General features: G+C 45.1%; 1 protein-coding gene and 1 pseudogene across 1 annotated transcript; one reads left to right on the top strand and one right to left on the bottom strand.

Annotated features, from left to right (window-relative positions):
- The first annotated feature begins 12,596 nt into the window (after window positions 1-12,596).
- Window positions 12,597-14,173, top strand: LOC121546442 (annotated as a pseudogene).
- A 4,257-nt stretch (window positions 14,174-18,430) lies between these two features.
- On the bottom strand, window positions 18,431-78,231 carry LOC121546441 (TLD domain-containing protein 2-like). The gene is made up of 5 exons (XM_045212409.1): window positions 78,082-78,231; window positions 21,674-21,832; window positions 21,467-21,562; window positions 21,243-21,316; window positions 18,431-19,019 (listed from the first exon to the last, which is right to left on the bottom strand). Exons 1-5 carry the CDS (start codon window positions 78,229-78,231, stop codon window positions 18,884-18,886), a joined length of 615 nt encoding a protein of 204 aa, XP_045068344.1. The 3' UTR covers window positions 18,431-18,883.
- Between the last annotated feature and the right edge of the window lie 61,526 nt (window positions 78,232-139,757).

The raw sequence follows: 139,757 nt of genomic DNA, 5'->3' as shown, positions 1-139,757 counted from the left end.
TGAGCCGGATGTCGTGAAGCCGGCCCAACGCATCAGGCCACCAGTGCGTCTCCTCGGGCCGGCTTACATGGCACCAGCCTTACGCATGGTGTCCCCGGTTCGCCTACATAGCCCGGTGCGGGTTATTCCTCCTTCCCGTACTGGTCGGGCGACGGGGAGTATACAACCAGGTAAGGTTGGGCAGGCTCAGTGCTCAAGGGAGCCAGTACGCCTGCACGGTCCGGTATTTCCGGCGCCACCTCCCCGCTCCAGTCCAGTACCACCAGTGCCTACACCACGCACCAAGCCTCCTGTGTGTCCCCAGAGTCCTGTGCGTCCTGTTGCTGCTCCCCGCACTAGCCCTGAGATGCGTGTCCTCAGCCCGGGACCACCAGTTCCGGCACCACGCACTAGGCCTTATGTGCGTTCCCAGGGTCCAGCATGCCCTGTTGCTTCTCCCCGCACTAGCCCTGAGATGCGTGTCCTCAGCCCGGTACCTCCAGTTCCGGCACCACGCACCAGGCCTACGGTGCGCCTCCGACGGCCAGAGTCTGCCGTCTGCCCAACGGGGCCTGAACTGCCCGTCTGCCCAACGGCGCCTGAACTGCCTGTCTGCCCAACGCCGTCTGAACTGTCCGTCTGCCAAGCGCTGCATAAGCCGCCCGTCTGCCATGAGCCTTCAGAGCCGTCCGCCAGACCGGAGCCGCTAGAGCCTTCTGCCAGACAGGATCAGCCAGAGCCTTCCGCCAGACAGGATCAGCCAGAGCCTTCCGCCAGACAGGAGCCGCTAGAGCCTTCCGCCAGACAGGATCAGCCAGAGCCTTCCGCCAGACAGGATCAGCCAGAGCCTTCCGCCAGACAGGATCAGCCAGAGCCTTTCGCCAGACAGGATCAGCCAGAGCCTTCCGCCAGACAGGATCAGCCAGAGCCTTCTGCCAGACAGGATCAGCCAGAGCCTTCTGCCAGACAGGATCAGCCAGATCCTTCAGCCAGCCATGAGCAGCCAGATCCGTCGGCCAGCCATGAGCAGCCAGATCCGTCGGCCAGCCATGAGCAGCCAGATCCGTCGGCCAGCCATGAGCAGCCAGATCCGTCAGCCAGGCGTGAGCAGCCAGATCCGTCGGCCAGCCATGAGCAGCCAGATCCGTCGGCCAGCCGCGAGCAGCCAGATCCGTCGGCCAGCCACGAGCAGCCAGATCCGTCGGCCAGCCATGAGCAGCCAGATCCGTCAGCCAGCCGCGAGCAGCCAGATCCGTCAGCCAGCCATGAGCAGCCAGATCCTTCAGCCTGCCATGAGCCGTCCAGCCAGGATCCGCCAGAGCCGTCCAGCCAGGATCCGCCAGAGCCAGCCAGCCAGGATCCGCCATTGAGTCCGGTGCTGTCCCTTAGCCCGGTGCTGCCCCCTTATCCTGGTGCTGCCCCTTAGTCCGGTACTGCCCCTTAGTCCGGTGCTGCCCCCTTAGTCCGGTGCTGCCCGTTAATCCGGTGCCGCCCCTTAATCCAGTGGGGTTTAGTTGGGGGTGGTCATATGGAGGAGGCTACGGAAGCGGATAGTGACTAAGGTGGGGTGGGGACCACGACCAGGGCCAGAGCCGCCACCGTGGACAGACGCCCACCCAGACCCTCCCATAGAGTGTATGCTGGTGCGCCCGGAGTTCGCACCTTTAGGGGGGGGTACTGTGACACTCTGGCTCCGGGACTTTTATATTTGAGCCAGGGTGTATTTGTTTTGTTGGGGTTTGGTTTGGTTATGTTGGGTTTTGGGTGTATTTCTTGTTTGCAGTTCTGTGGGGTTCTTTTCTAGGTTTGGTCAATGACTCCCAATCGGAGGTAACGAGTGTCAGCTGTCGGCTCGTTATCTCTGATTGGGAGCCATATTTATTCTGATTGTTTTCCTGTGGGAATTGTGGGTTTTTGTTCCTTTTGGTCAGTGTACCGTAGGACTTCACATTCGTCATTTGTTTGTTGTTTTCGTGGTTGCTTTTATTTAAATAAAGTCATCATGTTCACTCCACGCGCTGCGTATTGGTCCGTTTCCTCAGACGATCGTGACAAAAAGTATGGACACACCTACTCATTCAAGGGTTTTTCTTTATTTGTACTATTTTCTACATTGTAGAATAATAGTGAAGACATCAAAACTATGAAATAACACATATGGAATCATGTAGTTACCAAAAAAGTGTTAAACAAATCAAAATATATTTTATATTTGAGATTCTTCAAATAGCCACCCTTTGCCTTGATGACAGCATTGCACACTCTTGGCATTTTTTCAACCAGCTTCACCTGGAATGCTTTTCCAACAGTCTTGAAGGAGTTCCCACATATGCTGAGCACTTGTTGGCTGCTTTTCCTTCACTCTGTCGTCCGACTCATCCAAAACCATCTCAATTGGGTTGAGGTCGGGGGATAGTGGAGGCCAGGTCATCTGATGCAGCACTCCATCACTCCCCTTCTTGTTGAAATAGCCCTTACACAGCCTGGAGGTGTGTTGGGTCATTGTCCTGTTGAAAAACAAATGATAGTCCCACTAAGCCCAAACCAGATGGGATGGCGCATCGCTGCAGAATGCTGTGGTAGCCATGCTGGTTAAGTGTGCCTTGAATTCTAAATAAATCACAGACAGTGTCACCAGCAAAGCACCCCCACACCATAACATCTCCTCCTCCATGCTTTACGGTGGGAACTACACATGCTGAGATCATCCGTTCACCCATATCGTCTCACAAAGACACGGCGGTTGGAACCAAGAATCTCCAATTTGGACTCCAGACCAAAGGACACATTTCCACCAGTCTAATGTCCATTGCTCATGTTTCTTGGCCCAAGCAAGTCTCTTCTTCTCATTGGTGTCCTTTAGTAGTGGTTTCTTTGCAGCAATTCGACCATGAAGGCCTGATTCACACAGTCCCCTCTGAACAGTTGATATTGAGATGTGTCTGTTACTTGAACTCTGTGAAGCATTTATTTGGGCTGCAATTTCTGAGGCTGGTAACTCTAATGAACTTATCCTCTGCAGCAGAGGTAACTCTGGGTCTTCCATTTCTGTGGCGGTCCTCATGAGAGCCAGTTTCATCATAGCAGTTGATGGTTTTTGTGACTGCACTTGAAGAAACTTTCAAAGTTCTTGAAATGTTCCGTATTGACTGACCTTCATGTCTTACAGTAATGATGGACTGTCATTTCTCTTTGCTTATTTGAGCTGTTCTTGCCATAATATGGACTTGGTCTTTTACCAAATAGGGCTGTCTTCTGTATACCCCCCCCTGTCATAACACAACTGATTTTATTATTGGCTGAAACGCACTAAGAAGGAAAGAAATTCCACAAATGACCTTTTAAGAAGGCACACCTGTTAATTGAAATGCATTCCAGGTGACTACCTCATAAAGCTGGTTCAGAGAATGCCAAGAGTGTGCAAAGCTGTCATCAAGGCAATAGGGTGGCAATTTGAAGAATCTAAAATCTAAAATATATTTGGATTTGTTTAACACTTTTTTGGTTACTACATGATTCCATATGTGTTATTTCATAGTTTTGATGTCTTCACTATTATTCCACAATAAAAAAAATTAAAAATAAAGAAAAACCCTTGAATGAGTAGGTGTGTCTAAACTTTTGACTGGTAGTGTATATTTTTTATACATACAGGGTTTGTAAAATTCCAATCAAATCGCTAAATGATCATTGGTATGACCTTCTTAAAACAATTCCATATGTTAGCTTAGTAGAAACCCTGGTCCTTAAGCCAGTTTGAAGTGACTCAAATAAAAAAGAATTGCATATCCGATTCAAATCTGTTCTTTTTCCTGAAGTCTGAACAGCCAAAAAGCACATGAAGCAGATATTTCAAGCCACATTTCAGATACAAATCTGATTCCTGCCAATACGACTTGTCTGAATGGTCAAATCTGATTGATTTGTCCTCAAGTGGTTTTCAGACTGTTATTTGGAATATCTTCTATAGTTTTGCTGCAATCTGTTGACAGTTTGACAAGAACATCTCATAGCTAACTAGCTTGTTAATTATTTACAAACAAATTAGTGAATGTGCTAGAAAGCTAAACAGCTACCTAGCTAGCTAGTTGACTGCTGTGGCTATTATCTTATCATTTGAGGCTTTAAAAGTGTTCTTACTCAATGATTTTTAACATTCAAAGCAATTGGGAAACGTACATGGCAGGCATTTAGCTTCCTACGTCCTTCTGAGTGATAGGAAGCAAGAGCACCACCACCAATCACCCTACACCACTGTGCACACACCCGTCATTATTATGATAACTAGCGTAGCCATGTCAGCAAATGACTTTTGTCTGAACACACACAAATCCGATTTGGTCACTTGTAACTTGCTGTAACTTGGACAGTCAGTATCCCAAACAGATTTGAAAAACAAAACAGATTTGAGCATTAAGGCCTGCAGTGTGAACAAGGCTTTAGACTCCAGGGGGATCAAACTGGCCTCTGTTTGGGGCCTCCAAATTACAAAGTCCCAAATCACTAAGTTTAGCACTAATGTACCTGTCAGAACTGATGTGCCAATGTCTCGCCGCAATCTGTAGCGTCAAATCATGAGACCATAATGTTTCACTCGCTCTTATCACATTTGTACAGTAGCGCACGTACACACACGTGCACCTACACATCCGCGCACACGCATGCACAACAAGCTCTCACAGTCTCACTTCAGAATTAGACGTTCATCCATGTTTCTCAAACGTCAAATTTCGAAGTTGTTCTAATTGTCAAAGTGTGTAAGGTTACGTTTAGGCATTAACTCCGAATTTTTAAGGTTAGGGTTCAGATTAGGCATTAACTCCGAATGGTTAAGGTAAGGGTTATGGTTTGGGATAGACTACATTTTTTTCTCAAAAACAACTTTCTATCACTGTAATTGAACATGCAACTAGGGTTAGGGTTGCACTAGAGGCAGATGCCCTAGCAAAACCGAAAACGAGCTACTTACAAGACCTGTTGAGTGAAAATTGGACCACACACCTCAGGCTGTAACTCTCTTAGAAACATACATGTACTTATGTGTTTTAGCTGCTGTGTAGCAATGGCATGATGATCGAATGCGGAGAAGGGAGAAGGGTTTGGCTTTCTAAGAAAAACTCCTTTACCAAAAATACCAGTCACCAGATCAATTCCGAAGTCATTGCGAGTGTTAGAATGAGGCAGGTGAGTCACTATCATCTACCCACCAGTTTTTGCACTGCTTGGATAGTATTTACATGAGGTGTGTTTAAGTCTTTAAATCTCCTAGTCTCCAAGGCAACCAGCGCATATTGATTGGGGTAAAGCAGAGGTACAGTATACTGTATCTCTTAAAAGCAAACCGTCAAAGAACAGTCAAAATAAGACTTTCAGTACTGTATGAAAAGTCCCTACATATGAATACTTGCTCTGCATTCACACTGTTCCTAAACACATCTTAGAGTAGGGCAGATCTTATCCCTTCTACTTTAGTTACACATACAGTGGGGAGAACAAGTATTTGATACACTGCCGATTTTGCAGGTTTTCCTACTTACAAAGCATGTAGAGGTCTGTAATTTTTATCATAGGTACACTTCAACTGTGAGAGACGGAATCTAAAACAAAAATCCAGAAAATCACATTGTATGATTTTTAAGTAATTCATTTGCATTTTATTGCATGACATAAGTATTTGATCACCTACCAACCAGTAACAATTCCGGCTCTCACAGACCTGTTAGTTTTTCTTTAAGAAGCCCTCCTGTTCTCCACTCAATACCTGTATTAACTGCACCTGTTTGAACTCGTTACCTGTATAAAAGACACCTGTCCACACACTCAATCAAACAGACTCCAACCTCTCCACAATGGCCAAGACCAGAGAGCTGTGTAAGGACATCAGGGATAAAATTGTAGACCTGCACAAGGCTGGGATGGGCTACAGGACAATAGGCAAGCAGCTTGGTGAGAAGGCAACAACTGTTGGCGCAATTATTAGAAAATGGAAGAAGTTCAAGATGACGGTCAATCACCCTCGGTCTGGGGCTCCATGCAAGATCTCACCTCGTGGGGCATCAATGATCATGAGGAAGGTGAGGGATCAGCCCAGAACTACACGGCAGGACCTGGTCAATGACCTGAAGAGAGCTGGGACCACAGTCTCAAAGAAAACCATTAGTAACACACTACACCGTCATGGATTAAAATCCTGCAGCGCACGCAAGGTCCCCCTGCTCAAACCAGCGCATGTCCAGGCCTGTCGGAAGTTTGCCAATGACCATCTGGATGATCCAGAGGAGGAATGGGAGAAGGTCATGTGGTCTGATGAGACAAAAATAGAGCTTTTTGGTCTAAACTCCACTCGCCGTGTTTGGAGGAAGAAGAAGGATGAGTACAACCCCAAGAACACCATCCCAACCGTGAAGCATGGAGGTGGAAACATCATTCTTTGGGGATGCTTTTCTGCAAAGGGGACAGGACGACTGCACCGTATTGAGGGGAGGATGGATGGGGCCATGTATCGCGAGATCTTGGCCAACAACCTCCTTCCCTCAGTAAGAGCATTGAAGATGGGTCGTGGCTGGGTCTTCCAGCATGACAACGACCCGAAACACACAGCCAGGGCAACTAAGGAGTGGCTCCGTAAGAAGCATCTCAAGGTCCTGGAGTGGCCTAGCCAGTCTCCAGACCTGAACCCTATAGAAAATCTTTGGAGAGAGCTGAAAGTCCGTATTGCCCAGCGACAGCCCCGAAACCTGAAGGATCTGGAGAAGGTCTGTATGGAGGAGTGGGCCAAAATCCCTGCTGCAGTGTGTGCAAACCTGGTCAAGACCTACAGGAAACGTATGATCTCTGTAATTGCAAACAAAGGTTTCTGTACCAAATATTAAGTTCTGCTTTTCTGATGTATCAAATACTTATGTCATGCAATAAAATGCAAATGAATTACTTAAAAATCATACAATGTGATTTTCTGGATCTTTGTTTTAGATTCCATCTCTCACAGTTGAAGTGTACCTGTGATAAAAATTACAGACCTCTACATGCTTTGTAAGTAGGAAAACCTGCAAAATCGGCAGTGTATCAAATACTTGTTCTTCCCACTGTATGCACGGAACGCATGCAAGCACGTATGCACACACACAGTGTATTTTTATAAAAATGACTCCATTATGAGAAGCTGACAGTAAAATAAAGCATTATCCTCAGTCTACCTTCTGTTAGATGGCACCAGATATGTTTGTGTGGCTTAGCTTTGTTCAAATGCTCAGTGTCCCTTTTAGGGGCCTGTCCATGGTACAATGTGTACGTGTGTCAAATCAAAAAGACTGTGGAAAAGGTGCCTCACTTCTGTGTGTGTGTGTGTGTGTGTGTGTGTGTAGTCTGGTATGGTGACAATGTAGATATCTTTGTGTAATACACTAAGAAGTAAAGTCACACAACAGCAAAGATCTAGTTATGTCTTGCTTATATTAGCCAGTGAAACCTAACTAATGTACTGCAGTGGGCTAAATCAGGGTCACACAGAATGTTTCTTGGTAGTCAAATCTACTATGAAACAAAAGTATACACCTCACACACATGGTTATGGGCTTAAAAAAAAGAAAACACCTGTACTGTGTCAGATATCGAGTTTAAATGAATTCAATTTTGACTTTGCATCCCAATATTACACTTTATATACATCACAGAAGACTGAAATATAACACAACCGTTTGACATAGAAACACCGGATTTAAGCTGTAAAAAATAATTTTTTTATTAATTATGAAATATATTAATAACATTCCACCCATGAGGCCACTAGAGGGTGATTTGGTCATTAGACTGCAGGAAAGGGCTGACATCACTGAGAAACGTCAGGTTTAAAAATATGGTCATTATGGAGATGTTTGATGAAAGGAGAAGACAATCCAAGTCACCCTGACTCAGGCCAGGCCTTGGTCTGGGGTTCTGGGAACCTGGGACACCTGTGATCGCCTCATAGATGACAGAAAACACACTCTCCCTCTCTTTCTCTCATACACAGAGACATAGAGTGCATTCGGAAAGTATTCAGACCCCTTGACCTTTTCCACATTTTGTTACGCTACAGCCTTATTCTAAAATGGATTAAATAAAACATTTTCCTCATCAATTTACACACAATACCCCATAATGACAAAGCGAAAACAGAATTTTGAAAAAAATTGCACATTTATTACAAATAAAAAACAATTTCTGCAGCATTGAAGGTCCCCAAGGACACAGTGGCCTCCATCATTATTAAATGGAAGAAGTTTGGAACCACCAAGACTCTTCCTAGAGATGGCCGCCCAGCCAAACTGAGCAATCGGGGGAGAAGGGCCTTGGTCACCTCCCTGACCAAGAACCCGATGGTCACTCTGACAGAACTAAAGAGTTCCTCTGTGGAGATGGAAAACCTTTCAGAAGGATAACCATCTCTGCAGCAATCCACCAATTAGGCCTTTATGGCAGAGTGGCCAGACGGAAGCCATTGACAGCCCGCTTGGAGTTTGCCAAAAGGCACCTAAAGACTCTCAGACCATGAGAAACAAGATTCTCCGGTCTGATGAAACCAAGATTGAACTCTTTGGCCTGAATGCCAAGCGTCACATCTGGAGGAAACCTGGCACCACCCCTACGGTGAAGCATGGTGGTGGCAGCATCATGCTGTGGGGATGTTTTTCAGCAGCAGGGACTGGGAGACTAGTCAGGATTGAGGGAAAGATGAACGGAGCAAAGTACAGAGAGCTCCTTAATGAAAACATGCTCCAGAGAGCTCAGGACCTAAGACTGGGGCGAAGGTTCACCTTCCAACAGGACAACGACCCTAAGCACACAGCCAAGACAACACAGGAGTGGCTTCGGGACAAGTCTCTGAATGTCCTTGAGTGGCCCAGCCAGAGCCCGGACTTGAACCCGATCGAACTCCCCATCCAACCTGACAGAGCTTGAGAGGATCTGCAGAGAAGAATGGGAGAAACTCCCCATTTACAGGTGTGCCAAGATTGTAGCGTCATACCCAAGAAGACTCAAGGCTGTAATCGCTGCCAAAGGTGCTTCAACAAAGTACTGAGTAAAGGGTCTGAATACTTATGTAAATGTATATTTTCAGTTTTTTTTATTTTTATAAATTAGCAAAAATGTCTAAAAAAAAACAGTTTTTGCTTTGTCATTATGGAGTATTGTGTCTTGATTGATGAGGGGAAAAAATAATGTAATTCATTTTAGAATAAGGCTGTAACCTAACAAAATGTGGAAAAAGGGGTCTGAATACTTTCCGAAGGCACTGTATACATGCACACACACACACACTTACTCTTATTGAAATGATCTCAGTACAATAATCTCTGGATCATTTCTAAGAGGCTTTGCCTGAGTTCCATAAGAGAATAGTTAACATGGGGACATGGAGAGTATTTAAGGTTAGTATTCCTACATTCTTTCAAAGAGTTTTATCTAAACTTTGACAGACATAGCCAAGCCAGGCTGTGCAGTGTGCCTGAATGAAGTGCACCTCCACATGAAGCCTCTGTCACCCGTTTATGTCACACTCTTCATTATTTTCCATTTCTTTCAAGATCTTAGTGCAAGCGTTTCAGGACTCAGGAGAAGTGTCCAACTTTCCCATAAAAGCGCACTCTGCTGAAAGGGAAACTCAACTCTCAGTGCTTTTTACTCTGCTCTTCCAAAGAATAAATCCCAGCTTTGAAAAATGATAATGAGCAAAGACCATTTTTCAGTCTTTGGACTAAGCCAGGGATTGAACTCCCAACCTTCCAATTTCAAGGCAGACACTCTTACCACAAGGCCACTGAGTTTGCTAGCTAAAGGAAGAAGCAAGCAAGTAACAAAATCTTTACTTTTAAATTTAGCCACCTTATTGTGAATAGAGAACAGTGGGGATTAAGTTTGAGATTGAAGCAGACCATATTAACAGGGTATCAATCTCCGTTCTAACGCTGTCCTCACCTCATCTTTCACATACACTGACTTGTTTTGACTTCTACCATTCTGTCATGCTCTCTCTCATGATGAGGGAAGTTATCTTTATAGGCAAAGTACCCTGGTGACAGTTGGTTTATGCCTCTAGAGGGCGGCCTTGTCACAGTGACCCTCTCTCAGTGTATCTCTCCCTTTATCATCAGTGCCAGGGAGACACTTGAGGGCCCCACTACCTCTCCAGTCCTCCTCATCGTCTCCTGTAGCGACAGGGCCTCTCTGTGTCAACCAGAAGGATCCTAGTGCATGGAGCTTTATGGCAGCACGTTCTGACTCACTGCTTAGTACTCGCCTCTCAAGACAGTCGAAGGGGGACACTTGTCCCCTGCCCCACCCCCTCTCCAACAACACCCCATCTGCTTAGGTGATATGTGTGCGCAAGCCACACGGAATGCCCCTCGCTCTCTCCATCATCACGATGTAGCATTTATGAGTCATGAGTCAAGGGAGACATCTGCTAAAGGAACTTGGTGTACAAGCTCTCACAGTCTCCCTCTTGACATTTTCATCTGTCTGGACATCGGTAGATAAATCCTCTTGTCTGATCCCTCTCGCTCTCCTTTGGTCTTGTCTCCTTACATTGTTACTTTTATTCAAACACCTCTCTTACTCCTGTGGTGCCCCCTGTCGCTCATCTCCCTACATGGCACCTCTCTCTACCCCTCTCTCCCTCACCTTAGACCTATATTTATTTCCTAATGTTTTACTTATTCTAAGGTGCTTAATCCCATCAGCAAATAACTCCCATACACCACAGCCAATGGGCTATGCGTAAGAATGTTTACCAAATTCACTGTCACAAAGGAGAGGAGAGGAGTAACTGAGGCAGTTTGATACTGGGGATGATTGTGTGGCTTTGGTAGGGATTTCAGGGGTGATGGTGTAGAGTGGAAATAGGGTTGACAGAGCTCTTTGTCTCTAAACTGTCATTTATTATGAGCTCTAGCCAAACAAGTCCTTTATCCAACTGAAAACACAAAGTCAAACCTGTTTATCTCGAGGCTAAATAACATGTGTGCCCACTTAATGTAATAGGCCTATCATATATTCAGCTCATGAAATTAAACCTATTGGCACATAAACGCTGCAAGTTCTGGAATGACTGCACTAAAATACCCATGCCTGTAACGAAATGATAGACCATCTGCCTTCTTGAACATTTTCTCTGGGAACAAACACAGTGTGTTTTAATTTGTCTCTGCTTGAGCTGGGCGCGTGGGAGGGAAGGGATCGCATGGCTATAAAATATATCAAAATGGCACAGTGATATTCATTCTGTTGCCCTGGTGACTGCTGACTGAACTGAATAGTAAATATAAACCTATTGGGTTACTACTACACTATATAGCAAAGCTATAGAAAGCAAGGAGAAAAGTAACACGCGATGTTGCTAATAAACCTTAAGCTGGTTCGCCTACTTCAATAGCCAATGCACTGTTTTTTACCCTGATCACAGCTGACCCATAGCCTATAGACGCGGGCGTCATATCGATTCACCTGGTAGGCCACTAAGTGCGCCTCAAAGAGTTATCTGTGCCAGCGCCGCCACTCATCACTTGGAATAATAGGCCTACATTATCCGAGTGTCCCGTAAATATCTCCGCGCACACGCTTCACAAAGCAAGGCATATTCTCCGTGTAGTCACGTGGGTCGCGCATCAGCCAGGCTAGGGTATAGGCGTTACAAATGAAAAAATGGGGTTATGAAATGTGTTATTTTAGGAGTTTATCAACACTGAATTTGGTTTAGACTAGGCTCAAGAAAGGAGTTCCAATGCGCAGCCACGACCAGGTCGCCAATGCTCGCCTCCGCTAGTCGCTATCCATGGTGCTGAATGTTTTCATGCGGAGTCAGCACTCTGTCAATATCGAGTTAAAGAGAGAGAGAGCGGTCATGTGGTCGCGCATTAACTTCGCTTATTTGCTTTCCGTGGGAGCTCGGGGATTTATGTAATGTCTTATTCTGTGTGTTTATAGGGTTGTATTGGGACACTTCTTAAATTTGAGTAGGTTTGGACACTCCAATAGAAAAACAGGCGGCATAACCTATATATTTTTCAGTCGGTATTTTGTTTTGTAAATATATAAGCCTATGTCAACTGATGAGACGCAACAGTAGCCTATACATTTTGTATAAGAATAACGTCAAACATTTTCTAATCTAGCCTATAGGCTCGCCATATCACGCATGCACAAACGAGATGCAAACGCTGGAGGAACTTATATTTTGGACAGAATGCGTTGGATCTCAAACATCTCGCAGACAATGATTCTCTCTCAACATTCTAGAATATACATGGGAAGAAAAATGGTGATTGAAAATTGTAGAAACTCTACAGACTCAGTGCTGGAAAATGTAATTGTGGGATTAATCGAAATGTAATTGACGGCAATGATTATCCACATTGAACCCAAGTAGCCGAAGGAGCGCACGTTTTTTGGAAGGGGAAAAGAACACGTTGCCTACATATGAAACCTTCCATACACTGCCTCTTTTATCTGTGTGCGCTTCCTCCACACGCCACACCTGCCTTTGGATTGATTATACGCCACAGCAAGAGAGGCGGGAGCTAAACCACAGTGAGCACCACCCCCACCTGTAAGAGTTTCTCCGCCCCGAGGGCTTGAAGATGAAGAAGCAGAATGTGCGGACCCTGTCTCTTATCCTCTGCATGTTCTCCTACCTGCTGCTGGAATCCGAGACGGAGAGGTCCCGCCGACGCATCCTTGAGCTGGAGCGCACTGAGATGAAGTACCGCTTCTTCGAGGACGACTACCGGGAGATCGAGCGGGTGGTGCTGCAAGCGGAGCCCCACCGCGCCGGGAGACAGTGGAAATTCGCCGGGTCTTTTTACTTTGCCATCACGGTCATCACCACCATTGGCAAGTTTTGCTCGCTTCCCTTAGGCTACTTTTGTCATGGCAGAGTCAAAGTGTTACAGGTGTCAGGAAATTGTTTTATAATACAGTGTCTCTGCAGTGTTCTGCATCGGTAAATAGGCTACTGTACAGAAGAGTCAGCCATTTGCCTATTTTAAAGTCTAATTTAATATATAGCACATCTATACAGAATATTGTAGCATGCTATTCCTTATTCTCGGCATCCCTTAACCATTGGCTTCAACAGCATCATTATTAGTCTACAATAACACGCAGTAAAGAGTAACTGAGTGTTCCTCTGGGTGGCCATCTATCTCCACAGGCTATGGCCATGCAGCTCCAGGCACAAATTCAGGGAAAGGCTTTTGCATGTTCTATGCCGTGCTGGGCATCCCTCTCACCCCGGTCATGTTCCAGAGCCTGGGCGAGAGGATGAACACGTTTGTCCGCTACCTCCTGTGCAGTGCCTAGGGTTACGGAGGACTGAGGTGTCCATGGAGAACATGGTCTTGGTGGGCTTCCTGTCCTGCATCGGCACCCTGTGTGTTGGGGCAGCAGCCTTCTCCCACTACGAGGCCGGGATCTTCTTCCATGCCTACTACATCTGCTTTATCACACTCACCACCATTGGGTATGGGGACTTTGTGGCCCTGCAGAAGAAGGAGGACCTCCAGCAGAAGACGCCCTATGTGGCCTTCAGCTTCATGTACATCCTGGTGGGGCTGACAGTGATAGGAGCCTTCCTCAACCTGGTAGTGCTGCGCTTCCTCACCATGAACACAGAGGACGAGAGGAGGGACACCCAGGAGAGGGCCTCCATCAAGAGGGAGAGGGGCCTTCTGACCATGGGGCTCCATGGAGGAGGAGGACCTGGGCAGGGCAGAGGAGGGCTTGGGGGCAGGGACAGGGGGAGAGGGAGGGACAGGATGGGGCAGAGCCGCAGTCACATCAACCTTTTCCTGCCCAAGGAGGAGGGCACCAGCCGCACCAACCTCATCTCCTCCCCAGCGGAGGAGCAGGAGGATAGGGACAGGGCCAGGGGTGCCCCCTGCAGGCAGAGGCTGCACTTACAGCTTCATGGCACTGGCAGTCTCCCCTGGGCTCCCTGTGCTCCTGTATGTGCTACCGTCTGGGGATGTGTGAGAGCCCCCTGCCTTCTCGCAGGGAGCACCCTGGGAGCAACATTAACTCTGTCTACTGCAACATCTCTTACAGGACCCAGAGCTGGAGCCCCAGGGACAACACAGGACTATCGTCCCCAGGGAGCACACTCTCGCCTGGGCACAACTTCAGGGAGTACCCCCGCTCCCGGAGGAAGTCAGTGTAGCGCCATGTGGGACAGAATCTTTGCTTGTACAGGTTGGATTAATAAAGTATTTCATACATATATTTCTAATACACTAGAGAGGCAAGGTGTTGTAGTACACTGTAGATGCACACACTCGATTAGACGATAAATTGGTGTAAAGTATTGGCAGAGGCAAGAGAATCTGTTTTATCACAGGAATTTTAGAACATATTTTCCCTAATCAAATGATTACAATGCTGTATTTATTCTAAGGATGAATTTAAGTTGTTTTTGCATTATAGCCGCTGGAGATGTATCTTGTGAATCAATTCACTTACTATTGCAATACTCTGTGAGCGTTTGTTTTTTACCCAATATTTCTTTCTCCTGAATAGTTTGAGTATTATCTGCATGACTGATTTTTTTTTTGCATGCAAAAAAGAGTGGAGATGCATGATTAAGATGATACACATGGCATGATAATTATATTAAGAAAAATACAATGATGCAAATGACTATCACTAAGGATATTTGGGTATTATGATTGTTTTTTAAGTACACACACACACACACAAATAATGAGTAAAGCAGGTCCTCAGCATGATGGTTGCTGCTGATTCTGAGGAAAGTACTTAAAATTGCATGCCTTTAATGGAATTATGTTTAATGAGAAGGACATTAATAGATAGGAACACGAATATGGCAGCGATGGCCTTTAATTAACCAATCAATTACATATATAAGTCATCATACTACTTGTTCTTACAGCAGGTTAAAAACAACCCTGCATACATTTCCCTGTACTAATGCACAGTACATATACAGAGACAGTTTGCCTTTTATGTGTTGATTTACATTTTATGGATGTAGCACATGCCTGATATGTAGCAAGACCTTTCAGAAATATGTAAGCCTATTTATTTCCATGACCATGGGCCTTTAAACCGTATTATATTTTCAGGTGAGACAAATCTTGTTTTTCTTGCAACTGTTATTGAAATCTATATTAGGTTTGGTTTTTAATCTCACAAAGCCCTGTCTTGATGTTGACAAAATATTGAAAGAAGAGAAGGAATCATAAACAAAATGAAAATAATGCTTATTTTAGATGTTTTCCCCCCCAATCCCTTAACATTGCTGTATAATAAACTCTATAACTAGCTGTCTATCATCTCTAATAGAGATAACATGCTCCCAGAACCAACACTGAGACCATTTGACTGCTTGATGGTCATACGTAGTTTCACTCGCCACACGTACGTATAAAAAAAATGGTAGAACAGTTTATTATGGCACAAAAAACATTTCAATGTGACTAACAAGGGAACTGATTCTCCATGGACTTCCCATTTGTGCTGAATAAGACACTGTGCATGAAGTCAATTACCAGATGCTATTGATTCTCTCACTTCACAGAGAAAATGAGGATAAAAGAGTCAGAGAGATAATCACAATTAGATATTTTAGAAAGATACTGTATTAATGGCCTTGATGATTTACTGGCTTGAGGGCCCTGTATATCCAGTGCATTCGGAAAGTATTCAGACCCCTTGACTTTTTCCACATTTTGTTACCTTACAGCCTTACTCTAAAATATGAAAACATATTTTTTGAAATCTTTGCAAATGTATAAAAAATAAAATACCTTATTTATATAAGTATTCAGATCCTTTGCTATGAGACTCGAAATTTAGCTCAGGTGCATCCTGTTTCCATTGATCATCCTTGAGGTGTTTCTACAACTTGATTGATTGGACATGATTTGGAAAGGCACACACCTGTCAGAGCAAAAACCAAGCCATGAGGTCAAAAGGAATTGTCCGTAGAGATCCGAGACAGGATTGTGTAGAGGCACAGATCTGGGGAAGGGTACCAAAACATTTCTGCAGCATTGAAGGTCCCCAAGAACACAGTGGCCTTCATCATTCTTAAATGAAAGAAGTTTGGAACCACCAACTCTTCCTAGAGCTGGCCGCCCGGCCAAACTGAGCAATTGGGGGATAAGGGCCTTGGTCAGGGAGGTGACCAAGAACCCGATGGTCACTCTGAAAGAGCTCCAGAGTTCCTATGTGGAGATGGGAGAACCTTCCAGAAGGACACCATCTCTGCAGCACTCCACCAATCAGGCGGATAGAAGCCACTCCTCAGTAAAAGGCACATGACAGCCCGCTTGGAGTTTGCCAAAAGGCACCTAAAGGACTCTCAGACCATGAGAAACAAGATTTTCTGGTCTGATGAAACCAAGATTGAACTCTTTGGCCTGAATGCCAAGCGTCACATCTGGAGGAAACTTGGCACCATCCCTACAGTGAAGCATGGTGGTGGCAGCATCAGTTCTGAGTAAAGGGTCTGAATACTTATGTAAATGTGATATTTCAGTTTTATTTTATAAACGTGCAAAAATTTATATAAACCTGTTTTTGCTTTGTCATTATGGGGTATTGTGTGTAGATTGATGAGGCACAAAAACTATTTAATCCATTTGAAAATAAGGCTGTAACATAACAAAATGTGGAAAAAGTCAAGGGGCCTTCAGAAAGTATTCACACTCCTAGACTTTTTCCACATTTTGTTGTGTTAAAAAGTGGGATTTAAATGGATTTAATTGTAATTTTAACATTTATGTAAAAATAAAAATTACAGAAAAATATCTTGATTACATAAGTATTCAAGCCCCTGAGTCAATACATGTTAGAATCACCTTTGGCAGCGATTACAGCTGCGAGTCTCTATGAGATTTCCACACCTGGATTGTGCAACATTTGCCCATTATTCTTTTCAAAATTCTTCAAGCTCTGTCAAGTTGGTTGTTGAGCATTGCTAGACATCCATTTTCAGGTCTTGCCGTAGATTTTCAAGCAGATTTAAGTCAAAACTTTAACTCGACCACAGTCCTTAACGATTACAATCATACCCATAACATGATGCAGCCACCACTATGCTTGAAAATATGAAGAGTGGTACTCAGTAATGTGTTGTATTGGATTTGCCCCAAACATAACACTTTGTATTCAGGGAAGAAAGTTAATTGCTTTGCCACATTTTTCGTAGTATTACTTTAGTGCCTTGTAGCAAACAGCATGCATGTTTTTGAATATTTGTATTCTGTACAGGCTTCCTTCTTTTCACTCTGTCAACTAGGTTAGTATTGTGGAGTAACTACAATGTTGAACCATCCTCAGTTTTCTCCTATCACAGACATTAACCTCTGTAACTGTTTTAAAGTCACCATTGGACTCATGGTGAAATCCCTGACCGGTTTCCTTCCTCTCCGGCATCTGAGTTAGGAAGGACTCCTGTATCTTTGTAGTGACTGGGTGTATTGATACACCATTCCAAATATAATTAATAACTTCACCATGCTCAAAGGTAGGGGTGTCAAACTCATTCCATGGAGGGCCTAGTGTCTGCTGGTTTTTGGTTTTTCCTTTAAATTAAAACCTAGACAACCAGGTGAGGGGAGTTCCTTACTAATTGGTGACCTTAATTCATCAATCAAGTACAAAAGAGGAGCGAAAACCCGCAGACACTCAATTCTCTGTGGAACGAGTTTGACACGTGCTCAAACGGATATTCAATGTCTGCTTTTTTACCCATCTACCAATAGGTGCCCTTCTTTGTGAGGCATCGGAAAACCTCCCTGATCTTTGTGGTTGAATCTGTGTTTGAAATTCACTGCTCGATTGAGGGACCTTACAGATAATTGTATGGGTGGGGTACAGAGACGATGTAGTCATTTAAAAAAAAGATGTTAAACACACATTATTGCACACAGAGAGAGTCCATGCAACTTATTATGTGACATGTTAAGCACATTTTTACTCAAACTTGCCATAACAAAAGAGTTGAATACTTATTGACTCAAGACATGTTAGCCTTTAATTTAAGTAATTTGTTAAAAAAAAAAAAAAAAAACTCATTCCACTTTGACATTATGGGGTATTGTGTGTAGGCCAGTGACAAAAAATCTAAATGTAATACATTTTAAATTCAGGCTGTAACACAACAAAATGTGGAAAAAGTCAAAGGGTGAAAATACTTTCAGAAGGTTATCTATAGAAAGAGAGAGAGAGAGAGCAAGAGAGAAAGGAGCTGTGACAAGGGCGCCCTCTAGAGTTGTAAACCAACAGTCACCGGGCACTTTGCCTCATTTAAAAATTAAAACATTTACCTTTATTTAACTAGGCAAGCCAGTTAAGAACACCGGCGAAACCCGGACGATGCTGTGCGCCACCCTATGGGACTCCCAATCACGGCCGGTTGTGATACAGCCTGGAATCGAACCAGGGGGTCTGTAGTGACGCCTCAAGCACTGAGATGCAGTGCCTTAGACCGCTGCGCCACTTGGGAGCCCATCATGTGTTATTGATTGAGATTGACCAGTCAACTGTGCTAATCTGACTGTCCTTTCATTGTTTAACTCTCAGCAGAACGTTTCTGAACTAATTAAAATCTCCACAGACTGATACAGACATACCAAGCAGAAAATAAGGCCAACAGAGAGAGGAGTGATTATTACACACTGTCTAAATAATTGAACACCAGAGGCCAGTAGTACTCTATTTCTGTTTTCCCAATGCTTCTGAAGATGGTGAGTTAGGGGCCTTATCTGTTTGTAATGGAAAATAATGAGGTGATGGAGTTGAATCACCTTGCACAGGGAGCCACGCTTTGGGATCCTCAGATGAGATCAACTGTCACAATGGTTGTATAATGTTTATGTAAGCAGTACCATGCAGTCCCTTGTCTTCAGGAGATGGCCCAAACCTCCAGGTCGTTGATGAGGAAGTCATCAGAGGAGGACAACACGTCATTGTCAAATGTGTCACACCTCTGGCTCCGCCCATGGATCAGGCCATCGTCTAACCACAGGCCAAAGAGACCCCTGAGAGCATAGCAGGAGAAGGGGGAGGAGAGTGAGCATAATTCCTCAACTTTCAAGCACTCCTTTAGACCACTAGTTACTTCCCTATTCGGTTGAGTTATAGTTAGGGCCCTGTGCTTTGGTTAATTATGTCACATGATTTAAAACTTTATTTTACTCCTATTCCAGAAATGAGAATTAGACCTACAGTTGAAGTCGGAAGTTTACATACACTTAGGTTGGAGTCATTAAAACTCGTTTTTCAACCACTCCACAAATTTCTTGTTAACAAACTACAGTTTTGGCAAGTCGGTTAGGACATCTACTTTGTGCATGACACAAGTAATTTTTCCAATTGGTGGTGTACCTATAATAATAATAATAATAATAATAATATGCCGTTTAGCAGACACTTTTATCCAAAGCGACTTACAGTCATGTGTGCATACATTTTTACGTATGGGTGGTCCCGGGGATCGAACCCACTACCCTGCCGTTACAAGCGCCATGCTCTACCAATTGAGCAATAGAGGACCTGTGGATGTATTTCAAGGCCTACCTTCAAACGCAGTGCCTCTTTGCTTGACATCATGGGAAAATCAAAAGAAATCAGCCAAGACCTCCACGAGTCTGGTTCATCCTTAGGAGCAATTTCCAAACGCCTGAAGGTACCCCGTTCATCTGTACAAACAATAGTACGCAAGTATAAACACCACGGGACCACGCAGCCGTCATACCGCTCAGGAAGGAAACGCGTTCCGTCTCCTAGAGATTAACGTACTTTGGTGGGAAAAGTGCAAATCAATCCCAGAACAACAGCAAAGGACCTTGTGAAGATGCTGTAGGAAACAGGTACAACATTATCTATATCCACAGTAAAATGAGTCCTATATCGACATAACCTGAAAGGCCGCTCAGCAAGGAAGAAGCCACTGCTCCAAAACCGCCATAAAAAAGCCAGACTACGGTTTGCAACTGCACATGGGGACAAAGATCGTACTTTTTGGAGAAATGTCCTCTGGTCTGATGAAACATAATGACCATCGTTATGTTTGGAGGAAAAAGGGGGTAGCTTGCAAGCCGAAGAACACCATCCCAACCGTCAAGCACGGGGGTGGCAGCATCATGCTGTGGGGGTGCTTTGCTGCAGGAGGAACTGGTGCACATCACAAAATAGATGGCATCATGAGGAAGGAAAATTATGTGGATATATTGAAGCAATATCTCAAGACATCAGTCAGGAAGTTTAAGCTTGTTCGCAAATGGGTCTTCCAAATGGACAATGACCCCAAGCATACTTCCAAAGTTGTGGCAAAATGGCTTAAGGACAACAAAGTCAAGGTATTGGAGTGGCCATCACAAAGCCCTGACCTCAATCCTATAGAAAATGTGTGGGCAGAACTGAAAAAGCATGTGCGAGCAATGAGGCCTACCAACCTGACTCAGTTACACCAGCTCTGTCAGGAGGAATGGGCCAAAATTCACCCAACTTATTGTGGGAAGCTTGTGGAAGGCTACCCGAAACGTTTGACCCAAGTTAAACAATTTAAAGGCAATGTTACCAAATACTAATTGAGTGTATGTAAACTTCTGACCCACTGGGAATGTGATGAAAGAAATAAAAGCTGAAATAAATCACTCTCTACTATTATTCTGACATTTCACATTCTTAAAATAAAGTGGTGATCCTAACTGACCTAAGACATGGACTTTTTACTAGGATTAAATGTCAGGAATTGTGAAAAACTGAGTTTAAATGTATTTGGCTAAGGTGTATGTAAACTTCCGACTTCAACTGTAAAATGAAAGCAATTGTCTGAGGATGGTGCTGGGCCATCTGACATGAAAAGAGGACAGTTTTATTTAAAGCTTTTTCATAAAGGTTAAAATCCAGGTCATGTGACATGATTAACCAAAACACAGGGTCCTACCCACTGGCACAGACCTCATTTCAAAGTCTAGTTTTGATTTACATGAGTTGTCAACTAATGTGAATTCAAAGTGAAATCAGCAAAACAATTAACCATGTCATTGGATTTATGTTTAAAGTTGGGTGAAAAAAATAATGAAATGTCCTTTAGTCCATTTGTTTTTCTCCAAATCCAATTGGTTTTCCACGTTGATTCAAGGTAATCACATTGATTTTTTGTTGTTGAAATTACGTGGAAACAATGTTGATTCAACCAGTTTTTGCCCAGTCAGTAGTTATAGTTTATTGATCATAGTGGACTGATTTTCACTTACCCTCCTCCACCAAATGCCAGGTAGTCTGGACTTCCCTTCACAAAGAAGGAGTTACTAAACTTCCATTCATAAACCTGGAAAATAAACAATGATCATAGCTTGGCATCGGTTGTTGTTTGGAAACAGAAACACTCATTGTGCAGTAATACAGTATAAGTAATTTAGGTTAGATTGAATCCAGCCCTGAGCCAGTGATACTGAGACTCGACATGGGGATCTCTCACCTGGAGTTGTGGAGAGAAGGAGAAGAGGAATGTGTGTCCTGTTCCATAGTATGACAGACTGATTCGAAGAGTAGTGGGACAAAATGCACCAAACACCTAGGACAAAGAGGCAGAGTTACAGAGCAAGGGATAAAAATCCCAGACAGACTTATGGCATAGGTGGGAAAACTTGGTTTAGGCCAGTAAAAGGCCTCAGCTACTCCTCACCTGTCCATAGTTGTCTCTGATGACAGTGAGGGTACTGGTGCTACAGTCCATGCCCCCCATGCTCTTGTACAGAGTGCCCAGGCTGGTGCCGTGTCTCTGGGTGCTGTATACCAGAGACCAGGGGCACTGCTCTAGCCGGGCAGGAAGATGCTCATATAGCTGAAAACCACAGGGAATTACACTGTGACATTAATATTTGTATCATTGATATTCATGTGCCAATTTATCATGACTTGTATAGGGAGCATATTTAGCACGGCAATAATTTACCACTATAAAAGTGATGCATTGATTTAATGGAGAATGGTGCAATTGCGGCCCGCAATTCGGGACGTTCCTGCGGTTTCAATATGGTTTGTTTTGTAGTCATGACAAAGATATATACATTGAACAAAAATATAAAACGCAACATGTAAAAATAGACACATTTATCAACATAGATGTCTCCCTCTGATCATTACTCTGAACTGACCAAAGGGGACCAGAACATCTCATTTCAGAGAGCGCTGTAAGTTGTTCCACATAAATGGCGCAAAAAAACTAAAAATCAGCTTTACCCAACTCTGTGGAGACCGATGTGGCCTCCAGTCTTATCCACGTTTGAGACCAGGTTTGGTAATTTGTAAGTCTAAATTGAATTAATGATGACAAATACAAAGGCAGTTTCTGCATGAGTGCTTTGTAGATAAATAAAAGAAATGCTGCCATCTCCTTACATACAAAGAGGGCCAACCCACTTTTTTAATACGACACTGTATATTCTGCATACAAATGTATATTACCGTTCAAAAGTTTGTGGTCACTTAGAAATGTCCTTGTTTTCCATGAAAACATACATTAAATTAGTTTGAATAGGAAATATAGCAAAATGAATAGGAAATGTAGTCATTGAGAAGGTTAGAAATAATGATTTTTAATTTAAATAATAGTGTCCTTCAAACTTTGCTTTCGTCAAAGAATCCTCCATTTGCAGCAATTACAGCCTTGCAGACCTTTGGCATTCTAGTTGTCAATTTGTTGAGGTAATCTGAAGAGATTTCACCCAATGCTTCCTGAAGCCCCTCCCACAAGTTGGATTGGCTTGATGGGCACTTCTTACGTACCATACGGTCAAGCTGCTCCCACAACAGCTCAATAGTAATAATAATCAAAAGTTGTGATCTGGTGACTGTGCTGGCCACTCCATTATAGACAGAATACCAGCTGACTACTTCTTCCCTAAATAGTTATTGCATAGTTTGGAGCTGTGCTTTGGGTCATTGTCCTGTTGTAGGAGGAAATTGGCTCCAATCAAGCGCTGCCCACAGGGTATGGCATGGTGTTGCAAAATGGAGTGATAGCCTTCCTTCTTCAAGATCCCTTTTACCCTGTACAAATCTCCCACTTTACCACCACCAAAGCACCCCCAGACCATCACATTGCCTCCACCATGCTTGACAGATGGCATCAAGCACTCCTCCAGCATCTTTTCATTTGGTCTGCGTCTCACAAATGTTCTTCTTTGTGATCCGAACACCTCAAACTTCGATTCGTCTGTCCATAAAACTTTTTTTCCAATATTCCTCTGTCCAGTGTCTGTGTTCTTTTGCCCATCTTAATATTTTATTTTTATTGGCCAGTTTGAGATATGGCTTTTTCTTTGCAACTCTGCCTAGAAGGTCAGCATCCCAGAGTCGCCTCTTCACTGTTGACGTTGAGACTGGTGTTTTGCAGGTACTATTTAATGAAGCTGCCAGTTGAGGACCTGTGAGGCGTCTGTTTCTCAAACTAGAGACACTAATGTTTTTGTCCTCTTGCTCAGTTGTGCACCGGGGCCTCCCATTTCTCTTTCTATTCTGGTTAGAGCCAGTTTGCGCTGTTCTGTGAAGGGAGTCGTACACAGCGTTGTACGAGATCTTCAGTTTCTTGGCAATTTCTTGCCTTCATTTCTCAGAACAAGAATAGACTCATGAGTTTCAGAAGAAAGTTATTTGATTCTGGCCATTTTGAGCCTGTAATCGAACCCACAATTGCTGATGCTCCAGATACTCAACTAGTCTCAAGAAGGCCAGTTTTATTGCTTCTTTAATCAGCACAACAGTTTTCAGCTGTGCTAACGTAATTGCAAAAGGGTTTTCTAATGATCAATTAGCCTTTTAAAATGATAAACTTGGATTAGCAAACACAACGTGCCATTGGAACACAGGACTGATGGTTGCTGATAATGGGCCTCTGTACGCCTATATAGACATTCCATTTTTTTTAAAATCAGCCGTTTCCAGCTACAATAGCCATTTACAACATTAACAATGTCCACACTGTATTTCTGATCAATTTGATGTTCTTTTAAATGGACAAAAAATGGCTTTTCTTTCGAAAACAAGGACATTTCTAAGTGACCCCAAACTTTTGAATGGTAGGGTATATATACACATTACCAGTCAAAAGTTGGACACACCTACTCATTCCAGGGTTTTTCTTTATTTAAAAAAACTATTTTCTACATTGTAGAGTAATAGTGAAGACATCAAAACTATGAAATAACACATATGGAATCATGTAGTTACCAAAAAAGTTTTAAACAAATTCTTCAAAGTAGCTACCCTTTGCCTTGATGACAACTTTCCACACTCTTGGCATTCTCTCAACCAGCTTCACCTGGAATGCTTTCCCAACAGTCTTAAAGGAGTTCCCACATATGCTGAGCACCTGTTGGCTGCTTTTCCTTCACTCTGTGGTCTGACTCATCCAAAACCATCTCAATTGGGTTGAGGTCGGGGGATTGTGGAGGCCAGGTCATCTGATGCAGCACTCCATCACTCTCCTTCTTGGTAAAATAGCCCTTACACAGCCTGGAGGTGTGTTGGGTCATTGTCCTGTTGAAAAACAAATGATAGTCCCACTAAGCCCAAACCAGATGGGATGGCGTATCACTGCAGAATGCTGTAGTAGCCATGCTGGTTAAATGTGCCTTGAATTCTAAATAAAATCAGACAGTGTCACCAGCAAAGCACACCCACACCCTAACACCTCCTCCTCCATGCTTTACGGTGGGAACTACACGAGGAGATCATACGTTCACCCACACACGTTTCACAAAGCCACGGCGGTTGGAACCAAACATCTCCAATTTGGAGTCCAGACCAAAGGACACATTTCCACCGGTCTAATGTCCATTGCTCGTGTTTCTTGGCCCAAGCAAGCCTCTTCTTCTTATTGGTGTCCTTTAGTAGTGGTTTCTTTGCAGCAATTCGGCCATGAAGGCCTGATTCACACAGTCCCCTCTGAACAGTTGATGTTGAGATGTGTCTGTTACTTGAACTCTCTGAAGCATTTATTTGGGCTGCAATTTCTGAGGCTGGTAACTCTAATGAACTTATCCTCTGCAACAGAGGTAACTCTGGGTCTTCTATCCCTGTGGCGGTCCTCATGAGAGCCAGTTTCATCATAGTGCTTGATGGTTTTTGTGACTGCACTTGAAGAAACTTTAAAAGTTCTTGACATTTTCCATATTGACTGACCTTCATGTCTTAAAGTAATGATGGACTGTCGTTTCTCTTTTGACTGGTAGTGTATATAAACTCAGCAAAAAAAGAAACGTCCCTTTTTCAGGACCCTGTCTTTCAGTCAATTCGTTAAATTCCAAATAACTTCACAGATCTTCATTGTAAAGGGTTTAAACACTGTTTCCCATGCTTGTTCAATGAACCATAAACAATTAATGAACATGCACCTGTGGAACGGTCGTTAAAACACTAACAGCTTACAGACGGTAGGCAATTAAGGTCACAGTTATGAAAACTTAGGACACTAAAGAGGCCTTTCTACTGACTCTGAAACACACCAAAAGAAATATGCCCAGGGTCCCTGCTCATCTGCGTGAAAGTGCCTTAGGCATGCTGCAAGGAGGCATGAGGACTGCAGATGTGGCCAGGGCAATAAATTGCAATGTCCGTACTGTGAGACGCCTAAGACAGCGCTACAGGGAGACAGGACGGACAGCTGATCGTCCTCGCAGTGGCAGACCATGTGTAACAACACCTGCACAGGATCGGTACATCCGTACATCACACCTGTGGGACAGGTACAGGTTGGCAACAACAACTGCCGGAGTTACACCAGGAACGCACAATCTCTCCATCAATGCTCAGACTGTCCGCAATAGGCTGAGCGAGGCTGGACTGAGGGCTTGTAGGCCTGTTGTAAGGCAGGTCCTCACCAGACATCACCGGCAATAATGTCACCTATGGGGAGCAACCCACCGTCACAGACAGGACTGGCAAAAAGTGCTCTTCACTGACGATTCGCAGTTTTGTCTCACCAGGGGTGATGGTCGTATTCACGTTTAACGTTGAAGGAATGAGAGTTACACCGAGGCATGTACTCTGGTGCAGGATCGATTTGGAGGTGGAGGGTCCGTCATGGTCTGGGGCGGTGTGTCACAACATCATCTGACTGAGCTTGTTGGCATTGCAGGCAATCTCAACGCTGTGCATTACAGGGAAGACATCCTCCTCCCTCATGTGGTACCCTTCCTGCAGGCTCATCCTGACATGACCCTCCAGCATGACAATGCCACCAGCCATACTGCTCGTTCTGTGCGTGATTTCCTGCAAGACAGGAATGTCAGTGTTCTGCCATGGCCAGCGAAGAGCCCGGATCTCAATCCCATTAAGCACGTCTGGGACCTGTTGGATCGGAGGGTGAGGGCTAGGGCCATTCTCCCCAGAAATGTCTGGGAACTTGCAGGTGCCTTGGTGGAAGAGTGGGGTACCATCTCACAGCAAGAACTGGCAAATCTGGTGCACTCCATGAGGAGGAGATGCACTGCTTAATGGCCACACCAGATACTGACTTACTTTTGACCCCCCCTTTGTTCAGGGACACATTATTCAATTTCTGTTAGTCACATGTCTGTGGAACTTGTTCAGTTTGTCTCTCAGTTGTTGAATCTTGTTATGTTCATACAAATATTTACACATGTTAAGTTTGCTGAAGATAAACGCAGTTGACAGTGAGAGGACGTTTCTTTTTTTGCTGAGTATATACAGTGAGGGAAAAAAGTTTTTGATCCCCTGCTGATTTTGTACGTTTGCCCACTGACAAAGACATGATCAGTCTATAATTTTAATGGTAGGTTTATTTGAGCAGTGAGAGACCGAACAACAACAACAAAAAATCCAGAAAAAATGCATGTAAAAAATGTTTAAAATTGATTTGCATTTTAATGAGGGAAATAAGTATTTGACCCCTCTGCAAAACATGAATTAGTACTTGGTGGCAAAACCCTTGTTGGCAATCACAGAGGTCAGACGTTTCTTGTAGTTGGCCACCAGGTTTGCACACATCTCAGGAGGGATTTTGTCCCACTCCTCTTTGCAGATCTTCTCCAAGTCATTAAGGTTTCGAGGCTGACGTTTGGCAACTCGAACCTTCAGCTCCCTCCACATATTTTCTATGGGATTAAGGTCTGAAGACTGGCTATGCCACTCCAGGACCTTAATGTGCTTCTTCTTGAGGCACTCTTTTGTTGCCTTGGTCGTGTGTTTTGGGTCATTGTCATGCTGGAATACCCATCCACGACCTATTTTCAATGCCCTGGCTGAGGGAAGGAGGTTCTCACCCAAGATTTGACGGTACATGGCCCCGTCCATCGTCCCTTTGATGCGGTGAAGTTGTCCTGTCCCCTTAGCAGAAAAACACCCCCAAAGCATAATGTTTCCACCTCCATGTTTGACGGTGGGGATGGTGTTCTTGGGGTCATAGGCAGCATTCCTCCTCCAAACACGGCGAGTTGAGTTGATGCCAAAGAGCTCGATTTTGGTCTCATCTGACCACAACACTTTCACCCAGTTCTCCTCTGAATCATTCAGATGTTCATTGGCAAACTTCAGACGGGCCTGTATATGTGCTTTCTTGAGCAGGGGGACCTTGCGGGTGCTGCAGGATTTCAGTCCTTCACGGAGTAGTGTGTTACCAATTGTTTACTTGGTGACTATGGTCCCAGCTGCCTTGAGATCATTGACAAGATCCTCCCGTGTAGTTCTGGGCTGATTCCTCACCGTTCTCATGATCATTGCAACTCCACGAGGTGAGATCTTGCATGGAGCCCCAGGCCGAGGGAGATTGACAGTTCTTTTGTGTTTCTTCCATTTGCAAATAATCGCACCAACTGTTGTCACCTTCTCACCAAGCTGCTTGGCGATGGTCTTGTAGCCCATTCCAGCCTTGTGTAGGTCTACAATCTTGTCCCTGACATCCTTGGAGAGCTCTTTGGTCTTGGCCATGGTGGAGAGTTTGGAATCTGATTGATTGCTTCTGTGGACAGGTGTCTTTTATACAGGTAACAAGCTGAGATTAGGCGCACTCCCTTTAAGAGTGTGCTCTAATCTCAGCTTGTTACCTGTATAAAAGACACCTGGGAGCCAGAAATCTATCTGATTGAGAGGGGATCAAATACTTATTTCCCTAATTAAAATACAAATGAATTTATAACATTTTTGACATGCGTTTTTCTGGATTTTTTTGTTGTTATTCTGTCTCTCACTGTTCAAATAAACCTACCATTAAAATTATAGACTGATCATTTCTTTGTCAGTGGGCAAACGTACAAAATCAGCAGGGGATCAAATACTTTTTTCCCTTACTGTATATATATATATATTTTTTTTACAGCATTACCAATGTTATTTATATAGACAGTAGTGGGCCGAGTATCGAACCTTGGGGCACTCCTTTATGTAACTCAAATTTGACCCCATCTACCTTGAAGGCCTGAGTTCTGTCATTGAGATAATTATGAAACCATCGGCAAGCATCAATACCCAACCCTATCGAGGACAGCTTATTCAACAGAATAACATGGTCTACAGTATCAAAAGTGTTTGGTGTCAATAGCTAATAAGGCGGCAAGAACCTCTGTTTCTGTGAGTTGCCAAAAAGAAAAGGGGGGGAAGTAGAGGAATTTCCCCGCTTCAGAGTCTGCAATACCGCTAAGGAAGTAGTTTGATTTGGCCTGTTTAACTGAGGCAGTGCACCTATTTCTCAATTGCCTAAACAGCTGACAATCAGCTAACGAGTCAGTTTGTCTAACCTTGGCCCAGGCTTGATTTCTTATTAAGAGGAGGTCTAAAGCCTTGTTCACATTGGCAGTCAGAACAGCCAAAAAGCACATAGAATCAGATATGTCAAGCCACATTTCAAACCACCTTTGGTTTGAAGTCAGATACAAATCGTATTACTGGCCATGTTCAAATCTGATTTATTTGCCAACATAGTTGACTGCCTTGGCTAGCCAAAAAGGACTCGTTTTGAAAGTTGGATCATCTTATCCTTTGAGGCTTTAAAAGTGTTACACTATGATTCACAAAAATTCAAAGCAACTGTGAATGGCAGGCATTGTTGTCACCTTTCATGCTACCCGGACCGGGCGCGTGCGACCACGTGCGCAAGTTGATTTTGCCCCCCCCCACACACCAGACGCGATCAGGGCAAGCAGGTTGAAATATCAAAACAAACTCTGAACCAATTATATTAATTTCGGTACAGGTCGAAAAGCATTAAACATGTATGGCAATTTAGCTAGCTAGCTTGCTGTTGCTAGCTAATTTGTCCTGGGATATAAACATTGGGTTGTTATTTTACCTGAAATGCACAAGGTCCTCTACTCCAACAATTAATCCACAGATAAAACGGTAAAGGTTTTTTCTAGTAATCTTTCCTCCTTCAGGCTTCTTCTTCTTCTTTTTTGGACTTTATATGGCGGTTGGCAACCAACTTTATGGTGCATTACCACAACCAACTAGACTGGAGCATAGACCTCAGTTCATCTTTCAATCATCCACTTGGGTAGATGCTCCTAAAAACCAATGAGGAGATGGGCGAGGCAGGACTTGCAGCTGGTTGAGCCTCACAAATAGAACCGAGTTCTATTTTAGGGCCTGGCCACGCAGACGCTCATTGACGCGCGCGAGCAGTGTGGGTGCAATCTTCTTCTTCTTCAGTGGGTTTTATCGGCGGTTGGCATCCAACGTTATGGTGCATTACCGCCACCTACCGTACTGGAGTGTGGGCCAGAGACAGGGATAAACTAAATCCTACCTGCCAACCCAGTTTCTCTTAAAAAAGACAACAAAATATGTGATACTATATCTAATGACGTTCTACTCAATATACTCTTTAAACTAATTTCCTGTACACCCTTCTCCCTCATACTTAATTTCATCCTCTCTCTTTCCCTCTGATACTGCCCACACTGTAGCAATACATGCTCCACAGTCTCTATTTCCTGACAATAATACATTTTCCTGATGGATGCTTTCCTATCACGCTTAGTGTCTTATTCAACTGGCTGTGTCCCACCCTTAATCTTGTAAATATAGCCTCCTCTCTTCTGTCCCTTCCTGCCGTCCTCCCCGACTTTCCTCTGTACTTGAAATAAATGCCTCCCCTTAATATTTATATTCCACTGCTCCTGCCATCTCTGCACCATCACTGTATATATCAGTATTTTTGCCTCTGCCTTGCTCATTGACACTTCAACATCAACATCCCCACAAGGCCAACAGTATGGTCATCAGCTCCGCCGTATATACAGCCAGATGATCTGTAATGCGTTTCCTGACTTCCACCCCTCATTCCTGCACTACAAATGCTGACCCAGTACGTCCTGTCCTTGGATCTTTTGAACCATCTGTGTAAATGGCCACAAAATCCTGATACACAGTTTCCAGATGTCTCTTAAAGAAATCAGCTGGATCAACACCCTCCCTATCTTTCTGTAGTCTCTCCAACACTTCTAGATCAACTACTGGAGGCGGGAGTAGCCATGGTGGATTTACAGGAATAACTACCGTTGGACTAAACTCCCTTCGATACAGCTCCATCTCCTTCGCCTGGGTATTACCCACCTACCCAAAGCTCGTGTTCTGTCTTCGCTCATGTTCCCAGCATGCCTGTAAAAACCCTTTCACAGGATGAGACACCCCATGTCCCTGTAGGTTGACCCAATAATTCATTGCCAGCTGCTGTCTCCTAATCTGCAATGGCATATCCCCCATCTCCACCTGTAGTGCAGCCACTGGGGACGTTCGAAACGCCCCACGACATATTCTGAGTCCTTGCCCCTGTATGACATCTAGCCTTTCCAGTGAGGTCCGGGCTGCCGAACCATATGCTATACTTCCATAATCTATTACAGATCGGATCAATGCAATATACATGATCTTCAATGAGGAACGCCCAGCTCTCCACTCCTTCCCCGTCAGACAGCGCATCACATTTAGCACCTTCTTACACTTTCCCACCACTCTCTCAATGTGTTCTGCCCAGGTCAGTCTAGTATCAAAGTATACCCCAAGGAACCTGAAGGCCCCCACCCTCTCCAGGTTTCTCCCATATAACCTCAAGCATACCTCATCTCCCACCTTCCTCCTGGTAAAGAACACAGTTGGAGTTTTCTCTACAGAGAACCTGAATCCCCACATTAATGCCCACCGCTCTACCTCATCAATTGCTTCCTGCACCTTCCTGACTATGTATGGCACATTTATTCCCCTCTTCCATAAGGCACCATCATCTGCAAATAACGACCTCCCTATATCCGGCTGTACCTGAGAGTAAACATAATTGATCATGATTGAGAACAACAGAGGACTAATCACGCTCCCCTGCGGCGTATCATTATCCACCAAGTAGCTGCCTGATAAAGACATCCCCACCCTCACCTGGATAGACCTTCCAAACAGGAAATCCTTTATCCAGTTGTACATTCTTCCTCCTACCCCCATAATATCTAGCTTGATTAACAACCCCTCCTTCCACATCATATCATACGCCTTCTCCACATCAAAAAAGACAGCTACAACAGTCTCCTTGTTCACCTGAGCCTTCCTAACCTCTGCTTCTAAGCAGAGCACTGAATCCATAGTTCCCCTACCCTTCCTGAACCCACTCTGATGTGGCGTTACTAGCCCACTGCTCTCCAGGAGGTAAGTTAGCCTCTCCATAATCATACGTTCCATAATCTTACATACATGTGATGTTAAAGCTATTGGCCGATAGCTTGTTGGCTTCGTTGGATCCTTATCGGGCTTCTGGATTGGTACCACTACTGCCTCCTTCCAACTGCCTGGTAGTTTCCCCTCCTCCCACACTCTGTTGTACAACACCAATACCTTATCCAGTGCCTCATCACTAAGATGGGCCAACATAACATAGCACACCTCATCTTTCCCAGGTGAAGTTAACCCTCCCTTACCTATTGCTCTTTTCACCTCTGCCCTGGTAAATGGTGCACTCAACGCATCATTTACATCCTCCCTCCTTTCCAGCACTCCAGGATGCTCCTCTCTCGTGTTCTCTCTCCCCCTCTGCCCCTCCTCTGACAGATTTGCGGAGCTATGCACTTGAACAAATGCTTTGGCCATCATCTCTGCTTTCACCTCATCTGTTACTGCCACATCCTCCCCACTCGTCAACACTGGATAATTATGCATTTTTTTCATGACTCTAAATGCCCTGTTCCTAATCCTCACCATTGCCCCACCCTCCTCCGTCCACCATGGAACTGCTTTCCTCCTCCTCCTCCCTGAACTCTTAGGTATAGCCTCAGTAGCTGCCCCCACTAACGCTGTTCTCACCCAGTTATTCATACTATCTACATCCCCTCTCATACCCACCCGAGCCATCACCTGCTCACTCAGCTCCTGAAACTGATCCCACTTTGCCCTTCCAAACACCCACCTGCCTACTCCCTCCACTAACACCTCCTCCTCCCTTCGGCCTACTGTGCATAGAATGGGGTAATGATCACTCCCTACTGTCGACTCCTTCCATACCTCCCACTCACATATTCCTGCCATCGCACTAGATACCAGAGTGAGGTCCAAGGCAGACTCTTTCCCTGTGGCTACATCAATCCTGGTCCCTCGGCCATCATTCAGGCACATCAGATCTTTCTTTTCTATCAAATTTTCCATCACTTGTCCATTTCCATCCATCCGTCCCCCCAAAGAGGGTGGAGGGCCAGGAAAGAAGTAAGGTAATGTGGTGTGGGGATTTCAACGCCCACAACATGCTTTGGGGGGACGGATGGATGGAAATGGACAAGTGATGGAAAATTTGATAGAAAAGAAAGATCTGATGTGCCTGAATGATGGCCGAAGGACCAGGACTGATGTAGCCACAGGGAAAGAGTCTGCCTTGGACCTCACTCTGGTATCTAGTGATCAGATCTTTCTTTTCTATCAAATTTTCCATCACTTGGCCATTTCCATCCATCCGTTTTCCCCCCCAAAGCGTTTTGTGGGCGTTAAAATCCCCACACCACATTACCTTACTTCTTTCCTGGCCCTCCACCCTCTCCAGCACTTCCATGTCCAATATCTGACACGGATTATAGTAATTCACTACCACTAGCACCCCTCCTCTCAGCCACACCTCCACCACCACATACTCCTGTTCAATTCCTTTGCCTCTACTTTAGCAGTGCTATTGATAGCTCCTGCTATGAACGTCACCAGCTTTCTATTTTCTATGTATACCATATCGCTGCTCACCTGCCCCGTAATCCCTGGTCCAGATGCTCCTACCCATCTGTCCCTTGAACCTGTTTCTCCCTGGACCACCCTCACTGCCTCAGCATATGATACCCTTCTCTCCACTCTCACTTGTTGCACCTCCACTGCCTTCTTCATAGCCTCACACCCACTATATGCCACACTATGAGCACCCCCACAGTTGCAGAACTTTGGTTGTACACCATCTCCACACTTCCCATACTCATGCTCCCCTCCACACCTGGCACACCTCTTTTTCTCTTTACAGACTGTTGCCACATGCCCAAACCTCTGGCATTTATAACATCTTAAAGGTTTCGGTACATAAGCCCTCACATAGTAACTCATATATCCTATTGTTACCTTATTTGGCAGTACCCGCTCCTTAAAATTTAACAGAATAGACGTGCTATCTACCCTATCTCCACCCCTTGTTGCTTGCAATCTTTGTGCATTCACTAGAACGCCTCCTCTCAAATTTTCCCTTCTCTTTAGTGCTAACACTCACATGCACTTTACTCCACTGCTTCCCTGCTTGGTCAGACCAGCTGCTCGACACCACCTTACACTTCCCTATTTGCTTCACTCGATAACTTTTTCCCCCTGCGCCATGTCCTTACAGAACACCAACAAGTTCCCATCTCTTAACACTTTAGCATTAACAACTTCCCCAATCAACTCTTTTATCACAGCCGTCAACCTTATCGGACTCATCGCCCCAACTCCCCCTTCCTCCCTAAACTTCATAATGACTTTATGCTTCTCCTCACCTCCATGTTCCTCTCGTGTCTTATCTTGCCCTTCCTCTGCACTTTCTGCCTCCGAACTTCCACTATCGTTGGAATCTAGGTTGCTCTCCTCAAACTTCCTTTTCTGCCTCCTCTCTACCTCCATAGAACTCTCGCTCCCCTTCAACCCCTACTCCCTTTCTCTCCCGCTTTCTTTTTCCTCTTTCTTACTCCCTCCTTTATTTGTACCACTATGTTCCATACTTGCTTCCCTTTCCTCTCCATCACTATCTCCTACCATCTCTGAACCATTCACAGCACGGCCGTGCCGAACCTCCGCCACACCGAGTATAGTTTGTTTGTCGATTTAAAAAAAAACTCTCCTCAACGAAGTTCCCGCGGAAAGTCTTCTTCCTCCTCCAAAATCGTCGGTGTGGGTGCAATGATTGAATAACATGTATGTGTACATTTATTTTGCAACGCTCGCGCACCCGACGCGTGCGGTGTGGTCAGCATGCTACATAACTTCTGAGTGATAGGAAGCCTGAGCACGAGCACCACCACCACCAATCAGCCAACACCATCAGGGTCATGTTTATCAGCCAGAGAGGTAAAAATGGATGAGAAAAATTCAAGTACCAAAACAGGGTCTGGTATGCAGTTAGTAAAAAAAAAAGCTCTGAATAATATAGATCATGAAGGAACGCCTGGGGCGAGAAAAAATGCATCTTCAGATTTATACAAGGGTCAGAGTTTTTCAATTTGGTATCTCAAATGCAGCAATAAGGCAGTGGTCGCGGATATCATTTGCAAAAACACCACTAGCTAAATACTTATGAGGACGGTTAGACAGGATAAGGTCAATCAATGAGAAGTTTGCTAGGTTTTTTACATGAATCCGAGTGGGTTTCATTATCAACTGAGTCAAATTGAAATCAAGACAGTTAATCTTAAACTGATCTGAGGCATTTGTAAACCAATCAAGATGTTGATCTCCTGACACAACCAGTTCAGATACCAGAAAGGATTTTAAATAATCAGCAATAATACCAACAGCCTCCGACAAAACGGCTGGGGGGCGGTAGACCGCAGCAATAAATATGCATATTTTGGTTTATGGTAACTTTTATAACTAACAGCTCACATATTTTGGGGTCAGAAATGATAAGAGAGCATGATGCCATAAAGCCCACAGAAGAGTTCGCTTAGTGGAGTAGAGATCGCTTAGTCAAGATTAATGTGTGTTATTATTGCGCATGCCTTTTACCTTTGATGTACGGATTATTATGTCACTCCTGGTAGTCTCACGCACAATAATAATGACCTTGAAGCACATCCTCAGTGATTTGGGTTTTATGCCACGTTCACGACGACTGGGAACTTGGAACTCGAAATCTCTGTCAACTAAATTCAGTGCGTTCAAGACAACTACCCACTGGTCACAGACGCATGGCCGGAGGAAGATGTTTATGGGTGGGTGTACTGTTTGTTGACTCTTTTTCTCCTCATACAGGAGTAATAAAGGGCCAGGCACTATTTCTTTTTACAATTCTGATTTATTAGGGGGTGCTGCAGCACCATTAGCACCCCTGCTTCTCGTGGCTATGAACAGACGTCAGTTCAACCTCTAGTTTTGATTTCCATTTGGTTGTAAATCAATTTACCTGAATTCAACGTGAAAGCAACAAAAAAATGCACCATGTCATTGGATTTAGGTTAACGGGTGAAGAAAATACTAAATTCCCTTATGTTGATGACTTTTTTCAAATCCAATCAGTTTTCCAGTCATCACATTACATGTTTTGGTTGAAATGACTTGGGAATGTTGATTCAACCAGTTTTTGCCCAGTGTGTGGAAACTCGATAAAAACGAGCTCCGACTGGGAAAAAATAGTTTTGAATGGTCATCTAACTCGTAATTCCAAGTCGGAAACTCGGGCAACCTATTTGTAGAGCTCTGAATTTCCAACCTACAGATCACTGACATCACGATTTGACCTTGTTTTTTCAGTTCCCAGTTGTCTTGAGCACACCATTAGTAGATTGTTTGTAGTGCTAATATGCTGACATGTAGTTGCTCAGTTGACCAAACCAATGTTGTAGCCATATTTATGTCAAGCTAAGTACTCAAGTCAAGCCTTACAGTTATACTCACCAAGCATATTATATTATGTGTCACTTGCATTTGGTTAACTTCTGAATTTGGTCCATGCATTAATTAGTAGGTTTGGCCACTAGGAGGCAGGCAAACATAACTGTCTCTGAGAACTGGTAGTCATACCTGACATAGCTGACCAATGTGAAGGAGGCTGCTTTGGTCTGTGAGCTCAGGTTTCGTTGGGTCCTCCGAGCTGAGGTCGTCTAAATCCTGCCTGTCTGAAAGTTCCCAAGAGCGGGCACTGCCCCGTCTTTGTGTATGAAGACTGTCCACTTCGACGATCTTAAAATCTTCTTCCTGCTCCTCTTCCTCCCTACTATTGATCCTGTGGAATGAGGATGAGGCCCGTCTGACACGGTTGACCTGTGTGACACACACACACACACACACACACACACACACACACACACACACACACACACACACACACACACACACACACACACACACACACACACACACACATACATACACAAATACTCACATACACACAAACACACAAACACACACACCTGGTGAGAGGAGTAGGAAGACAGCGCAGAGTTCCATCAGACATTACCCAAAGTTCCAACAATCGATTTTGCGTTGCTGTCTCTCTCTTCTCCTCCATCGCTGCTCCTCACTTTGGTCTCCAAGCAATTATCCTGCTAGCATTCCACTGAGTGCACAGCGCTACATGGCTCCCTCCTCTCTCTCCCTCTTTTCTTGATCAATTCCTTTATCCCTCTCTGGAAAGTGCTTGGTGGCTTTGACTGTCCGACACCCATAACCGAAGGTGTGACAGGTTTTAAAACCAAACACTAATACCCTTTATTATTCTGTGAAGGGCTGTTGTAGGGAGACAGTAATGGATTCGTGTCTGTGTGTGTGTACGTCTGTGTGTATATGTGAGTGGGGATGTGTGTGTGTCCACTGTGTGTGTGTGCATGCATGCATGTGTGTGTGTGTGAGAGAGAAGAGAGTGTCTACTGTTTGTGTGTGTGTGTGTGCACGCTGTGTATGTGTCTGTGGGAATGTGTGTGTTCACTGTATTTGTGTGCATGCATGTGTGTGTGAGAGAGAGAAAGGGAGTGTTTACTGTGCATGCACGCAAGCACTCTGTATGTGTCTGTGGGGATGTGTGTGTGTTTGTGTGCTTCTTTACAGCACAATCATAAAGAACATTAATCAACACTGAGGGTAGCCTTCTCTGTTCCCACGGTGAGAGGCTTTTTGCATCCTTCTGTTGATCTGACAGGCTGCAGTACGCAATCACAGCTTTAGAGTGCTAAGCTTTTGTGTGTGTGTTTGTGACTGTGTGTACTTTCGCAGTCTATATCCATCAGGACCTCAGGGTTTCCCTATGGATCTATAGCCAACACAAAGCCTTACAGTCAGTTAACTGGCTTATGATTGTCCATTCTTTCCTCAACAGCTTGCTCCATGAGTAATGGTCTTCTTCAGTTCTAGTGGACAAATGCTATGCTCTGATGTTTGAAAATGTACCATAAGCACAGGGCCAGACTTATGCATTTGGGGTCCCGGGGCACCTACCTCCAGGGGTAGATTTTGCAATTTTAAAGCTAATTTCCTGCTATTCTACACATTTTGCCTTGAGGCTGAGAGAAGCTTTTGCCATTTTAACGCTAATCTCCTGCAATTCTACACATTAATTTTGCCATTGCTTATGACGTGTTCATATGCTATCTGGGGGGCCCCCGACCTCCAGGCCCTGACCTCCAAACATCCAGTTACCCTGCCCTGCGTGCCCATTCGGTAATTAGGCCCTGCATAAGCAAGCCTGGTATTGTTCCAAATACCGGAAAAAATTATTCAGTTAGTGTGCAAGCTATAATCCATAATCACTATACAGTATCAAGTGTTTATGTGCACTGAACTCTTCTCCAACTATTCCTTTGCCTCCCAGTCCCAGCCAAAAAGACTAAATCAATGAAATGGTTGCCACACGACTATACTGTAAACAGCTCCCTGTTGTCTTTCTGCATGCGGTGACCTGCGAATAGGGGAGCACAGACATGCTGCCTATGTGGCACTAAGCCACGCAGAGACTCGCTCGTCACAGTGCCAGCGACTGTGCTTGTTTAGAAACACAATATGGCCATCTTGGCTGGGTGCTCAGATAGACGGAGGGGGGAAATGAACGCTTGCCAGCTAAGTTGTGTCATTCTTTTTTTATTTTATGTATTTCTCTCTCTTTCTCTACTCTCAGGCCATTCTCTTTCTCTCTCTCTTTCTCTACTCTCAGGCCATTCTCTTTCTCTCTCTCTTTCTCTACTCTCAGGCCATTCTCTCTCTCTTTCTCTACTCTCAGGCCATTCTCTTTCTCTCTCTTTCTCTACTCTCAGGCCATTCTCTGCAGGGAGCTGTGTGAGGAAGGAAACAGTCTTTCTGGACTGATAGTAAGGAGTGATCAAATGCACAGTGTTCTCAGAAACAATCCAACATTGTGACATTATTGTGTTGTTAGATTTTTCAAGCTTTCAGGTTGATAATGTATTTATTTCATTTCCCTTTTATATCCTACAAAGATTAGACTGTTTTATAAAGGAAACTTCTGAGAAAGCTGAATCCATTAAGTAATGGTTGCATAATATATATTTTTCCCAGCAGTGTGGTATTCAAGCTGTGTCTTGTAGAACAAATTAACGCCATTATCACTTTTACATAATAGCGACATTAATAGAACTGATAACAGCTTTATCATCAGCTTGATCTGTCACCCCTCTCTTCACTGGAATAGTGGCAGCTAATAGCATCTCTTTCCACAGAAAATGTATTAGTATAGAACTGACATATCTGCCAGCCCTCCATAATGAATTGACATCATTAACTATACTGGACAGTGAGTAACTAGAGACAAACCATTCAGAACACACTATTATGTTCCCACAATATGTTCCCATCAACACTGCTCTTTTATTCTGATAATGATACACAGCGCTATTGGCATATATTATCATACCTCATTGGAATATATTTCTACACACTAGCACTGACCCTATATTGCCTACAATGTCAAAGGACATCTTTAAAAAATAAATAAACACCAATCACTGTGTAGGCTAACTGCAGTGTTTATATGTACACAGCAATGGCTCTAGGCAGGAACACTCACAACCACCTCTATTTCCATTTTTCTCACTGAACACTGAACACACCATGGAGGCCCTTTGTTCTTACATGAACAGTAGTGTATTTTCATGTGTTACATTATCATCGACTACTGCATTTCACTGCAAAACTTTGGTTTAAGGTCTAATGCTTATGAAGTACACTTTACTTTAAGCCTGAGTGACACATAATTTAATTGGTCTTGTAGATTATCCATCTAACTAATAAGCAATTGGTAACTGATTATTCCAACCCTACACATACACACTGTACTCACCAAGAGGTTATAACGCAAGGCTTTGAGTATATCCATATTCTTCAGTGATTCTCAGATGAAAATGTCTCCCTGTATGCAAGTTTATTCACTTCTCAGTTAATCAGGTAGGTAGCCTAGCCTAGTGTTTAAGAGCATTGGGCCAGTAACTGAAAGGTCGCTGGTTCGAATCCCTGAGCCAAATAGGTCAATGTGCCCTTGCTCCTCCTGTAAGTCGCTCTGGATAAGAGTGTCTGCTAAATGTATAAGATGTGATTACTCCTTCACCTGGACATACCTTCTTCTCTCTTGCACCCTCCCCCTCTGTCTCTCTGATGAGGGTGGTTAGAAGGTGTGGAATATTCCACTGTGATTGCTAAGTGACATCTCACTCCTGTCATTCCTCAAAGTACTCAATAGGGGAATAGCAGTTTTGAATGATGGTTTGAGCACAGTTGATAGGTTTCTGTATGTCATTGATATGTTTGATTGCAAGTATATGTGGGTGCGCACATGTGAGTGTCTAGGCCTACTACAGTTCATGCATGTTAGAAGGAAGGAATTAATCGAATATGATCATCAGGAGCTGCTGAACTTCACTTTTACTTCAGGGCGTTTTTATTGATCTGACTGATTTATAGTATCTTATGCCACAGAGACACACGGCTGTGGATTGTACATTTGGGAAAGTTAATGGTTAATGTCAGAGGGTTGTGGGTTCAAAACACTGGCTGTTGAGACTGCAGTTGAAGGGTTATTTCGTGTTATGGAAATGTTCGTCAGGGTAACAGGATAATGCCCCCCCCCTCTCTAATTGACTACTGTTCTCAGCAGTGTGTGCGTGCGCGAGTGTGTGTGCACGCGTGTGTGTGTGATGGAGGTGTGGTGAGATTGGTTGGTAAAGTATGCTCCATAATACAATGAAAGACAGAGACCCTGTTGGTATTATACAGTGATGTTTTCCTTCTAGAAGAAATGCTCTTAAAGGGCAACTGAACGCAAAAACCAACTTCTCTGGTTGAAAACGGCCTTTGTGGCATCGATATTAGTCCGAAACATTTATTCCAGTGCCAAAATTGAATAAAATGTTTAAGTAGGATAATTCTGGTCATAAAGCCAGTATATTCTAAAACTGAGTTTTGTAAGATTTGTGTAACTGAGGTCGGCACGATTTACATGAGGGTTGGATTTGGATTACAATCATGCCCACTTGCCCACTAACACAGGATTGTAACAACTAGGGAGAATTTTCATGTACTGAGAAACTTGCGCTCTATCCAATCATAGCAGCGAACCACTAGACGGTCAAGACAGACCTGCCCATTACACAAACCCACTGTGTACACACTGGTTGAATCAACATTGTTTCCACATAATTTCAATGAAATTACGTTGCACCAACGTGGAATAGACGTTGAATTGACGTCTGTGCCAAATGGGGAACCTCGGACTCTGACTTGATTACGTAAGACAACACGAAATGAGTACTGAAAAGATGTGCCCTTGCATCCCAACTGCCACTTGTCAATACCCTGTTTACACTGCTTTGAATTTATTTCAATGGCAGGAAAATCCCTGGCTTCATTGACAAACACAGAGATGGAACTTAGCTAGCTAGTGACTTTGGGCACTGATAAACAGTGTGTAGCAGCTTGTGCTTTATTTATGATAGTTTGACAGCTTGCTGATGATGAAGTTGTAGACATGTTCTCAGAAACCAGTTCTGCTCGCAGCCAGCAGTAGCTGACTCGATACTGTCTGCAGTGCAATTTTCTTTATTTACATTTTAGTCATTTAGCAGACGCTCTTATCCAGAGCGACTTACAGTTATTCATTTTTTTTATATATATATACAGTGGGGAGAACAAGTATTTGATACACTGCCGGTTTTGCAGGTTTTCCTACTTACAAAGCATGTAGAGGTGTCAAGGGGTGCTGAAGGTGGGTGTGGTGCATGAATCAAGCGCAGGACGCAGAAGCTCAGTCCAAAATACTTTAGTGCAATATTCACGTAGAAAATAAGCACAATAAGCCCGAAGGCGAAATCACGGCGCACACAGGCGTGAAACAAACGGCGCACTAACATGTGCAAAAAACCTCTCCAAAACACTGGAGGGAAGTACGTAGCTCCAACACGAAAACAGAAGAGCAATCACACACAAAGACAAACACAACCAACGAGAACTAAATAGGACACTAACGAGGACTAACAAGACACAGGTGTACAACATAAAGACAAAACCAAACGAACATGAAACATAGATCGGTGGCAGCTAGTACTCCGGGGACGACGACCGCCGAAGCCTGCCCGAACCAGGAGGAAGAGCAGCCTCGGCCGAAACCGTGACAGTACCCCCCCCTTGACGCGCGGCCCCAGCCGTGCGCCGACCCCGGCCTCGGGGACGACCAGGAGGACGCGGAGCAGGGCGCGCGGGATGGTCCCGGTGGAACTCCGACAGGAGAGATGGGTCTAGGATGTCCCTCCGCGGCACCCAGCACCGCTCCTCCGGGCCGTACCCCTCCCACTCCACGAGATACTGGAGACCCCCAATCCGGCGTCTGGAGTCCAAGATGGACCGAACGGTGTACGCCGGAGCCCCTCGATGTCCAGTGGGGGCGGAGGAGTCTCTCCTATCTCATTGTCCTGGAGTGGACCAGCTACCACCGGCCTGAGAAGAGACACATGGAACGAGGGGTTAATATTCTTATACTCAACAGGTAGATGTAACCTATAACACACCTCGTTCAATCTTCTCAGGACTTTAAAGGGCCCCACAAACCGCCGACCCAGCTTCCCGGCAGGGCAGGCGGAGGGGTAGGTTTCTGGTAGAGAGCCAGACTCGATCTCCGGGTGCGTACACCGGCCCCTCACTGCGGTGGAGATCGGCGCTCGCCTTGTGACGAAGGACGGCCCGCTGCAGGTGGACGTGGGCAGCGTTCCACGTCTCTTCCGAGCGCCTTATCCAATCATCCACCGCAGGGGCCTCTATCTGGCTCTGCTGCCACGGTGCCAGAACCGGCTGGTAACCTAACACACATTGGAAGGGGGTTAGGTTGGTAGAGGAGTGGCGGAGAGAGTTCTGGGCCATCTCGGCCCAGGGAATGTACGGTGCCCACTCCTCAGGCCGGTCCTGGCAATACGACCTCAGAAAGCTACCCACATCCTGGTTGACACGTTCTACCTGCCCGTTACTCTCCGGGTGGTACCCTGAGGTAAGGCTAACCGAGACCCCCAAACGCTCCATGAACGCTCTCCAAACACGGGAGGTAAACTGGGGACCTCGATCAGACACTATATCCTCGGGTACCCCGTAATGCCGGAAGACGTGGGTAAATAGGGCCTCAGCGGTCTGTAGGGCAGTAGGAAGACCCGACATAGGGAGAAGACGACAGGCCTTAGAGAACCGGTCCACAACGACCAGGATGGTGGTATTCCCCTGAGAGAGGGGAAGGTCTGTCACAAAATCCACCGAGAGGTGGGACCATGGTCGTTGTGGAACGGGCAGGGGTTGTAACTTACCCCTGGGCAGATGTCGGGGCGCCTTACACTGGGCGCACACCGAGCAGGAGGAGACATAAACCCTCACATCCCTAGCCAAAGTAGGCCACCAGTATTTAGTGCTAAGGCAATGCACTGTCCGGCCAATACCCGGATGTCCAGAGGAGGGTGACGTGTGAGCCCAGTAAATGAGTCGATCCCGAATCTCGAGCGGAACGTACTTCCGACCCTCAGGACACTGTGGAGGGCTGGGGTCGTGCACGCACCGCTCGCTCGATTTCGGCATCGACCTCCCACACCACCGGTGCCACAAGGCAAGACTCCGGTAGTATGGGAGTGGGCTCAACGGACCTCTCCTCCGTGTCATTCCGCCGGGACAGTGCATCTGCCTTACCATTCTGGGACCCAGGGATGTACGTGATTTTAAATACGAACCTGGTGAGAAACATACTCCATCGAGCCTGGCGAGGGTTCAGTCTCCTCGCTGCCCAGATGTACTCCAGGTTCCGATGGTCAGTCAAAATGAGGAAAGGGTGTTGAGCCCCCTCAAGCCAATGCCTCCACACCTTAAGGGCTTGAACTACAGCTAACAGCTCCCTGTCCCCAACGTCATAGTTACGCTCCGCCGGGCTGAGCTTTTTTGAGTAAAAAGCACAGGGGCGGAGTTTAGGTGGCGAGCCGGACCGTTGAGAGAGAACGGCCCCTATACCTGCCTCAGATGCGTCCACCTCAACCTGAAAGGGTAATGTGGGATCCGGATGCGCCAGCACCGGAGCCGACGTAAACAGGTCCTTCAGTCTCCCAAAGGCCCTGTCCGCATCAGCTGACCACTGCAGGCGCACCGGACCCCCTTTCAGAAGAGACGTGATGGGAGCTGCCACCTGTCCAAAACCCCGGATAAACCTCCGGTAGTAATTCGCAAAGCCCAATAACTGCTGCACCTCTTTTACAGTGGTTGGGGTTTGCCAATTACGCACAGCGGACACACGATCCACCTCCATTCTCACCCCCTGACGCGGACAACCGATAACCCAAAAAGGGAGACCGACTCCTGGAAAAACAGACATTTCTCTGCCTTGACATATAGGTCGTGCTCCAACAGCCTCCTCAATACACGACGCACCAGGGTTACATGCTCGGCTCGGGTAGACGAGTACACCAGAATATCATCAATGTACACGACCACCCCTTGTCCCTGCATATCCCGGAAAATGTCATCTACGAAGGATTGGAAGACTGATGGAGCATTCATCAACCCATATGGCATGACAAGATACTCGAAATGACCTGACGTGGTACTAAACACTGTCTTCCATTCGTCGCCCTCCCTAATGCGCACCAAGTTATACGCGCTCCTGAGATCCAATTTTGTGAAAAAACGCGCTCCTTGCAATGACTCCGTCATGGTCGCAATCAGAGGGAGTGGATAACTGTATTTCACAGTAATCTGATTGAGACCACGGTAATCAATGCACGGGCGCAACCCTCCATCTTTCTTCTTCACAAAAAAGAAGCTTGAGGAGGCGGGAGAAGTGGAGGGCCGAATGTATCCCTGTCTCAAAGATTCGGCTATGTAAGTCTCCATAGCTTTTCTCTCCTCTTGAGACAAAGGATACACATGGCTCCGTGGGAGCGCTGCTCCTGCCTGGAGATCAATCGCACAATCCCCCTGTCTATGAGGAGGCAACTGCGTCGCCCTAGTTTTGCTAAACACGAGAGCTAAATCCCCATATTCAGGCGGGCACTTGGTTTGGACTTTCCACCGAAGTCGCCCCCACGGAAACACCCAGACATCGCCCCTCGCACTGAGCAGACCACCCATCGAGAGCCCTCTGTTGCCACGAAATAGCAGGGTTATGGGTGCTTAACCAGGGAATTCCCAGCACCACTGGGTACGCAGGAGAGTCGATCAGATACAGCTGTATAGTCTCTTCATGACCCCCCTGCGCACACATCCTAAGTGGCGCTGTGATCTCCCTAATCAACCCCGACCCCAATGGGCGGCTATCTAAGGCATGAACGGGAAAAGGTTTGTCAACAGGTAGGAGAGGGATCCCTAAATCTAAACAAAACTTCCGATCAACAAAATTCCCAGCTGCGCCTGAATCTACTAGCGCCTTATGCTGGGAATGAGGTGCAACCTGTGGAAAACAAACAGGTATACAAAAGTGCGCAACAGAAAGCTCTGGGTAAGTGGGACGTCTACTCACCTGGGAGGCCCCCCCAGTGCATGGCCTGTTGTCTTCTCCCCCGGAGAAGCCTCCCCAGCACCTGGCCGCAGTGTGCCCTCCACGACCACACTTGGTGCAGGAGACAGGCCCCCTCGGGCTCCTCCTCCTCCCTTCTCTAGCGCCGGCACCCCCGAGCTCCATAGGGCTCGGCCCGGAGGTGCCGGAGGGCGGAATGGACGGACCCCCCTCGGGACGTCCACGGGTGGCCAGCAGGGTGTCCAGACGGATGGACATATCGACCAACTGGTCGAAGGTAAGATGGGTATCCCTGCAGGCCAACTCACGTTGAACGTCCTCCCGTAGGCTACATCGAAAATGGTCGATGAGGGCCCGTTCATTCCACCCTGCGTCCGCCGCTAGAGTCCGGAACTCTAGAGCAAACGCCTGTGCGCTCCTCCTCCCCTGTCTCAAGTGGACTAGACGCTCCCCCGCCGCTTTGCCCTCAGGTGGATGGTCGAACACGGCCTTGAAGCGACGGGAGAACTCGGCGTAGGAGATGGTGTTGGCGTCCATCTTCCTCCACTCGGCGTTAGCCCACTCCAACGCCTTGCCCGTGAGACAGGAGATGAGGGCGGAAACGCTCTCGTGTCCCGAGGGCACCGGGTGTACAGTGGCCAGGTAGAGCTCCACCTGGGTTCCGGACCTGGGACTGGTGGACCGGCCGATGGGGTTGGCAGGGTAGGTGGAGGCGTGGGTACCCCGCTGGCCTCCCATCGGTGCAAGGTGTTGATGACGTCCTGTAGAGCGGTCCCCAGTTGTCGTATCTGGTCATCTTGGCCGCGGACATGCTCCTCGAGCGACTCAGGCGTAACTGCAGATCCTGCTGATTCCATTCTGGTGTGTGATTCTGTCAAGGGGTGCTGAAGGTGGGTGTGGTGCATGAATCAAGCACAGGACGCAGAAGCTCAGTCCAAAAGACTTTAGTGCAATATTCACGTAGAAAATAAGCACAATAAGCCCGAAGGCGAAATCACGGCGCACACAGGCGTCAAACAAACGGCGCACTAACATGTGCGAAAAACCTCTCCAAAACACTGGAGGGAAGTACGTAGCTCCAACACGAAAACAGAAGAGCAATCACACACAAAGACAAACACAACCAACGAGAACTAAATAGGACACTAACGAGGACTAACAAGACACAGGTGTACAACATAAAGACAAAACCAAACGAACATGAAACATAGATCGGTGGCAGCTAGTACTCCGGGGACGACGACCGCCGAAGCCTGCCCGAACCAGGAGGAGGAGCAGCCTCGGCCGAAACCGTGACAAGAGGTCTGTAATTTGTATCATAGGTACACTTCAACTGTGAGAGACGGAATCTAAAACAAAAATCCAGAAAATCACATTGTATGATTTTTAAGTAATTCATTTGCATTTTATTGCATGACATAAGTATTTGATACATCAGAAAAGCAGAACTTAATATTTGGTACAGAAACCTTTGTTTGCAATTACAGAGATCATACGTTTCCTGTAGGTCTTGACCAGGTTTGCACACACTGCAGCAGGGATTTTGGCCCACTCCTCCATACAGACCTTCTCCAGATCCTTCAGGTTTCGGGGCTGTCGCTGGGCATTACGGACTTTCAGCTCCCTCCAAAGATTTTCTATTGGGTTCAGGTCTGGAGACTGGCTAGGCCACTCCAGGACCTTGAGATGCTTCTTACGGAGTCACTCCTTAGTTGCCCTGGCTGTGTGTTTCGGGTCGTTGTCATGCTGGAAGACCCAACCACGACCCATCTTCAATGCTCTTACTGAGGGAAGGAGGTTGTTGGCCAAGATCTCGCGATACATGGCCCCATCCATCCTCCCCCTCAATACGGTGCAGTCGTCCTGTCCCCTTTGCAGAAAAGCATCCCCAAAGAATGATGTTTCCACCTCCATGCTTCACGGTTGGGATGGTGTTCTTGGGGTTGTACTCATCCTTCTTCTTCCTCCAAACACGGCGAGTGGAGTTTAGACCAAAAAGCTCTATTTTTGTCTCATCAGACCACATGACCTTCTCCCATTCCTCCTCTGGATCATCCAGATGGTCATTGGCAAACTTCAGACGGGCCTGGACATGCGCTGGCTTGAGCAGGGGGACCTTGCGTGCACTGCAGGATTTTAATCCATGACGGCGTAGTGTGTTACTAATGGTTTTCTTTGAGACTGTGGTCCCAGCTCTCTTCAGGTCATTGACCAGGTCCTGCCGTGTAGTTCTGGGCTGATCCCTCACCTTCCTCATGATCATTGATGCCCCACGAGGTGAGATCTTTCATGGAGCCCCAGATCGAGCCCTCATGAACAGCGCCGGAGAAGATGGCTGCCGTTTTACAGCCCTCTAACCAATGATACTATTATGTGTGTTTTTCTGCGTTATTTGTAATTTATTTTGTACATAATGTTTCTGCCATCGTCTCTTATAACCAAAAAGAGCTTCTGGATATCAGGACAGCGATTACTCACCTCGTATTGGACGAAGATTTATTCTTCAACGAGGCGGCCGCGAAGGATATCATACAGACACCCGACAAGGCCCAAATCCCCGTCATTCGCATGAGGAAGAGACGGAGATATCGTGGACGTAGGTCGGGGTGCCTTGTAAGGATCCGACGGCAAGCGAGTAAACTGCCGCTCCCATCAATCCTATTAGCCAATCTTCAATCATTGGAGAACAAATTGGATGACCTAAGATTACGGTTATCCTACCAACGGGACATTAAAAACTGTAATATCTTATGTTTCACCGAGTCGTGGCTGAACGACGACATGGATAACATACAGCTAGCGGGCTATACGCTACATCGGCAGGATAGAACGGCTGACTCCGGTAAGACAAGGGGTGGCAGTCTGTGTATATTTGTAAACAACAGCTGGTGCACAAAATCAAATACTAAGGAAGTCTCGAAGTTTTGCTCGCCTGAGGTAGAGTATCTTATGATAAGCTGTAGACCACACTATTTACCAAGAGAGTTTTTATCTATATTTTTCATAGCTGTCTATTTACCACCACAAACCAATGCTGGCATTAAGATTGCACTGAATGAGCTGTATAAGGCCATAAATCAACAGGAAAACGCTCATCCAGATGCAGCGCTCCTAGTGGCCGGGAACTTTAATGCAGGGAAACTTAAATCCGTTCTACCTAATTTCTACCAGCATGTTAAATGTGCAACCAGAGGAAAAAAAACTCTAGACCACCTTTACTCCACACACAGAGACGCATACAAAGCTCTCCCTCGCCCTCCATTTGGCAAATCTGACCATAACTCTATCCTCCTGATTCCTGCTTATAAGCAAAAACTAAAGCAGGAAGCACCAGTGACTCGGTTAATAAAAAAGTGGTCAGATGACGCAGATGCTAAGCTACAGGACTGTTTTGCTAGCACAGACTGGAACATGTTCCAGGATTCTTCAGATAGCATTGAGGAGTACACCACATCAGTCACTGGCTTCATCAATAAGTGCATTGATGATGTCGTCCCCACAGTGACCGTACGTACATACCCCAACCAGAAGCCATGGATTACAGGAAACATCCGCACTGAGCTAAAGGGTAGAGCTGCCGCTTTCAAGGAGCGGGACTTTAACCCGGACGCTTATAATAAATCCCGCTATTCCCTCCGACGAACCATCAAACAGGCAAAGAGTCAATACAGGACTAAGATTGAATCGTACTACACTGGCTCTGACGCTCGTCGGATGTGGCAGGGCTTGAAAACTATTACAGACTACAAAGGGAAGCACAGCCGCGAGCTGCCCAGTGACACAAGCCTACCAGACGAGCTAAACCACTTCTATGCTCGCCCGAGGCAAGCAACACTGAAGCATGCATGAGAGCACCAGCTGTTCCGGATGACTATGTGATCACGCTCTCCGTAGCCGATGTGAGTAAGACTTTTAAGCAGGTCAACATTCACAAGGCCGCAGGGCCAGACGGATTACCAGGACGTGTACTCCGAGCATGTGCTGACCAACTGGCAAGTGTCTTCACTGACATTTTCAACATGTCCCTGACTGAGTCTGTAATACCAACATGTTTCAAGCAGACCACCATAGTCCCCGTGCCCAAGGACTCTAAGATAACCTGCCTAAATGACTACCGACCCGTAGCACTGACGTCTGTAGCCATGAAGTGCTTTGAAAGGCTGGTCATGGCTCACATCAACAGCATTATCCCAGAAACCCTAGACCCACTCCAATTTGCATACCGCCCCAACAGATCCACAGATGATGCAATCTCTATTGCACTCCACACTGCCCTTTCCCACCTGGACAAGAGGAACACCTACGTGAGAATGCTATTCATTGACTACAGCTCAGCATTCAACACCATAGTGCCCTCAAAGCTCATCACTAAGCTAAGGATCCTGGGACTAAACACCTCCCTCTGCAACTGGATCCTGGACTTCCTGACGGGCCGCCCCCAGGTGGTAAGGGTAGGTAACAACACATCTGCCACACTGATCCTCAACACGGGGGCCCCTCAGGGGTGCGTGCTCAGTCCCCTCCTGTACTCCCTGTTCACCCATGACTGCATGGCCAGGCACGACTCCAACACCATCATTAAGTTTGCCGACGACACAACAGTGGTAGGCCTGATCACCGACAACGATGAGACAGCCTATAGGGAAGAGGTCAGAGACCTGGCCGTGTGGTGCCAGGACAACAACCTCTCCCTCAACGTGACCAAGACAAAGGAGATGATTGTGGACTACAGGAAAAAAAGAGGACTGAGCACGCCCCCATTCTCATCGACGGGGCTGTAGTGGAACAGGTTGAGAGCTTCAAGTTCCTTGGTGTCCACATCACCAACAAACTATCATAGTCCAAACACACCAAGACAGTCGTGAAGAGGGCACGACAAAGCCTATTCCCCCCTCAGGAGACTGAAAAAGATTTGGCATGGGTCCTCAGATCCTCAAAAAATCATACAGCTGCACCATCGAGAGCATCCTGACTGGTTGCATCACCGCCTGGTATGGCAACTGCTTGGCCTCCGACCGCAAGGCACTACAGAGGGTAGTGCGTACGGCCCAGTACATCACTGGGGCCAAGCTTCCTGCCATCCAGGACCTCTATACCAGGCGGTGTCAGAGGAAGGCCCTCAAAATTGTCAAAGACTCCAGCCACCCTAGTAATAGACTGTTCTCTCTGCTACCGCACGGCAAGCGGTACCGGAGTGCCAAGTCTAGGTCCAAAAGACTTCTCAACAGCTTCTACCCCCAAGCCATAAGACTCCTGAACAGCTAATCATGGCTACCCGGACTATTTGCTCTGCCCCCTCACCCCATCCTTTTACGCTGCTGCTACTCTGTTAATTATTTATGCATAGTCACTTTAACTTTACCCACATGTACATATTACTTCAACTACCTCAACTAGCCGGTGCCCCTGCACATTGACTCTGCACCGGTACCCCCCTGTATATATAGCCTCCCTATTGTTATTTTATTTTACTTCTGCTCTTTTTTTCTCAACACTTTTTTTGTTGTTGTTTTATTTTAACTTTTTTGTAAAAAATAAATGCACTGTTGGTTAAGGGCTGTAAGTAAGCATTTCACTGTAATGTCTGCACCTGTTGTATTCATTTTACATTACATTTTAGTCATTTAGCAGACGCTCTTATCCAGAGCGACTTACAGGAGCAATTAGGGTTAAGTGCCTTGCTCAAGGGCACATTTATGTCATTTAGCAGACGCTCTTATCCAGAGCGACTTACAAATTGGTGCATTCACCCTATAGCCAGTGGGATAACCACTTAACATTTTTTATTTATTATTTATTTTTATCTTATTTTTTATATATATATATATATTTTTTTTTTGGGGGGGGGGGGGGGGGGGGGGGTAGAAGGATTACGTTATCCTATCCCAGGTATTCCTTAAAGAGGTGGGGTTTCAAATGTCGGCGCATGTGGCCAATAAAATTTGATTTGATTTGATTTGATCGAGGGTGATTGACCGTCATCTTGAACTTCTTCCATTTTCTAATAATTGCGCCAACAGTTGTTGCCTTCTCACCAAGCTGCTTGCCTATTGTCCTGTAGCCCATCCCAGCCTTGTGCAGGTCTACAATTTTATCCCTGATGTCCTTACACAGCTCTCTGGCCTTTGTGGAGAGGTTGGAGTCTGTTTGATTGAGTGTGTGGACAGGTGTCTTTTATACAAGTAACGAGTTCAAACAGGTGCAGTTAATACAGGTAATGAGTGGAGAACAGGAGGGCTTCTTAAAGAAAAACTAACAGGTCTGTGAGAGCCGGAATTGTTACTGGTTGGTAGGTGATCAAATACTTATGTCATGCAATAAAATGCAAATGAATTACTTAAAAATCATACAAATGTGATTTTCTGGATTTTTGTTTTAGATTCCGTCTCTCACAGTTGAAGTGTACCTATGATAAAAATTACAGACCTCTACATGCTTTGTAAGTAAGAAAACCTGCAAAATCGGCAGTGTATCAAATACTTGTTCTCCCCACTGTATATATATATTTATTTTGATTTTTTACTGGCCCCCCGTGGGAATCGAACCCACAACCCTGGCGTTGCAAACACCATGCTCAACCAACTGAGCTACATCCCTGCCGGCCATTCCCTCCCCTATCCTGGGCCAATTGTGCGCCGCCCCATGGGTCTCCCGGTCGCGGCCGGCTACGACAGAGCCTGGATTCCAACCAGGATCTCTAGTGGCACAGCTAGCACTGCAATACAGTGCCTTAGACCACTGCACCACTCGGGATACTTTATTTGAGAAATACTGCACCAAACTCCTTAGCTAGATGTAAAATTTCGCGACTATTTTCTTGATGTATATTATATTAAATCTGACTATTTTGAGGAAGTGGTAGTGGCTATGTGGTTGCTGCCATGACTTAAGAGGGACAAACAGCAGTAACTGCCAGGGTACTGTGATGAGTGTGATGGAAGGAGTCAGGCGCAGGAGGGTAATCACCGAATACAGAGTTTATTCCTTCGTTACAAAAAATACGCTGGAATAGCGACAAACGAAACAGGCACAGGGGAAACTATCTACCCTGGCAATACACTGTAACGGTATCTCCATACAATACATAGGCACAGGGAAATATCTACCCTGGCAACCAAATGGTATGAGTAGCTCCACCGAGCTACACTACTCTCACATTCAAACAATCACCCACAAGGACAAGGGGGCAGAGGGAACACTTATACACAGACTAATGAGGGGATTAGAACCAGGTGTGTGTGATTGACAAGACAAGACAAATGTGATGATGATAATTGGGGCGGCAGTGGTTAGTAAGCCGGTGACAACAAACGCAGAAGCCTGTCCGAACAAGGAGGGGAGGCAGCCTCGGCGGAAGTCGTGACAGGTACGATAAAGCGAACATTACACACCCACATCGAACCATTCCCCCAAGACTCAAACTTTCTTAATGAGCAGCAGAAAAACACATGCAGAATCGGTGAGTTCAGCCGCTCTTTAATAAATGTAGACTCATCGAAATGATGTTGCCACGAGCAGCAGCGCAGATATTGCGATGAGTGAGTTGCAAGACTTAGCGCTCACACAGTCACACACAGTATCTGCGCATGTGCAAGGGTTAGTTCACTTCACGCTGTTAGAGCGTGGTAGGTATGGGACCAAAACAGCTGAGAAGTTTAGCCTCGTGCGTCAACAGTCTTAGTTGCTGCGGAAATTGACCCACTATGCTGTTTACTTTGTGCACCTACGTCTACCTTTAAATGTCCTTGAGAAAATGTAGAAATAGACTTGTCATATGTATTTTTATAAGAAGTAGGCTTACTCTTGTATGTCCTTGAGAAAATGCTCAAGTGCTTTTTGTAAGACCTTGAGAAAATACGAACTTTCCCACTGAAAACACAAAGTAGACAGAAGAGTTCAAGATAGAGATCAACGGGCATTTTCTTTCAGTCAACACTTAAGGCATTTCTTTTATTCTGAAATGTTTTTTTTTCTACTTTCAATAAACATTTTAGCAGACGCTTTTATCCAGAGCAACTAGGGTTAAGTGCCTTGCTCAAGTGCACATCGACAGGTTTTTCACCTAGTCAGTTCAGGGACTTGAAACAGCGACTTTTCAGTTACTAGCCCAATGCTCTTAGCCACTAAGCTACCTGCCACCCCTCCATAAACCCTGTCATGTCCCACCTAGTCAAATATCATCTGACGAAACTTGAGGCAAGTGCTAGGACTGGCCTCTCTAGGGGCTGATAATCTCTGGGATCTGGGGATGTGGAGGATGATGATGAAACATAACACTACAACAGGAAAAACACAACGAAATGCATAAACTGGCAAAAACTATGCATTTTCTGTCTACCAGCAGTGTCTGCAAAACAACATCCAAAGTCTGGCAGTGGGGGCTGCTGAGGGGAGGACGGCTCATAGTAATGCTGGAACGAAGCGAATGGAATGGCATCAAACACATGGAAACCATCTGATTCCGCTCCAGCCATTACCATGAGCCCGTCCTCCCCAATTAAGGTGCAACCAACCTCCTGCAAAGTCTGGGTATATGAGAAAAAAGCTAGAGGTACTGACATGTTTTTTTTTCTCCCTATGCAGAAAACGCATCAGTGATGTTACTGTATCATTAGTGGGATTTGAGGGGTTGTGAAGCATTTGGCCCTTGTTTCATGAAGTGAGGTTTTCAGTTTGATGGCAAAGTGCCCTCATTGTAAATGGCTGCTCTTGAGGCCACAAGCAAAACCTCAGCGAGACGAATGGGAAGTCACGGTCATAAATTATTTCAACAGTCAGAATAGAGGCATACATGGGAGGGGAGATGGTAATTGCAGATAGCACTGTGATTGTGTTCATATTTGTCGGGGCATATGAATAAGATCCCATTCAGCCAAATATGCAAATGAATTATATATTTTTTGCTGATCAGGAATTAACATTTAGGACAGCCCACACATTTTTGTCTATTAAATAAAAAAGTTATTAAACTAGGACAGAGTGAGATTACAGGACTTTAATAATAATACCAAAGAGATTCATCATTACTACATACTGTAGTCATAATTTTAAAACAGAATTTGCCATTAGTTCAAGTGTTGTTACAACACACCCTTTTTGATAGTACATGTTTTCTAAATTCACCGTTAAAGGACCAGTGCAGTCAACATGCAGTTTTTCCTGTGTTGTAAAATCACATTGTACAACAGCTGTTAAAACTAACACTGTAAAAGTTTGATTAGTATTATTTCCTGATAGTTGCTGGTTGAAGATACAATCTACACAGGAACCTTCTAATCAGCAGGTTTACATGGGTGGGAATTTCAGCTTTCCATTGTGACATCACAATGCGGTAAATTGGTTAATAGACAAATAACAAAGAGAGTTCCAAACCTTTCTGCCAATAACAGCTAGTTTTCAGTTTTCCCCTTCCACTCAGATCACTCCCAGACAGTCAGCAAAATACTTGCTTGAGTAAATTATTTTGGCTAAAAAGCTATATTTGCCCATTTTAATCAAATCAACCAAGAAAATGGTCGCATGGGCCAAATATGACAGGTGTAAACTTTACTGTGAAATGCTTACTTACAAACCCTTTACCAACAATGCAGAGTTAAAAAGTAAGACAATTAGCAAAAAGAATAAGGAAATAGTAACACAATAAAATGTCAAGGCTATATACAAGGAGTACCGGTACCAAGTAAATGTGCTGGGGTACGAGGTAGTTGAGGTAATTGAGGTAATATGTACAAGTAAGAAGGGGTAAAAGTGACTAGGCAATCAGAAGAGATAATAAACAGAGTAGCAGCAGCGTGTGTGAAGTGTGAAAGTGTGTCTATATTTGAGTGTGTGTGTGTGTGTGTGGCATCAATATGCATGTGTGTGTGTGTGTGTGAGCATATGTATTGTGTGTGTGTGTGTGTGTGTGTGGTGCGTGTGTGTATGTGTTTGTTGGAGTGTCAGTGTAGTATGTGTGGGTAGAGTCCAGTGAGTGTGCATAGAGAAAGTTCAAGAGTCAGTGCAAAAAAAAAAGGGGTCAATGAAAATAGTCCGGGTAGTCATTTGTTCAACTGTTCAGCTGTCTTATGGCTTGGGGGTAGAAGCTGTTCATGAGCCTTTTGGGTCCAGACTTGGTGCTCCAGTACCGCTTGCCGTGCGGTAGCAGAGAAAACAGTCTATAACTTTGGTGGCTGGAGTCATTTAACATTTTTAGGGCCTTCCTCTGACACCACCTGGTATAGAGGTCCTGGATGGCAGGGAGCTTGGCCCCAGTGATGTACTGGGCCATACGCACTACCCTTTGTAGCGCCTTGGGGTCAGATGCCAAGCAGTTGACATACCAAGCGGTGATGCAGCCAGTCAAGATGTTCTCAATGGTGCAGCTGTATAACTTTTTGAAGATCTTGAGGGCCCATGACAAATCTTTTCAGCCTCCTGAAGGGGAAGAGGCGTGGTCATGCCCTCTTCACGACTGTGTTGGTGTGTTTGGACCATGATAGGTCATTAGTGATGTGGACACCGAGGTACTTGAATCTCTCAACCCGCTCCACTACACCCCCATCGATGTGAATGGGGGCGTGTTCGGCCCTCCGTTTCCTGTATTCTATGATCAGCTCCTTTGTCTTGCTGATGTTGAGGGAGAGGTTGTTGTACTGGCACCACACTGCCAGGTCTCTGACCTCCTCCCTGTAGGCTGTCTCATCGTCGTCGGTGATCAGGCCTACAACTGTCATGTCATCGGCAAACTTAATGGTGTTGGAGTTGTGTGCGGCCACACAGTCGTGGGTGAACAGGGAGTACAGGAGGGGACTAAGCACGCACCCCTGAGGGGCTCCCGTGTTGAGGGTCAGTGCTGGCGGTTGTGTTGTTGCCTACCCTCACCACCTGGGGGCGGCCCGTCAGGAAGTCCAGGATCCAGTTGCAGAGGGAGGTGTTTAATCCCAGGGTCCTTAGTTTAGTGATAAGCTTGGAGGGCACTATGGTGTTGAACGCTGAGCTGTAGTCAATGAACAGCATTCTCACGTAGGTGTTCCTTTTGTCCAGGTGGGAAAGGGCAGTGTTGAGTGCAATAGAGATTGCGCCATCTGTGGATCTGTTGGGGCGGTATGCGAATTGGAGTGGGTCCAGGGTGTCTGGGATGATGTGAGTGCTACGCAGCAATAGTCATTTAGACAGGTTACTTTTCTTGGGCACAGGGAATATGGTGGTCTGCTTGAAACATGTAGGTATTACAGATTGGGTCAGGCAGAGGTTGAAAATGTCAGTGAAGACACTTGCCAGTTGGTCAGCGCATGCTTTGAGTATGCATCCTGGTAATCTGTCTGGCCCTGCGGCCTTGTGAATGTTAACCTGTTTAAAGGTCTTACTCACATCGGCTACAGAGAGCGTGATCACAAAGTCGTCCGGAACTGCTGGTGCTCTCATGCATGGGTCAGTGTTGCTTACCTCGAATCGAGCGTAGAAGGCATTTAGCTTGTCTGGAAGGCTCGCGTCACTGGGCAGCTCACGGCTGGGTTTCCCTTTGTAATCAGTGATAGTTTGCAAGCCCTGCCACATCCGACGATGGTCTGGACTAGTGTCCCGCTCCTTGAAAGCGGCAGCTCTAGCCTTTAGCTCAGTGCGGATGTTGCCTGTAATCCATAGCTTCTGGTTGGGATATGTACATATGGTCACTGTGGGGACGACGTTGCCGATGCACTTATTAATGAGGTAAACTCCTCAATGTCATCGGATGAATCGCGGAACATATTCCAGTTTGTGAAATCTATTACAGTAAGGTACTTAATTGTTACCCAGAAATGATTTAATATTCATATAAAAATGGCAGCATTGGGCCTTTAAGAACATTGTAAGCTCATTCCACAGCTAGCTTGAAATGTTGAAGATGGAGCCATCCAAATGGTAGCTTTTGGGTGGCTCAAACTGTTGGAACATTGTCAAGGAGGGCGGTCACATGTGTTAGCAAAGCAGAGGTCCTCAGTTTGAGCCAGGAATGAACCGAATCAGGGGGAAGTGGTACTCGCTAAGCAAGCAACTTGAAATCCGTAACACCAGAGCCCTACACTGAGTATACAAAACATTATGAACACCTACTTTTTTCCTGACATAGACTGACAAGGTGAATTCAGGTGAAAGCTATGATCCCTTATTGATGTAATTTGTTAAATCCACTTCAATCAGTGTAGATGAAGGGGAGGAGACCGGTTAAAGAAGGACTTTTAAGATTTGAGACATGGATTATGTATGTGTGCCATTCAGAGGGTGAATGGACAAGACACAATATTTAAGTGCCTTTGAACGGGGTATGGTGGTAGATTCCAGGCACACCGGTTTGTGTCAAGAACTAAAATGTTGCTGGGTTTTTCATGCTCAACAGTTTTCCGTGTGTATCAAGAATGGTCCACAATCCAAAGGACATCCAGCCAACTTGACACAACTGTGGGAAGCATTGGAGTCCACATGGGCCAGCATCCCTGTGGATTTCTTTTGACACCTTGTAGAGTGCACCCCCCGGAGAATTGAGGCTATTCTAAGATGCTTTTGAGAAACTGGGCCCAGGTAAATCCTTCAGATCTAACCTGCTCCAGGGCAGGCTAACTCCGGGCTAACTATATTTATCCTGAATGAAGTGTCTGAGCCGTGAGTTGAAGACCAATTAAATTAGATTCCCTCACTCTCACAAAGATCATCCACTTTATTTGAGGAAAACAACTGATTAAATATTTTATTAATCTAATGTGATTTTGTGTGTAAAAAAATACTAAACTTGAAACTTAAAGAACTTTTGTATGACTTAAATAATATATTTTATCGCTAGGAGTTGGAAAAAAGCTACTTGTGCATTGATAACCACACCAAAGTAACACAATAAAGACTGCACTTCAACAAGCCTATTTCACATCATAGTCTGCTGAATTTGCAAGATTTTAGCACAAATGAATATGTGGCACTGACTTGCCCATGGATTGATGTTTCAACATTGTCTCAATGAAGAGTTCGGCGTTCGACTAACCACGAGCGACATTCATATGCAGTTACAAACCTGCTAGAGTTAGGGGCAGGCGGATGAGCAATATCCACCATCTTGGACGGAGGAAGCCTGAGCTGGAATGTGAAGCTAACTGAACCTGCCTAGCTTTAGAAAACCCTGAGAAGATCTAGCTTCAATCGTAGTAAACCCCTCATCTGTGTTTGTATTTAATGTGTGCTGCAGATTTAAGGAGGTCGATGACCAACAAGGCTAGCTGTGTATCTATTTTAGACTCGACCAGTGTCCTATGACTCTAGCTGCCTCTTCACCTTTTCTCTTCACTTTCTCACCTCTCACTTTCTCTCTCTCTATTTCCTTGTCTTTTCATCCCTTCTTTTTCTTTGCTTCACTCGTTAATTCACCTGTTCACTCGTTAATCCCTCCCTCCCTCCCTCCGTTTAGCTTGGCGTTGGGCAAAGACCACCAACACCGACATCCCAGTCACCTTGTCTCTTTTATCTGTCTCTGGTTGAGGTGATCATTGTGAAGGTTTTCTTTGAGCACAGATGGTGAGCTACAGGGAGCTACATGGACTACCCAGGCTAATGGCTAACTGCTAGCTTGCTAGCTCCTCTTTGTGTGGGCATCTGGAGGTAAAGAGTGGAGATACTATGACCATCAGCATATATCAGGAATACAACAATATCAACCAAATGATAAATCATTCAGGAGGACAGAACAAAAAAATACAGTTATCACAGAGGAATGTTCTCATCTTATGATCCGGAAAACAAACAATTCGATTGGGAAGTTAACAATAGTCTCATCAGCAAGACGTGATCATTTTGCAAAGAGGGTGATTCATTCAAGCCGATTGAAATGTTTTAGTTCTCGCTACAATTGGTCAGGGACAGAGCTGAAATGGGCTTGACTGTTATGAAGAAATAATATTCTACACAGAAGAAAGACGTCATGGTTTGCGTTGTTGTGGTGATCAGTCACCGTCTCTCCATCTATTGTCAGGAATAAAATAAAGTTCAGCAGAACCTTTGCCAATTAACAATTGATCCCCATGCTTGAGATGTTCAATAAGTGCAGTTCATCCGAGTGTCAGTGCAGCCATGAATATCCACAACTCATTGTCTGAGCTCGGTCGGCCGTAACAGAGAGAAAGGGGTCAGGCAGAGGCAAACATCAGGAGGACAGAAGTTCATGATGAACATTGTGATCTTCTGATTCCCTGTCAACTCCAAATTTTATGTTCCCCATCACACAGTTGAAGAGGTAATTTGCTTTCAAACAGCAAAAGCAACAAAGAGAGAATCCTCTCACGAGGAGGACATCTGTCACTCTTTATCTTCAGTAGGCTATGGCAGAGAGCAGCCAGCTCTTCCCTCCTCGCGGTTAATGACTGCTTGACTGAGTAGGGCAATTACAGAAGATAGATTCCATTATATCATTTACATTGCTCGAAATTAGATTACCTCAAATCTGTTCTATTTGTGGACGATGGTAGGGTAGTAGAGTACGACAAGACAAAGATGCACATTATAGATGTAAGCCTGAATGAGCTCAGAGAACCTGTGGTTTAAATGGGATTTATAACGAGGAACTACTTATCTTAATTGTTGATTTAATGGGTGGAATTTCTCTACATTCTCTCTTTGTTTGACCCTGTTGGCTATTTCTGTGTCCATCTGTTCCTCTCTCTCTTTGTCTATTTTGGCAACACTGCAAATATTCAAGAGGGAAGTCATGTCTTAGATTGTCAGTCATTTTAGCTTAACGTTAACAAATAACACAAAACTGTGGAAGACTATAGAGTTTGGAAACACTAAATGACAGAAACCGAGGAGTAGCTAGCAGGCAGAACAGCCATGATGACTGTACTGTGTTACTAATTAGCAGTGATCAATCAGGTGTGTGTAGGAGCGCCCGCTCCAGAGGGTTAGGCACTGGGTTAATGATTAATTAGACTGGGACTGCCCTCTCTGGCTGAAATATATAACAGTATCATCATATTTCCTCATGAACAAACCTACATGATCTGTGTATGTGAATACTCTTCATGAAGAAGTCGTCTCCGTGTTGTGGCTGAAACAGGCGAATAAACTGTTATATGCCAAACGATGTTAAAGAAAACATCTGTTACCCTTTAAGGATTAGTTCTCACCCATCACACACCCTACTGTCAGACACATCCTTATTGTACTGCTCATCATATTCCATAATTACCTCTATTTTCTACTTGCTGCTGCATCACTCAAACGTTGTGCTTAAGTAAGTGGAGTTCAAGTGAGAGGCACCTTGTCAAAACTCCTAATTGAAGGAGGTGATGGGGTTGGATGAGTTGCTCTGACACCAGAATGGGATTTGATTACTCAGCTATGACAGCACTGAAGTCTTCTTTAGATAAAGCTCAGAGGCAGACAGACAGGGGAGGATTGTGTGATAAAAGCACAGGTATGACAACACAACAGGCTGAGCTACAGAGCTGATTACAGAGAACTCAATCCCCTATGATGCTGCACTCTCACAGCAAAAGCTCACTGTGCTGTATGCCCTCACTTCAACAGGAGCAAGTTCCATCACGTATGACACCATAACGCTATTCCATTAGTTAGTTAGGGGCTTAGAACAGACTGGAAATGAGAAGGGATTGTATTTACAGATAGTATATTCACTACACTCGGGCAATGTAACTTGTCTCAGACTTTCACTCAGGTTATGCCTCAGATATTTCAATGTTTTTGGCCAAGCCCTCAAAAGTCTAATGAGTTTGCATTCTATTTTATTTTAAGACAGATTCCCAACGTTTTTTTTTTGCATGCAACAGCCATTACAAAACCAACAAAGCACTCTCATGGCCATGTTGTGACACAACTGGTTATTGTATGTAACACCAACGAGCTGTGAGTTATTCCAACAGGCAACATACAGCTGGTGAGCCATATCTCACACACAGAGATAAAGGGTGAATTATTCCACCAGGATTCCCACCGTGTTGTGCCAGAGAGGTGACATTTAACAGCGATGTGCGCTGGGGAGGAAGCTGCATTTTCTCACTGGAGATGATTAAAAGAGCACTTGAGTCGGGAGAGTTATTGCTCACACTCCTCAGCCAGAGGAGAAGAGGAGAGGAGCTACCTGTGTCTTTCTACTACTCCCTCCCTCTCTCTATCACACTCTCTTGCTGCTCGTTCACCTCTCTCTGTCTGTCTCTCTTCTGCTAATTTCTACATCACCCTCTCTTCCTATTTCTACCTCCATTCTCTCCATCCACCTTTCCTCACTGTCTACCTGAAGCTGTATCATTAATGAGAGACAGTACAGAGCACAGGTTTGTCTCTGCAAGTGTGAGGGGAGAGGAGTATAGGGGGGAGTTAGAGAGAGAGGGAGGGTGGAGTAAGGACTCTGGGAGTGCGCTGGGGATAAATAATCATATTTTTATGCACCCACAATGCTGGAAAAGCACCATCTGGGATACGCATTGGATTTGCATTACAATATAAATGGGAAGTTGCTGGAGCTGAAAGGGTGATGTGGAGTCATTCAGCCAGCCACCCTCACTCCCTGACAGGTCGCGTCTCCCTCCCCGCTCTCCTACGCTGCTGCCGTGCCGCCACAGCTCCCGGAAGCAGACAGACACTAGGCGCTTTGTTGGCAGGCGGCACGCCGTCATACTTTCCGTCGCTCTTCTGCTTCTCCCCCCACCCTTCACCCATCCCTTGTCTTTTTTAACACGCAAGCTCGTTTTCTTCAAATGCCACATTTCCACATTCGTCGCGCACAGTGCAGCCCCGATAGCGTATGCACCAGTGGCTTTCTGCTTAGATTTGATCTTCAGTGAACCTTGTTCATTGACAAGAGGGTGTGAGGGGGAGGAATGGGAGGAGGTGAGGGAGAGAGAAGGGGGTGACAACAAAAGGGTTTTGAGGGTGCAAGAGAGGAAAGAAGTAAGGATGGTTCGGGAAATGACAGGATGCAATGCGGGGGGGTTCAGTTCTTCAATTTTGTGCAAGATATAAACAAAACTCAACATATTTGGAATAGCTCCAACTCCAACTACCAGGTAAAATATGATGGACATGGATTATATAGGATCTAGTCAATAGGAGTGGAAAGCTAGCTGAATACTAATCATAGTCACAGTTACAGTAAACAAGGCCAACTTCTACCTGGCAGTCTGCTAAATAAAGGTATTTCTGTTTTACTAAGTACATTTGGAAGGCAGAGTAGATGACAATGCAGAGCATTGAGAATTGAGATGGTTCACAATAGCTTTTAGTGTAGATGATGGATATAATAAATGAACACAAGCACACGCACGTTCACACAGTCTCCCCCCCAGCATTAATTTTCTGTTTCGGGATTGTTCTTATTTTTTGAAGACTCTCTTTGTCTCTCTCTCTTTGACTTTCTACATTATCCCCTATCTGTGTCCTTCTCCCCATCTGTTTTATTTTTATCCCTCTCCATTTACTCTCTCTTCATCCATCAAAGCCATCTCTCCCTCCATCTCACCCCTCCCTTTCTCTCCCATCTTGAAACCAGTGGAGGCTGGTGGCTCTAAACATTTAGGAGGATGGGAGACCGACGGTATAGGCTCGGACTGCACAGAGACAACAAAGTGTGTTTCAAAAAACGTCAAAGGCAAATTATTTTCACCTAAAACATTTAATAAAGTCATTTCTAGTAAAATATTATGGGGAATGGGAATGAGAGGGCTACTTACACAGTGTTGGGAAGGGATCTCAGTAGTGACTGAATGAGGGTATGAGGCATGAGTTCAGGTGTTCAGAGGCTTGACTTCAGTGCAGGACAGGCGTTAAGGTGTTCAGAGGCTTCAGTGCAGGACATGCTCATTATGGATGGATGGTGTTGCAGAAGAGCTCAACTCTTCCACTGACGGCAGGGCAGGATCTGACTGGGAAGACACAAAACAATAACACAACTGTGGTGAGTGTGATGGAAGGAGTCAGGCGCAGGAGGGTAATCACCGAATACAGAGTTTAATCTGTCTTTACACACAAATGCGCTGGAATAGCGACAAAAGAAACAAGCACAGGAGAAACTATCATCCCTGGCAATACACTGTAACGGTAGATCCAACAATACATAGGCACAGGGGAAAATCTACCCTGGCAACAAAATGGTACGAGTAGCTCCACCGAACTACACTGCTCTCACAATTAAACAATCACCCACAAGGACAAGGGGGCAGAGGGAACACTTATACACGGAATAACGAGGGGATAAGAACCAGGTGTGTGTAATGACAAGACAACACAAATGGAATGATAAATATAGGAGCGGCAGTGGTTAGTAAGCCGGTGACGACGAGCACCGAAGCCTGCCCGAACAAGGAGGGGAGGCAGCCTTGGCGGAAGTCGTGACAGTAACCCCCCCCTTGACGCGCAGCTCCAGCAGCGTGCCGACCCTGGCCTCGGGGATGGCCAGCAGGGAAAGCCGGATGGCGACGGTGGAAATCCCGCAACAGGGAGGGATTGAGGATATCCCTCACTGGGACCCAGCACCGTTCCTCCGGACCGTACCCTTCCCACTCCACGAGGTACTGAAGGCCCCCCACCCGACACCTCGAATCCAGGATGGAACGGACAGAGTACGCCGGGGCCCCCTTGATGTCCAGAGGAGGTGGAGGAACCTCCCGCACCTCAGACTCCTGGAGCGGACCAACCACCACCGGCCTGAGGAGATACACATGAAACGAGGGGTTAATACGATAATCAGGGGGAAGTAATAATCTATACGTGACCTCGTTGATTCTCCTCAGGACTTTGAACGGCACCACAAACTGCGGGCTCTGCTTCCGGCAGGGCAGGCGGCGGGGCAGATTCCGGGTCGAGAGCCAGACCCAATTCCCCCGGTACGAAGACCAGGGCCTCACTGCGGTGACGGTCAGCGTTGGCCTTCTGATGACGCACAGCGCGCTGGAGGTGAACGTGAGCAGCGTCCCACGTCTCCTCCGCACGCCGAAACCAGTCATCCAGAGCAGGAGCCTCGGTCTGGCTCTGGTGCCACAGTGCCAGAACCGGTTGGTAACCTAAAACACATTGGAATGGCGTTAGGTTAGTAGAGGAGTGGCGGAGAGAGTTCTGGACAGAGGCAAGAACACCGACCACTCCCCGGGCCGGTCCTGGCAGTAGGACCACAGGAACCTACCCACATCCTGATTTACCTGTTCCACCTGCCCATTTGACTCGGGGTGGAACCCAGAGGTCAGGCTGACCGAGACCCCCAGACGTTCCATGAACGCCTTCCAAACCTTGGACGTGAAATGGGGACCTCGGTTGGACACCGTAGTGCCGGAAGACGTGAGTAAACAGGGCCTCCGCAGTCTGCAGGGCCGTGGGGAGACCGGGCAGAGGAAGGAGGCGGCAGGACTTGGAGAAGTGGTCCACAACGATCAGGATGGTGGTGTTACCTTGGGAGAGGGGAAGATCAGTCAAGAAATCAACACTAAGGTGAGACCATGGTCGTTGTGGAACTGGTAAAGGTTGTAACTTACCCGCTGGGAGGTGCCTAGGTGCCTTACTCTGGGCGCACACCGAGCAGGAGGAGACATACACCCTCACGTCCTTAGCCAAGGTAGGCCACCAGTAATTTCCGATCAGGCAGCGCACTGTATGACCGATACCTGGGTGACCAGAGGAGGGTGACGTGTGTGCCCAGAAGATCAGCCGATCACGTATAAGAGCAGGCACGTACCACAGCCCAGCTGGACACTGAGGTGGAGATGGATCTGTGCGTAATGCCTGCTCTATATCCGCGTCCATCGCCCATACTACCGGCGCCACAATGCAGGAGGCCGGGAGTATGGGGGTGTTGCCTCTGGGCCTCTCCTCTGTGTCATACAGCCGGGACAGTGCGTCTGCCTTCAAGTTCTTCATACCCGGAATGTATGACAGTGTGAAATCAAACCGGGTGAAGAAGAGGGCCCACCTGGCCTGGCGAGGATTCAGCCTCCTCACTGCCCGGATGTACTCCAGGTTACGGTGGTCCGTCCAGACGAGGAAAGGGTGTTTCGCCCCTTCGAGCCAATGCCTCCACACGGTCAAAGCTCTGACAACAGCCAACAGCTCCCGATCACCAACGTCGTAGTTCTGCTCCGCCGGGCTGAGCTTCTTTGAGAAGAAGGCACAGGGGCGGAGCTTGGGTGGCATGCCCGAGCTTTGGGATAGGACAGCGCCTATCCCTACCTCGGACGCATCCACCTCCACGAACGGTAGTGATGGATCGGGGTGGGCCAGTACCGGGGCTGAGGTGAACAGACCCCGCTGGTCTCCTGAAGACCAGGTCAGCCTCAGCAGACCAGCGGAGCCGGGACGGCCCACCCTTCAACAGGGAGGTAATGGGAGCTGCGACCTTGCCAAAGCCCCGGATAAACCTCTGATAGTAGTTGGCAAATCCAAGGAAGCGCTGCACCTCCTTAAACGTGGTTGGAGTCGGCCAATTACGCACGGCTGAAATGCGATCTCCTTCCATCTCCACACCTGAGATGGTAATGCGGCATCCGAGGAAGGAGACGGACTGCTGGAAAAACATACACTTCTCTTCCTTGGCATAAAGGTCATTTTCCAACAGTCGGGCCAGCACTTTGCGAACCAGGGACACATGTTCGGCGCACGTAGCGGAATACACCAGGATGTCATCGATGTAGACCACCACACCGCGACCAAGCATGTCCCGAAACACCTCGTTCACAAAGGACTGGAAGACGGATGGAGCATTCATCAAACCGTAGGGCATCACCAGGTATTCATAATGCCCCGTGGTTGTGCTGAATGCTGTCTTCCACTCATCCCCCTCCCGAACACGCACCAGGTTGTATGCACTCCTGAGATCTAGTTTAGTGAAGAAGCGCGCCCCATGCATTGACTCAATCACTGAAGGAATGAGGGGGAGAGGATAACTAAATCTAATCGTCTCCTTGTTCAGTGATCGATAATCAATGCACGGGCGCAGAACGTCGTCTTTCTTCTTCACAAAGAAGAAACTTGAGCCTCCGTTTCAGCCTGCGACAGGGGGTACACATGACTCCTGGGAGGTACATCGTCTATCCGAAGATTTATCGCGCAATCCCCCGCCTGATGATAATTTAGTCGCACGCGTCTTAGAAAATGCGTGCGCCAAATCGAGGTATTCGGGGGGAATGCGCACGGTGTAGGTACCGTTTGGACATCCACTGTGGTTGCACCAACGGAAACACCTAGACACCTACCCTGACACTCTCGCGACCACCCCGTGAGAGCCCTCTGCGGCCATGAGAAGGTGTGAAAGTGGAGTGCTAGCCAAGGGATACCTAATACCACAGGGGAAGCAGGAGACTCAATAATCAAAAAATAACCTGCTCACAATGAGTCTCCTGGGTGATCATGGTGACTGGTATAGTGACTTCCGTAACAAACCCGGACCCTAATGGTCGACTATCTAGTGCTCTGATGGGGAGTGGAATGGATAGGGGAACCAATGAAATGCCTTGACGGCGTGCAAATGCCCATAAAGTTCCCAGCTGCGCCTGAATCGACTAGCGCCTTACACTGGGGAACTACCATGTGATCGGGAAAGTGGATAGGTAGGGTACAGTGCGCAGCAGAAGGCTCTGAACAAGTGTGGGTGTTCGATACCTGGGGTGATGCGAGAGTGCCCTGTCTGCCGCCTCCAGGCCCAAAAGAATGTTGACTATGACGTGTGTTGTACTGTTCTTCATGCCAACAGAGTGGCACTGTCGCTGTCTTCCTCCGCTCTCTCGGACGGCGGCTCCACCCAGCTCCATCTGCTCGGGATCCGAGTCATCCGGGGTGGAAACGGGCAGACCCCTACCAGGACGTCCTCTGGCTGCCAGCAGGTTGTCCAAACGAATGGCCATGTCCACCAGTTTCGTGAAGGACAACATGGTGTCCCGGCAGGCTAGCTCCCGTCGGACGTCCTCCCGCAGATGGCACCAGAAATGGTAGATCAAGGCCCGCTCGTTCCACCCGGACCCCGTTGCCAGAGTCCGAAACGCCAACGCGAAGTCCTGTGCGGTCCTCGTCCCCTGCCTCAGGTGGACCAGCCGCTCGCCCGCCTCTCGACCCTCGGGCGGGTGATCGAAGACCGCCCAGAAGAGGCGAGCGAACACCCCGTAGTCCTCCAATGTGGCTCCTCCTTCGTTCCACACCGTGTTGGCCCACTCCAGGGCTTTCCCACAGAGGCAGGAAACGAGGATGGACACCTTCTCCCGCTCCAATGGCACCGGCCTGATGCTGGAGAAGTAAAGCTCTAGTTGGAGGAAGAATCCTTGGCAGAGCGCCGCCATCCCATCGAACGCCCGTGGTCGGGATATCTGGATCCCTCCGGGTGCTGGGGTGTAGGTGGCTGGATCCGGTTGGCCAGCTGGTCTCGACAGATCGGGTCCTCTCCTCTCCAGGCATTGGACGACCTGAAGAACCCGATCCATCACTTCCTCCAAGCTGGCCAGCATCGTGGAATGCTCCTGGACTCGTGCCACGACTCCAGGTATGTGCTCTTCTCCCGCTGACTCCATAGCGGGTGGGTGATTCTGTGGTGAGTGTGATGGAAGGAGTCAGGCACAGGAGGGTAATCACCGAATACAGAGTTTATTCCGTCTTTACACACAAATGCGCTGGAATAGCGACAAACGAAACAGGCACAGGGGAAACTATCATCCCTGGCAATACACTGTAACGGTAGATCCAACAATACATAGGCACAGGGGAAAATCTACCCTGGCAACAAAATGGTACGAGTAGCTCCACCGAACTACACTACTCTCACAATTTAAACAATCACCCACAAGGACAAAGGGGCAGAGGGAACACTTACAGTGAGAGAAAAAAATATTTGATCCCCTGCTGATTTTGTACGTTTGCCCACTGACAAAGACATGATCAGTCTATAATTTTAATGGTAGGTTTATTTGAACAGTGAGAGACAGAATAACAACAAAAAAATCCAGAAAAACGCATTTCAAAAATGTTATAAATTGATTTGCATTTTAATGAGGGAAATAAGTATTTGACCCCTCTTCAAAACATGACTTAGTACTTATTGGCAAAACCCTTGCTGGCAATCACAGAGGTCAGACGTTTCTTGTAGTTGGCCACCAGGTTTGCACACATCTCAGGAGGGATTTTGTCCCACTCCTCTTTGCAGATCTTCTCCAAGTCATTAAGGTTTCAAGGCTGACGTTTGGCAACTCGAACCTTCAGCTCCTCCACAGATTTTCTATGGGATTAAGGTCTGGAGACTGGCTATGCCACTCCAGGACCTTAATGTGCTTCTTCTTGAGCCACTCCTTTGTTGCCTTGGCCGTGTGTTTTGGGTCATGCTGGAATACCCATCTACAACCCATTTTCAATGCCCTGGCTGAGGGAAAAACACCCCCAAAGCATAATGTTTCCACCTCCATGTTTGACGGTGGGGATGGTGTTCTTGGGGTCATAGGCAGCATTCCTCCTCCTCCAAACACGGCGAGTTGAGTTGATGCCAAAGAGCTCGATTTTGGTCTCATCTGACCACAACACTTTCACCCAGTTCTCCTCTGAATCATTCAGATGTTCATTGGCAAACTTCAGACGGGCCTGTATATGTGCTTTCTTGAGCAGGGGGACCTTGCGGGAGCTGCAAGATTTCAGTCCTTCATGGCGTAGTGTGTTACCAATTGTTTTCTTGGTTACTATGGTCCCAGCTGCCTTGAGATCATTGACAAGATCCTCCCGTGTAGTTCTGGGCTGATTCCTCACTGTTCTCATGATCATTGCAACTCCACGAGGTGAGATCTTGCATGGAGCCCCAGGCTGAGGGAGATTGACAGTTATTTTGTGTTTCTTCCATTTGCGAATAATCGCACCAACTGTTGTCACCTTCTCACCAAGCTGCTTGGCGATGGTCTTGTAGCCCATTCCAGCCTTGTGTAGGTCTACAATCTTGTCCCTGACATCCTTGGAGAGCTCTTTGGTCTTGGCCATGGTGAATAGTTTGGAATCTGATTGATTGATTGCTTCTGTGGACAGGTGTCTTTTATACAGATAACAAGCTGAGATTAGGAGCACTACCTTTAAGAGTGTGCTCCTAATCTCAGCTCGCTACCTGTATAAAAGACACCTGGGAGCCAGAAATCTTTCTGATTGAGAGGGGGTCAAATACCTATTTCCCTCATTAAAATGCAAATCAATTTATAACATTTTTGACATGCGTTTTTCTGGATTTTTTTGTTGTTATTCTGTCTCTCACTGTTCAAATAAACCTACCATTAAAATTATAGACTGATCATTTCTTTGTCAGTGGGCAAACGTACAAAATCAGCAGGGGATCAAATACTTTTTCCCCTCACTGTATACACGGACTAACGAAGAACCAGGTGTGTGTAATGACAAGACAAAACAAATGGAATGATGAATATAGGAGCGGCAGTGGTTAGTAAGCCGGTGACGACGAGCGCCGAAGCCTGCCCGAACAAGGAGGGGAGGCAGCCTCGGCGGAAGTCGTGACAACAACACAGTTAGACAAAAGTGCTAAGAATTAGTTAGTCCAAACAAAGATTAAAATCACATTAATGTCTAATAATGTGATTGTGTTTGTGTGTGATCGACTCTGCAGTAATGAGAGAAAATTGACAGGGCTACTCACAATGCTTGGAGAGGAAACATTCAATGTGCCAGTGGATAAGAGGGCAAATGAGACATGGCTTCAGTTCATGTCAGGAGAGAGTTGACACTGGTAGTGGAGTGGAGTGGTCATCATCTCTTAAATCAGGGACCAGGAGGGGAATACAAATAGCAGATACATTCCATTTCAGCAGCGCCATCATAGGTTTGGGCAACAAGTTTCTTCATGAAGTTAATCTTCAGAATTCACAAAGTCAAACACTGCGCATAGAGAGACTGAGCATCTTGCCCACTTGGCACATCAAATTAGCCCAAGAAACATTCCTGAATAACGCCCTGATCATCTACATCCCTGACTGTAAATGACAGCTTATGTCTGTGGTTTCATCCATTTGCCACGTGAAAAAATGCTCTGTCAACCTCTCTTTTAATATATGCTCAGCAAGTAAAGCATCGTAACATGCAATTACCTCTGCAAGCTCTTTGTACTATAGTTGCCCTTTTAGCAGGACTTTCCCTCTCATCGTGCCCCTAAAAGCCAACTCTTACCTGCCCAAAAATGCAGTAGTGTTGATAAGCTCCTTGAGAACATTCCTGTTTCTTCGAACATTCTCGTTGTGTTGCGCAGTTTGAATATGCAGACCTTCGTTCATTACATGATCAATGTTTCCCCCCCCCCCAGAAGCTTGAATCTAATGTGGGCAATGAAAGGGGTTCTTCAACAAAAAATCCACTACATTGTTTTTAGCTTTACCTAGCCATTCTGGCGAAGAAAACTGCACTAACTCGACACAAAAATAAAGTTATAAAACCAAGAAAAACGATATATAATCTACCTCCTCCATCTCCTGTAGTTTAAAGAAACTAATTTGAATTGCATAATATCCCAAAAATGCTCAATTATCACTATTCACTATCTCAATCTCTCAACCTATCCAACAATGTCACTAACTCACCAAGCTTCTAAATCACACCTGCGTAGTACTAGGTTCATTATCTGATCCTTTGATTGGATTGACAACATGTTAGTTCATACTACAAAAGCTTTGATTAGTTGGAGGACATCTTCTGGAAGTTGTCATAATTACCATGTATGTCTATGGAAGGGGGTGAGGAGCATGAGCCTCCTAGGTTTTGTATTGAAGTCAATGTAGACAGAGGAGGATGGAAAATAGCTGTCCTCCGGCTAAACCATGGTGCTACCCTAGAGGGTGCTGTTGAGACTGTTGTAGACCTTAATTGCAAAACAGTTTGTTTTAATCAGTTATTTGGTGATGTGAATATTCACATGAGTGTACAAAACATTAGGATCAACTTCCTAATATTGAGTTGCACCCCTTTTTGCCCTCAGAACAGCCTCAATTCATCAGGGCAGTGACTATACAAGGTGTCGAAAGCGTTCCCACAGTTGTGGGAAAGCATTTGGCTGGATGTCGTTTGGGTGGTGAACCATTCTTGATACACAAGGAAAACGGTTGACCATAAAAATCCCAGCAGCGTTGCAGTTCTTGACACACTAAAACCAGTGCGCCTGGCACCTACTACCATACCCCGTTCAAAGGCACTTAAATCTTCTGTCTTGCCAATTCACCCTCTGAATGGCGCACATACACAATCCATGCCTTAATTGTCTCAAGGCTTACAAATCCTTATTTAACCTGTCTCCTCCCCTTCATCTACACTGATTGAAGTGGATTTAACAAGTGACATCAATAAGGGATCATAGCTTTCACCTGGATTCACCTGGTCAGTCCATGTCATGGAAAGTTGTTCCTAATTTCTTGTACACTCAGTGTAATAATTAATAATAATAATAATAATAATAATAATAATAATAATAATAATATATTTATTTTATATAGTGCTTTTCATTACACGTTGAATCCCAAAGTCGCTTTAAAAACAAAACAAACATTTTTTTTTGAACAAGTCAAATTTTGGATGATCTGGCAGTTATTGGGTAATGGTCTTCCACTGGTTTAGATGATAAACAGTTTAGAAAGGTAGTATCTTGAGTGGAGGGAGCATTGATGGTACAGCCAGGCAGGGAGGTAGAGACATCTGACAGACAGGCCACAGAGCTCTTCATCGGGCATCTCGTCGTCTTCGATGTTCACAGCTCGTCCTCCGTAGATCAGGCTGGATCGTCCACTACTGAAATGTAGCACCCACCTGGGTGATGCTTCGGCGACTTTAAAAGCGTCAGTAAGACCACCACACCTCAGCAGTAGTCCTGAAAATCCCCCTATGAGGCGAGCCTCTGCATCACCTCACACCGCAGTCCACCTTCCTCTAGTAACCGGAGCAGGAGGCCAAAAAGCCGATGCTGTTGATCAGGTGTTGCTGCTGCATCATTCAAATCGAGCTAGCTAGCTAGCGAAGCCATAGATAAACTGACTTGCCATAATCAGTCCTGCAATTCCATGGGTCACCACCAGATATTACAGTTAATCCCTCAACAAGTTATCAAAAACAAAAAAGTTGATACAAAAATGCAATACAAAACACTTAAAAACAATAAAATATGGACAATATTTACAGAGCTCTCTGCCTAGGTTACCTCACAGCGCCATGGCAACCACAGAACGTATAGTTTTACAGTATAGTTTTATCAAAAAAGGATACGTTTTTTCCTTCTGTAATTCACTGAGTAGGACGGTCCTCCCCTTCCTCCTCTGAAGAGCCTCCCGTTGCATGTCTTTACTTCACACGTTGAAGTTGCCTATCATGACAGTGTACAAATAGATTGTAAATACTTTATATAAATTAGCACCATTACTCATGATGGCATGGTACCCACGCTGGCATCCAGAAGATGTAGATTTGAATGGTGTTCACATGACTGGCTCTGCCGTAGCCTTGTTCTGAAGAGGCACTGGGCCTGATGGTAATATCTCTCTAAGTGATGTATTGTGTTTACTGGTGCGCCATAAGAGATGTAATGAAATGATAATTACATTTTTTAAATGTGCTTGTTGATTTAAACACATCACGAGCTTCCGCTTTCAACTGTCAGAGTTGGGTTTGGTCTTATACAGAAATACTGTAAGTCCTATACTGCTAACCCAGGATAGGATTACTCATCAAATTTTAACACTACATGAATCATTTATTGTTCCCAGAGGAAACATGCAAACAACTCAACAAACTCCCACAAATCCCAACTCTTAATTCTCTAATGACATGTTTGACCCTGTTTGTAAGGCATGGCATGTCACAATGCAGTTTCAGTAAGGGAAAAAATTTGACATGAATCAAATGAATTATTAGTGTATAACGATGAAGTGCCACAGTTCTTTATTTTGTCCTTTATGAACCCATTTCAGTCAGTATGTCAGCATGCAAAGTCATTCAGCGAGGAGGCACTGGGTGCATTATCACTCTGGGAAATAGATGCATGCACTTTTACATTTTTGAGTGTTTCCTTATTGGTTCTTAGCTTTAACCTGGTAACTATGGACTATTGTCGAAATTGTAACTTTTCGTGACTCACATTCACACCTGCTTTTCTTCCTGGGGCTAGTCGTGAGGGATAAAGAACAGTATTTCACTGCTTCTAATAGAAGTAATAATAGGAGTAGGAGACTAACCTTTCCTTACAGTGGCTCAGAGGCAATGCCAGTGACCTTTCCTATTCTATTCATCCTGTATGTCTGTCTGTGTGCAGCAGTGGAGACCTTTCATTCGGCAACTCCATTGTTTTCGGCTCCGAATCCGAGAAACTCTTTCCTTCTGGGAAATAAGAGAAAAGAATGAAGGCTTTTGTTGGACACTAGGCGGCTTTTGAAATATCATATATTAAGGAAATATGTTTTTTAAAAGTGCAGCGGCGGCTGAGTTTGAATGAGAGCGATAAACGTAGCGAGGGAAGATAAAACTCATTAAAGCACAACCATTCCACACTGAAAGATAATACATGCATTCACTCTCCTCCCACAAAAAGAAAAAGAGAAAGAAAAGAGAAGGGAAATGATGGGCATGGGAAGAATAAAAAAAAAGTCAGAGGCTAAAAATATGAAAATGGAATTATGAGAATTGTTCACGGTTTCAGCTCTCAAAACAATAGAAGAGAGAGACTAAACACTTTTCTCTGCTTTCTCTCATCTCACTACCATAGATAATCTCTCACAATGACAGAATTGATTTGAGAATAGTTTCTTACATTGTTCAGAGTACTCTTGTTATTTTCTGTATTTAGGTAATGTTTTCCTTCTTTGCTGCAGTGCTTTTATACAATATGTAAGAAATTCAACATCTTGACCTGATCTTTGGTATGTTTTCTTGGGGCAAAGGGCAGAAGCAAATTATATTATGCAGAATAATAGTGAAGACATCAAAACTATGAAATAACACATATGGAATCATGTAGTAACCAAAAAAGTGTTAAACAAATCAAAATACAGCTTTGCACACTCTTGGCATTCTCTCAACCAGCTTCAGCTGGATTGCTTTTCCAACAGTCTTGAAGGAGTTTCCACATATGCTGAGCACTTGTTGCCTGCTTTTCCTTCACTCTGCGGTCCGACTCATCCCAAACCATCTCAGTTTGGTTGAGGTCGGGGATAGTGGAGGCCAGGTCATCTGATGCAGCACTCCATCACTCTCCTTCTTGGTAAAATGGCCCTTACACAGCCTGGAGGTGTGTTGGGTCATTGTCCTGTTGAAAAACAAATGATAGTCCCACTAAGCCCAAACCAGATGGGATGGCGTATCGCTGCAGAATGCTGTGGTAGCCATGCTGGTTAAGTGTGCCTTGAATTCTATATAAATCACAGACAGTGTCACCAGCATAGCACCCCCACACCATAACACCTCCTCCTCTGTGCTTTACGGTGGGAAATACACATGCGGAGATCATCCGTTCACCCACACCGGGTCTCACAAAGACACGGTGGTTTGAACCAAAAATCTCAAATTTGGACTCCAGACCAAAGGACACATTTCCACTGGTCTAAGGTCCATTGTTCATGTTTCGTGGCCCAAGCAAGTCTCTTCTTATTATTGGTGTCCTTTAGAAATGGTTTCTTTGCAGTAATTAGACCATGAAGGACTAATTCACACAGTCTCCTCTGAACAGTTGATGTTGAGATGTGTCTGTTACTTGAACTCTGTGAAGCATTTATTTGGGCTGCAATCTGAGGTGCAATTAACTCTAATGAACTTATCCTCTGCAGCAGAGGTAACTCTGGGTCTTCCATTCCAGTGGAGGTCCTCATTATAGCCAGTTTCATCATAGCGCTTGATGTTTTTTGCGACTGCAATTTTCCGTATTGACTGATCTTCATGTCTTAAAGTAATGATGGTCTGTCGTTTCTCTTTGCTTATTTGAGCTGTTCTTGCCATAATATGGACTTTATCTTTTACCAAATAGGGCTATCTTCTGTATACCCCCTACCTTGTCACAACACAACTGATTGGCTCAAACGCATTAAGAAGGAAAAAAATTCCACAAATTAACTTTTAAGAAGGCACACCTGTTAATTGAAATGCATTCCAGGTGAGAGAATGCCAAGAGTGTGCACAGTTGTCATCAAGGCAAAGGGTGGCTATTTGAAGAATCTCAAATATAAAATATATTTTGATTTGTTTAACACTTTTCAGGTTACTACATGTTCCATATGTGTTATTTCATAGTTTTGATGTCTTCACTATTATTCTACAATGTAGAAAATAGTAAAAATAAAGAAAAGCCCTTGAATGAGTAGGTGTTCTAAAACTTTTGACCGGTAGTGTATATATAACAGATGATTTGAGTGTTACTTATCTTTGTCTCAGTAAACTGTGTTAGAGACATAAATTCATTAATACATTTTTCATTTAGGAAATGTTTAAATATGTATGTTTAACAGTGTGTGTGTGAGTGTGTGTTTGTGTGTGTGTGCACACACACAAGCACCCACATGTGTGTGTGTGTGTGTGTGTGTGTGTGTGTGGGTAAGTGTTTGTGTGTGTGTAACCACTAAATGTGTGTACTGTATATTCACATAAAACCGCAGTGAAACAAATGTAAACAATAATCAAATTCATGTTTATCAATTAAACAAGGGCTTTTACATTTTGTGATTCACTGAATGTTCTATGGCTGCTAATGCCTCTCTCTCTGTTAATGACGCTTAATGGCCTCTGGAAGTGTTGACATAGAACATTTTACCCACCATGGTCCTGGACAAACCATGGATAATGTCCATGCAGATTGCACATTATCATAACTTCTGTAGCTCTAATGGTTTCCTGAATGACAACCATTTGGGCATCAGGTTATTGGCTTTAAAGCTTTCATTTTGAAGATGACTATCACGTTTACGGTCTGCTGTGCAGATTTTTGGGGGATTGTTTCGTTAGTTTCTGGGCTGTTCTCAGAACTGAATTAATTGCTAGCGCTCTCTACCCGAATCGCTTCATTTAAAAGGTCTGGCTAATTTAATGGTCATATAATTAGCTTCTGAAGTGCTGCTGGGTGCCAAAAATTACAGGCACTCATCATTAGGGCTAAAAATAATTTTTGGGGAGAAGAGGAGCTTTTCTCTTGTGGTGCTGCAGGGTCTTGGTTGACGTATACAGGCGCGTAATGTTCTTGTGTTGAGGATGGCTGTCCTTCACACATCAACATATTACTATTGGGCGATTCCATGCCAGCTGGTGCGGAAAATATTTTTGGGATCTCAGATTATTCTGGCAATTCTCACATAGAAACTTCATTGGGAGGAAGGATGTTTAACATGCTTTTTACATTTGTATCACAAAAACATTATTTGAAAATCTTGATGAAAGTGGCCATTTTAGGCCCTTTTTAGACCTGTAAGACCCTATGATCTGTGAACTGTACATGACACAGACAACATATTGGTGTAATTATACTCCTTATAGTGTTCTCTCAAATATGGAGGAAGTCTAGATTCTGAAATACAAATTTTAACATAAATTTTTCAACATTTAAATATATTAATATTAATATCTCAAAACTGCCCTTATAGATTTTGCTTATTTTCAGACATACAGTACATGTATTGTTTGTAACAATATACTTTTCAAACATGTCAAATTTCCAGAGTGGGCTCTGGTGTGGAATCGCCCTATTGGCTTTGTTTAGATATTCTTTCAGCCCAGAGTCAATCTTAGTCAATCCTGTTTGTTTTTTTATCATTGTCGTGCATCAGCCAACAGATCCGCTATCAATACTGGATGTTAAATGTCTGGAAAGTGGATAATGATTGGTGTAGATGTATGGATCACAAATCAAAGTGTGTGTTCACGCGTCTCCACTCAGATGCATCCGATCTAAATTGTGTAAATAAAACATCGTCAGAGGAGGCGCAGACGACGGATGTCACGGATCCCCCCGGTACTGCTGCTCATTCCGTTCACCAGTTCCGGAGGTCTACGTCACCGGCTTTCTAGGCATCACTGACATGGATCATTACCACCAACCCCGGACTGTCTTGTCTCATTACGCACACCTGGTTCCCATTCCCACTGATTAGTATTTGTATATATGTGCCCTCTGTTCCTTATTGGCCCATGTCCGTTGGTCTTGTGAGTACCGTGTATTGTGCTCTTGTTGTTTACGAGTCTCGTCCCGTGTATTGTGTAGAGGTTACGCCTCGCTCTTTGTTTGGGTTATATCCCTTTTGTATATAAATACGTGTTTATGTTGGGTGGAGTAATAAAACCCCTAATACATATTCCTGCGCCTGTCTTCAAATCAATATACAACGTAACAGAATAATCTACCCATAAAAATGGAGACAGCGGGAAAGGCCGAGCTGGTGACCATTGTAGAGACAGTCCAGCATCACGAGGACTGTCTCTCCAGACTCGGCAGCGCCATGGACAGCGTGCTGGCAACCATCCTGCGGTTGGAGGGGAAAGTGCAGTCCCTCCAGTCTCCAGCACTGGTTCCGGCACCAGCCCCCACACCACCACTACCTGCCTCCGTACCATCTGATCCGGTCCGCCGAATAATCCTTTCCCTCCCGGAGCTCTTTGACGGCGCACCAGCGAGGTCCAAGGTAGTCCTTCTGCAATGCGACCTGTACCTCACTCGCTATGCCGAGGCTGTCTCCTTGAGAGACATGGTTGCCACAGTCATCTCAGCACAGACTGGACGGGCCCTGGACTGGGGTGCCGCGGTTTAGGAAATGGGCGGACCCGAGGTCGAGTCCTACAAGCGCTTCACCCTCCTCTTCCGCTCTGTGTTTGATCATCCTGTGGAGGGCCGGTTGGGGGGTGAGCGTCTACTCTGACTATGCCAGGGATCTAGGACTGACTCTGAGTTCACCCTGGAGTTCCGGACCATCGCAGCCTCCACCGGATGGAACGAGTCAAGCTCTGGTCACCGTGTTCCGCAGCGAACTGCAGGAGGAGGTACAATTGGAGTTAGCCTGCCGTGATGACAACCTGTCACTCGACCAGCTCATCAGCATGGCGATCCGGTTGGAGAACCTCCTGCGGTCCGGACGAAGACCTGCGAGGAATCCGGAGCCCATGGCTACATCTGCTCCGTGGCCAGAGCCGATGGAGGTGAGCTCTGCACGTTTGCCCGAGGCAGAGCGTTGGAGAAGGAGGAATCTGGGCCTCTGCTCCTATGGTGGAGAAAGGGGTCATTTCTCCCCGACCTGACGTCTATCTACTAATAGGCGAGGAGGTGACAAGCCAGGGAATTCCCCTGCTCAAACCCAGGCAGAGGAGAGGCAGGAAGAGGAGACCCCCATCATCCCTCTTTTCCATATCATTGCGCCAGTGGTGTGGTACGTGGACGCCAACATACGGCAGGCATGGCATACGGAATCCACACCTGCACAGTGCCCGGAGAACCGCGCCTACGTGCCCACGGGTGTGCGGGACCGCCTCCTTTCCTGGGCAACCAACAAATGGTATGGTCATTGGTAGATTTTAGTTAACTTTGAATTTGATAAATTTGTGGTGGCGCAGTACGTAGGGAACCCAAGCTGAAAGACAGTTTGGAATGAATTCCACCTAAGTGACAGTACTCTCTCTGCTTCCCTAGCTCAGATGTGGTCTGATTGAAGGGGAGAGAAAGTAAAGGCGTGTCATCAATGGAATAAGAGCTAACCACTTTGCTTTCTCCTCCTTCATTCTCTGCCCATCTGTATTGCCCTCCTCTTCTTGCTTGTGTGTGTGTGTGTGTGTCCACTTGTGCGTGCGTCAGTGGAGGCCCCTCAGCGGAGGAAGGGGAGGATCATCCTCCTAAGTGAATTTCATAAAAATAAAAATAGTGAAACATTAAAAAAGTTATAATTTTTAGATAAAACTATTCAAAATATATTCACGTCACCAAATAATTAACACACACAGTTTTGCAATGAAGGTCTACAGTAGCCTCAACAGCAGTCTGTAGGGAAGCACCATGGTGTAGCCAGAGGACAGCTAGCTTCCTTCCTCCTCTGGGTACATTGACTTCAATACAAAACCTAGGAGGCTCATGGTTCTCACCCCCTTCCATAGACTTACACAGTAATTATGACAACTTCCGGAGGACATCCTCCAACCTATCAGAGCTCTTGCACATGAACTGACATGTTGTCCACCCAATCAAAGGATCAGAGAAGGAATCTAGTACTGAAAGCATAATTATGAAAATGTAAGCACTCACTAACTGTAAGTCGCTCTGGATAAGGGCGTCTGCTAAATGACTAAAATGTGAATAAGCCACAGCTAGCTAGCACTGCATTGCATAAAATGTGGTGAGTAGTTGACTCAAAGAGAGAGAAAGACAATAGTTGAACCATTTTGAACAAATACATCACTTTCACTTACTTATCTAGCAAATGCAGCTAGCTAGTTTAGCCTACTCAAACACCCGGCTCAAACAGAGGGATGCTATGTTAGCTAGCTGGCTATGACTATCCAACACTGGAACTCTTCCAAGTCAAGGTAAGCTTTTAGTTTTACTAATTTATTGCCACTGGGGCCCGCCGGTGTAATTGCTAAACTGCTTACTGATTGTACACTGTACTGCATGACTGTAGCGGGTTTACTAATGCGTTTGTTCTATTAGCTATGTTGACTATGACATTAATGTAGCTAATATGGTAACAACGACAACAATGTTGGCTGTGTGTAGCGGTTATGATACGAAGGTTTGGCTTGGAAAGTTTTTTTTGCCTGGTCACAGACAGCTGATGTGTTGTGCATTGAAGTCCACAAGCAAAGAGAAAAGGTGAGAGGAGGAGAGCGCATAGATGCGAGAAGGAATGCAACAAGCTGTTTGCATGTTGCTATGAACATGAACTGTTTGCATGTGATCAGGGGGGTGTATTCATTCCGCAGATTCTGTTGAAATCTTTTTCTTAAACGGAAGCAAATGGAACGAAACGGGGATAAACAAACCTGATGTTACATTGAACTGGGTGAATGGAATATGAATGACAGTCATCCAATATGCTGTAATAGAAATAAGGCCATGCTCCTAAAAAAAAAATTGTCCTCCCTCATCTTAAACTGCACCGACCGCCACTGGCGTGCGTGTGTGTGTGTGCAGTCTGTGTGCAAGATAAGGCTTCTTGCTCCACGTCCACAGTGATGGTAAATGTGTTTTCTCTCACTCTGTCCTCTCCTGATGCCTCATCCTATCCTGGGGTTGGAGGGTCTACCGGTATAGTACATATTAGGAAAAGCTTGTTGCAGATGCCTGTGAGTGTGTGTGCATGTGTGTGAGTGTGTGTGCGTGCGTGCATATATGTGTGTGTGTATATGTGGTCGCCTGCTGCAGTCTCCCCTCCAACAGCTCACGCTCATAAATCATTCTAGTGTTTTATTTGGAGACATGGTCAACTCCCTGGCAGTGAACTCCTCCCTATGGTCCCCTCCAACAACAGATACAGCAGATAATAGAAATATGATCCATATGAGCCACGGCTGTTATCAGCATGACAACTCCATCATCAGGAGAGCCAATAGCATCCCCCTCTCTCTCTCTCATCTCGTTAGCTCGCTCTCCATTAAAATATGACATCCCGTATCATTTTCAACCTTGTCACTTGTATGATGAGGAATTCATAAGCTTGTGACTATGATAGCACATTCATTAAACCCTGAGCATTTGCTCAAACTCTCTATCGCTCTCTCTCTTTCTCTTTCACATACACTTTCGCTCTCTATCTCTCTTGAGTGGAAACGAGGAGTGGAGAAATACAGAACTGATGGAAACAGTTTGGTTGTAAAGTCTCTGTTGTGTGTACAGATAAGCCTACACTCTTAGAAAAAAAGGTGTTAAGTAGAACCATACAGGGTTCTTCAGTTTGTATAGAGGCGAAAGAAACCCACACCTATTTAGGCGAGGTGCTGGCTAACGGAGTAGAAAACTTGAAAAATAAAAGGAGAGCCGCACACTCTAGGAGCTCAGATGCAATAATTTAATAACCTAATAACCAACGTTTCGACAGACAAGCTATCTTCATCAGTTTGTACCCATATGGGAACCCTTTTTGGTGATGAGTAGAACCCTTTGCAGAGTGTTCTATCTATAACCATTTATGTAGGGTTCTTCAAAGAACCCCCTGTAGAGGGTTCTACCTAGAACCCTCTATGAAGGGTTCTGCCTATAACCCTCTATGATGGGTTCTACCAATAACCATTTTATCTTTGGAGGGTTCTTCCTAGAACCCTCTATGAAGGGTTCTACCAAGAACCATTTTATCTTTGGAGGGTTCTTCCTAGAACCGTCTATGAACGGTTCCACCAGCCTTATTAGCCTTTAAAATGGTATTATTTATGACAATACATTAAAAATATCTATAACCATCTATGTAGGGTTCTTCAAAGAACCCCCTGTATATGGTTCTACCTAGAACCCTCTATGAAGGGTTCTTCCTAGAACCCTCTATGAAGGGTTCTACCAAGAACCATTTTATCTTTGGAGGGTTCTTCCTAGAACCGCCTATGAACGGTTCCACCAGCCTTATTAGCCTTTAAAATTGTATTATTTATGACAATACATTAAAAATATCATAAGGCCTTTCTTTGAGGGCCTAGTTATACTCTAACACAGTGGTGTTAGGAATCTCCTGGTTTACAGGCCACATCAGGCCTGCAAGTCACATTATGCTGGCTTGCAAAGTGATGTGTAATTCAATCAATTTTCAATCAATTTTATTTTATATAGCCCTTCTTACATCAGCTAATATCTCGAAGTGCTGTACAGAAACCCAGCCTAAAACCCCAAACAGCTAGTAATGCAGGTGTAGAAGCACGGTGGCTAGGAAAAACTCCCTAGAAAGGCCAAAACCTAGGAAGAAACCTAGAGAGGAACCAGGCTATGAGGGTGGCCAGTCCTCTTCTGGCTGTGCCGGGTGGAGATTATAACAGAACCATGCCAAGATGTTCAAAAATGTTCATAAGTGACAAGCATGGTCAAATAATAATCAGGAATAAATCTCAGTTGGCTTTTCATAGCCGATCATTAAGAGTTGAAAACAGCAGGTCTGGGACAGGTAGGGGTTCCATAACCGCAGGCAGAACAGTTGAAACTGGAATAGCAGCAAGGCCAGGCGGACTGGGGACAGCAAGGAGTCACCACGGCCGGTAGTCCCGACGTATGGTCCTAGGGCTCAGGTCTCTCAATTGGCTTTTCATAGCCGATCATTAAGAGTTGAAAACAGCAGGTCTGGGACAGGTAGGGGTTTCGTAACACGCAGGCAGAACAGTTGAAACTGGAATAGCAGCAAGGCCAGGCGGACTGGGGACAGCAAGGTGTCAGCATGCCCGGTAGTCCTGACGTATGGTCCTAGGGCTCAGGTTCTCAGAGAGAAAGAGAGAACGAGAGAATTAGAGAGAGCATACTTAAATTCACACAGGACACTGGATAAGACAGGAGAAGTACTCCATGTATAACCAACTAACCCCAGCCCCCTGACACATAAACTACTGCAGCATAAATACTGGAGGCTGAGACAGGAGCGGTCCGGAGACACTGTGGCCCCATCCGAAGAAACCCCGGACAGGGCCAAACAGGAAGGATATAACCCCACCCACTCTGCCAAAGCACAGCCCCCGCACCACCAGAGGGATATCCTCAACCACCAACTTACAATCCTGAGACAAGGCCGAGTATAGCCCACAGAGGTCTCCACCACAGCACAAACCAAGGGGGGGCGCCAACCCAGACAGGAAGATCACGTCAGTAACTCAACCCACTCAAGTGACGCACCCCTCCTAGGGACGGCATGAAAGAGCACCAGCAAGCCAGTGACTCAGCCCCTGTAACAGGGTTAGAGGCAGAGAACCCCAGTGGAGAGAGGGGAACCGGCCTGGCAGAGACAGCAAGGGCTGTTCGTTGCTCCAGAGCCTTTCCGTTCACCTTCACACTCCTGGGCCAGACTACACTCAATCATATGACCTACTGAAGAGATAAGTCTTCAGTAAAGACTTAAAGGTTGAGACCGAGTCTGCGTCTCTCACATGGGTAGGCAAACTGTTCCATAAAAATGGAGATCTATAGGAGAAAGCCCTGCCTCCCGCTGTTTGCTTAGAAATTCTAGGGACAATTAGGAGGCCTGCGTCTTGTGACCGTAGCGTACGTATTGGTATGTACGGCAGGACCAACTCGGAAAGATAGGTAGGAGCAAGCCCATGTAACGCTTTATAGGTTAACAGTAAAACCTTGAAATCAGCCCTTGCCTTAACAGGAAGCCAGTGTAGGGAAGCTAGCACTGGAGTAATATGATCAAATTTCTTGGTTCTAGTCAGGATTCTAGCAGCCGTATTTAGCACTAACTGAAGTTTATTTAGTGCTTTATCCGGGTAGCCGGAAAGTAGAGCATTGCAGTAGTCTAACCTAGAAGTAACAAATGCATGGATTAATTTTTCTGCATCATTTTTGGACAGAACATTTCTGATTTTTGCAATGTTACGTAGATGGAAAAAAGCTGTCCTTGAAACAGTCTTGATATGTTCGTCAAAAGAGAGATCAGGGTCAAGAGTAACGCCGAGGTCCTTCACAGTTTTATTTGAGACGACTTTACAACCATCAAGATGAATTGTCAGATTCATCTTGATGGTTGTAAATAGGAATTCAGCCAGAGTTAGGATAGCCAACAAGTGGAATTGTTAATCACCCGCAACTTCATTCAGAATGACTGCCAGGGTAGGGAGGATGGAATACTGAGACTACCTCAATCATCTAAACTGGAACAACCATCTCAGTAATGGGTGCAATAAATTCAATTACTAATAGATTGGATTAGTTTAGAAAACTGTATGTTATTTATCTTTGTGTAACATAAAATTTATCAACCAATCAATGTACATGCAAAAACACAGATATTACAGTAAAACAAACAATTCTGAAAATCTCCCTGCAATAGAGCATGCTGGGAAATATTATATATGTTTCTAAGTAGAACCCTTCTTGCCTTCCTATTAATCATTCTTGCCTTCCAAAGAATCATCAAATAACCCTTTCTTCCAAAAGTCGTTCTTAGGATGTTAAAGGTTGTAGGTAGAACCCTTTGCCTTACAAATAACCCTTCTCTTCCAAAAAGGGTTCTTCTGATCAAAGCAGTTCTTGGTAGAACCCTATCCCTCTGCAAAGAACCCTTTTGGAACCCTTTTTTCTAAGAATGTATCAGTGTCTGGCTAGTTGATAAGTGCTATTCTGATTTCTGTGGTGCAACACGCTGTAGCTCAGTGCAGCACCACCTGCCTTGTTCTTATTTCACATCAACTGTTCTGACACACTTTTACTCATTGCTCCAACAATCTCATCTCCGCATCAGGCAGAGTGTCACGCAAGCCTGTCTGTGAGAAAATGGCAGACACTTTTTTGGGTGACAAAGATACTTTACTACAATGGAACAAACTAATTGTGCAGCATGTAGATGTTATTCAATGTATATCTATGTGAGCTCTTGAGGGCTGAATGCACAAGCTGACCAGCACCAATCCTCACTTACTCTAATGTAACCCTGTGTAAGCCCTTCAACATCTCCCTCCTTTCACATGTTTTCCCCCATTCCCTCTGAGAGAAAACTCATGCCCTCCAAAACCTCACGACTGAAACTCCCCATTACCTGGCTGGCCATAACTCAGAAGTCACTGCTTTTCTGGGCCACTCCTGAGGAGTGGAGATGAGGTGTTAACAGCTTTTTCAGAGGTATCTGATAAACACATGTTTATTGTAAAAGTGCACAAACACACGCACACATTCAAACACATTCAAACACATGACACATACACATAGCACAAGAGAAAAGGCATACATTTTCCACATGAGAGAGACATCTTAAGTCGTTTCTTGTTGTGTTTGTGTGGGCGGTGGTATGACAGGTGCTATATCTGAATACACTGTTGAGTAAGTAAGAAAACACCAGACTACAGGCCCAGTATACACTAGGATTATAGACGTGTAAAGACATGAGAAACAATGAGGACGATAACTAATCCCTCGACTTTGATTTAAACACTGACTAACACTGACTTTGATCTTCGCCTTCTGACTTGGCTTGTCCACCTTTATCATCACCTTGGTCTGGAGTTCACAGGAAATCACTAACCTTCATACACATAACAGCATATGTTGGCTAAATAATGTAAGAATACAGAATTGTGACGGCTGCCCCGATTATGTATTTTTGTGTTCACAGAGGTCAAAAGTCTGGCTGTCGTGATGAAAATGCACCGTCTCAGTCGCGGCATCCAGGAAAGATAATCACCTACATTTTCGGAGAATGGGTATATGGAAGAGAGGGCAATTTTCTTAGTGCTGCGGGCGGGTGGAACAGAAAGTTCTCTCTGTGTCTTCAGTTTCTGTAATTTCACTGTGAAGCTGCTGCGACTGAGGTAAGTGAGAGCCGCGCGGGTGGAGATGACGGTGTGATACCAGCGTTTCACAGGCCAGGGGAGACATCTGAGCCATAATGGAGGGAGATTGAGCAGATGTGATGGGTACGTATTGGAAAGTGAGCAGTTGGTCAGCAGATACATTTCCCTCCCTGTCTCCTTTCCCCCCTTCTTTCACTTCTATTTGCCCCTCATTCACCATAATTCTAGGTCTCTCTCATGACTCTCTTTTTCTCAGTGAGATGTGGAGAGAGGGAGAGAAAGTAGAAGAAGTCTCCAAAGAGAGAACGTGATGAACCAACTGAGTATACTGTTGCCGTTGTCATCAGTGATGTTCAGTATGATACAGTGCAGACTGATTCATTTATTTTCAGTAAATTGAGTGCAGTTCCAGCTTAATGTCATAATTTTAGTAGTCAAAATTGACTTTCAAATCTCAGATTCTAATGATTTTAGCTTGAACAAAAAGTCCCATATTGACTCTTTTTCTCAAGCGAATGTTTTTCAGCGTGTTTCAGCATTTGCAGTGTGTTTAATTTCGTTTCAGAGTGTAGCAGTGTCTTTCAACGTGTTTTGTAGTGTTTCCATGCTTTGCAGTGAGTTTCGGAGTGTTGCAGTGTTGCAGTGTTTTTCAGAGTATAGTAGTGTGTTTCAGTGTGTTTCAGTGTGTTTCAGTGAGACCGGTGGAGTTGCTGGAGGAACATAACCCTGGCTCAGTCCCATCAGGGGAATATTAATGGGAAAAACAGTCAGAGTTGAAATGTCACTGTGGCTATGGTCGGAGCCACGTGAGCTCCTCACGACTTTACGGCTTAACTGACCAGACAGACCAGCACAGATAATAATACGCGACGAGGGGAGAAAAACTCGGATGGGGAGGGGGAGTGTCTGTGTGTGTTTATTTATATATATATATTTTTCACCTTTATTTAACCAGGTACAGTGGGGAAAAAAAGTATTTAGTCAGCCACCAATTGTGCAAGTTCTCCCACTTAAAAAGATGAGAGAGGCCTGTAATTTTCATCATAGGTACACGTCAACTATGACAGACAAAATGAGAAAAAAAATCCAGAAAATCACATTGTAGGATTTTTAATGAATTTATTTGCAAATTATGGTGGAAAATAAGTATTTGGTCAATAACAAAAGTTTCTCAATACTTTGTTACATACCCTTTGTTGGCAATGACACAGGTCAAACATTTTCTGTAAGTCTTCATAAGGTTTTCACACACTGTTGCTGGTATTTTGGCCCATTCCTCCATGCAGATCTCCTCTAGAGCAGTGATGTTTTGGGGCTGTCGCTGGGCAACACGGACTTTCAACTCCCTCCAAAGATTTTCTATGGGGTTGAGATCTGGAGACTGGCTAGGCCACTCCAGGACCTTGAAATGCTTCTTACGAAGCCACTCCTTCGTTGCCCGGGCAGTGTGTTTGGTATCATTGTCATGCTGAAAGACCCAGCCACATTTCATCTTCAATGCCCTTGCTGATGGAAGGAGGTTTTCACTCAAAATCTCACGATACATGGCCCCATTCATTCTTTCCTTTACACAGATCAGTCGTCCTGGTCCCTTTGCAGAAAAACAGCCCCAAAGCATGATGTTTCCATGATGAGTTGAGTTTTTACCAAAAAGTTCTATTTTGGTTTCATCTGACCATATGTCATTCTCCCAATCCTCTTCTGGATCATCCAAATGCACTCTAGCAAACTTCAGACGGGCCTGGACATGTACTGGCTTAAGCAGGGGGACACGTCTGGCACTGCAGGATTTGAGTCCCTGGCGGCGTAGTGTGTTACTGATGGTAGGCTTTGTTACTTTGGTCCCAGCTCTCTGCAGGTCATTCACTAGGTCCCCCTGTGTGGTTCTGGAATTTTTGCTCACCGTTCTTGTGATCATTTTGACCCCACAGGGTGAGATCTTGGGTGGAGCCCTAGATCGATGGAGATTATCAGTGGTCTTGTATGTCTTCCATTTCCTAATAATTGCTCCCACAGTTGATTTCTTCAAACCAAGCTGCTTACCTATTGCAGATTCAGTCTTCCCAGCCTGGTGCAGGTGTACAATTTTGTTTCTGGTGTCCTTTGACAGCTCTTTGGTCTTGGCCATAGTGGAGTTTGGAGTGTGACTGTTTGAGGTTGTGGACAGGTGTCTTTTATACTGATAACAAGTTCAAACAGGTGCCATTAATACAGGTAATGAGTGGAGGACAGAGGAGCCTCTTAAAGAAGAAGTTACAGGTCTGTGAGAGCCAGAAATCTTGCTTGTTTGTAGGTGACCAAATACTTATTTTCCACCATAATTTGCAAATAAATTCATAAAAAATCCTATAATGTGATTTTCAGGATTTTTTTTCTCTCAATTTGTCTGTCATAGTTGACGTGTACCTATGATGAAAATTACAGGCCTCTCTCTTCTTTTTAAGTGGGAGAACTTGCACAATTGGTGGCTGACTAAATACTTTTTTCCCCACTGTAAGCCAGTTGAGAACAAGTTCTCATTTACAACTGCGACCTGGCCAAGATAAAGCAAAGCAGTGCGATTAAAAACAACAACAACACAGAGTTACATATGGGATAAACAAAAACGTACAGTCAATAACACAATAGAAAAATAGAAAATCTATATACAGTGTGTGCAAATGTAGTAAGTTATGGAGGTAAGGCAATAAATAGGCCATAGTGCAAAATAATTACAATTTAGTATTAACACTGGAGTGATAGATGTGCAGAAGATGATGTGCAAATAGAGATACTGGGGTGCAAATGAGCAAAATGAATAACAATATGGGGATGAGGTAGTTGTGTGGGCTAATTACAGATGGGCTGTGTACAGATGCAGTGATCAGTAAGCTGCTCTGACAACTGATGCTTAAAGTTAGTGAGGAAGATAAGAGTCTCCAGCTTCAGAGATTTTTGCAGTTCGTTCCAGTCATTGGCAGCAGAGAACTGGAAGGAATGGCGGCCAAAGGAGGTGTTGGCTTTGGGGATGACCAGTGAGATATACCTGCTGGAGCGCATACTACGGGTGGGTGTTGCTATGGTGACCAATGAGCTAAGATAAGGCGATTTATAGATGACCTGGATCCAGAGGGTTTGGCGACGAATATGTAGTGAGGGCCAGCCAACGAGAGCGTACAGGTCACAATGGTGGGTAGTATATGAGGCTTTGGTGACAAAACAGATGGCACTGTGATAGACTACATCCAATTTGCTGAGTAGAGTGTTGGAGGCTATTTTGTAAATGACATCGCCGAAGTCAAGGATCAGTAGGATAGTCAGTTTTACGAGAGCATGTTAGGCAGCATGATTGAAGGAGGCTTTGTTGCGAAATAAGAAGCCGATTGGAGATGCTTAATGTGAGTCTGGAAGGAGAGTTTACGGTCTAACCAGACACCTAGGTATTTGTAGTTATCCACATATTCTAAGTCGGACCCGCCGAGAGTAGTGATTCTAGTCGGGCGGGCGGGTGCAAGCAGCGTTTGATTGTGGGCAGGCAGAGTTGGGAGGTGGTCCTTTGTAGCTCAGTTGTTGGAGCATGGCGCTTGTAATGCCAGGGCTCGATTCCCAGGACCACCCTATACGTAAAATGTATGCACGCATGGCTGCAAGTTGCTTTGGATAAAAGTATCTGCTAAATGGTATTTATTATTATTATTATTATTATTATTATTATTATTATTATTATTATTATTATTATTATTATATTATAGGTGGGGATATCAAGGAAAGAGATTAGGCATCAAATGCCAGACTTGTACACAGATCAAAGGCCAATCAGTTGCATTTCTGCCTCTGAGTCATATTCTCGCAAACAGAAAGACTATGTTGATTGGTACTTCACTGAAAATCACTGGTCTTAAAGGCATTGTACAACTATTGATGTATGCCTGAGGCATTGGGGTTATTTGAATATTTCACAGAGGTTTTTGAATGACCTTCTGATTTCTCAGAATACCAATGTTTTATAGGGATTTTAGCTGTCTACTATGTTCAAAGAGAAAGCACGTTGTTATTGACTACTATCCATGATATGTTATAAAGACCTAAATCAAGGTACACCTTCATCTGCTCACATCTTTACATTCAATGGGAACATTTCAAATCAAAGTAGTTATATAAAAAAAAGGTTGTATCCTTCATGTGCGATCAAAGCCTCCCCTCCTACATTTGAGAAGACCGATAGATGGCTCTCTTGAAATCCTTACCGTCTGTTTTGGCTAGCTAGCTTATGAACCCTGATCTGAAGAACAGTCCCAAGTATCCAGTATGATGCTATTTCGTGATTGTGAGTCAGAAATGCAACCTTGCTTGGATCTGTAGTGCAAAATAGTCAGAATGGTCTTACAGAAAACCCTAGTCTGTCGCTCCTTTCCCCACTATCATTCTTCTTTACTTTCATTATTTCTCTCTTTTCAACAGCACCTGTCCCTTCTGTCTTCATTATCACTGTATTTCTGTTCCCTTATTTATCTCTCATTCTCTCTATTTCACACATTTATGAACACACCGTCTCTCTTTCTCACATATTTCTCATTTTCACCGTCTAACTCTCTCCCTCTATTCTTGACCTTGTCTGGTAATTTCATTAATTACAGAAAATGGGTGCCAGTTTCTATGGAGACAATAACTCTGTCATGTTGCGAATAATATATATTTGCAAAGCAATTTTGCGCTCTGGTGAGCCTCAAAGTCTAAGCCAGCAAATAAATAAATAAGACAGAAATCAACTGCTTCCAGAACAGAAGGTTAGTTTTGGTAACAGTCAGACCATGACTGGTACCTACTAGTGATATACAGTTGAAGTCGGAAGGTTACATACACTTAGGTTGGAGTCATTAAAACTCGTTTTTCAACCACTCCACAAATTTCTTATTAACAAACTATAGTTTTGGCAAGTCGGTTAGGACATCTACTTTGTGCATGACACAAGTCATTTTTCCAACAATTGTTTACAGACAGATTATTTCACTTAAAATTCACTGTATCACAATTCCAGTGGGTCAGACGTTTACGTACACTAAGTTGACTGTGCCTTTAAACAGCTTGGAAAATTCCAGAAAATGATGTCATGGCTTTAGAAGCTTCTGATAGGCTAATTGACATACTTTGAGTCAATTGTAAGTGTACCTGTGGATGTATTTCGAAAAGTGCAAATCAATCCCAGAACAACAGCAAAGGACCTTGTGAAGATGCTGGAGGAAACAGGTACAAAATTATCTATATCCACAGTAAAACGAGTCCTATATCGACATAACCTGAAAGGCCGCTCAGCAAGGAAGAAGCCACTGCTCCAAAACCGCCACTACGGTTTGCAACTGCACATGGGGACAAAGATCGTACTTTTTGGAAAAATGTCCTCTGGTCTGATTAAACAAAAATAGAACGGTTTGGCCATAATGACCATCGTTATGTTTGGAAGAAAAAGGAGGTAGCTTGCAAGCCGAAGAACACCTTCCCAACCGTGAAGCATGGGGGTGGCAGCATCATGCTGTGGGGGTGCTTTGCTGCAGGAGGGACTGGTGCACTTCACAAAATAGATGGCATCATGAGGAAGGAAAATTATGTGGATATACTGAAGCAACATCTCAAGACATCAGCCAGGAAGTTAAAGCTTGTTCGCAAATGGGTCTTCCAAATGGACAATGACCCCAAGCATACTTCCAAATTTGTGGCAAAATGGCTTAAGGACAACAAAGTCAAGGTATTGGAGTGGCCATCACAAAGCCCTGACCTCAACTGTAAAAGCGTGTGCGAGCAAGGAGGCCTACAAACCTGACTCAGTTACACCAGCTCTCTCAGGAGGAATGGGCCAAAATTCACCCAACTTATTGTGGGAAGCTTGTGGAAGGCTACCTGAAACGTTTGATCCAAGTTAAACAATTTAAAGGCAATGCTACCAAATGCTAATTGAGTGTATGTAAACTTCTGACCCACTGGGAATGTGATAAAATAAATAAAAGCTGAAATAAATAATTCTCTCTACTATTATTCTGACATTTCACATTCTTAAAATAAAGTGGTGATCCTAACTGACCTAAGACAGGGAATTTTTACTATGATTAAATGTCAGGAATTGTGAAAAACTGAGTTGAAATGTATTTGGCTAAGGTGTATGTAAACCTCCGACTTCAACTGTATTTCCTATGTACCAACAATAACGTTGAACCAAAATGTAGCTAATGTAGCAGCAGCTGTTTCATATTATCTTTACTTTTACGGCAGTACAAACGTCTAGAATTGACATAACGTTGAGAATCGACATGAGTTTGTGAGATCATGTTGCGGCAACTTTTAGCCCTATTCTTTCATCCAATGATGCAAATCATTTAACACAGCTAAAAGTTTTGTAATTACCTTTTTCAATTGTTTTAGAATAAAATAATTTTGTGATTTCAGAGTGATTTTCAGTTGAATAGTTTATTTTTGTCTCCAGAGAAGTGGTCTGTCTGTTTCTCCCAGTGTTGTTGTCACAGTCGCCATGGCAATGAAAAAATTAGCCCATAATAAGAACCCATTAACCTCCCCTCCAATTGGCCAATCTAAACTTCCTCAAGTCTGAAATTGTAGTAATTAGAAGCAAAAACTTAATCATGGCAGTGCATAATTAATTTCCTCTTGCATGTTCATTCTGCTGCGGACAGAGAGGACGAAGGAGAAAGTGCTTTTAATCGATTCCTCTGAGGAAACCTCCACTAAAGAGACAACTATCGCAGTGTTTCTGTCAGAAGACAAACAGTCTTATCTCTAGAGAGATATATTTGAATATTGGTTTCAAAACATTTCAAACAAATATGTTCCAGCATGGTTCAGTTCATTGTAAACGGAGTCTTTGACAACAGGCCACTCTTGCCCAAGCACTCCTCCTTGTCCACCCCTCTTTGCCTTTCCTCTACTCACTCCAGCATGTGTCAAGATAGACCCCACTATGCTCAGAGGTGCTCAGCCCTCCGCCTCACCTACCTCTCTCTTACCCTAGAAAGCCCTTCACATGTACTGCTGAGCAAATCCCTGTCTCCTGCATTCTCAATGTAAATATTAATTTCATGCTTTTCAATTTCAATATCCACTCCTTTTTCTCCAGGTTGCGCTGCATTTTTTCACTGGGATGAGTTTTCTGGTGTTTCCGTTACATTTTAGTCATTTAGCAGACGCTCTTATTCAGAGCGACTTACAAGATCAATTAGGGTTAAGTGGCTTGCTCAAGGGCACATCAACAAATGTTTCACCATGTCGGTTCTGGGATTCGAACCCATAATTTCCTGAAATAAACAATCGCTTTGGAAAACAAGAGGGTATTGGATATTTTCAACCCCAAAATAAAATTATTTTGCCAAGCCTTTTTTGGATCGCATGGCAGGAGGGTGATGTCTCTTCTGTGAAAGCTGTGATATCTTGAGGGTATTAACCTCATCAAAACGTGTATATACCATATCAGTGGCATGTTAGTGTGTATGTGCTTAGTGTTTAGGTGCTTTTGCATTTACGTGACCACCACTAGAGAAAATAACTGCCCCCGATACCATTACCTGAAGAGTGAGAGGAACTTCAGATTCTCTTTGACTTGGCTTTGCACTCAGATTGGTGTAGGAGATGGGAATCATAATGGACTCAGGGTAGAGTCCTTTCTTTCTTTCTTTCTTTCTTTCTTTCTTTCTTTCTTTCTTTCTTTCTTTCTTTCTTTCTTTCTTTCTTTCTTTCTTTCTTTCTTTCTTTCTTTCTTTCTTTCTTTCTTTCTTTCTTTCTTTCTTTCTTTCTTTCTTTCTTTCTTTCTTTCTTTCTTTCTTTCTTTCTTTCTTTCTTTCTTTCTTTCTTTCTTTCTTTCTTTCTTTCTTTCTTTCTTTCTTTCTTCTTCTTTCTTTCTTTCTTTCTTTCTTTCTTTCTTCCCTCACGCATCCCTCTCTCCCTTATTCCTTAATGAGAAACATTCTATTGTAAACAGATACTCAGATCCCTGGGACTGCATCCCGTACAACAACTACATAAGGAAGATAAAGCCCCTCCGGAACCCCCAGCCCTACAACCCTCCACAACTCGGCTGATCGTTCTCTTGGACACCCACAACGTTTCCCTGGGAATTGACTTTCTCTGTCTAATGGGGATGCAACAGTTAAAATGGCTGGTGAGGAATCAGCCCAGTCTGGGAATGACACACATACTTACAGGGGGCAGATGTGTGTGTGTGTGTGTGGATCAATAGGGTTTGCAGGCTGTCTTACATTTTCTGTCCAGTGTTTATCCCACGTTGGCCTTGTGTGCTCTATTTAGTGATTTCCTCAAAACGGGCATAAATGTCACACACACACGCACACCCAGCCACCCGCACGCACGCACGCACACACACACACACACACACACACACGCACACACGCACACACGCACACATACACACAGGGACACTGGAAACAGCAGCATAATGATTCTCCTCAGCCCAATCCAATCCCTCTGAATGTAGGCGTTGACAGCAAAGGATATCACCACCAACAAATACCTCCATGCCCACACACACACACAACACAACGCGCGCACACACACATGCAGACACACACGCACACACACGCACACACACACACACAACACACAACACACAACACACACACTGTCACATCTCTAGGTTTAAAGGTTCTCCCTGTGACTGGTATGTATACTGTGTGTATAGGGTTAGTGTTAAGCGCCTGTCTGGATCATAGAGTAATGTAGTGTGTGTTAGTGGCTTTATGCTCCGTTCTGTCCTCTGCTTCCCATTCTGACCTGGCTCGACTCTGCTCTGCCTGGCTGGCTGGCCCTAATCCTAGAGGCTTTGTCTTTGTCTTGTCATAGCCGCATACACAGCCACACATCACAGCTATGGGTGCATTTGGAGGATGTGTCATGTCAAAATGGGCAAACAGAAATGGTTCTGAACATTGCATGCAGACCATGAGACAGTAGAGGGAGTGAGATACGGTACATATAGTACACTGCTCAAAAAAATTAAGGGAACACTTAAACAACACAATGTAACTCCAAGTCAATCACACTTCTGTGAAATCAAACTGTCCACTTAGGAAGCAACACTGATTGACAAAACATTTCACATGCTGTTGTGCAAATGGAATAGACAACAGGTGGAAATTATAGGCAATTAGCAAGACACCCCCAATAAAGGACTGGTTTTGCAGGTGGTGACCACAGACCACTTCTCAGTTCCTATGCTTCCTGGCTGATGTTTTGGTCACTTTTGAATGCTGGCGGTGCTTTCACTCTAGTGGTAGCATGAGACGGAGTCTACAACCCACACAAGTGGCTCAGGTAGTGCAGCTCATCCAGGATGGCACATCAATGTGAGCTGTGGCAAGAAGGTTTGCTGTGTCTGTCAGCGTAGTGTCCAGAGCATGGAGGCGCTACCAGGAGACAGGCCAGTACATCAGGAGACTTGGAGGAGGCCGTAGGAGGGCAACAACCCAGCAGCAGGACTGCTACCTCCGCAGGAGGAGCACTGCCAGTGCCCTGCAAAATGACCTCCAGCAGGCCACAAATGTGCATGTGTCTGCTCAAATGGTCAGAAACAGACTCCATGAGGGTGGTATGAGGGCCCGACGTCCACAGGTGGGGGTTGTGCTTACAGCCAAACACCGTGCAGGACTTTTGGCATTTGCCAGAGAACACCAAGATTGGCAAATTCGACACTGGCGCCCTGTGCTCTTCACAGATGAAAGCAGGTTCACACTGAGCACATGTGACAGACGTGACAGAGTCTGGAGATGCCGTGGAGAACGTTCTGCTGCCTGCAACATCCTCCAGCATGACTGGTTTGGCGGTGGGTCAGTCATGGTGTGGGGTGGCATTTCTTTGGGGGGCCGCACAGCCCTCCATGTGCTCGGCAGAGGTAGCCTGACTGCCATTAGGTACAGAGATAATATCCTCAGACCCCTTGTGAGACCATATGCTGGTGCGGTTGGCCCTGGGTTCCTCCTAATGCAAGACAATGCTAGACCTCATGTGGCTGGAGTGTGTCAGCAGTTCCTGCAAGAGGAAGGCATTGATGCTATGGACTGGCCCGCCCGTTCCCCAGACCTGAATCCAATTGAGCACATCTGGGACATCATGTCTCGCTCCATCCACCAACGCCACGTTGCACCACAGACTGTCCAGGAGTTGGTGGATGCTTTAGTCCAGGTCTAGGAGGAGATCCCTCAGGAGACCATCCGCCATCTCATCAGGAGCATGCCCAGGCGTTGTAGGGAGGTCATACAGGCACCACACACACTACTGAGCCTCATTTTGACTTGTTTTAAGGACATTACATCAAAGTTGGATCAGCCTGTAGTGTGGTTTTCCACTTTAATTTTGAGGGTGACTCCAAATCCAGACCTCCATGGGTTGATACATTTGATTTCCATTGATCATTTTTGTGTGATTTTGTTGTCAGCACATTCAACTATGTAAAGAAAAAAGTATTTAACAAGATTATTTCATTCATTCAGATCTAGGATATGTTATTTTAGTGTTCCCTTTATTTTTTTGAGCTGTGTGTGTGTGTGTGTGTGTGTGTGTGTGTGTGTGTGTGTGTGTGTGTGTGTGTGTGTGTCTTGGTCCTTATGAATAGAGATTCTTAAAGATACTGATGGAGGAAGAGTGAAAAAGACAGAAACAGAGGGAGGAAATGAAAACAACCAATTGTATGTGCATCTCAGTCTGAGCATTATCATTAGATATTGTGATGTCACGAGAGGCTGTGTCCTGGAGGGACGTTACATCCCCCTGAGGTGGCTGCAAACCCAGACAGCTATGGCTCCATCTGCTGGTATGGTCGGGAACTCCACCCCTCTATGGCCAATCTTCCCACGCAGCTGAAACAAATGAGGAGCTGATGAGCTGAAGGTTTGGGAAGGGAAGAGACACAGTCTCCAACCTGGGCTCTCTGGAGGACAAGAGTGCTGCACGTCCACTTCCATGAGGAATATAAGGATTTGGAGATACTTACCTTTGGGAAATACTCACCTTTGGATATATGCACCTGTGGAAATACGTGAGAGACATTTGGAAGGACTTTTTGCTGGGTTGGCCACTAGCTGCAACGTGGACTACAGTAAGGCTGGGGAAAAGTTATCTGAGCGAGTGAGAATTATGATTTTGGATGTGGAAGAGACATCCCTGAACTGTTAACCCTTAAAGAGCCACAAGAGAACAGAATTTTGTTATATTTTCGTTAATTTCCCAAGACCTATAATAAAATCCTTGTTTTGTTTGAACCTTGTCTCCTGGCACTACTTGAGCAATCCCGCTGAAAGCTGTGTAGCCTCTCGTGACGTCACAGATGGTGGAGAATACGGGCACGCTCAGCGTTAATAGTGCATGTCAGAGGAGGATACCGAAGGTTTGATCACCCAGTTTTCCAAGTTGGCCGTAGGCTCCCCGCCGACTGAAATGGAGGACATATTGAAAGCCCTTGTTGCTGGCCAGCACGCCCAGATGCAAGCAAACGTGGCTCTCTTGGAGGAGCAAAAGAAAGCCAACCTTCTGAAGGCAGAGGAATTGCAGTTGCAGAGACAGAGGGTTGTCCAAAATACCCGCCCAATAAAGGCAAGTGACTTTATATCTAAGATGGGAGCTACCGATGACATTGAGGCATACCTGCATGCATTTGAGGCCACGGCCACTAGGGAAGCCTGGCCCAAGCAACAGTGGGTTGGTCTGTTAGCCCCCCTTTCTAACCGGGGAATCGCTGAATGCTGTCCGGGACCTGGGCCCTGACCAGGTTACTGACTATGATGCCCTGAAGTCTGAGATCCTCAGCAGATATGGACTCACAAAGTTTGGTATGGCCCAGCGCTTTCACAGCTGGACCTTCCAACCAGACCAACCTCCTCGGGCGCAGATGCATGAACTTGTCCGAATCGCAAGGAAATGGCTGGATCCGCAGAGGAATACAGCAGCGGCGGTGGTGGAGGCCGTTGTGGTGGATCGTTACCTACGCGCCCTGCCTTATGAGGCAAAACGGTTCATCAGTCAACAGGCCTTGACCACGGCTGATCTGACCGTGGAAGCTGTGGAAAAGTACCAGGCCACAGCGGAGATGCTGAATGCTTCCCGAAAAGACCCCAGGAGTGCGGCCCCACCACAAATGGGAAGAACCCGTCCAAAGGACCCCAAGGTCTCGAACCCAGCCACGTCAGGACTTATCCCGGCTCCAGGGGGAGCCAGAAACCAGGCGGGTCCAAGAAGAGTACACCAGGAGGGGAAACTCGACAGTGTTACCGGTGTGGGGAGATGGGACATATCTCCTGGCAGTGTGGGAAACCAGCCGATGAACCTATGCCCACTGCGGAGTCCTCCAGCTCAGCACCCACACACCGTTTTGCCTCGCTCTTGGGAGTCGTAGATGGCGGCCCAGATCGACCCCCCACCTGCCCGGTAACTGTGAATCACCATGATGTGGAGGCCTTACTGGATTCTGGTAGCCGGGCCACCCTGGTGCGTAAGGATTTGGTGGGCCCAACGTGTCTGACCCCGGGGAAAGTCCTCCCAGTTTCCTGTGTCCATGGGGACACCAGAGAGTACCCCATTACTGAACTTACAATGACCAGCACACGGGGAACCATACACACGACGGCGGGGGTGGTTGATTCCCTCCCCGTCCCTGTCCTAATTGGACGAGACTGCCCAGCCTTTTACCCACTCTGGAGAGAGTCTCAGGAGAGGATAACCCGAGTACCTCGGAACGGAGAGGCAAGACTCATCCTGGGAAGGCTCCGGTGCAATCCTCCGAGTTACTCACTCCCGCCCGGGCTCTGATAGGGATGGCAGGTGCCCAGACCGACACAGAGACGGAGCTACAGAATCTGGACAAAGAACTGTCTGGTCTGAAGGGGACCGCTGAGAGGTATCGTTTGTTAAAGCAACAGTTAGACATGAAGACAGAAGAGTTAGATATCCTCCAGGCTAAACTCCAACAGAGCTCCTTCCCTAAGCAACAGGAGGAGCTGGAGAGGCTGCGCAGGACCATCGAGGAGTGTGAGGAGACCCTGCGCAGTAGTAAGGAGGTCCAGAAGAAGGCAGAGGAGAAGTACAAGGTGTTGGAGAACAAGATGAAGAATGCGGAGGCAGAGAGAGAGAAGGAACTGAAAGCTGCTCAACAGAAGCTAAACTCTGCTAAAACCAAGGCTGATGCGTTCAGTAAGAAACTCAAGGAGAGACAACAGGAGGCTGAGTCCCTGGTCCTAGAGTTGGAGGAGTTGAAGAGAGAGCCGTCTGGCAAGCACCACGGCAATGCGGACGCCCTCTCCCGGCGTGATGCCTTCTTCGCTGCCTTTACCCGACGAGGACGTCGGTCCCGAGGAGGGGGATGTGTGATGTCACGAGAGGCTGTGTCCTGGAGGGACGTTACATCCCCCTGAGGTGGCTGCAAACCCAGACAGCTATGGCTCCATCTGCTGGTATGGTCGGGAACTCCACCCCTCTATGGCCAATCTTCCCACGCAGCTGAAACAAATGAGGAGCTGATGAGCTGAAGGTTTGGGAAGGGAAGAGACACAGTCTCCAACCTGGGCTCTCTGGAGGACAAGAGTGCTGCACGTCCACTTCCATGAGGAATATAAGGATTTGGAGATACTTACCTTTGGGAAATACTCACCTTTGGATATATGCACCTGTGGAAATACGTGAGAGACATTTGGAAGGACTTTTTGCTGGGTTGGCCACTAGCTGCAACGTGGACTACAGTAAGGCTGGGGAAAAGTTATCTGAGCGAGTGAGAATTATGATTTTGGATGTGGAAGAGACATCCCTGAACTGTTAACCCTTAAAGAGCCACAAGAGAACAGAATTTTGTTATATTTTCGTTAATTTCCCAAGACCTATAATAAAATCCTTGTTTTGTTTGAACCTTGTCTCCTGGCACTACTTGAGCAATCCCGCTGAAAGCTGTGTAGCCTCTCGTGACGTCACAATATGTATCTGAATGCTGCCGTCTCTCTCCCTCGCAAGGCCAGGCAGCTTAAATAATGATGATTCCGCCTGAGGGACTGCTTGCTAAAAGGAATATATTTTCTAATTAGATAAAGCTACATTCCCAATTTACTGCCTGCTTAACCATAAAGCTTGGCAGAGAGAGCCGCCTCAGAGCCATATTGACTTCTAGCCAAGTATCCCCCATATACCCAGCATGTCACACACACACTCCACGCTCAAACACCAATGATACACATCCTGTAATAAATTCTGATGTGTGTGTGTGTGCGCCAGTGTGTGTGTATGGGTGCATAAATAACTCATGCACACACACACATATTATGTGTCCCTGACAAGATAGTGGTTTGTTTGTCTTTGTAGGTATGCCTTTTTTTTGTGTATGAGAGTGCTTGAATAGACCAGAGGCGATTATGCAGTCATAGAAATATAAATGAATGTATTCTAATGAATTAATATGACCTTACAGTGCCTTGCAAAAGTATTCATCCCTCTTGATGTTTTTCTTATTTTGTTGCATTACAACCTGTCATTTAAATTGATTTTTATTTGGATTTCATGTAATGGACATACACAAAATAGTCCAAATTGGTGAAGTGAAATGAAAAAAATTCTAAAAAAGTAATAACGGAAAAGTGGTGAGTGCATATGTATTCACCCCCTTTACTATGAAGCCCCTAAATAAGATCTGATACAACCAATTACCTTCAGAAGTCACATAATTAGTTAGATTGCCCACAGGTGGACTTTATTTAAGTGTCACATAATCTGTCACAATCATAATCTGTCACATGATCTCAGTATATACAGTGGGGAAAAAAAGTATTTAGTCAGCCACCAATTGTGCAAGTTCTCCCACTTAAAAAGATGAGAGAGGCCTGTAATTGTCATCATAGGTACACGTATGACAGACAATTGAGGGAAAAAAATCCAGAAAATCACATTGTAGGATTTTTAATGAATTTATTTGCAAATTATGGTGGAAAATAAGTATTTGGTCACCTACAAATAAGCAAGATTTCTGGCTCTCACAGACCTGTAACTTCTTCTTTAAGAGGCTCCTCTGTCCTCCACTCGTTACCTGTATTAATGGCACCTGTTTGAACTTGTTATCAGTATAAAAGACACCTGTCCACAACCTCAAACAGTCACACTCCAAACTCCACTATGGCCAAGACCAAAGAGCTGTCAAAGGACACCAGAAACAAAATTGTACACCTGCACCAGGCTGGGAAGACTGAATCTGCAATAGGTAAGCAGCTTGGTTTGAAGAAATCAACTGTGGGAGCAATTATTAGGAAATGGAAGACATACAAGACCACTAATAATCTCCCTCGATCTGGGGCTCCACGCAAGATCTCACCCCGTGGGGTCAAAATGATCACAAGAACGGTGAGCAAAAATCCCAGAACCACACGGGGGGACCTAGTGATTGACCTGCAGAGAGCTGGGACCAAAGTAACAAAGCCTACCATCAGTAACACACTACGCCGCCAGGGACTCAAATCCTGCATTGCCAGACGTGTTCCCCTGCTTAAGCCAGTACATGTCCAGGCCCGTCTGAAGTTTGCTAGAGTGCATTTGGATGATCCAGAAGAGGATTGGGAGAATGTCATATGGTCAGATGAAACCAAAATAGAACTTTTTGGTAAAAACTCAACTCGTCGTGTTTGGAGGACAAAGAATTATGAGTTGCATCCAAAGAACACCATACCTACTGTGAAGCATGGGGGTGGAAACATCATGCTTTGGGGCTGTTTTTCTGCAAAGGGACCAAGACGACTGATCCATGTAAAGGAAAGAATGAATGGGGCCATGTATCGTGAGATTTTGAGTGAAAACCTCCTTCCATCAGCAAGGGCATTGAAGATGAAACGTGGCTGGGTCTTTCAGCATGACAATGATACCAAACACACCGCCCGGGCAACGAAGGAGTGGCTTCGTAAGAAGCATTTCAAGGTCCTGGAGTGGCCTAGCCAGTCTCCAGATCACAACCCCATAGAAAATCTTTGGAGGGAGTTGAACGTCCGTGTTGCCCAGCGACAGCCCCAAAACATCACTGCTCTAGAGGAGATCTGCATGGAGGAATGGGCCAAAATACCAGCAACAGTGTGTGAAAACCTTGTGAAGACTTACAGAAAACGTTTGACCTGTGTCATTGCCAACAAAGGGTATATAACAAAGTATTGAGACACTTTTGTTATTGACCAAATACTTATTTTCCACCATTATTTGCAAATAAATTCATAAAAAATCCTAGAATGTGATTTTCTGGAATTTGTTTTCTCATTTTGTCTGTCATAGTTGACGTGTACCTATGATGAAAATTACAGGCCTCTCTCATCTTTTTAAGTGGGAGAACTTGCACAATTGGTGGCTGACTAAATACTTTTTTCCCCCACTGTATACACCTGTTCTGATAGGCCCCAGAATCTGCAACACCACTAAGCAAGGGGCACCACCAAGCAAGCGGCACCATGAAGACCAAGGAGCTCTCCAAATACGTCAGGACAAAGTTGTGGAGAAGTACAGATCAGGGTTGGGTTATAAAAAAATATCTGAAACTTTGAAGATCCCACGGAGCACCATTAAATCCATGATTAAAAAATGGAAAGAATATGGCACCACAACAAACCTGCCAAGAGAGGGCCGCCCACCAAAACTCACGGACCAGGCAAGGAGGACATTAATCAGAGAGGAAACAAAGAGACCAAAGATAACCCTGAAGGAGCTGCAAAGCTCCACAGCGGAGATTGAAGTATATGTCCATAGGACCACTTTAAGCCGTACACTCCACAGAGCTGGGCTTTATGGAAGAGTGGCCAGAAGAAGCCATTGCTTAAAGAAAAAAATAAGCAAACACGTTTGGTGTTCGCCAAAAGGCATCTGGGAGACTCCCCAAACATATGGAAGAAGGTACTCTGGTCAGATGAGACTAAAATTGAGCTTTTTGGCCATCAAGGAAAACGCTATGTCTGGCGCAAACCCAACACCTCTCATCACCCCGAGAACACCATCCCCACAGTGAAGCATGGTGGCAGAATCATGCTGTCAAGATGTTTTTCATCAGCAGGGACTGGAAAACTGGTCAGAATTGAAGGAATGATGCATGGCGCAAAATACAGGGAAATTCTTGTGGGGAAACCTGTTTCAGTCTTCCAGAGATTTGAGACTGGGTCGGAGGTTCACCTTCGAGCAGGACAATGACCCTAAGCATACTACTAAAGCAACACTCTAGTGGTTTAAGGGGAAACATTTAAATGTCTTGGAATGGCCTAGTCAAAGCCCAGACCTCAATCCAATTGAGAATCTGTGGTATGACTTAAAGATTGCTGTACACCAGCGGAACACATCCAACTTGAAGGAGCTGGAGCAGTTTTGCCTTGAAGAATGGGCAAAAATCCCAGTGGCTAGATGTGCCAAGCTTATAGAGACATACCCCAAGAGACTTGCAACTGTAATTGCTGCAAAAGGTGGCTCTACAAAGTATTGACTTTGGGGGGGTGAATAGTTATGCACGCTCAAGTTTTCTGTTTTTTTTTCTTATTTCTTGTTTGTTTCACAATAAAAAATATGTTGCATCTTCAAAGTGGTTGGCATGTTGTGTAAATCAAATTATACAAACCCCCAAAAAATCCATTTTAATTCCAGGTTGTGAGGCAACAAAATAGGAAAAATGCCAAGGGGGGTAAATACTTTCGCAAGCCACTGTATATGTGTTTTGACTGAAGAGCTAAAGGGGTGACCATAGCAGAGTGTTTGTCTCACAGGAAAATGTTGATTAGGATTAAAGACTCATCAAAATGGTGAGATGTGTACGATGTGTCAGTCTCACTCAGTCTCTCTCTTATTCTCTATGACATGTTCTACTAGGTCAGCTTTAAGTGCATACTTGATCCTTTGTTATTAGATCCCTTGTGCAAGAATATGACTTCAATATTGATTTAGTTCTGCGTCCATCTCTTTTCCATCAGTTACCAATAGATGTCGCTGCAGATGTAATATTTGGGCGAAGCAGCACATGCACACACGTACGCACGCAGGTATACACACACAAACACACACGCACACACACACACGCACACGCACACGCACGCATACACACACACCATCATCCTCTGTGGTTCTGTTGGGTGGCATTTGAGGATGTAATGAGAATCAATATAACTCAGACACTCTTAACTCTTAATAATTACTGCGTTAGATTAAGTTCACCTCAGGTATATTTTCATTCAGCAGGAGCAGTAGAAAGAACACCCAGGCCTTGGGTGGATAATCAAGCTGTGATTTATTCAGTTAAATAGTGCAGGCCTGCAGCCACCTGCTACGCAACCCAGGGCCTGAGACAAAGCACTCGCCTTTTGTCTGTCTGCTGAGATTACATACAGTGCCTTGCAAAAGTATTCATCCCCATGGTTTTTCCTATTTTGTTGCATTACAACCTGTAATTTAAGTGTATTTTTATTTGGATTTCATGGAATGGACATACACAAAACAGTCAAAATTGGTGAAGTGAAATGAAAAAAACAACTTGTTTCAAAAAAGTCAAAAAAATAAATAACGGAAAAGTGGTGCGTGCATATGTATTCACCCACTTTGCTATGATGATCCTAAATAAGATCTGGTGCAACCAATTACCTTCAGAAGTCACATAATTAGTTAAATAAAGTCCACCTGTGTGGAATCTAAGTGTCACATGATCTGTCACATGATCTCAGTATACAGTTGAAGTCGGACGTTTACATACACTTAGGTTGGAGACATTAAAACTTGTTTTTCAACCACTCCACACATTTCTTGTTAACAAACTATAGTTTTGGCCAGTCGGTTAGGACAGAAGTTTACATACACTAAGTTGACTGTGCCTTTAAACAGCTTGGATGTATTTCAAGGCCTACCTTCAAACTCAGTGCCTCTTTGCTTGACATCATGGGAAAATCAAAAGAAATCAGCCAAGACCTCAGAAAAAAAGTTGTAGAACTCCAGAAGTCTGGTTCATACTTTGGAGCAATTTCCAAACGCCTGAAGGTACCACGTTCATCTGTACAAACAATAGTACGCAAGTATAAACACCATGGGACCACGCAGCCATCATACTGCTCAGGAAGGAGACGCGTTGCAAATCAATCCCAGAACAACAGCAAAGGACCTTGTGAAGATGCTGGAGGAAACAGGCACAAAAGTATCTATATCCACAGTAAAACGAGTCCTATATCGACATAACGTGAAAGGCCGCTCAGCAAGGAAGAAGCCACTGCTCCAAAACCGCCATAAAAAAGCCAGACTACTGTTTGCAACTGCACATGGGGAAAAATATCGTACTTTTTGGAGAAATGTCCTCTGGTCTGATGAAACAAAAATAGAACGGTTTGGCCTTAATGACCGTCGTTATGTTTGGAGGAAAAAGGGGAAGGCTTGCAAGCCGAAGAACACCATCCCAACCGTGAAGCACGGGGGTGGCAGCATCATGCTGTGGGGGTGCTTTGCTGCAGGAGGGACTGGTGCACTTCACAAAATAGATGGCATCATGAGGAAGGAAAATTATGTGGATATATTGAAGCAACATCTCAAGACATCAGTCAGGAAGTTAATGCTTGGTCGCAAATGGGTCTTCCAAATGGACAATGACCCCAAGTATACTTCCAAAGTTGTGGCAAAATGGCTTAAGGACAACAAAGTCAAGGTATTGGAGTGGCCATCACAAAGCCCTGACCTCAATCCTATAGAAAATTTGTGGGCAGAACTGAAAAATCCCCCAAAAAAATTTCTGAGGTCTTGGCTGATTTCTTTAGATTTTCCCATGATGTCAAGCAAAGAGGCACTGAGTTTGAAGGTAGGCCTTGAAATACATCCACAGGTACACCTCCAATTGACTCAAATGATGTAAATTAGCCTATCAGAAGCTTCTAAGGCCATGACATCATTTTCTGGAATTTTCCAAGCTGTTTAAAGGCACAGTCAACTTAGTGTATGTAAACTTCTGACCCACTAGAATTGTGATACAGTGAATTATAAGTGAAATAATCTGTCTGTAAACAATTGTTGGAAAAATTACTTGTGTCATGCACAAAGTAGATGTCCTAACCGACTTGCCAAAACTATAGTTTGTTAACATGAAATTTGCGGAGTGGTTGAAAAACAAGTTTTAATGACTCCAACCTAAATGTATGTAAACTTCTGACTTCAACTGTATTTGCTAATCATTTCACAGTACAGTACAGTATGGTCTGAGGTGCACCCTGAGGTGTCAGGAACCAGATTAATTAGCATCCATTGAGGAGACATGAAAAGAGTGACCCCCCTTTAAAATACCACAAACATGAAATGAGCGCCAGATCCCCTTTAAATACCACAAACATGAGTGACCCTGTTTCAAACCTCACCACATGAAAACATTACCCCATTTACAGACACATGAACATAAACAAATCAGAACTTCCACTCTAAGAGATAGGGGGATGAAAAAAGGTGTTGGGAGCTAGGGAAAGAAACATAGTTTAAAATACCTTTTAAAAATAGATCATGAAAGCTATGCCACCCCAAACCCTCTGTAGTCACTTCCTTATGCACATTTTGTAAAGACAATTACTAGCTGGGCTTGACATCACATCCAACTGTGAAAACTGGTCGTAGTTGCATGTTGTCATTTATTGGGATGAATCTTGTCTGGGAGGCAGAGTGGTCACTTAAAATCTGATTTTAAACTTAACACTAAACACACTGGTAATCTTATGCCTAACCCTAATCTTAAATTAAGACCAAAAAGCTATTTTTTGTTTTCATTATTTTATTACAATAGCCAATTTTGACTTTGCGACTGGCCCATCTAGCGTTAACACTCAACTCGGCCTCCAGGACAATATTCATCCCAATAAATGTCAACCTTTCTCTGGGTAATTCCCTACAGATAGTACACTGTAGAAATTATTATAATAGTGGTGATAAAAACATGAAAGTATGAATTGTAGCACAGTATCAGCTATTGTTGAATCCATTTCAGCACCACTAGAGCTCTTCTAAAGGGGACAGGTTTCCCTTCAGAACCATGGACAGCTCTTCTTCATCTCCCCACTCTGCCCATGTAGACTAAAACAACCCTGCCTACGCTCTACATACAGTATGTGTTGGGGAACATCAGTGTAAGATATATTTTTTTTTAAACTAGGGGGCAGGGAAGAGAGAGAGGGAGAGAGGGGTAGAGGGGTAGAGGGGTGGAGAGATAGAGAGAGGGTGGGAAAAGGTAGCTTAGTGGTTAAGAGCGTTGTGCCAGTAACCGAAAGGTCGCTGGTTCTAATCCCCGAGCCGACTAGGTGAAAAATCTGTCGATGTGCCCTTGAGCAAGGTACTTAACCCTAATTGCTCATGTAAGTCGCTCTGGATAAGAGCGTCTGCTAAATGAAAAAAAAAAAAAGGGAATGAGAGGGTGGAGAGAGATTGATTCCCAAAGTGCTTAAGCTGTGTTTGTTAAGAGTGTGGCATTTGGTCTATGGTGATGAGTGGCCCATGGGGTGTTGTACAAAACAAAGTAATCAGCGATTGAATTGTCTCTAACCAATCAGAGTATCAAAACCAATGACACATTTTCAAACCACCACTTTACCCATGTGTGTTCTGGCTCTGGCCCAACCCATTGGTTTATAGACCAATCAGATGGCCCTGAATGTGTTCGCATTCGGTAAAGGGTCAGGGAGTTATTAAGATCCAGACTCATTGCGGAGAAGAACCTAACGTCCGTGGGTGTGGCGCAGCATTTGGCCGGAGCAAGGAGTCTGGGTACCCAGGCAAGCATCCATAGCTCTGTCTATGAATTTGAGAGTGTCTACATTTCTCTAGCCCCATCCAGACGCTTTTTAACAAAAGAGGGGCGGGGAGTAGCTTTGTTATTGTTTCAATTAAGGATTCTAGCATTAATGTCCTTTAAAGGATACAAAAACACCAGTTGGCCCTGACAAAGAGCGGGCTGAAGGCTGCCTTGTTGTGTTGTGTTTGGTTTTTAAGTTAAAGGTGTCCCTCTGGTGATCCACTCTGACCTTTCACTGTTCTAAGCTTTGCTCTTCAAGTTTCACCACTCCGCTGTCCTTTCTTTCCCCAAGGAATATCCCAGTCGCACTGTTAGTAAAAGGCAATGTTCACAATGTCTCATCATTTTATGTTTCACAGTTATTGTACAACTTATTTTCACCCATGACACTTGTCAAACATGGTTTGTCTGTATCCTAGGTGACCAGATAGGTGATGTTAACTTGTCTAACTTGTCTAATTCACACTAGCACTAGTGAGTGCCCCACGGTGTCAATATTTAAAAGAGAAATGCTTGTCATCCCACTCACCGCAGTCATTTGGAAAACTAATTAAAGTTTTCCAGTACACAGCCCCCTGAAGCTTACGCTGTGCTGCACAGAGAGAGAGAGGGAGGAAGGGGGAGGAAGAGGGAGAGGGAGAGGGAGAGAGGGGTAGAGGGATGGAGAGATAGAGAGAGGGGTGGAGAGATAGGGAGAGGGGTGGAGAGATAGAGAGAGGGAAAGAGAGGGAGAGGGGTAGAGGGGTGGAGAGAGAGAGAGGGGTTGAGAGATAGAGAGAGGGATGGAGAGATAGGGAGAGGGAAAGAGAGGGAGAGGGAGTGAGGGGTAGAGGGGTGGAGAGATAGAGAGAGGGGTGGAGAGATAGAGAGAGGGGTGGAGAGATAGAGAGAGGGGTGGAGAGATAGAGAGAGGGGGTGGAGAGATAGAGAGAGGGGTGGAGAGATAGAGAGAGGGGTGGAGAGATAGAGGGAGGGAGTGAGAGAGAGGGGTAGAGGGGTGGAGAGATAGAGAGAGGGGTGGAGAGATAGAGAGAGGGGTGGAGAGATAGAGAGAGGGGTGGAGAGATAGGGAGAGGGTTGGAGAGATAGAGAGAGGGGTGGAGAGACAGGGAGAGGGGTGGAGAGAGAGAGTGAGAAGAAAAGGGAAAGGATGAAGGAGAGGGTGGAGAGAGATTGCTTCCCAAAGTGCTTAAGGCGTGTTTGTTATAAGTGTGGCATGTGGTTAATTCAAACAAGAATCAGCTCTTTAATCTACTGTAGGTTGATAAAACTAATGTGATGGGTATTTGTTTTGCTTGTTTGTGTGGCTTTCGCTTCATGGACAGCTGAACGCATACCAGTTCCGGTTTACATTGATTAACTAGAGATTTAAACAGAACATTTGTCGGTACATTTCAGTGTAATGGCTATGGCATCTGTAGGTCTGTGTAGTTGAATCACTTTAAACAAAAAATGTAGGTTTAATGTAAAGTTCCTGTTTACTTTGCTAATACCAAAAGTGTCTGTGACTCTGAAGTGTGGACTTAGCCCTAATCATGCATACGGGCAGGTGATGGTTTAACGTTCACTTCCCCTTCCTTCATTTAATTTCTTTAGCATTCTAACAAGCTAATTCATGGTTTATGCATAACAAGTAGCGATTCCTCTCATAGATATTAATGAGATATAGAATTGTAATTATGTAATTCTCTTTCACAGTGTCATGATGTAATATTTATAAATGATCACAATTAGTCTTGCATTTAACATAATTGTAGGGCTAAATTATATTTCAGAAAAGCTTTTCCAAAAAAATGCATTTATAACATTCAGCCTCACAGCGTGCCTGGGAGAAATGATTTTTCCCTCCCCATTTTTGTATTTTAATTCAAGACTATGCTTGGGGTGCATAATTACGACACTCATTAAACTCTCCTATGCTGAAACGGCGTCCAATAGAAGGAAATATCCTTGGCAGTAATCCAACTCATTAGAATCCCTGATGATGGCATTGGCTTTTTATTAGCAGTCACTATTTACTGTAGAGCAGAATGAAAATATTACACTAATAACTTATAATTAATTATGTGTGAGTTTGATGGTTAATTCTTGTCACTAAAAGGTGTTCTGTTTGGCCTGAGTAGAGGACAGACAGAGCTGTGCATCACACAGGCAACAGTCACAGAGGTGACCTGGAAGGCACACTGCTTCAGTTTTGTAACCTAACTTTGTTTTATTCATATCTCTGTTTAACTGTTTTCTTGTTTGCACTTGATGAGATGAGTACTATAGCGTGGGATCTAGTAATCAAAGTGATGTTTGTTTTAATATCACTGTGAGAACCATCTTAACACAAGTGTTTTAGGTAAATACAGTTGAAGTCGGAAGTATACATACACCTTAGCCAAATACATTTAAACTCAGTTTTTCACAATTCCTGACATTTAATCCTAATAAAGATTCCCTGTCTTAGGTCAGTTAGGATCACCACTTTATTTTAAGAATGTGAAATGTCAGAATAATAGTAGAGAGAATGATTTATTTCAGCTTTTATTTATTTCATCACATTCCCAGTGGGTCAGAAGTTTACATACACTCAATTAGTATTTGGTAGCATTGCCTTTAAATTGTTTAACTTGGGTCAAACGTTTCGGGTAGCCTTCCACAAGCTTCCCACAATACGTTGGGTGAATTTTGGCCCATTCCTCCTGACAGAGCTGGTGTAACTGAGTCAGGTTTGTAGGCCTCCTTGCTCGCACACGCTTTTTCAGTTCTGCCCACAAATGTTCTATAGGATTGAGGTCAGGGCTTTGTGATTGCCACTCCAATACTTTGACCTTGTTGTCCTTAAGCCATTTTGCCACAACTTTGGAAGTATGCTTGGGGTCATTGTCGATTTGGAAGACCCATTTGTGAACAAGCTTTAACTTCCTGACTGATGTCTTGAGATGTTGTGTAGTATCTGAAAGTCTATGATTTTGCTGACGTTTGCAAATGGTGTGTTAGAGGAACTTGGCTCTGCTTGCGGAAACATCTGGAAAACATTACTATAGGGGCCCCCTAAAACAGAGGAGAGTCTTCTATGTAGAGGCCAGGGATTGGTCTATTAAAATCACGCCATATTATGTTACTTAGGATATAAATACCATGTTTTGAACAAAGGACGGAGAGAATAACATATTAGAGATTAGGTCAGTTGTTCTCCGGATTTCTGCAGGAGTCTGTAAATTGATACTGTAATCTTTGATGTAATAAACCATTATAATCAAGGACAGTGTCAGCGGATTTCTTGTCATCACAGCATGTCAGCATCGTTGTCTCGACACCACAGAATGGCGACAAGGATTTTTGGGACGTGTTGCGTCTCTTCAGCATTCCATTCATGGGCTACGAAGTGACTCCCGCTCAAGACGCCGGCAGATAAGGTGAGCTTTCACACAACTTTGGGCGCTGGTCGGTTCGTGTGGCTGTGTGTGTACGTTGGGGGAACGCACCGTGACGGACCTGTGTGTGCCGTGCTGTTTGCTGTGTGATGACAATCCGTTCTAAATTTCTAAATGTGTTTGCCTTGAAAACAATGCAAACAGGGGGGAGTGTCTATAGGAATTGATAACACTGGGCACAGGGATATTTGGCTTGAATAAATTTAAAGGAGTGTCCAGGAATAGAATGAAGGAATCAGACAAGGAAATAAGGAAAATGTATACTAATTAGGACGTCGCTGATCTACGGAAGCCCTCAAATGAGGCGATCATTAAGATGGGCCGAAAATCCTGAAAACTCACTAGGTTGATTTTTAAGGTCAGTTCTGGGAACTGGAGTTTGTGGAAAATACATTTAATTGTACTTTACCTCTCGACATATAGTTGACGAGGTATATGTTCGAAGTAACCTCTCATTGAATATCTGCAACTCGAGGTAGCAGAAATTTAGGAAGGAACAATGAGAAATAAGGAGCGACGGTAGCATGCTTAGTGTATTGTATGAACGGATGCATTACTCTTGAATTGTGTGTGTGTGTGAGAGGAAGAGAGCCTATGCGTGTGTGTGTAAATGGGGAGGTCTCTGCTGTGTGTCGACTAAGGCTATGACAACAGGGGTTTTAGTTTTTTTGTAAGGAAATATGTTAGTTAAGGTTAAAACCTTATGAGTCTCCATTAGAGAGAACGTTAATACTTGTTAACTATATATGAGACACCGGGAGGACCTTTGATTCTATAGAAGAGAACGTTTAATAATTGTTAACTATATATGAGCCCCTGGGAAGACGTTGCGGTTAAAACCTTATATGAGTCTCCATTAGAGAGAACGTTTAATAATTGTTAAAAAAACGATGAGCCCCTGGGAGGACGATTATTTGTAATGGATAAGAAAATAACTATAAATCTGCAGATTAGAATAAGTGAAGATAAGAAACTTCGAAGTAGGATTTGTGTTCTATGTTCTGTGTTGGTTTGTGAGTTTTGTTAAGTGTTACTGTTTGTCTGTGTTGGAAATAACGGAGGGACAGCTTGTCTGTCTGCTTTCTGTTGTTTGGCTTGGAGAGAGCTGCTTGGGAGAGCTCCTCTCGCTTTGAAATCGCACTGGTGAATGAGCTGCGCATGCGTGGGATTTTATGAGTTTAGAGTTACGCAGAGCAAATATGCCACTCCCCTGCCTGCACTGAGCTGCTGTGACACGCAGACTTAGTGCTGCAGGGATGTAAAAAGGGGGAGACTTTGAATACACACGGATAAAGTATTCTGTTTGATAAGTGGCTGTTGCTTACCTATGAAACTATTTGATTGAGATCCATTGAATTTATAAATAAGAGTTATGTTGACGGATTAAAAAATATAAATAAAAATATAAAATAAAATATTATTGCGCTATTTATAATATTCCTGAGTTAAGCTGTTTGCTTATTTCTTAGCGCGAATATGAACATAGGTATGCATAAAAGACTGAATTGTTGTCTGTTTCTTTTGTTCTCCTGTGATGTGAGAGAGAGAGAGAGAGAGAGAGAGAGAGAGAGAGAGAGAGAGAGAGAGAGAGAGAGAGAGAGAGAGAGAGAGAGAGAGAGAGAGAGAGAGAGAGAGAGAGAGAGAGAGAGAGAGAGGAGAGAGAGAGAGAGAGAGAGAGAGAGGAGAGAGAGAGAGAGAGAGAGAGAGAGAGAGAGAGAGAGAGAGAGAGAGAGAGAGAGAGAGGAGGTGTTGACAAGTGCGTCACGCGACAGCGTGTTCCTCCTCGGATCCAGTCCAATTAAGGCCAGTACTGTTCTATCCACAAACCTACTTTCCCTTACAGGATATAATAGATACATTGTGTATGCATAGAATATTTCGTGTTGTGACCATTTCACAGGAACTTGGCAACAGACTGATCAATTGATGTAATTGAGAATTGCACATTAGGGTTTTTTGTGCATGAGTTGTTTTGATTAGAGTTGTGTTGGAAATCCAGCACTGGCATTATTCTGTAAAATTAAGGTAATTGGGTGCTTATTAAGCAATTGGTTTGTGGGTGCTGTAGTGTTGCTGGATTAAAGGTCTTTCTTTTTTGGATTGCTCTGAAGTTGACTAGTTTCCTTTACTTTTCCTGATCGGATGTGGTAAGATTGCCACTAATCAATAATTTGGTAAAATAAAATAAAATGAAAATAAATAAATAAATATATTGATAAATTAATTTATAATAAAAATATAAAAAATAGGAAGGAATGATAAGCTACATAGTCTAAAGTATTTTTTGGTTTACAAATTAATTGGTTTAAAATAATAATAATAAAATAATTCACAATAAAGGAATATAAAAGAGTTGTTACAATGGGGAAAAAGGACATCAAAACTACGAAAGTAATTACTCCTGTTGATGTAGTACAAAATAGTAATCCTCTAGTTAATGGTATTGCAAGGTTATCTGGAAAATTGAATAAACGTTGGCCTGACATTGAACAACCATGGCCAGTGGAAGGGACTCTTAACCCAGACGTCATCAAGATAATGCAAGTGCTTGTATCCACGTATAAGGCAGATCAAAAGAAGGGAAAAAAAGGGGAACAACGTAAAGAAAAGAGGCAAAGAGAGCTGGGTGTTCTTAAGCTGTTTGAAAATGAAGGACAAAAACTGATAAAAGATACAAAAGATAAAAGAGACAGAGGTATAGAGAAAATGGCAAAAGAGGTGAAGGTAACAGAAAAACTAATGGCAGAAGTCAATACACCTTTCTCACATACGGATTCAGCAAAAAGACCCCCACCTTACGAGGAAGAAGTAGAGTTTAAGGACGTCTATCCTCAGCTTCCAGTGATCATTCAGGAGGGTGATTATTGCATCAGAGATGAAGATGAACGAATAATAGAGAGAGGACAAGCAGAAACGACCATAAAGATGAATCCAAACTCCAAAAGTAAGAAGAAAACGAGATGTCTGGAAACTAAGGGTGGAGTGAGGTTCAGGAGGATGGAACTTGAAGATTTCTAAGTTGGAAGAAATTACGGTGGGAACACAGTCTGCCATAGGAGACATTAAGAGACAATTGGCTAATCTCATTGGGATTCCAGGTATGGAAGAAATTTTTCAGAGAGCTGGACTTCATCGATATGTGGGGACTGCGGTGAATGATCCTGAATTGTTGGCTGCAAATAGAAATCGGCTGTGGAGAGCACTGAAAGATACGTTTCCAACAAATGTGCATCCTGACAACATTCTGATTGACCCACTAGGACAACAAGAAAATCCGAGAGCCTATGTGTCAAGAGTTCATCAAGTGTGGAGAAATATTACCGGAAATGATCCAGATGTGAGTCAAATAGAGCAGTCAATTTTGCGAGCTAAACTGCAGATGGGACTGCCCTCACCAGTAAGGAGCAAACTGGCAGAGGTGGTTGGACTTGGAAGCATGACAAAAGGTGTCTATACAGATCATATAGCCCATCAAGTGGATATGTACAGGAAAAAGGAACACAACCAGAAAGAACAGGAACAAGAAACTCTCAGAAAACTCAATCAAATACAACTGGTGGAGAATAAGAAGGAGAAGAAACAAGCTTTGGTTATGCAGAATCAGTGTGCACCAAATCAACAATCACTGCCACAGCTTCAACCGAACCAGTTCCAACCGCAATTGTACCAGCCACCAATAGCGGTACCAGTTGTTTCATATCCACAGCCAGTTTCTGGACAGACACAGAATTGGAGAGGAAGAGGACGAGAAGGCTTAGGAAGAGGAAGAGGAGGAAGATTTAAGCCATACTTCCAGCAACCTTCAGAAGTGTGTTATAATTGTGGACAGGTTGGTCACTTTGCCCGTGAGTGTAATGGGCCAGGAGGAAACACCAGAGGGAATTTCAGAGGAAGATACAGGGGCCAGTCAAGGTCATCTGGAGGACCGGTGAACCCTTATAGGGGCCCGGAGCAAGGATTCTAGAGGTGCCCAGAAGATCCGAAAGGGGGGTGTCAGCTGGTAGCATCAGGCCTGGAAAAAGATCCAACAATTGAAGTGAAAGTAAACAATCGACCATTGGAAGTGATGGCGGAGCTGCTTTTACCTGTGTTCGGCCTGAAGATGCTACACATCTCCCTATGTCCAATCAACTAATTAGGACAATCGGATTTGAGGGAGTGAAACAGCTGATTCCTCTTACGGAACCAATTGAGCTCTGCTATGAAAATCAGAAAATTACAATACCCATACTGGTATCGGAACATACACCTATCGCATTGTTGGGAAGAGATGCATTGTGTAAATTGAACTGTACAATAAAATGTACACCAGACGGCTGTCTGGTAGAAGTGCCAAAGGAAAAGGTTTACCAATTGTTGATGATGACAGAGATGGATTCTTCTTCAGTATTCTGGATTGGAAATCTCAGTGAAGATTTTTTGAAGCAGGCTAAGATATGGGACAAATTCATTGTGGCAAACATGCCAGATGCGAGGCTTCCGGAACATCCATTTCATTGTACGCTCAAGTTTTTCAAGAATGCTGCCCAATCGAACTCAGAGGAATGGTTGAGTCATCAACCAAAGAAAGTTCAACTCAGCTCATGTTGCATAATTTTAGGACCACAAGGAGCAGCTATGAAGATAAACACAGACGATTATCTGGATAAAGAATTTGAGATTGAGAAGAGTGTGCCACATGTGACCTTGTTGGTTTCTGAAGGCTATGAGCAGAAGCATATAGGAGAAATGATGACAGAAGCAGAGAAAGCTGTTTTCGTACCGATGAAAGAGAATTTGGCGATTTGGAGGAGTGAAGATCAGTGATTTCTCAAAATCATGATTTCGGCTCAAGGACAAGGAGAGCCACAAGCTGTACGGATGACACATGAATCTATTTGCAGTGCGAAGATGGATTCATACCCTATGAAAGAGGAGATGTTGCAACAAGTTCCAGAATGTTTGTGGTCTCAAAACAGTACTGATATTGGACTTGTGAAATCAGCCCAATTGAGGTGAAAGTTGAACTTCGACCAGGAGCAAGACCTCCTTGGAAGAATCAGTATCCATTGAAAGATGAAGCAATCCAAGGGATCGAACCACAAATTGAAGGACTTTCGAAAGCAGGTGTTTTGAAGACAATAAAAAATCCTCAGAGTAACAATCCTTTGTTGTCTTTGGAGAAACCATGAGGGGTTGATAGTAGCGCCTCTAGACCTATTAGGTCTGATGATTCAGGAAGCACATGGGTTAGCTCATGTTGCAAGGGGGGAGGTTAGGAGAAAGATCACAAAGGAGTATGGTTTTTGGGCACCATATTTGCTTGAACAGGTTGACTATGTCATAGGCAGGTGCACAATCTGTCTGAAAAATAATGTTCGCAGGGGTGTGACTGTTCTTCCTGGTCACATTCCTACACCGAGAGGTCCTATGCGTGAGTTGGTTATCGACTTTGTTGATATGATAAAACCAGTTGATGTGAAAAGATACATGTTGGTGGTTGTAGATAGATTTTCACGATGGCCGGAGGCCTGTCCAACCAAGCGAAAAGAAGCTAAGTGGGTTGCTAAGTTCTTGTGTAAAGAAGTCATAAGCAGGTGGGGACTTCCCGATCGAATATCCTCAGACAATGGGAAAGAATTTGTGGATAAATCAGTGAAATTGATTTTTCAAAAATTAGGAAAAAAGTCAGACCAAAATGTTATGAAAACTAGGGTTGAAGTAACTCTTGACAATTTTGAATATCCAATCATTTTTCACGTCTTTACATATTATTGTGATATTTAGTGTTTTCTTATGAATCAAAGGGGGGAAATGGAATGTGATTCATATTATATATCATTTTTATATTATTGTTGATATTGATGTTTTAATTTGCATGTGTTGTTTTGCAAAAGATACTGGTTGATGTTTTCTTTTCTTCCAGAAGTATATGGGGATGTGTAGAGTGGGATTCAAATACTCAAACATGGACAATATGAATGGATTGGAGGAAGCAGAACAAGGACGGTGTGGAAATGTTCAGATTCCATCATCGACGTTGCATTGAAAGTCGACACTGCTGAGGAGATGCAGTGTAGTGGACTACATGCCAGTGTCTGCAATGATATATAGACATATTTGTATGTGTAATACATAATTTGTGTCATATTCTTTCTGTAATAATTTTTGAAGAATGATGTTTTCTGTTGTTGGATGCATGTGGGGACCTCAGATGTTTTGTTTATTTCGTTGAAGCTTAGGGATATTGGGTCTAGGCAGGGACAGAGAGAATCCACAGGAGGGTCCAATGGGTCGACCAGCCTGAATGTGGACATTTTTGATTGTATTTTGTTTTCTCAGGTTTTCTCATGTGTATTCAATTGCATCATAGCTTAAAATGCATTGATAAAGATTTATAAATTGATCTGGAGTACTTAGGTGGTCACCTGGGGCAGAGGGGCCGTGAGAGAATTTTCCTGTCTTGATTGATTGATGGATATTTGGAATGAAAGCTGCCAGACAGGTTTTTCGCTCTTACACTCCATAACAATTTATTTACACTCCATCACAATTTATTTACACTCCGTACAAAAATGTGTCTATATAAAAATGTGTTTACTCTCCATAAATTGTGGTTTATTGCTAAAGTTACTCAAGAACAAAAAATTGTATTTGTCATAATCCTATTATTTTTGTTTTCGAGACTTAATTAGTCTCGAAGGGGGGAAATATGTAGTATCTGAAAGTCTATGATTTTGCTGACGTTTGCAAATGGTGTGTTAGAGGAACTTGGCTCTGCTTGCGGAAACATCTGGAAAACATTACTATAGGGGCCCCCTAAAACAGAGGAGAGTCTGCTATGTAGAGGCCAGGGATTGGTCTATTAAAATCACGCCATATTATGTTACATAGGATATAAATACCATGTTCTGAACAAAGGACGGAGAGAATAACATATTAGAGATTGGGTCAATTGTTCTCCGGATTTCTGCAGGAGTCTGTAAATTGATACTGTAATCTTTGATGTAATAAACCATTATAACCAAGGACAGTGTCAGCAGATTTCTTGTCATCACAGCATGTCAGCATCGTTGTCTCGACACCACAGTTGCTTCAGTATATCCACATAACTTTCCTTCCTCATGATGCCATCTATTTTGTGAAGTGCAGCAGTTCCTCCAGCAAAGCACCCCCACAGCATGATGCTGCCACCCCGTGCTTCACGGTTGGGATGGTGTTCTTCAGCTTGCAAGCTACCCCCTTTTTCTTCCAAACATAACAATGGTCATTATGGCCAAACAATTCGATTTTTGTTTCATCAGACCAGAGGACATTTCTCCAGAAAGTACGATCTTTGTCCCCATGTGCAGTTGCAAACCGTAGTCTGGCTTTTTTACGGTGGTTTTGGAGCAGTGGCTTCTTCCTTGCTGAGCGGCCTTTCAGGTTATGTCGATATAGGACTTGTTTTACTGTGGATATAGATACTTTTGTACCTGTTTCCTCCAGCATCTTCACAAGGTCCTTTGCTGTTGTTCTGGGATTGATTTGCACTTTTCACACCAAAGTATGTTCATCTCTAGGAGACAAAACGCGTCTCCTTTCTGAGTGGTATGACGGCTGCATAGTCCCATGGTGTTTATATTTGCATACTATTGTTCGTACAGATGAACGTGGTACCTTCAGGCGTTTGGAAATTGCTCCCAAGGATGAACCAGATTTGTGGAGGTCTACAATTTTTTTTCTGAGGTCTTGGCTGATTTCTTTTGATTTTCCCATGATGTCAAGCAAAGAGGCACTGAGTTTGAAGGTAGGCCTTGAAATACATCCACAGGTACACCTCCAATTGACTCAAATTATGTAAATTAGCCTATCAGAAGCTTCTAAAGCCATGACATCATTTTCTAGAATTTTCCAAGCTGTTTAAAGGGACAGTCAACTTAGTGTATGTAAACTTCTGACCCACTGGAATTGTGATACAGTGAATTATAAGTGAAATAATCTGTCTGCAAACAATTGTTGGAAAGATTACTTGTGTCATGCACAAAGTAGATGTCCGAACCGACTTGCCAAGACTATAGTTGGTTAACAAGACATTTGTGGAGTGGTTGAAAAACAAGTGTTTAATGACTCAAACCTAAGTATATGTAAACTTCCGACTTCAACTGTACGTATGCATTTACACTTTGGGGAGTGTGTGTGTGTTGTGTGGGTTGGAAAAGAGAAAAGATAAACAAAGTTATTTAATCTTCTCCTACACACCTCCAGGGCTGACAGGAGTGGGTGTATGGAAAGGACTTCCTTATTTGTAATGATAACCAGCATACATAATTACCTAAATGTGCTCTTTACATCGGAGTGCCTCTGTAAATAATACAGTATATAAGATATTGCTCCTGAATGCTGATATCTCACAACAGATCATTCTAGAGGAAGAGTATTTAGTCCCCTGCAACACTGTCAAAAAAGTAGGTAGATACAAGTCAATGGAAAAAGTTCAAAGTTAGAGAACAAAAAACTCTACACCCCTCCCTACCTTCTGAATGCTGGTTTCAATGCATTCCAATACCTTGATAATCTGGTTCAAACGAACATAATAAAGTTGTTGATTTTCTCTCTTCAATTGTTTTGTGTGTCAGTCGTCTTGAACCATGCCAATTTTTATAATTGACTCCCACTTAAAAGACTGCATTTGAACATTTCTAGAGAATAAAATATGCAAATCTGAGAAGCATTTAGGATTGTGAATTTGGAACAAATAGAAGAGCTTATTCTGCCATCAGACAGCACCTGAAAGGCATTAATAGGCTGTTTAACAACGCCTGAAAACTAGAAAGTTAAGTAAAAAAAGTTACGATCATTGGTGGAAACAGCTCAGATGGTTTTTGAGTAGGAATGTGGAGAACAATTACAAACAACAAAATAAATAACTTGGTGAAATAGATACAGGCTAATCTAAAATATTTCTGTGACATTTTTGTTATTCATAGAAACGTATTGATAAACTGTGCAAAAACATTTCAAACTGTTATCCACTTGTAATTGTAAGTACATCAACAAGACACTTTCTAGAATTATTTTCTACAGAGGAATTGTTTGCTAAATTCTCTCTGTCTTTGGCTGATGACTGGGAGGGAAACTTAATTACTTTTCCTTTAATAGATGCACATTTTTAATCAGCGCCACATTTTATAAGGTGGAGCCCTTTTGGAATGCCCTCTTAGTAACCTCTTTCCCCCCTCTCTTTTTTGAAGTCTTCACCTGCTTAAACAGCCATGAAATCTTTCCATCCCCCTCCCTGTCTTGTCCTATCCTTCCCCTTCACCTGTTCCACCCCAGTCCCCAGCTCCAGCCCTACATGCCTTCTGGCTGTGGCCCCACCTTCATCCCACTGCTTTGAATCAGCATAAGCCCACTGATAACTGTCCCTGTCCAACCAGCTTAGAGACCGCTCCCACACCCTGTCTCAGTCCACACCACTGATCTTATCTCCAACTTCGCACCCGTCCTCATCTCACCGCTGGCCTCACGATCTCCACCAGCCTGGAAAACACCTGTCACCCCAGAGGTGGGTCCAAGGTAGCTCACAGTGACCTGACAGTCGATGGCGGTGGACGATGGAATGGGGGCACGATTGAATTGGCCATCTTCAGCTTAAACTCTGTCACTTCTTCCCCCTCTTCCCTTCCTGCCCCCAGATCACCCCATGGCACACCTGTCCACTCAGGGTGGTGTCTGCGGCCCTCCCCTCTTTCCTCACCGTGCTCAGCAGCCGACCTTCAGGTTGACGGGCCGGACGACAGGACGTGGCGAGACAGGGCCGACCTATGACCTGGACGCGGATCAGTACCGGTGGGGTACTCACCACCACCCTAGGTAATTAAATTGGGAGCATGCGGTGGCACACCACGGAGTGGAACCTTCCGCAGAGCGAGCTGCCGCCCCTAATCTCTTAATACCTCACTGCATCAACCGGATGCAGTCACCGCACTGTGCCGTTACACAATGACCGTGGAAAAGAGACAGCAAACCCCTGCATGGTTTGGATAATAGTGCTGTTTATTCACTGGAACAAAGTGTTTTCTGAGTCATTTTAGGCTTAAAAGTAAAGCAGTGCTTGCCTAAAGCCAGTACATGGAGGAGGAAGTTTTTTAGGTCCAACTCAAAGTGAGAAGCTCAATGTTTAGCTTGACTGAGAACCTAGTCTTGACACTGACATTTTGATGAAAGTCGTTCTGCCGTGGAATACATCAACATGAGAGATGGAGCACTTGCACATTTACAAACACTTTTGTTACAGATGCCTGACCGTCAATAGCAAACAAAGTAACGAGGGATGAAAGCAGAAAAATGTACCCAGGCAGAATATTTTTCATTTCCCCCACCAAATTGTCTTTGTTTCCTGAGTAACTGCCTGAGTGATTACCAGATATCAGTATGAGCGATATTTCTCCACTCCGATGGACAGGCGTTGTGGAAAATGGATGACTATTATCAACAGAAACCTCAAAGGTAGTCACCACGCAAACATGGCAGATGCATCCAATCTTGATCTGAGCTAAAGGATTAACTTTGAAGAGAACTCTGCACTTTGGAGTCTGATATGTATTTACTTATTTTCAGCCATATCTCTCTGTGGAGATATGACCCAACCAAGTGTGCAATATCTGCTTTGTAAACATATCATTCTCCGACAAGCAGATAGGAAGAGGTTGAAGTCTGTTTAGCCCTCAGAAAAATTTACTCAAACAGATAAACAAATCAACAGCAGACCCCGGGAGAGAAAAAGAAAAGCCCACAGTTCTCCATCTTCATCTCCCATATCACCAAGATATACTCTCACCATCCATTTCTTCCAGTATGTCTATCATCCTTTCATTCTCTCACTCTCAGTCTGACCTGCTATGACCTTTTTACTCACTGTTCTGCGTTCCTCTCAACTGTACAGTACTTATTCCCTTTGTACACAATATCTGATAGGATTACAAAGCAGTCTTCAGAAAAACCATGGACTCCTTCGGCTGTGTGTTGTTTGTTCATGTGTGTGTGCGCATACATGTGTGGTTGTTTGTTTGTGTGGGAAAGGGAAAGGGGGATACCTAGTCAGTTGTACAACTGAATGCATTCAACCGAAAAGTGTTGTTGTTTGGGATTAACTGCCTTGCTCAAGGGCAGAATGGCAGATTTTTTGGTTACTGGCCCAGCGCTCTTAACTGCTAGGCTACCTGCCGTGTGTATGTGAGAGACAGAAGGGGGTTGGGAATCCATAGCATATAGTCTATTTCAATACACAGGATTTTGCTGTAGATAGTGTTTAAGTTGTCAGAAAATCAATTGGCAGTAAGCTCTCTTGGTTTCCAATTTGTTTCCCATCAAATGAATTACATTCCAGTAGTAGGCATGCCAAATGTGTCATTCATACTCCATTTCTCAATCCTACCTTATTCTACCCACTGTCCCTCCTCTCGCCCCTTGCACTAAGATAACTAATCCTCTACAACACAACTGTGTGAGTGAATCATTAAGAGGATTTCCAGCTCTGGAACAAGAGGAAAGCAATTTAGTATCTGAGATTCATGGACCTGAAAATGTGTTTTGCATTGCACTAATTTGCTTTACTTTGCAATGCTAATTATCCAACAGTGATAAATATTGATGAAACCTACATATCCCCATAGCTTTCACTCTTTTAACTGAGTTGAATCAATTTTGGAACTCCAACAATTAATTTGTCTACAGAAATCTCAGGGTATCAAACACAACAAACCAATGAGTATTAGGGAGACATGAATAACCATGAGCTTGTTTGCAAAGTCAGTGTTTTCGAATTGATACAAATTACTTAATTGACACAGTGCAACAAAGATAGCTTTGAAAGCTTCAAGAGAATCCCACTGGGCACACACCGGTTGAATCAACATTGTTTCCAATACATTTCAATGAAATTACGTTGAATTGTCACGATCGTCAGGGTAAGGAGTAGACCAAGGCGCAGCGTGTGCAACAAACATGACTTTAATTAGTTAAAGTTAAATAAACAAAACAAGAAACGACTCGTGACGTCCAACGATAACACTGACCGAACACGGAACAAAAACCCACAAACACAAAGTGAAACACAGGCAGTTAAATATGGCTCCCAATCAGAGACAACCAGCCGACAGCTGACACTCGTTGCCTCTGATTGGGAGTCACACCGGCAAACATAGAAAACAGACAACCTAGAACACCCAACAAAGAAACAGAAAACATAGAATGAACACACCCTGGCTCAACATAATGAGTCCCCGAGCCAGGGTGTGACAGTACCCCCCCCTAAAGGCGCGGACTGCGACCGCGCCTAAATACGAGCAAAAACAGGGGAGGGCTGGGTGGGCATTCCTCCTCGGCGGCGGCTCCGGCTCCGGTCTTGCCCACCACCCTCCAACAAACCCCCCATAGCGCCCCTGGTCCGGTCTGGCCCCGCTGGCTGGAGCTGGACTGGACGTAGCAGGAGCGGTAGGCTTCAGCTCCTTAGTGGAGCAGTTGAGCGGTACCTGAATTGGCACCGATGACTCAGGCACGGGTTGTGCCGGACTGACGACTTCGCTCCCCTGGCTTGGTGCGAGTAGCAGGAACGGGCTGGACCAGGCTGACGACTCGCACCCCTGGCTTGGTGCGAGTAGCAGGAACGTTCTGGACCAGGCTGACGACTCGCACCCCTGGCTTGGTGCGAGTGGCAGGAACAGGCTGGACCAGGCTGGCGACTCGCACCCCTGACTTGGTGCGAGTGGCAGGAACAGGCCGGGCCGGGCTGGCGACGCGCACCGTAGGTTTGGTGCGAGTGGCAGGAACAGGCCGAGCCGGGCTGGCGACTCGCACCCCTGGCTTGGTGCGAGTAGCAGGAACAGGCCGGGCCGGGCTGGCGACGCGCACCGTAGGTTTGGTGCGAGTGGCAGGAACAGGCCGGGCCGGGCTGGCGACGCGCACCGTAGGTTTGGTGCGAGTGGCAGGAACAGGCCGGGCCGGGCTGGCGACGCGCACCGTAGGTTTGGTGCGAGTGGCAGGAACAGGCCGGGCCGGGCTGGCGACGCGCACCGTAGGTTTGGTGCGTGGAGCAGGGACAGGCCGGGCTGGACTGGCGACGCACCCCGTAGGTTTGGTGCGTGGAGCAGGGACAGGCCGGGCTGGGCTGGCGACGCACCCCGTAGGCTTGGTGCGTGGAGCAGGGACAGGCCGGGCTGGGCTGGCGACGCACACCGTAGGCTTTGTGCGTGGAGCAGGGACAGGCCGGGCTGGGCTGGCGACGCACCCCGTAGGCTTGGTGCGTGGAGCAGGGACAGGCCGGGCTGGGCTGGCGACGCACACCGTAGGCTTTGTGCGTGGAGCAGGAACAGGCCGGGCTGGGCTGGCGACGCACCCCGTAGGCTTGGTGCGTGGAGCAGGGACAGGCCGAACCGGGCTGTGGAGACGGATAGGAGCCCTGGAGTGAAGAGCGGCCACAACCCGTCCTGGCTGAATGCCTACCCTCACACACTCTGTGTGAGGCATCCGCACAGGACGTACAGGGCGGTGTATCCGTAACCTGGTGGCTTCCAGAATCCGCCCCTCTTTTGCCTCCGTCAGCCCCGTCGTCCATGCCGTGTGCCCCCCCCTAAACATTTTTTGGGGTTGCCTCTCGTCAGTCTCACTCCATGGCCGGCGATCCTCCCATGTCCAGTCTGCCTGCTCCTGGACACGCTGCTTGGTCCTTGTATGGTGGGTTTTTCTGTCACGATCGTCAGGGTAAGGAGTAGACCAAGGCGCAGCGTGTGCAACAAACATGACTTTAATTAGTTAAAGTTAAATAAACAAAACAAGAAACGACTCGTGACGTCCAACGATAACACTGACCGAACACGGAACAAAAACCCACAAACACAAAGTGAAACACAGGCAGTTAAATATGGCTCCCAATCAGAGACAACCAGCCGACAGCTGACACTCGTTGCCTCTGATTGGGAGTCACACCGGCAAACATAGAAAACAGACAACCTAGAACACCCAACAAAGAAACAGAAAACATAGAATGAACACACCCTGGCTCAACATAATGAGTCCCCGAGCCAGGGTGTGACATGAATAAACGTGGAATAGACGTTGAATTGACGTCTGTGCCCAGTGGAACGTCATCTACATTAATTTCTCGTTTTAGTTGATATTCAATTATGCACATTCAAAAGTTCAGACTTTTTAGCTTAAAACAAAGTTATGTTTTATTTTGAGGAATGCTTTGCTTTATTTCAGTCACCTGTTCCAATATGAAAAATTATTTCTAATTTGGTGTCTGAAGAAATCTGCCAAAGTCCTGCCACTTGCTTGATAAGCCAAGAGAGATTTTGGGTCTCTTCCCTCTTCTGTGTTTGGGCCATGACAGCTATCTGGTGTCACGATCAGATCAGATCCAGCACGCCACAGCCACAGATCACAGAAGCAGCCCTCGTTGCTATTTTCACAATTTTTTTATTACATTTATTATCTTTATCTTTAACTCTGCATTGTAAGTAACATTTCACTGTTTACGAAGCATGTGACAAATAACATTTGATTTGATTTGCTTATCCAAATGCGGCCCATTAGAAGCTCCTGACGATGCATTAATGGAGGCTGATAAAACCTTGCTAATTCCCAGAAAGAGGTTTTGTCACGGCTGATCAAATCATGCCGCTTGCACATCATAATTAATAACTGATATGGGGCAGATTGTAAGTGATGTGTGTGCAAAGCACTCAAGTCTCTCCCTCGTTTCCACCCCTCCATCCTCTCACCCACCCATCCACCCATTACTTCCTCATCCTAAATCCCGTGCCGCAGTGGGGAGACGAATGGTTGGAGTGTTAGATCCAGATGAGGATGTGGATGAGGAGACACCTGCACTTGGGGCATCGCTACATCTACAGTGACCAATCTCTGAGCTAAATACTGAAGTGCTAGCATCTCCTTAGAAGAGCTGTAAGGTCAATTTGGTATCTCAGCCTCCTCAATGAGATACACTACATGACCTAAAGTATGTGGACACCTGCTCGTCGAACATCTCATTCCAATTAATATGGAGTTCTTCCACACCGATCTCGACAAACCAATTCTGTATGGACCTCGCTTTGTGCACGGGGGCATTGTCATTCTGAAACAGGAAAGGACATTCCCTAAACTGTTGCCACAAAGTTGGAAGCACAGAATTGTCTAGAATGATGTAGCGCTGATTTCCCTTCACTGGAACTAAGGGGCTAACCCGAACCATGAAAAACAGCCCCAGACCATTATTCCTCCTTCACCAAACTTTACAGTTGGCACTATGCATTAGGGCAGGTAGCGTTCTCCTGGCAACCGCCAAACCCAGATTTGTCCGTCGGACTGCCAGATGGTGAAGCGTGATTCATCACTCCAGAGAATGTGTTTCCACTGCTCTAGAGTCCAACGGCAGCGAGCTTTACACCACTCCAACTGACGCTTGGCATTGTTCATGGTGATCTTAGGCTTGTGTGCGGCTTCTTGGCCATGGAAGCACATTTCATGAAGCTCCCGATGTTCTTGTGCTGACATTGCTTCCAGAGGCAGTTTGAAACTCGGTAGTGAGTGTTGCAACCGAGGACAGACGATTTTTACACGCTACGCGCTTCAGCACCCGGCGGCCCCGTTATGTGAGCTTGTGTTATGTGAGCTTAGCATCCGAGCCGTTGTAGCTCCTGGATGTTTCCACTTCACAATAACAGCACTTACAGTTGATCTGGGCAGCTCTAGCAGGGCAGAAATTTGACGAACTGACTTGTTGGAAAGGTGGCATCCTATGACGGTGCCACGTTGAATGTCACTGAGCTCTTCAGTAAGGCCATTCTACTGCCAATGTTTGTCTATGGAGATTACATGGCTGTGTGCTCGATTTTATACACCTGTCAGCAACAATGACTATCACCCTGTAGCACTCACCTCTGTCAACATGAAGTGCTTTGAGAGACTAGTCAAGGATCATATCACCTCTACCTTACCTGTCACCCTAGACCCACTCCAATTTGCTTACCGCCCCAATAGATCCACAGACGATGCAATCACCATCACACTGCACACTGTCCTATCCCATCTGGACAAGAGGAATACCTATGTAAGAAAGCTTTTCATTGAGTATAGCTTAGCATTCAACACCATAGTACCCTCCAAGCTCACCATTAAGCTCAAGGCCCTGCGTCTGAACCCCGCCCTGTGCAACTGGGTCCTGGACTTCCTGACGGGCCTCCCCCAGGTGGTGAAGATAGGAAACAACATCTCCACTTCGCTGATCCTCAACACTGGGGCCCCACAAGGGTGCGTGCTCAGCCCCCTCCTGTACTCCCTGTTCACCCATGACTGCATGGCCAAGCACACCTCCAACTCAATCATCAAGTTTGCAGACAACACAACAGTAGTAGGCTTGATTACCAACAATGACGAGACCGCCTACAGGGAGGAGGTGAGGGCTCTGGGAGTGTGGTGCCAGGAAAATAACCTCTCACTCAACATTAACAAAACAAAGGAGATAATCGTGGACTTCAGGAAACAGCAGAGGGTACACCCCCCTATCCTCATCGACGGGACCGCAGTGGAGAAGGTGGAAAGCTTCAAGTTCCTTGGCGTACTCATCACCGACAAACTGAAATGGTCCACCCACGCAGACAGTGTGGCAACAGAGCCTCTTCAACCTCAGGAGGCTGAAGACATTCGGCTTAGCACCTAAAACCCTCACAAACAGATGCACAATTGAGAGCATCCTGTCGGGCTGTATCACTGCCTGGTACGGAAACTGCACCACCCGCAACCGCAGGGCTCTCCAGAGGGTGGTGCGGTCTGCCGAACGCATTACCGGGGGCAAACTACCCGCCCTCCAAGACACATACAGCACCCGATATCACAGGAAGGCCAAAAAGATTATCAAGGACATCAACCACCCGAGCCACTGCCTGTTCACCCCGCTTTCATCCAGAAGGCGAGGTCAGTACAGGTGCATCAAAGCTGGGACCGAGAGAATGAAAAACAGCTTCTATCTCAAGGCCATCAGACTGTTAAATAGCCATCACTAGCACATTAGAGGCTGCTGCTGCCTATTGAAATCACTGGCCACTTTAAGAAATGGAACACTAGTCACTTGAATAATGTTTACATATCTTGCACTACTCATCTCATATGTAAATACTGCATTTTATTCTATAATATTCTACTGTATCTTAGTCCATGCCGCTCTGTCATTGCTTGTCCATATTTGTATATGTTCTTAAATCCCATTCCTTACTAGTTTTGTGTGTATTAGGTATATGTTGTGAAATTGTTAGATACTACTTGTTAGATATTACTGCACTGTCGGAGCTAGAAGCACAAGCATTTCGCTACACCCGCTATAACATCTGCTAAACACGTGTATGTGACAAATACAATTTTATTTTATTTTATTTTATTTGAAATAGCCGAATCCACTAATTTGAAAGGGTGTCCACATACTTTTGTATAAATAGTGTAAGTCTTCTGCATGAGGCTGGAACTTCTTCTGCTTTAATTTACATGGCTAAATCTCGTGACTGCTGCAGACTCACTGCACCAACAGGAGCTGTTTGTCACAAGGATTCCACAGCTCGTTCCCATCAAAACTTCCTGTGTCTCAGACTGTTCCCTTGATGTTTCAGTAGTGGCTGCAAAATGTTCTTGGAACAAATGGTATCACAAGCATGTTTGCATAAAGGTAGATAAGATAGATTTATGGAGCTAGACCTTTTTTGCAGTTCTTTGAGCTGAAAGTTGTTTGGTTGACCAAATGTTCTCTCTCCGTTTGTACAATGCTCTGACAACATCCCCAGGGTAGTGTGATATTTAGTGTGATATATTTCTGACACTTTCTCTTTGCATGCTTTATCTTTATCAGATAAAAAGTATGTCTTTGCTGGGTTGTGAGTCATCCTTCAAGTAGTGCCTATAGGGACGTCTATTTTCTAAGACATTGAAGAGGTAGATGGACAAAAGGATACAGGAGAGAATGTTCTGGAAAAGCAATGCCGAATAGCTAACAATTAGGGAATGTGAACCAGGATGCTGCGACGCTAACAGTACAGGGATCTATTGGACTATTGATATGCTGTCAATCTCATTGTGTTGAGTGGGCTCAGGGCCCAGCTGTTGACATGCTGACAATTTGGGGCCAATATGCTGAGAGTCTGGGTCCTTATTATCGGCATGCTAATAGTTTAGGGCCTTAGAGTAGATACTCTGAGACTTAGGGGCCATGTCTGATGTCATGCGAACAGTCTGAAGCTTTGGTGTCAATGGGCTGAGAGTCTAAAGGGGCCAAGGTTTTGTATACAAACAGTTTGGGGGTTTGGTGACATTTGAGCTGAGAGTTTTGTTTTCTTCATTGTTGTCATGCTAACAGTTTGGGGAACTCCAAAGGACAAAGTGCCAAGTTTCAGGGCTGTGTCTGCCCTCCATAGGCTAGAGAACACCAGGAACAGACGGAGAGAGGGGTTGAGAGAGGGCAGGTGACAAGCCGACAGAAGGAGATTGGGTCCACTGACAGAGCGCTCTATTGTCGCAGCAAGAACTCTCCCAGTTCCTGGTGGATTTGATAGCAGTTCTCCAGGAGAGACTCAGAGGGCAAAGCGAAGGGCGCGTGCTACACTGCCACACTTTAAAACTGAAAGGAACCCTGGGAATATCTGTGAGGGGAAACAGTACCTCCATTCTGCTACGTAGGGTACAGTAGGGGAAGGACTCACTGCTTGGTTTGTTTGGTTTGGTGGTTAGTGTTTTTGGCAGGTGATTTGATGCAGCTGAGGGCTGTGTTTGCTCGCAGTCTATAAAAAAATCTGCAGAGTCATGAATAAGCAGTAGCTCTCCACCGGTTGCTAAATGAGAGTCCTGTGAGAGAGAGTCTTTAGGCTGTGGCCCAATGCAATCTCACTGCTTTCACTGGAAGTGCTCCCTCTCTCTATCATTCTGACAGGGAAGGGGATGTGGCTCAAGTGTGTGTGTGTGTGTGTGTCACACAGGTCAACCGTGTCAGACGGGCCTCATCCTCATTCCACAGGATCAATAGTAGGGAGGAAGAAGTGGACAGTTTTGTGTGTGTGTTAACATCACAAAGAAGAAAGCAAAAGTAGAGAAGTTGAGGACAGATGGAAGAAGGGAGGTGATAGAACAAGAACAAGACATGAGGAGAGAGGCCCTGCAGAGTATCCCTACCATTTCTCACCACCCATCTCCTAGCTTGTCAAAGACAAACCCCAGAGGTCTTACATCGATCTGTGGGAAGCAAGGGCAAACAGCGGGACATCCCTATAAGGGACCCCATCCACAGGGACAGGGGCAGAGCACTTAGCATGCCACGGATGTTAGGCCTACAGAGACTCTCAGCATGCATCTGTCCATCCCCCGACACTGACACAGTTTCCCCAGTTTGCCACCTTCAGATGGAAACTGGTGCCTGCTGTCCACTGTCTCTTTCCATTGAGCCAGGAACAGTCAGGGGGAGGAGAAAGATACAGAGGAAGAGACAGAGGAAGGGTAAGGTAGTGCTAGGGGGGAGTTGAGCTGGATCATCACTGAATGTGGGGTCCACAGTGAGATTCATATAAATCTTATAATCCCTAAATGTTTTTCAAATAAGAGTATTGCAGCAGTCTGTTTTTGGCAAGGTGGTCAATTGTATTGTCTAACTAAATGGTGACAACACATGATTTAAGAATGTATGATGGTGATGTTTTTTTCATGTGTGTAAGAGATTCCTCTCTGTCATAGGACCAATACACCGCATCAGTACAAACTTCACAGCCTGCTAAGAATTCTTGCGGCATGTAGCACAGTTCAAGTGAATACCTTTTCATGGCATAGGTCTGTACTCATAATTAATAATACAACAGTTATTGGGGCCAGCGTTTTTTACACCTTCACTCCAGGTGATTCTCAGCCTGCCTTTCCATCTCATTTACAGTCTAGAAATACAGAAGAATGATCTCCTCTCTCTCTCTCTCTCTCTCTCTCTCTCTCTCTCTCTCTCTCTCCCTCTCCTCACTCCATCTCCTCTCACTCTCTCCCTCTCCTCACTCCATCTCTCTCTCTCTCTCTCTCCCTCTCCTCACTCCATCTCTCTCTCTCTCTCTCCCTCGACACCTCCATCTCCTCTCTCCTCACTCCATCTCCTCTCTCTCTCTCTCTCTCTCTCTCTCTCTCTCTCTCTCTCTCTCTCTCTCTCTCTCTCTCTCTCTCTCTCTCCTCTCTATCTCCTCTCTCTATCTCCTCTCCCTCTTTCCCGCTCCTCACTCCATCTCTCTCTCTTTCTCTCTCTCTCCCTCGCCATCTCCTCTCTCCATCTCCTCACTCTCATCTCCTCCATCTATCTCCTCACTCCATCTTCTCTCTCTCTCTCTCTCTCTCTCTCTCTCTCTCTCTCTCTCTCTCTCTCTCTCTCTCTCTCTCTCTCTCTCCTCTCTCCATCTACTCGATCGCTCTCTCCCTCTCTCCCTTCCCTCACTCCATTTCCTCTCTCTTTCTCTCTCTCTCTCCATCTCCCCTCTCTCCAACTCCTCTCTCTACGGGTAATTGGGAGAATTTGAAGCATCTTAGAAGCATGACAGTGGGATCCTCTGTCCTCTGACATCAGTCTGGGGGACAGGGAGAGACAGGTACTGTAGGCCTGCAGAATGAGACTCTCACTCAATTAATTACCATGACCTTGAGAGATGCAGGAGCTGAATCAGAGCTGAGGCCACCTCCCACACAGACAGAAGGAGAATAAAGTGGTCTAAAATCGAATGTTAACCCCGCACTGATACAGAGAGAGAGAGAGAGACTGAGAGAGAGAGAGACTTAGTAACACCACTCTCTCTCTTCTGATAGCAGATTTCTTTACTCTGAGCCAAGCTAATTGATATTTGGATAATTTTGCTGTTTGTTTGCTATGGGAATTATCTGTGTGCGTGTGCGTGTGTGTGTGCGTGCCTGGGTGTGTGTGTAAACTGACAACTCAGCAGGTCCTAATTACACATATCCATCTCAAACAGGAGCAAAGTGGTGAGAGGATTATCCCAAATCCTCCCTGAATCCAAATCAATAGATAGAGGGAGGAGAAGAAAAATTAAAAGACTGGGAGATCCAGAAAGTTACTGGGAAGACCCTCCGGTGCACTCTACCTCACCATGGTGAAGGCTTTCATTTATTTTTACCATGCTTAATCTCTGTCACACTACACCAACAGAGTTTAACTAGCTCGAACAAACACTCCACAGAATCTAGAACAGACTGGAGAATGGTAGTGAAGCTGAGGGTGTGAATCATGATGCACAGCGACTATATCAGAATTCTGATGACTGTGGAGGTTGTGAGAGGATGGGAGAGAGGCTCTCTGGAGCTGCAGTAACTGTTTATCACCTGATCCCTGCTCCAACATCACCACCTCCATCACCACGCCCATCTCCACCTCTCCACACCCACCCTCCACCTACATCTTTCCTTCCACCTCCTCACCATTCATGGCCCCATTTTTCACTGTGTGATTATATAAGTATTATTAAGTATTATCATACACGGTATGTAAAGTGGATGAATGATGAAGAGGTCATACAACTGCTTTAACACTGATCTAGAGTGGCTTAATAGAAACAGCACACAATGAACTATAAACAGTCTGCTTCCTCTGTTATTAGGGCTGGGTAGGTGGTGGTTGGGAGGGCTGATTGTGATATTACCATACCCTCCCCTCCCCTCATTCTCCATTGGCAAGCTCTCACAAGCCAATTTTTCTACTTCCTTTTTGCAAGTGCTGCATAAATGTAAAACAACAACAAAATGCGACTCAAACTGTGCCTTCAAAAAGCCCCACTATCCTTAATTACCAGTTCAGTTCATGGATAACATATGCTCTCAAAGTGGTGGGGGAGAGAGGGCTGGTGTTTGAGAGTTACTTTACACTGTGCTTCCCCACCTCTGCAACAACATTAAGCTACGACATGAATAATGCAGGCTGTTTTGTTTTGTGCTATGAATTAATTGCTGGCATAATGGGATAAAGTGCACATTTAAATATATTGATTTGATTCCTTTTTGATTTGTTTGTGTGGAAATAACAGAGCGGGAACCCCTATTGATATATGATGTAAGTAGAGGCATATGGAAACATTAATTACTCTATAAATCAAAGCAAAAGGTGTGGGCTCAGAATATGAGAAAACTGATGATAAATACAATTTGAGCTCATTAATGGGAACATTCCAGCATCCAATTTAGAGAGAGCACAATGCTGACATGGTGAACAGAAACAAATCAAAGGAATGTGTTGTGGCAATTACCTGATTGTTAACCTGGCTGTGTATGTAGTGAAGTACTATGAGATTAGCTAACTAAGATTAAGAAATGGTCATGAGAAGCAAATGTAAAACACAAGTATTATTTTAATAACTTGTAAAATGAATTGATTCACATACAAGGCATAAACTTAAATTACAAGGCATTACCGGCATTAACATAGCTTTCATAATCTTGGCATGATGAGAGAGAGAGAGAGAGAGAGAGAGAGAGAGAGAGAGAGAGAGAGAGAGAGATTTGAAATGTCTTTATTCTTTTGAAACTTCTGAGTGTAATGTTTACTGTTAATATTTATTGTTTATTTCACTTTTGTTTACTATCTACTTCACTTGCTTTGGCAATGTTAACACACGTTTCCCATGCCAATAAAGCCCTTAAATTGAAATTGAATTGAGAGAGAGAGAGAGAGAGAGAGAGAGAGAGAGAGAGAGAGAGAGAGAGAGAGAGAGAGAGAGAGAGAGAGAGAGAGAGAGAGAGAGAGAGAGAGAGAGAGAGAGAGAGAGAGAGAGAGAGAGAGAGAGAGAGAGAGAGAGAGAGAGAGAGAGGCAGTGTAAGTATTTCACCAGAGCAGGTAGGAACAAAATAGAGACATAATGAATCTAAGACCCTTTAATATCCATTGGACCAAAATCTGAGTTGTAACCAATAGCATTATTGTTGAGTTAACTTCCAATCAGATATCAGACCTACAGGATGTAAAGACAACAGCACCACTTGCTTCACAGAGATGTGACAAGGGAGGGTTGGTGAGATAATGCAGCATTCCTAAGACAACACAAAGGAATTCTTGCATACAGTGTTGATAAAAGAGAGGTCGGGGGTTGGGCCGGCCTACATGTATGCATTTAAATCAATAGACTATGTATTTACCACTTTCCCCTTTTTTTCTTCTGCACTAGTAGGCTGCATCACTATTGTTTTTACGGGGGAGGAAGGCTTACAACTTTACTACCATGGTATCCCCTTCCTCCTTGTTATTGTAGGCCGCTGGGCTTTTTACAAACACTACATGCACACTCAGCTAATTTTGCACATTTTCTTATTCATACCCTTTTGTCCAATTAATCTTGATTAATCTTTATTAAGGCGTTAGAGAATGGACAGAAATAAAAAGCCTTTTGTCTTCTAATATGCTGTTGGCCTCGCTACAAGACCAGCCAGTGTGTTATTAGGCTAAACTCAGCTAAATGTACTTCCCTCACTTTGGGTATTCCTCATTGCTCTCCTGGCGTATCTTCAGCACTTTCATTATGCGACAAACACATTTTTGCTACAATATGCCGGGTTATTTAATGGAACCATTGTGGCTGAGCTGGTAGGGGATTAGGGGTAATCCACGGAGGAACTTTGCAGATAAGTGGAGACATAAAGGTATTAGCAGGAGCCTCTATTCAGGGGAACAGTTCATTTTCTCCATAAATGTTTGGTCCAGCAATTCATCACACAAGTGTAAGCTGTACTTAAGCATGGATTCTCACAGACAAATGGGAAACTTTAGAGTTGGAACAGAAAGAGGGAGTGCGCACACACACACAAAGGCACACACAGACCCATAGATACAGTAAATACAAACAGACTCATACAACCTGTATTTCCATATAAGAGTGTAACAATCCCCAACCTCCAAACCAGATGTAGAGTAGACCCAAACTCATCATCTCTGACCTTGGGAAATGCTCTGATTGTGTGTGTGTGTGTGTGTGTGTCTGTGTGTGTGTGTGTGTGTGTGTGTGTGTGTGTGTGTGTGTGTGTGTGTGTGTGTGTGTGTGTGCGTGCGTGTGCGTGTGCGTGTGCGTGCGTGCGCGGCTGAGTTGGTAGAGCATGGCACTTGCAATTCCAGGGTTGTGGGTTTGATTCCCATGGGGGACCAGTACGAACAAATATGAAAATATATGCACTATTTACTGTAAGTCGCTCTGGTTGAGCGTCTGGTAAAATGTAGGTGTATTTTTTTATCTATTTTAGCATCTAATGTTCCAAACACAGGCCCCTCTCTTTCCAATAAGTTGTTTACATCCCTCTGCCTTTGCGACCAGGTGACTGAACATCATAGAGATGGTAGGAAAGACACTAAAGGACAGTCAGGGTTAGACCCCAGAGTAAACAAACAATCAATACAGTTAAATAATAGACAAGATTTATTGACAAATATTTATTTAATAGATCACACCATGCTTTTAAAAATGTTGAGAAGGTAGAATGGTTTTAAGAAACGTGTCAAGGAAAATTAGTAGTTTATGTTAGTGTTGGTGGTACATCTAATCTAATCAAATCAAATCAAATTATATTTGTCACATGCGCAGAATAAAACAGGTGTAGTAGACCTTACAGTGAAATGCTTACTTACAAGCCCTTAACCAACAATGCAGTTTTAAGAAAGAATACCTAAAAAAATAATTAAAGAGCAGCAGTAAAATAACAATAGCGAGGCTATATACAGGGGGTACCGGTACTGAGTCAATGTGCGGGGGCACAGGTTATTTGAGGTAATTGAGGTAATATGTACATGTAGGTAGAGTTATTAAAGTGACTATGGGGGTGGGGGGTCAGGGGGAGGGTGGGGGGGAGCGCCCCAAATAGTCTGGGGCGCTCCCCCCCCTCCCCTGAATTTTTAGGGCCTTCCTCTGACACCGCCTGGTATAGAGGTCCTGGATGGCAGGAAGCTTGACCCCAGTGATGTACTGGGCCGTACGCACTACCCTCTGCAGTGCCTTGGGGTCGGAGGCTGAGTAGTTGTCATACCAGGCAGTGATGCAACCAGTTAGGATGCTCTCGATGGTGCAGCTGTAGAAACTTTTGATGACCTGAGGACCCATGCCAAGTCTTTTAAGTCTCCTTAGGGGGAATAGGTTTTGCCGTGCCCTCTTCATGACTGTCTTAGTGTGCTTGGACCATGTTAGTTAGTTGGTGATGTGGACACAATACAGCCCCGTTGATGAGAATGGGGGCGTGCTCAGTCCTCTTTTTTTTCCTGTAGTCCACAATCATCTCACTTGTCTTGGTCACGTTGAGGGAGAGGTTGTTGTCCTGGCACCACACGGCCAGATCTCTGACCTCCTCCCTATAGGCTGTCTCATCGTTGTCGGTGATCAGGCCTACCACTGTTGTGTCGTCGGCAAACTTAATGATGGTGTTGGAGTCGTGCCTGGCCATGCAGTCATGGGTGAACAGAGAGTACAGGAGGGGACTGAGCACGCACCCCTGAGGGGCCCCCGTGTTGAGGATCAGTGTGGCAGATGTGTTGTTACCTACCCTTACCACCTGGGGCGGCCCTTCAGGAAGTTCAGGATCCAGTTGCAGAGGGAGGTGTTTAGTACCAGGGTCCTTAGCTTAGTGATGAGCATTGAGCACTATGGTGTTGAACGCTGAGCTGTAGTCAATGAATAGCATTCTCACATAGGTGTTCCTTTTGTCCAGGTGTAAAAGGGCGGTGTGGAGCGCAATAGAGATTGCATCGTCTGTGGATCTGTTTGGGCGGTATGCAAATTGGAGTGGGTCTAGGGTTTCTGGGATAATGGTGTTGATGTGAGCCATGACCAGTCTTTCAAAGCACTTCATGGTTACATACGTGAGTGCTACGGGTCGGTAGTCATTTAGGCAGGTTACTTTTCTGTTCTTGGGCACAGGGACTATGGCTGTCTGCTTGAAACATGTTGGTTTTACAGACTCAGACAGGGAGAGGTTGAAAATGTCAGTGAAGACACTTGCCAGTTGGTCAGCACATGCTCGGAGTACACGTCCTGTTAATCCGTCTGGCCCTGCGGCCTTGTGAATGTTGACCTGTTTAAAGGTTATACTCACATCGGCTACGGACAACATGATCACACAGTCCTCCGGAACAGCTGATGCTCTCATGCATGTTTGAGTGTTACTTGCCTAGAAGCGAGCATAAAAGTAATTTAGGTCGTCTGATAGGCTCGTGTCCCTGGGCAGCTCGCGGCCTGTTTAATGGTTCGTCGGAGGGCATAGTGGGATTTCTTATAAGCTTCCGGGTTAGAGTCCCGCTCCTTGGAAGCGGCAGCTCTACCCATTAGCTCAGTGCGGATGTTGCCTGTAATCCATGGCTGTCACGTCTCCTCCCGTTGCTCCCCTCCGGTGCTCTGATTCGCCGGTCTACTGAGCCACCGGTCTGAGCGCACCACCTCGGCAACACAGAAATGGAAACCCAACGCACCCTAATCACCTCCAGCGCACCTGCACCTCATCATCTCATCACCACCACTATATAGCCCTGGACTGTTCAGTCATTGTTGTGTGTAATTGTTAGCCTCGTGTCGTTTACTCGCTCCTTGTTATTCTCTTTCTCATTGTTAAGTAAACCTTTACCTTGTTGATTCCTGCTTCTGCGTCCTGCCTCTTCGTATCCGCAGTACTCGTCACAGAATTACACAGCTCTCATGAAAATGGATGCAGCAGGTAATCCTCCTGGAGTTTCCCAGCGCCTCGCCCAGCACCAACAGCAGCTTGGGCCACGGCAGTCTGGATTGGGCCACGGCAGTCTGGGAAGGAGGTGAGACCGCGGCACTTCCCTACTCCACCTTCCTCGCTCGGTTCAGGGCGGTGTTTGATCATCCCACGGAGGGAAAGGACGGGGGTGAGCGTCTCCTCCAGCTACAACAGGGAGAGGGGCCCGTGTCCGAGTACGCCCTGAGCTTTTGCACGGTGGCAGCGTTTTCCGGCTGGAATGAGCGTGCTCTGTGCACAGCCTTCAGGAGAGGCTTACGGGAGGACATCAAAACGGAACTCGCATGTCGGGATGACGAGATGGACCTTGATACCCTCATCGCCACATCCTTCTGTCTTGACGACATGTTGAGAGACAGACGGCATTCCCAACACCTCCAGGAGCCTCGACGCTCACCCCATCTGAGCTATGGAAGCTGCCCTGCCTCCGAGTCCTCACCCATGGAGGTGGGCAGCACCCCCTACACCACCATGGACCACAGATCTCCTGGCGGCTCCCAATCTAGGCGGTATGACTCCCGTCGCCGCTCCGTGAGTGTTACGTCATCTCCTATCACAAAACCATTGTTTTTAGTTCCCATAACAGTGACTGGTTATTCCTTCTCTTCCATTTCCACTGCAATGATAGATTCCGGATCAGCGGGGATCCTTATAGATAGGAAGCTGGTCTCTGAATGGGGTTTGCCCACCGTGACACTGCCTTTTCCGCTACACGTCACCTCGCTGGACAATAAACCACTTGGATCAGGCATCATTACGCACGTCACTCTCCCCATCACCATCACCATTCCCACACTACCAGAGTACCACGAGGAGCTGTCATTCCACATCCCCTTCACCGGATCATCTTGGGATTGCCCTGGCTCAAACTACACAACCCCACCATCAATTGGATCACCAAGAGGATCACAGCCTGGTCCACCTCATGCCGGAAGACCTGCCTACCGGTGGTTTGTTGTTCCACGTTAGTGGAGAGTCCGGATTCTAGTCCAACATTCCACGTGAGTACGCAGATCTCTCCGATGTCTTCTCTTCATCAAAGGCTATGTGTCTCCCTCCTCACAGGCCCTGGGACTGCGCCATTGACCTGCTGGAGGGACAACACCCCCCGAAGAGTCGCATTTACTACCTTTCCATGGCGGAGACTGAGGCCATGGAGAGGTATGTAGCGGAGACCCTGAAACCGGGGTTCATCAGATGCTCTACCTCTCCTGCCTCCGCCAGCTTCTTCTTCATGGCCAAAAAATGACGGAGGACTAAGGCCGTGCATTGATTACAGGGGGCTGAACGCAGTCACCACCAAGTACCGGTACCCCCTCCCTCTGGTTCCGTCGGCCATCGAGCAGCTACGAGGGGCCCAGTACTTTACCAAGTTGGACCTGAGGAGTGCCTATAACCTGATCCGAATCCAGGAAGGAGATGAGTGGAAGACGGCATTCAGCACTACCTCAGGCCACTATGAATACTGCGTCATGCCCTACGGCCTCGCCAATGCACCTTCTGTGTTCCAGTCCTTCGTCAATGACGTGTTCCGAGTCATGCTGAGTAGACAGGTGGTGGTGTACATCGACGATATCCTGATCTACTTGGCTACGTTCGAGGAGCACGTCAGGTACGTCAGAGCTGTCCTACTCCGCCTCCGGGAACACAGCCTGTTGGTAAAGGGGGAGAAATGCGAATTCCACCAACAGGCCATCTCCTTCCTGGGATACAGGATCAGTCCTCAGGGTTGTTTTTTTTATACTGGCCCTCCATGGGAATCGAACCCACAACCCTGGCATTGCAAACGCCCTGCTCTACCAACTGAGCTACAAGGATGCCGTCTGGTCATGGCTAGTTGCCACCACCTTCAAGGGCCTATAGAGCTTCCTGGGCTTCATCAGGTCCTTCAGCTCCATAGCCACCCCACCCCTGGCCTGGAACCCTGAGGCTGACGCTGTCTTCAAGAGGCTGAAGGAGAGGTTCACCACAGCGCCCATCCTAAAACACCCAGATCCATCATGTCCTTTCATCCTGGAGGTGGACGAATCTGAGGAGGGCGTGGGTGCGGTCCTCTTCCAGCGGCAATGTATGCCAGAGAAAATGTATCCCTGTGCCTTTTTCTCTAAAAAGCTTACCCCCACAGAGAGGAACTACTCGCTCCTTGTTATTCTCTTTCTCATTGTTAAGTAAACCTTTACCTTGTTGATCAGATTTGCCAAATGGAGGGCAAGGGAGAGCTTTGTACGTATCTCTGTGTGTGGAGTAAAGGTGGTCTAGAGATTTTTTTCCCCCTCTGGTTGCACAT

Source organism: Coregonus clupeaformis, unplaced genomic scaffold (assembly GCF_020615455.1).
Source record: "Coregonus clupeaformis isolate EN_2021a unplaced genomic scaffold, ASM2061545v1 scaf0012, whole genome shotgun sequence".
NCBI lineage: Eukaryota > Metazoa > Chordata > Actinopteri > Salmoniformes > Salmonidae > Coregonus > Coregonus clupeaformis.
Note: the sequence above shows the minus strand (reverse complement) of the source record. Positions and strands in the feature narration are given on the sequence as shown.

Bases quoted from the DNA above. Each gene is read 5' to 3' on its own strand.
- LOC121546441 (XM_045212409.1), bottom strand. From the start codon at position 78,231: ATGGGCTCCGGATTCCTCGCAGGTCTTCGTCCGGACCGCAGGAGGTTC. The intron at 21,563-21,673 runs GTGAGGAGTAGC...TCTTTGTCCTAG, and splicing joins TCAGAGACAACTATGGACAG to GTGTTTGGTGCATTTTGTCC. The intron at 19,020-21,242 runs GTAAGTGAAAAT...CTATGCTCTCAG, and splicing joins CTGGCATTTGGTGGAGGAGG to GGGTCTCTTTGGCCTGTGGT.